This window comes from Taudactylus pleione, unplaced genomic scaffold (assembly GCF_031769625.1).
Source record: "Taudactylus pleione unplaced genomic scaffold, aTauple2 ptg000367l, whole genome shotgun sequence".
NCBI classification, from domain to species: domain Eukaryota; kingdom Metazoa; phylum Chordata; class Amphibia; order Anura; family Myobatrachidae; genus Taudactylus; species Taudactylus pleione.
The window spans coordinates 3012772-3156950 of record NW_028284768.1 but is presented as its reverse complement, the minus strand read 5'-3'; positions in this window follow the sequence as shown (position 1 = coordinate 3156950).

Below are 144179 nucleotides of genomic sequence, written 5' to 3'. Positions count from 1 at the left end.
CTAACTCACTTCTTAGTATATAGAGAGATGAAAAATGGAAAAATCACCCAAAATTCGGCGATGCAAATCGAGATAAAAAAAAAAAACTAAACTCGACCAATTTCGATTCTTAGTAAATTTACCGCTTGTATTGTGCAATTTTACCTGTTACTTCACTCTTGGCTTTCAGGGAGTACAGTATATGTACGTCATCCTTGTAGCATTATCTCGTATGAATGTAATAATGTAGTGGTTTCCACTTATTGACTCCACCTCCATTTGTCCACACATGTCTGTTTCACTAGTTCCAATGGTGGCTTTTCTCTGCAAGCTGACTTTGGAAAGGTGCAATGTGTTTGCTTACCCTTCACACAACTTTCACATTCTGGTTTATTCGCTGACATCCTGTTACCATGCCATCTAGAAGCCTCTGAATCCTAGGTGACCCAGGGGCCTATTCATCAACACTAAAATAAAGTTTTCAAGGACATTTTCCTTAATTAACGTTATTTTAGTATTCATGAAGAGACTTAACACAGGAGATATCACTGATATCTCCTGGTTAAGTCCCCCTGCGTTAATTTCCATACTCCTCATACATTAGTACATTAGTATGGGGATGTGGAAATTATGGTATTCATCAAATTCCAAAAATTATGTATTTTCGGACTTTGATTGAGTTACTATTCGCCACTGTGAGGTGGCGAACAGCAGGTAAAACGTACTTGTGTCAGCGTGTGCAGGTCCCACGGCATCTCCCTCTGGTGCTCTGGTCTGTCCTCTGGCTCCAGTGGCTGGTCTGACACGTGTTCTCCTAGCAGAACACAATAAAGTTTAGAGAGAAAAAAAACGTTGTTTTTCTAAACTGTACTGTGTGCTGCTGGGAGAACACGTGTCAGAGCAGCCGCCGAAGGCGCTGCAGCGGGCAGGTAAGTGCGGGGATGGGGGGGAGGTGAGCGGAGGGGGACGGGGAGTGAGGGGCACACAAAATTACCGCAACTGTAGGAAGTGCTGCGCATGCGCTGGTTTTACAGATGTAACAGCGCATGCACAGCACGGATTCCAACTGCTGTAAGTTAGTGTAGAGAGGGAAAACTATCTATTTCCCGAAAAGCTGTCATCGTAAAAATGACAGCTTTTCGGAATAGATAGTTATGGAGAGGAGGAATGATGAATTCCTACGGTAATTAGGTAGAACTCCATGCGAGTTCTAAACCTAATTACCTCCATCAAATTTTTGGGTATGATGAGTAGGCCCCACAGTCTCATATGCCAAATTTCCATAGACTGCTTGGAATCAGAAGCCACCATCCCACAACACTCCTCAGTGTATAGGATATACAGTTGCCGTTGCAATTACAGTTCCTCTTTTTTATTTTACACAATACACTGTTCCTCTGAGAATTGGGCATTGTATCCATTCTGTTCCAGTACACTGATGGCAATCAGATTGGTTCCTATATCTGACACAAATAGTACATATTCTATGTCTGTTTCACTGTTGATCCTCAAGCACACAGTAATTGTCCCAACTTTTGTGGCATTAGGACTTTATCTCATATTCCCCTGACATTTACAGGATCACATGACTTTAGTGACTGGAACCAACTCTTATTACAGTTCTTATTACAGCTGAAGTGTCTCATAAATCCATGTACCATCAATCTTTGTGTTGACTGTTGGCTACATTTATTGTTGACATTTTTTCTATCATGCTTGCATGATGAAGTACCAATTGGTTCACTTGCTCTACATTCTGGGGTAAATTTACTAAGGTGACGATCTTTTTCGATTTAATCCGAGATCATCGTTCGAATTCATGTGTTTCATTTTTCAATCAGGTTACTAAATTTACTAAGCTGCCGAGTTCCTGTCATTCATCTTGTTCAATGGTGTAATCATTCATTGTCATTCGTATTATTCATTTCTATTTACCATTCAGTTTTGACTAACTCGAACGAACAGATAAATGCATGGATCAGGGAGATCCGTGATGCATGCATCTGTGTGTAACTAAATAAACACAGAAGCATGGGAGGGATTAGTGAGATCCGTCTGTGCTTTCATGTTTAAAAAAATTTAAAACTGTTAAAATTATTTAAAAAAACAACGTGGCCCCTGCCCCCCCAAAAAAGAACAACCAACACCGGGCTTTGGAGACCCAGTACTGGTTGTGCTAAATACAGGGGACAAACAACTTAGGGGTCCCTTGTATTAAGCACAAGCAGCAGCAGGCTATTCAGAACCAGTCCTGGTTGCCAAAATACAGGGGACAAAAGACGTAGGAGTCCCCTGTGTTTAGCACAACCAGCACTGGGCTCTGATCCAGTCCTGGTTCTGGAAATATAGGAGAAAAAAAAGCGTAGGGTTCCCCTGTAAATTCTAGAACCAGCACTGAACTTTTTCTAGCAGGGGGGTAGTGCCACAGCAAGGGGAACCATTTCACCGGGTCCCCCAACCAAAGCATTTACCCTGACCACTATGGTGAGAACTGCAAAGGTAACTTAAGGTTACTTTCGCGGTTCTCACCATTGAAGTCAATGGTGGGACCCGTTCATTGGCTAAGAGGTGGAAGGCTTGGGGTGATAATGCTTTGGCTGGGGAGACCCGGTGAAAGGGTCCCCTGGCTGTGGCATTACACCCCGGTTGGGTTTGAGTCCAAAGCTGGTTTTAAAAATAGGGGGACCCCTACGCAATTTTTCCCCCTATTTTTAAAACCAGGAAAGGCTCAGCAGCCCAGTGCTAGTTCCTAAAATATGAGGTAACTCTACTCATTTTTTACCCCGTACATTTTGGAACCAGGACTGGCTGAGCAGTCTGGGGCTGGTTATGCTTTTTTGGAGGGAACCTACATATTTTTTTTTAAAATATTAACCCTTTAGATAGTGTTTACATGCAGAAACATACACAAATCATACTGATCTGTATATGTTTCAGCCAAACTCGCAGATCAGGAGGTGGTCTATTTGAAACTTCAATTTAGCTTGGAGTTTGCTACAATTACATCCGAGATTGTAATCTCGGATCTTGGTAAATTGCAGAGTTGTATCTTTTTCGTGAAAAGTACTTCAGAGTTTGGCCGATGGTGAATTTATTTAAGTTTGCAATCATACCCGAGTTTATCAGTGAAAAAAGATAAATCTCACCCAAGGTTTACCCGTGTTGAAAAAAATGGCCAAACTCACCCGAGATTGCAATCTCGACCAAACTCGAACCTTATTAAATTTACCCCTCTGAGTCATTATGACGCACCTTGTGACACTTAAAGCTTGTACTTGGGCCTTTTCAGTTTTATCCCCATTGATAGTAGAATAAAACTTTCAGCATTGGTCTAAACAGGAATGTGCTCTTGAAACTGTAGTAACTTTGACCATGCAATCTCCGTTGATAGCTTGGCAGCATATGACTCCAAAGCTACTACTAGAAATCTACTGTGGTGTAAGGTTTTGCAATATCGCCATTGCAACCTCTTCCTCATCTACTTGGATGACCACTGATGTCAATTTCTGAGAGACTGACAGCATCCTATTCATATATTCATTCATATTTTTGTACGTTCTTAGCTTAGTGCCGTACAGAGTGCACCTCAGGTTGGTTTGTCTCATTAAGTCTTTGTCTTCATTAAACATCTGTAGTGCTACCCACATTTCATGTGCTGTCACCAGAGTCATAACTTGAAGTGTGCAAGCGGTGCCGCCACACAGAGACCAGAGGCCTTTGAGTGGCACCGCTGCTGCCCCCGGTCCTTGCACATGTCTAGCAGGATGCCTGTAATGGCACCCTGCAGTCAGAATCTCTGCAGTAGTGCCATCCCCAGAGTGTCTTTAGGATGCTTCAGATGTGTGCACCTCTGCACTTACATCCTGAGGAATTCTAGGCATTGCTGTCATTCCCTGCAATTGTGTCCCCATCACCTCTGCATGATGTAATGCACTCATGGGACGTGGCTGGCACAGGGCACCAGGACAGCCAGTTTGGTACTGGCTGTCACATTCTACAGCTAAGTCTATGGTCCCCGTGGCTTTATCTACATCATCTGGGTTGGAGTACTCCCTGGGATTACTGATGACCTTCCACAACTTCTCACACTTTAGCTGCATCTGCATGGCAAATTTCCATGTGGCATAGTTTTCTGAGCCTGTTATATTGATGAAGCCCATTTTACCCCCTGTAATGTTTCTTTTCATCCTTTATATGAATAAAGGACTTTTTTTCCTGCTGCAGCTGTTTTCTTCTGGTGTCATTATTTTTCACACGCTGGTGTCTGGGACCATAATCTATTAGCATAACCTATGGCATTGATAGGAGTCTGTGGTGTGTAATGGTGGTCACTTCATACGGCAGATACTGTAGCTTAACAAGGTTTATTGTTGTATTAACCAGCAGATTACAGGGTGCAGTATTACACAGGGTTAATGCAAGCATGCACATACAGTATTAAGAGAGATCCGGCCATGAGCTTCAGGATTAATGCAGGTGGTGTGCATAGATGGAGTAGCGCACACCTGTATCCACATACAGTGGTGGCAATGGGCCTTTAATAGTAATCGGTGGTGACACAATGGGGTTGTAGTGCCTCCGCTGTATAGCACAGACTCCAGTAAGTGGCACAGTCACTGGTATGCGGCACAGTCACCGTTGTAGAAGAGTCTCTGGTATGCGGCACTGTCTTCAGTGTAGCAAGACGCTCAGGGGAATGTTCTCTTCTTATGGAGGAAAGACAGAGAAGGTCTGCGTGACTTCGGCTGTGTCCGGTATGTAACAAAGGGAGATAGCGCAGAGTGCTCCCTTTCCAACAATATTCAGTGCATTTCTATCACTGCTAACAAATTGCAACTGGTAAAATTTAATTAGGGTGTTCATTTTCAGTAGTACATATGGATCTATTTATCAAAGATAGAACCATGCAGAACCTGTAGTTTCCCCATGGTCTGATTATGTAGGCAGCTTAAAACATCCTGAATGCTGCAGACTACAGTCCCCATTATTCTGAGAGGGAACTGTGGTGTGGGCCAATTTAATAAGCACCACAAAGCTTTGCTCTTTCAGAATTTGGTTCCGTCAGCCAATGACAAGGACAGAACATGCAGTAAAGTGTTAGTTATAACTATCACTTTACTACCAACCTCTAAACAGGATTTACTCGGAGCCACTGTCCTGGCAAGGTATTTGGTTTTCGTCTGTTTTTTGTTAAATAGCCGCCAAAACCTAATTTATTGTCGCCGTAATATAGACCAAAAGGATTTTTCTGTGCTCCTGTGCTACTAATGATAAATAGGCACCATAACTATTATATAAATGGCTAATTTCATTCATTACAGTCTGTGTGTCTGCCTCCACAATGGTGGCGCATCCAGGATACATTTTCTATGTGTGATGTCTCTACTGTAAAAGTGACTGATGACATAAGACCGCATGGATCTGATGCAGGATCCAGGAAATGATTTAATCCACAGGAGATGTCTGCAGCCCCAGACAAAAAAAAAAAAAAGTACGTAGACAGCAAAATATTTAAAAAAAATAGATAAAGACAGAACTAATGACGGATGCCAGTAAGTTAGAGAAAATATTTTTACTGGTCACATAGCGGTATTATTTTCACCTATTTGTTACGATGGCTGTCATCTTAAAAATGACATAACGTCCTGAATTATGTCATGGTGATCTGCAGAGGATATGTATAACCCTGCGGTAATGAGGATGAAACTGTATTCCAGTAACTCCAGGATACAATGGCAACCTATTTTATGCTCTCGTATATTACCTACTTGACATAATGTCATCTATATAAACATTACAGTACGTAGCTTACATCCGCTTGGAAGAAAAGTGTAAATGGAAGAACATTTGTATAATTCCTCTATACACTGTATACTGGGTAACTTTCCTTCATGCATCCCTCTTCCTGGGCTCTACGGCACTACAGGAAAAATTCACATCTCATCTTTTCCATATGTTTTTGGCTCTTAAATCTGTCACTATTTCCAGTATAGTAGCTTGTGTCAAGATATGCACGCAAGCATGTGCAGAAGGTGAGAGATCAATATCCAGTGGATTTATATACAGGTGATCAATTGCTGATAAGCCAGCAAGGTGTACAGTACGGATGTTACTCTCCAAGGGGGAGATCTATCAAACCTTCTAAACAGGACAATTTGAGAGGTTTCCCATATCCACCAATCAGCTTCCAGTTCTTATTTATCTAGTAGATTCTATAAAATAACAGCTAGACACTGGTTGGTTGCTATGATTAACTTATTTATCTGTCATCTATAGAAGGTTTGGCACATCTCCCCCATAGTCACTTTGCAGTAGTTCACACATTCATATTGACCGAGCACTCTGTAGAATCATCCTCAAACAAATCCTCTTTATAAAAGACTAAATCAATATATATATATATATATATATATATATTAGGGGTGAGCGGGTTCGGATTTCTGAAATCCGAACCCCCCCGAGCCCCCCCGATCCGAGTCCGATCCGAGTCAGGCTCGACTTTTCCCGCCTGACTCGGATTCTGAAATCGAGGCAAAACGTCATCTTCCCGCCTTCCGAGTCTCGCGGGTTTTGGATCCTATATAAGGTACCCACGTCGGCGCCATTTTCTCACTCGGCTGTGGACAGTGAAGAGGGAGGGTGGGAGTTAGGGCTGTGTAGTGTAGTGTAGTGTAGTGCTGCTGTTGTCCACTACTTCAAAGTCCATAGGGGCTGGCTGTGTTGTGCTGTGCTGCTGTTGTTAATAGGGGCTGTGTCCACTACTTCAAAGTCCATAGGGGCTGGCTGGACTGTGTTGTGCAGTCAGTTCTCCATAGGGGCTGTGTCCACTCCAAAGTCCTGTGCAGTGTCCCAGTCCTAAAGAGGTGCTGTAGTGTTGTCCAGGGGGTGCTCTGTCCATCAGGGGTGCTCCCCCCAAGTGCTAAAAATATAATATATTTTCTGTGTTTGTGAATTGTGTGCGCAGTAGCCGCACGTGCATCAACAAAGTAGTGCCAAGCGTGCGCCTGTGTCATAAGTAAAGGGCCGGCTGGCTTGACCGTTAAAGGGTGCTGTAACCCCCGAAAGTACACTCCAGTCCAAACCAAAAAAAAATTATTTTCTGTGTTTGTGAATTGTGTGCGCAGTAGCCGCACGTGCATCAACAAAGTAGTGCCAAGCGTGCGCCTGTGTCATAAGTAAAGGGCCGGCTGGCTTGACCGTTAAGGGTGCTGTAACCCCCGAAAGTACACTCCAGTCCAAACCAAAAAAAAAATTATTTTCTGTGTTTGTGAATTGTGTGCGCAGTAGCCGCACGTGCATCAACAAAGTAGTGCCAAGCGTGCGCCTGTGTCATAAGTAAAGGGCCGGCTGGCTTGACCGTTAAGGGTGCTGTAACCCCCGAAAGTACACTCCAGTCCAAACCAAAAAAAAAATTATTTTCTGTGTTTGTGAATTGTGTGCACAGTAGCCGCACGTGCATCAACAAAGTAGTGCCAAGCGTGCGCCTGTGTCATAAGTAAAGGGCCGGCTGGCTTGACCGTTAAGGGTGCTGTAACCCCCGAAAGTACACTCCAGTCCAAACCAAAAAAAAAATTATTTTCTGTGTTTGTGAATTGTGTGCGCAGTAGCCGCACGTGCATCAACAAAGTAGTGCCAAGCGTGCGCCTGTGTCATAAGTAAAGGGCCGGCTGGCTTGACCGTTAAGGGTGCTGTAACCCCCGAAAGTACACTCCAGTCCAAACCAAAAAAAAAATTATTTTCTGTGTTTGTGAATTGTGTGCGCAGTAGCCGCACGTGCATCAACAAAGTAGTGCCAAGCGTGCGCCTGTGTCATAAGTAAAGGGCCGGCTGGCTTGACCGTTAAGGGTGCTGTAACCCCCGAAAGTACACTCCAGTCCAAACCAAAAAAAAAATTATTTTCTGTGTTTGTGAATTGTGTGCGCAGTACCCGCACGTGCATCAACAAAGTAGTGCCAAGCGTGCGCCTGTGTCATAAGTAAAGGGCCGGCTGGCTTGACCGTTAAGGGTGCTGTAACCCCCGAAAGTACACTCCAGTCCAAACCAAAAAAAAAATTATTTTCTGTGTTTGTGAATTGTGTGCGCAGTAGCCGCACGTGCATCAACAAAGTAGTGCCAAGCGTGCGCCTGTGTCATAAGTAAAGGGCCGGCTGGCTTGACCGTTAAAGGGTGCTGTAACCCCCAAAGTACACTCCAGTCCAAACCAAAAAAAAAATTATTTTCTGTGTTTGTGAATTGTGTGCGCAGTAGCCGCATGTGCATCAACAAAGTAGTGCCAAGCGTGCGCCTGTGTCATAAGTAAAGGGCCAGCTGGCTTGACCGTTAAAGGGTGCTGTAACCCCCAAAGTACACTCCAGTCCAAACCAAAAAAAAATTTATTTTCTGTGTTTGTGAATTGTGTGCGCAGTAGCCGCACGTGCATCAACAAAGTAGTGCCAAGTGTGCGCCTGTGTCATAAGTAAAGGGCCGGCTGGCTTGACCGTTAAAGGGTGCTGTAACCCCCGAAAGTACACTCCAGTCCAAACCAAAAAAAAAATTATTTTCTGTGTTTGTGAATTGTGTGCGCAGTAGCCGCACGTGCATCAACAAAGTAGTGCCAAGCGTGCGCCTGTGTCATAAGTAAAGGGCCGGCTGGCTTGACCGTTAAAGGGTTCTGTAACCCCCAAAGTACACTCCAAACCAAAAAAATATATATTTTCTGTGTTTGTGACTTGTGTGCACTGTGGCTGCACGTGCATCAACAAAGGAGCAGCGCCAAGCGTGCGCCTGTGTCCCATAAGTAAAGAGCCGGCTGGCTCATTTCTTAAAGGGTGGTGTAACCCACAAAGTGTACTACTCTCCAGCAAAAATAAAAAAATATTTTCTGTGTTTGTGTGCGCTTTAGCCGCACGTATATATATCAATATAACATAAATGGAGGACCAAACTTTCTCTGATAAAAATAAAATAGGGAAAGATCAAGAACCACTTCCTCCTAGTGCTGTTGCTGCTGCTGGGAGTTGTTCATCATCCCAGAGAGGAAGTAGGAACATCACTACTTTTACTAAACAATTGACCCTCCAACAGTCCCTAGCGATGAGGATGAAGTACGACAGCAGTCATCCTGAAGCAAAACGTATAACTGAGGCCTTGACTGCTATGTTGGTGTTAGACGTGCGTCCGGTATCCGACATTAGTGCAGTGGGATTTAGACAATTGATGGAGGTAGTGTATCCTCGGTTCCAAATCCCGTCTAGATTCCACCTGCATCCTCAAAGCAGCAGCGACAAGCGTGCGTCTGTCTGTTAAAGGGTGGTGACACCCTCAAAGTGTGCTACACAAACAATTAAAATATTGTTCTTTTTTTTTCTGTCTTTGTGAATTGTGTGGGCTGTAGCCGCACTTGCATCCTCAAAGCAGCAGCGACAAGCGTGCGTCTGTCTGTTAAAGGGTGTTGTAACTCTCAAAGTGCTCCAAAAAATCAAAAAATTTTTTTTAATGTGTTTGTGACTTGTGTGCGATGTAGCCACACTTGCATCCTCAAAGCAGCAGCGACAAGCGTGCGTCTGTCTGTTAAAGGGTGGTGACACCCTCAAAGTGTGCTACACAAACAATAAAAATATTCTTCTTCTTTTTTCTGTCTTTGTGAATTGTGTGGGCTGTAGCTGCACCTGCATCCTTAAAGCAGCAGCGACAAGCGTGCGTCTGTCTGTTAAAGGGTGGTGTAACTCACGAAGTGCTCCAAAAAATAAAAAACTATTTTTTTAATGTGTTTGTGACTTGTGTGCGATGTAGCCGCACTTGCATCCTCAAAGCAGCAGCGACAAGCGTGTGTCTGTCTGTTAAAGGGTGGTGACACCCTCAAAGTGTGCTACACAAACAATAAAAATATTCTTCTTTTTTCTGTCTTTGTGAATTGTGTGGGCTGTAGCCGCACCTGCATCCTTAAAGCAGCAGCGACAAGCGTGCGTCTGTCTGTTAAAGGGTGGTGACACCCTCAAAGTGTGCTACACAAACAATTAAAATATTGTTCTTTTTTTTTCGGTCTTTGTGAAATGTGTGGGCTGTAGCCGCACCTGCATCCTTAAAGCAGCAGCGACAAGCGTGCGTCTGTCTGTTAAAGGGTGGTGACACCCTCAAAGTGTGCTACACAAAGAATAAAAATATTCTTCTTCTTTTTTCTGTCTTTGTGAATTGTGTGGGCTGTAGCCGCACTTGCATCCTCAAAGCAGCAGCGACAAGCGTGCGTCTGTCTGTTAGAGGGTGGTGTAACCCTCAAAGTGTGCTCCACAAACAATAAAAATATTCTTTTTTTTTTCTGTCTTTGTGAATTGTGTGGGCTGTAGCCGCACTTGAATCCTCAAAGCAGCAGCGACAAGCGTGCGTCTGTCTATTAAAGGATTACATCGGTGACAGCATCCAAGTAGGCATGTCAGACAGTCCGTACCTGTACTGGCAGGAAAAAGAAGCAATTTGGAGGTCCCTGTACAAACTGGCTCTATTTTACCTGAGTTGCCCCCCCTCCAGTGTGTACTCCGAAAGAGTGTTTAGTGCAGCCGGGAACCTTGTTAGCGAAAGGCGTAGGAGGTTGCTTCCACAAAATGTGGAGAAGATGATGTTCATAAAATGAATGATCAACTCTTCCAGGGAGACCAGCCTCCAGAACGTACAGAGGGACCTGTGGTTCCAGCAGGGACGAATTAATACTCTGTGAGGATGAGGATGTACATAACACTGAAGAGGGTGAGGAATCTGTGGATGAGGAGGATGAGGACGACTTCTTGCCTCCGTAGAGCCAGTTTGTGCAGGGACAGATTAATTGCCAGCTTGTTTTGTGGGGGCCCAAACGAACCAATCATTTCAGCCACAGTTGTGTGGCAGACCCTGGCGCTGAAATGATTGGTTTGTTAAAGTGTGCATGTCCTGTTTATACAACATAAGGGTGGGTGGGAGGGCCCAAGGACAATTCCATCTTGCACCTCTTTTTTTTCTTTGCATTATGTACAGTTTGGGGCCTAGTTTTTCAATGCCATCCTGTCTGCCACTGCAGTTTCACGCCTAGATGGGTCACGTGTTTGTGCCGCCCACTCGTGTCGCTTAGCATAGTCATCCAGCTACCTCGGTGCAACCTTTTGGACATAAAAACACTATTGTGAGGTGTGAGGTATTCAGAATAGACTGGAAATGAGTGGAAATTAAGGTTATTGAGGTTAATAATAGCATAGGAGCAGAAAAACCTACAAATTCTGTGATTTTAGCTGTTTTTATGCTTTTTTTCAAAAAAATACAGATCCAAAACACAAAACCCAGAACCCAAAACACGGAAGGGTGGTTTTGGCAAAACCAATCCAGATCCAAAACACGAAGAAAGATCCAGATCCAAAACCAAAACACAAAACACGAAAAGTGGCCGGTGCACACCCCTAATATATATATATATACAAATATACAGGGGGGAGTCAGGCAGCACCCGGAAGTGCAGCAGTGCACGGAGCATCTAGATGACGCTCCGTGAAGCAGTATACACAGCAGGGTGCCTACCTGGAGTATCCAATGTACGCTATAGGCGGCACTGCTGTAGCATTAATGGCTCCAGGATGCCATACCAGGCACCCTGCTAGCCAGAAACAAGGGCCATGGGGCAGCAATGGTACTGCCCACAGACAGTGGGGTCCCTCCCTGCGGTGTCACCTGGTGCGGGGAGGGATGCTGTGCTCGCAGCCGAAACAGGGGCATCGCCTCGTGGGCAGAGGGGGTGGTCATGCAGGAAGGGGAGTGGCCTCATGGCCCGAACCCCGTAGTCCCAATTCCCATGCTTTTAGTTTTTTCTGGGAGGGCCAGGGGGGTGCAGGAGGTGCGGTGTGCCCTGTGTGCAGTTCCGGCTCCCTCACAGTGTCGGGAGCCAAGTGCTTCACTTAATACTACAGTGCAGCACCCGGCTCCTGTCACTGAGGGGGAGTCTACACCTTGGTGTCACCCCTCGGCAGGGTGATACCCGGGTGCGGCCCGCTCCCCCCTTGTGACGCCACTATCCACAGAGCTCTGTGTGGCGGCACACCTATAGTTATGGCCTGGTGAAAACCATCAATATTTCTCTGTCAATGGTTTCATTTCATCACCATTGATGGTTGACTTACCGATGGCCATCCCGACTTTGCCCCCTGCCACAACAGACTAACAATAAACAATAACCCTATCAGTGTAGGCTTGCATGTTCATGCATTTCAAAGATTCTAGGTAGAAATTCCTCGATGACCAAAGTCTGAGTATTAAATAGCAGTTTGGGAATTAATGAAGGGAGGATTTAATATACACATAAAGAAAGTTAATGTTTAGGTAACCTTTCAGTACAGAACAGGGCAGATTTACACAGTTCTACTGTACTTCTTAGCTTGTAAATCTGAAAAAGTAGATTAAGACAGCTGTACATACAGCTTTTACACATAGGAACATGCACCACTGAACCTTCACTAAAAAATAACATCTTCAACCATAGAGACCTCAGCATGGATTGAAGATGTGTATGAATGCCATATTTAAAAACAATACTGCATGAATGGGAGAATATTTTCCTCATCTATGAAAGATGATATGAAATGTGACTTACAGTAAGAAAAAAATAAATATAGCATTTTCTAACATAATATTTGTGTTGTAATAGAGAGATCTCAAAGTATGCGCCAGTAAACACAGCAATCACTAACTAGATACTTCTGGCAGCTGTGTCACTGTGATGATGCGGCTCTATCCTGTCCACATTCTACCTGACAGCAGGAAAAGCCTTCTATAAAGATTTTTAAATAAATTATTTACATATCAGCTCAAAAAGCCTTTTGTCCAGCATTAAAAGTGGGGAAAAAATACAATATATAAAATATCTAAAATCCGGAATTGGTTGTAACTTGTAATTGCTACAGTACTTGACTATGCAAATAACAAAAAAGGAGTTTGGCAACATTCTGAAAAACAAGTCATACAGTATCTCTAAATTAATACTTTGACATTTCATTTATTTAATATGACTTCTTCTTTTGGTGGAATAATTGACCCTATATATTAAATATTTTTCTAACCCCCACTTTGATTTAGAGCAGGGTTATCAATGTGCGTTGCGTATACCTATAAGGGTAGCAGTGTAATGAATAAGTCATATTCAAACAGAAGTCTGTTTTTTCAACATTTAGGGGTCTATTTACTAAGCAGTTTTAGGAGAAAAGTGAAAACTGATAAGGAAGTGATAAGGTACCAGCCAATCAGCTCCCAACTGTCATTTTTCAAACACAGCCTGTGAGATGACAGTTGGGAGCTGATTGGCACCTTATCACTTTTCACTCTGTCTCCTAATGGGGGGCATCCACTAGACGATTTTATCCCTGTCCAACCTCTTAACGATTTTCCCTTGAAGTTTCCCTTGAAATATGATCTTCCACTCTGAACAATTTGCAAAGGATTTGCAAAAGATTTGCAAAGGATTTGCAAAAGATTTGCAAACGATTTGCAAAAGATCTGCAAACGATTTGCAAAAGATCTAACAATAAACTATGTTGTTTTAATCTGTAATTGAGAGCTTTCAGCTATAGTGGGCAGACAGTGGTTCATCGTTTGATCGTTCAGCATGAACGATGTGTAAACGATGTGTAAACGATGTGTAAACGATTTGTAAGCAATCAAGTGAAATTGACCTGCATGTTCAGTCGATGGAGGAGACGATCAAACGACCAGCGGGAGCGCGCATCGTACATCGTTAGAAACAATTAATGCACGATTTGCAAACGATGTTCAAACGATGTTTGAACGATTATCGAACGATTTTGTCATTATCGTTCAATCGTTCAACTTTATCGTCTAGTGGATACCCCCCTTAACACTGCTTAGTAAATAGACCCCTTAAGTTTGAATGTGGGGTGCATACCTGTCTTTAAGTACTGGCGAAGGATTCTGACCCTTAAGAATCCCAGGGCCTGACTCACTATCGATCGCAACTGCGATTGCAATAGCAATTACGCATGCAGTCTCACTACGACAGTACTGTATACTAATCCATTGCGATCGCTATGCCGCCGCAGCACAACACAAGGACGGCCACTTTACCTTACTCACATATGTAATGTTTAGCAAGACTGCAAAATCATCGGTAACATCGAGTACCATCGCAGCCTCATACACACTTGCACAAGCCCTGACCTTACCCAGAAATTGCTAACTTCATCGCACACTATGAGTACTCAGGCTGCGTACGGCATCGCAGTGGATAATTTCTGCACGCCCGTGCAACGGCATTCAAACGAACTAGCACGCCTGTGTTTCTCCGATCACCCCGTCACCACCCTCAAACGGCACTGTCAATCACTCTGTGATGGGTCTGTGTAGTCACTGCAATCACAATTCCGATTGCGGTGGCCGGGCCACGCAGGCACACGCACACTGCGATGCATACGCATGCGTAGAACGCAACAATCGGTCATTGTGTGTGTAATCGCAGTTGCAATCGGTAATGAATCATGCACTCAGTCTTTTATCAGTGACTGCTGGGTGGGCTTAACTAGGTGTCAAATGTGAGGCAAAAGGGCATTCGTACGTAATTGAAACATTTCACGAGTGTGACATGAGTGTGTACCAAACGATTTACAGAGGACAACGCTGGACAAGGGTGGCAAAATCATATAGATGCGTTTAACTCAGAATACGGGCATATAGTGTCATTGGCATTGTGTTTGCTTTTGGAATTGTGTTCGCATTACATGCGATTCAGAATCAGGCTTTTAGAGGCAATTCTATTCGCAGCAATGTTTCTGATTTGCAATCGGAACACTGTAGATATGCTTGTGACTGTGGCAACCACAGGATCGCTCATTTTACCTTGCACTCCTATAGCGATGTTAGCCTAACGTAGGTATCGGTGATATATGCAACCTCACATCGCAACCCAACATCACTCTGAATTAATTTACCCTTTTAAATTACTTGCAAAAACAGGTACACACACTGGAATATACTACACAGTACGGGCTCATTGGTAGACATTCATAAGGGGGTGCAGGATACGAAAAGGATGAGAACCTCTGTTGCAGAGTTTAACTCACATATATCAATTCATTCAGAAGAGGTAATTGGCAGAACTCACTATGGGCCTGATTCAGACCCGCTCTCAAGCGCTATGCGCTCGCAAGCGGGTCGATGGTGAAGCACTGTGCACGTGCGGCGTGCACAATGCGCATGCGCAAGCCCCGTAGCAAGTGAGAAATTCACTCGCTCCGGGGCTCGCTACAAACGGGGCGGCTGTCGATGTTGATCGACAGCTCACCCCATTTTGTAGGCGGGGAGGGGGATGGCTGGCCAAACGGTGGCATACCCGAAGGAACACCTTCCGTTGGAGGGCGGCCCTACTGACATCACTAGTGGTGTCAGTATTGAGCTTCCTGCTCTATTAGATCAGGAAGCTCACTGGGGCTTGCGGGAACAAGACCCTACCACAAGGGTCTCGTCGCAAGCCTGATGGTCGAGATGGTCGCGACCATCACCTGGACACTCGCAAAAGCTGTGGGTGGTCACCCACAGCTATGCGAGCGGCCAGGAGGCCGGTTTTAAAAAAAAAAGCGTCCATCCTGATTCAGAGCAAGCGCTCGCTTTTCGCGAGCGGCTCTGAATCAGGCCCAATATTCCTTCCCTATTCCCAGCAACAACACTTGGAAGGCAGCCAAGGCTACAGCTTTGTTTTGCTATTTTGCTGCAGAAAAGATTGCGACTCTGTAAAAGACTTAACCATTAAGGCTGCCAAGAAAATGAAGAGTTTTAACAACATTTTCGGCCATATGGCAACAGAAAAATGAATAAAAAATATTAGCAGACCATTATTAGTTGGAGAATATGTATTTTGACACAAAATAATTAAGTGAATATCTGACCAGGCGCCTTATTCACTGACAATGAATTTATGTTAATTTCATTACAATATTTCATACCTCCCAAACACCCCACTTTCATGGTATAGTTCAGATTTTAAAGGACTGTCCCACGGTCCTGATGTGTGTATATGTGGGGGTTTGGAAGGGGTTGTAGTGTGCAGCATTAAAAAAAAATTATATAATAAAAATGGGGAGGCACAGCCACTGTCCCATCGTCGAGAGCTCCCACGTTGGTAGGTATGCTAAATCTCGATAGCCCTTGAAATCTGTAAATAAATTGTGTGCAATGTAGACATACAGGGACTCAGACGGCAGGCGTTCCCAAGGGAACGCCTCCGTCTGGCAGCCACGCCCCAGCACGCCCCCTTTGGTGGGCGTGCCGGGGGCGTGGCTGCCAGACGGAGGCGTTCCTATGGGAACGTCTACCGTCTGAGTCCGGCCCCACTGACATCAGTAGTGATGTCAGTGGGAGTGATTTTGGCTCTGAGAGAGCCAAAATCACTCCAGGGCTTGCGGTCACCGAGACCCTACTGCAGGGTCTCATCGCAAGCCCGATGGTCGCGATGGTCAATCTCGCCATGAGGCCGCTCCACGTTGAGGGAGGAGGGCCCTGATTCAGAGCGAGCTACAGTTCAATACAAAGTAATAGAGTTCCCTTTTTTTATGTTAAGATGCATTATAATCTGGAGCTAGTTAGCTCCTAACCCTCCCAAAGTCCTGGGGCAGAAAATCAGGACTATGTGGCATTGGGGTCTATTCATCATCACTTAATAAGGTGAAAATGTGCATACTTTAGTATAGGGATGTAGAAATTATGAAATTCATTAAGTTCCGAAAATGTTTTTTTTTAGGAATTTGACAATGAAACTGTATGCCACTTTGCGATGGCGTACAATCCCTGATTACCATCACAAGATGCCCTTTACACTGCAGCCTATGCAGTTTAAAAGGTCTGTGAACTCCATGCGGCAGTCAGCTTGACCTCCAAGCCTCTTCCCAACTCCACTGCACCCACCGTTGCATGCCCAGTCAGTCCAGGACTCACCTGAGAAGGTCATGAGGGAGCGGGCACTGGGGGAGAGGCTGTGGGAATGTAGCGGACACCAGAGACCATAAGCTGTTAGCGGGCTGGCACTGGGGAGAGGCTGCGGGGAAGGAGCTGGCACTTGGCTGAGAAGGCTGTGCAGGAGCGGGCACTGAGGGAGAGACTGTGGGGAAGGAGCGGTCAGTGGGCAGAGGAGGCTTTGAGGGAGCGGGCACTGAGGGAGAGACTGTGGGGAAGAAGCGGGCAGTGGGCAGAGAAGGCTGTGAGGGAGCAGGCACTGGGGGAGAGACTTTGGGGAAGGAGTGGGCAGTGGGTAGAGAAGGCTGTGAGGGAGCAGGCACTGGGGGAGAGACTGTGGAGAAGGAGTGGGCAGTGGGCAGAGAAGGCTGTGAGGGAGAAGGCACTGGGGGAGAAACTGTGGGAAAGGAGCGGACAGTGGGCAGAGAAGGCTGTGAGGGAGCAGGCACTGGGAGAGAGACTGTGGAGAAGGAGCGGGCAGTGGGCAGAGAAGGCTGTGAGGGAGCAGGCACTGGGGGAAAGACTGTTGGGAAGGAGCAGGCAGTTGGCAGAGAAGGCTGTGAGGGAGCAGGCACTGGGGGAAAGACGGTGGGGAAGGAGCGGGCAGTGGGTAGAGGAGACTTTGAGGGAGCGGGCACTGAGGGATAGACTGTGGGGAAGGAGCGGGCAGTGGGCAGAGAAGGCTGTGAGGGAGAAGGCACTGGGGGAGAGACTGTGGGAAAGGAGCGGGCAGTGGGCAGAGAAGGCTGTGAGGGAGAAGGCACTGGGGGAGAGACTGTGGAGAAGGAGCGGGCAGTGGGCAGAGAAGGCTGTGAGGGAGAAGACACTGGGGGAGAGACTGTGGGAAAGGAGCGGGCAGTGGGCAGAGGAGGCTGTGAGGGAGAAGGCACTGGGGAGAGGCTGTGGGGAAGGAGCGGGCAGTGGGCAGAGAAGGCTGTGAGGGAGCAGGCACTGGGGGAGAGACTTTGGGGAAGGAGCGTGCAGTGGGCAGAGAAGGCTGTGAGGGAGCAGGCACTGGGGGAAAGATGGTGGGGAAGGAGCGGGCAGTGGGTAGAGGAGGCTTTGAGGGAGCGGGCACTGAGGGATAGACTGTGGGGAAGGAGCGGGCAGTGGGCAGAGAAGGCTGTGAGGGAGAAGGCACTGGGGAGAGACTGTGGGAAAGGAGCGGGCAGTGGGCAGAGAAGGCTGTGAGGGAGAAGACACTGGGGGAGAGACTGTGGGAAAGGAGCTCGCAGTGGGCAGAGGAGGCTGTGAGGGGGAAGGCACTGGGGAGAGGCTGTGGGGAAGGAGCGGGCAGTGGGCAGAGAAGGCTGTGAGGGAGCAGGCACTGGGGGAGAGACTTTGGGGAAGGAGCGGGCAGTGGGCAGAGAAGGCTGTGAGGGAGCAGGCACTGGGGGAAAGACTGTGGGGAAGGAGCGGGCAGTGGGCAGAGGAGGCTGTGAGGGAGCAGGCACTGGGGGAAAGACGGTGGGGAAGGAGCGGGCAGTGGGTAGAGGAGGCTTTGAGGGAGCGGGCACTGGGGGAGAGACTGTGGGAAAGGAGCTCGTAGTGGGCAGAGGAGGCTGTGAGGGAGCAGGCACTGGGGGAGAGACGGTGGGGAAGGAGCGGGCAGTGTGCAGAGGAGGCTGTGAGGGAGCAGGCACTGGGGGAAAGACAGTGGGGAAGGAGCGGGCAGTGGGTAGAGGAGGCTTTGAGGGAGCGGGCACTGGGGGAGAGACTGTGGGAAAGGAGCTCGCAGTGGGCAGAGGAGGCTGTGAGGGAGCAGGCACTGGGGGAGAGACGGTGCGGATGGAGCGGGCAGTGTGCAGAGGAGGCTGTGAGGGAGCAGGCACTGGGGGAGAGGCTGTGGGGAAGGAGCGGGCAGTGGGCAGAGAAGGCTGTGAGGGAGCAGGCACTGGGGGAGAGGCTGTGGGGAAGGAGCGGGCAGTGGGCAGAGGAGGCTGTGAGGGAGCAGGCACTGGGGGAGAGACTGTGGGAAAGGAGCGGGCAGTGGGCAGAGAAAGCTGTGAGGGAGTGGGCACTGGGGAGAGGCTGTGGGGACATTGGGGAATGATGAGGCTTGCAGCCAGATGCTGGTGAGCACGGAGGAAGCAGGGGAAATAACTTGCGCTTTCTGAAAAGCTTTCTCCGCACACAGAGCAGTTTCTCGGATGTGATAATTATGTAAAAGAGGCATGATGAATGCCTCAAATATTTGCACTGAACTCGCTGCGAGTTGAACACATAATTCTGAAATTTTTTTATCATAAGGAATAGGCCGAATTGTATAGTCGGTGAGGGCGGGGGGACGGATTTGGAGGAGGACCAATCAGAATCTGCAAGCACCGAGACTGAAACTTCTGATTGGTCTTCCCTGCCATACTCCCCTTGCGCATTAATTTGAAAGTGTTAAAACAAATATGTCCACTACTTGATATTAAGATACAGTAGCTATACAAATAAAAATAATAATGGGTCACAATATTTATTTTTTCTTTCATTTTCAGAAAAATGTTTTTGTATAACCCCAGATTTAAATTAATCTGCAAGATTCATGCTCCATACAATCCCTGTTAATTGAAAAATAAAGTTATTAATATTTAAAAATGATCGTACCATTTACCGGTATGACTGATTTTATAAAAAAACAAAAATGTAAATGTATTTTCATCTTATAGGGCAGTTTACACGAGGGTCTATAACATGCATATTCAGACATAAAATAGCACCATTATGATGTAAATTGAAGAATGCTGCAAATAATAGCAGTGTTCGGTGAAGCAGGAACGAGTTATGGTTCTGTCCCTTGCCAATGGATGTGATTTTGTTTTTACGCTTTCCAATAAATTAAAATAAAGAGGAAATATAGCTCTATTAAACTTTGTTGCTTAAACGTGTGAGGTCTAGAACGTTGAAACAGAGCAGCAGAGCCCCCTGGGTGGCCTGCAGCCGAAATGTAGTATATAGAGCACATATTAATAGTCACTAATTAAGGAAATAAAAAAGCTGGATCATAGTATATAATACAAAGATCTGTCACAGCTTACAATTTTTGGACATAGAATTGTATGGATGGAAATAACTATTAAGTTCTAAATATGAACATGGTTTTAGTAACGAGTTACATAATAATTACTTATGACAGCAACATGAACAATTTAAACAATTTAGTAATTTGGGCTTTCAGACATTCCAGTATTATTAGACCCCAAACCAACTCCAGATTGACACTATGCACGGGTAACTGTGGCTTTCCCAGATGCCGTTGAATTATGAACCCCCGCGTGCTCTGTCTCTGTGCCTCTGGCTAGGAGTCGTAGTTACATCACTTGCTCTCTAACCATTATGTACGTTATTTATTACCCATTTTGTTTTTACCAGTTACATTTTATTTCTACCTAGAGAAAAGCATTTGGCAGCAGAAACTCATTAACTAGAATATATTTTCCGCAGAATATGAAGCCTATTTCAATGTTTATGTTTGTTTGTTTGTATTTCTGTTGTTCCTATGCCAAAAAATTATACTTTATTGTACATTAAGTGTGAGGGCAGGGTACTTGGCTCCCTACAACAGAGAACACACTGATTCAGACCCAGGCCTATTTTGAGGTGGCTTCATGTGTTGTCCAGGGCCATATCTAGAGATGTGCGAGTGGTACACAAGGCTTTGGAGGTGTTGAAATATGTAGTGTGCTACTGTGTTACCTCCCTGATACTAGGAAACAATCTGCCTTCACCAAGATGGCCACCGTTTGGTCTTCACTGCATGGGCAGCGCCATCTTGTCACTGTGCTTCCACATAGCTCCAAAGACCATGCCAGAATATCCTGCATGTTGGCCTATATTTACAATGCATTCTGGGTATACAAGCTGGTGATGTGTTTGTTCAGCTTAAGCTCAGCTCCATTGAGATCAACAAGTGTATAACTGAAAGTATGGCTGTACCAGTAATTATTACACTTCAATAAACCTGACAACTGGGGAAGTACCTTGACTATTTGTTGTGTCTGCAATTCCACTAGTGTTGCTATTAACTCTGCATACCATCGCCAAATAGCACACACATATCAACAGGTTAAGGGACCAGGTGCACGAACGCAAAGCAACAAAAAAGCCAGAAGAGACATGTAACACAGAGTGCTAGCATAGAGTTTCAGCACAGAGTATTCAGCACAAAATGTCAGTACAGAGTTACTGCTAAATCTAATCAGTAAAACTGCATAACTATATCAGTACGCAATGAGTACACAGGAGCTGCATCCATAATGGGTTTCGTTAAACTGTAATGTGCAGAGAATTACACCACATGGAAATGTGCAATAGAGATGCAATTGAAGTGAGAGAAGCTGTGGAAATTAACAGTTGATCCAGGTGACAGTCTGAACCTGCAGGCAGCATATATGGATGGGGTTCTGATAAGAAGAATTAATCTGAGGCATGTATTGTATAGTCTCAAGTTGAGTGAATGCACATGTATGAATGACTACATTGACAAAATTATGCTCATATGTCCATATCCCAAGTAGAGTCCAAGTAGATGATGAGGAGATTGCCATGACAGTGCTACAGAACTTCATACTCTGACTTTCTGGTAGTAGTGTTAGACGCTAACACTGCCAAACTAACTACAGAAAATGTCAGGACAAAACTGTTACAGTTCCAGGAACATGAGCCAATTGAGGTAAGTGCTGAGAATACTGCATTACAGACAGTCACAGAAAAGATTGTTGGTATATTAACTCAGGTGCCACTAGACATTTCAGCTGCATGGAATGGTTCACTACATGAAACATGTGTGATTCTATAACAAATAAATGAATAGGAAATTAAGTTTGTATAGCTACAAAAGTTAGGACAGTCACTACCGACTAGAACCAAAGTCACAGAGATCCAAGTTGTGCTTTATGCACCAGATACGGGGACAAACCTCATAGCCATAAGTGTCCAGTTTACAGAGTCCAGTTTGCAAAAGGAGCAAAAGAGGGAAAGTGCATTGTATGGAACAAAAGAGGGGCTGAAAGAGGGATTGTATGGATCAAAACCGTTACCCGGTGCCATCAACTATATGTATTTGACACACAACAGAGTTATGCGATGCTGACCTGCAGCATAAGAATATACTCCAGCTGCAGCAGTTCATGGTATACAGTCCCCTTAGTTCAGCAGAGGTGATATGGGGCTGCGGCACATAACATGCAATAAAAGTAAAATGTAATAACTCCACAATGCCTGGCATTGATAATACTTTTAAAATTTGCACTTAGTGCTGATTTGTTGTTTTGAAAATGGCGCCATGGTTAACCCTTTCAGTGCCACAGCAATGGTCTTGGACACGTGGGGGAGGCCACAGTTATGTTCTGTGGACCCCAAGATATCCAAGTCGCAAAGTCAAGAAGTGACTGGTGTGAGTGGAAATCTAAATTAGCCAAAGAGACTTTAAGTGAGTTGAGTCTAAAAATACAAGGAAGACACCATCAACATTTTGGCCCGTATTCAATTAGAGACGAAAAGCCGCGATTGGTGAAAAGTTTTCGCTGATCCACGGTTTTTGCCACTTTCCAAAGTATTAGAAAAGGGGGATGAGAGACCGCGCTAATGTTAACCTTGAAAATAAACATAAAATACAATTATAGGTATGCTTGAATTAACTAATAAAAGGATTCTTCTCTGAATCAATTTCTATAAAGATATTTTATCACACAAAAAATTATATATACCACTTAATACAATAAATATGTAACATTTCACTTAAGCCACATGCAAGAACCTTATTAATGTTGCACATTCAATAATGCACTATGTATCCGCTTTATTGCAACAGTCTTTCCTTAGCTGGAAACACGTCCAGCTTATCCAACCGTAAAGACAAGTTTGTAATGTTGGTTTTCTTGTTATCCAATAATGCAACTAGTTGCCAAATGGATTAGATGAGCCCTCCAAGGATAGACATCAATGAAGCCGTGATGGAAATCAGTAAGAGAGAATTCAAGTATACCTATAATTGTATTATATTTATTCTCCTACAAGCACAGAGACAGAGCACGCTGGGAATTCTGACCTATTTAGATTACTCTAAGTAGTATTTTTTTGTACTGTCTGAAGTATCTACCTATTCAATTGCAGGACGTTTTCACCTGAGTGACAACTCCATAGGCATAAACAGGCGAGGAAGTTTCTCCACCCAGAGGCAGGAGAAAAGATCTGCAAAACCCCTATTTTGGGCTAAAAAAGTGGGGACTTGGGGCCTGATTCAGACCCGGTCGCAAGCGCTGAGCGCTCGCAACCGGGTCGATGGTGGCCCAGAGCTCCGTCGTGCACATGCGCGAGACCCGGATAGCGACAGGCAAGCCGTCGCTCCGGGTCTCGCACCAAAGGGGGCATGCTGTCGATGTTGAGTGACAGCACACCCCCTTTGGTGGGCGGGTCGGGGGGTGGCTGCCCAGACGGAGGTGTTCCCATGAGAACGCCTACCGTCTGGGGGCGGCCCCACTGACATCAGTAGTGATGTCAGTGGGAGAGCTTTCGGCTCTGTTTGAGCCGAAAGCTCTCTGAGGCTTGTGGCAATGAGACCCTACCACAAGGGTCTCGTCGCAAGCCCGATGGTCGCGATGGTCTTGACCACAGCTTTGCGAGCGGCCAGGAGGCCATTCTAAAAAAAAAAAGACCGGGTATTGATTCAGAGCGAGCGCTCTATCAGAGCGTCTGAATCAGGGCCTTGGTTCAGAACCCTTGGACACCCCCCCCCAATGACTAATTAGGCACAAAAAAAATTAATTAACTATAAAAAAGACATGTCATATATAATTTTTCCACATTTATGCAAATATGCATATAAAAGCCCTATGACTGAATATAAGATCCCTAATTCCCTAATTACTTTTATTAGGGCTATTAATACACTTCTATATTGATTCCCCAGGTCAGTTAGGCTTTTTAGGGGGTACAGACTGATTTCCCAAAAAAATAACCTGTCATTTTCGCTAGTACAGGTTGAGTCTCCCATATTCAAATATTCCGAAATACGGAATATTCCGAAATACGGAATTATTTTGGAATGACTGAAATAATGAAACCTTTGATTTTTGATGGTTCAATATACACAAACTTTGTCTAAGGCACAAATTATTAAAACTATTGTATAAAATTACCTTCAGGCTTTGTGTATAAGGTGTATATGAAACATAAATGAATTTCATTTCTGTACACAAACTTTGCTTGAGCCACAAAATTATTGAAAATATTGTATAAAATGACCTGGAGGCTGTGTGTATAAGGTGTATATGATACATAAATGCATTCTGTGTGTATTTTGGGGTCTCATTCCCAAGATATCTCATTATGGTATGCAATTATTCTAAAATACGGAATATTCCGATATCCAAAATACTCCTGGTCCCAAGCATTTTGGATATGGGAGACTCAACCTGTATTGCTATTCGCTGCATTCTACATATATGCGTTTTCGCCTGTTTTGCAATTGAATCGGGCAAAAAGCAGGAGCGCGCATTGTGTAAGTAAGCAAAACTTTGCCTCAAAACAGACGAATGAGGCAAAAACATTGCGCTTATCGCCGATCTCGGCTTTTCGCTGCTAATTGAATACGAGCCTAAGTGACAACAGTCGTGAGCTCGTCGAGAAAGGATTTACGGGTGTGGTTCACGTAGCTGGTGAGAAGATCCTGCTGACGTGATTACAAAAGTAATTACTGGACGTCACAGTCACTGGAAATGTTTCTAAAACAATGTGGACTAGAACTTACTTGATATGTTCTTACTTGCCTAAGTCTCAATTTTTTACTAGAGATGTGCTATCCGGTTTTCCTGAAAACCGAACACACCCGAACTTTGGGGTTCCGAGTCGAATCAGATCCCAGCTTGGAACGATTTTGGGGTTCCAATTAGAACTGAGTTCCTGTTCGGGGCTGTGGTAAACTCAGATTTAGAAACTGAATCTCTGGGTTTGGATTGCTATATAGGAAGTAACCAACACAATTAACTATATGAATATGAATGCATAAACCCATGCCTTGGACTAAATCCCAGCAACCAGGTCCAATTGATGATGAAATTAAATCTACTTTCTGGTATTATGACCCTGAATGTTCTTCAATCACAATACAATTAGAACAAAAATTATTTTTAAACTGAATTTTACAGTATATGTTTGGTATTGGACCATGGAATGTTGTCATATGCCTTTAGTAATTCACCTTATATACACAAAAAAAAAAAAACGGCTATATGCTGGGATACTTTGTTACTAATTATTTCAAAGGTTTTATGAGTGTATTCAGGTTAAAAAAAAACTTAATTTAAAAAAAAATATACATAAAATAAAACACAAATACAAAGTATTTATCCCAGTAAACTACCCCCCTATCTAGCCTGAAGAAAAAATGGATGAGGATGATTAAACTGCTCTAGGCCCCAATTTGCTTTATTCTATGGACCCATCATTTTGAAACCTAACCCTACAGTAAAATAATTATAGAAATCAACAACAAATTTCATCTCAGTACTTTAAAACGCAGACTCGTGACTCAATGTAAAGATGAGGCCATTGTGTTTCACAGTGACCCAACACAGCACATAATTACACATCACATTCTATAATGGAAAAACCTGTGCAGACTTCTAATAGGTTCTCTAATAACTTATTCAGCTGTGTTATTGCAGGTCTCAGGGCATCGATCTGAAAACCGTTCACAATTTTATTTCAATGCATTTTATTCTTTTAATGGACTGTAATTATGAATTGTTTCATTGTGAAGCACAATAAAGTGTATATGATTAAAGAAAAGATCATAGTCAGACAGTTTCACTCACCATAAGAACATTGCTTAGAGTGTTACTGTACATTGCACGTAATTACTAATGCTCCCCATTGCTGTTGCAGTATTTTTGAAGCACGTCACACAACATGCCGAAATATAAGAGACATTCTACAGAATGGATTGTACTTATATTATATTCAACATGTACACATATGTCCCATATAATCAATCATTGTATCAGACCATGACCCAAATGCATTGTCCTCAAAAGTTCCAATAATGGTTTACCAATGAATAAGATTGAGTGACTTGTTAATATTCCATATCTAATCTTCCATATTTAGGGGTATATTTACTAAAGAGCAGGTTTTTAGCAGTTGAGATATTGTCCATAGCATCCAATCAGATTCTAGCTATTATCTATTAGAAGGTGTTAAGTGCAATCTGATTGGTTGCTATGGGCAACATCTCCACTTCTAAAAACCTGCACTTTAGTAAATATACCCCTTAGTCCAGTGGTTCCCAAACTTTTGTGAGTCACGGCACCCTAGAGTATCAGGATTGCTTTCATGGCACCCTAAGTTTAAGCTTGTTATTGAGAAATTCAGAAAAAATGTAGTGAAGTAGTAAAGTGAAGTAAATTGTGCTTACGTGTCATCCTTAGGTTCAGTTATGTGGTGGTGGACAGGGTTGCACTTCTGTTTGCCCATATATTTACATTACATTGACCATAAATAATATGATTTGGTGCTGGTCCACCATCCTGAGGTACCCCTGCAAGTGTCCTGAGGCACCCCAGGGTGCCACGGCGCACAATTTGGGAACCACTGCCTTAGTCTATTAACCCCTAACAATATCTACGTGTTCAGAAATGTCTTACCTCTCAGCTCTCATGTATTACTTCTCAGGTTTCATGTCTTACCTTCCAGCTCTCATGTATTACCCGTCATATCTCATGTCTTACCTTCCAGCTCTCATGTCTTACTCCTCATATCTCATGTCTTACCTTCCAGCTCTCATGTCTTATCCCCAGTGGCATAACTAGGGTGTTTGAAGCCCAGGGCAAATGTAAAAATGGAGGCCCCCCCCTATGTGCGCGTGCAAAAAAAATTGGCGTGGCCACTTAAAAATGGGGTGTGTCAACATGACACACCCCTTTATCGTCACTCTGAACATTCCTTTCCATATGCACCTTAACCCCAGTAGTGTCCCTTATACAGTACCCCCAGTATGCAATGTTCCCAGTTGTGGTCCCTCTTATGCAGGCCCATAGTAGTGCCCCTTATACAGTACCCCCAATAGTGGTCCCCCTTATGCAGCCCCCAAACAGTTCCCCTTATACAGTACCCCCAGTATGCAATGCCCCCAGTAATGGTCCCCAATATGCAGCCCCTCATTAGTTCCCCTTATTCAGTACCCCAGTAGTGGTCTCCCTTATGCAGTGCCCCCCCTATGAAGTGCCCCCAGTAGTGGTCCCCCTTATGCAGTGCTCCTTTATATAGTGCCCCCAGCAGTAGTCTCCCCCCCCTTATGCAGGGCCCCAGCAGTGATCCCCCCTATCCAGTGCCCCTTATACAGTGCCCCCTGTAGTTTTCCTCCCTATTTAGTGTCCCTAGTGGTCCCCCCAATGCAGTGCCCCTAGTAGTAAGCCCCTTATATAGTGCCCCCAGCAGTAGTCCCCCCCTTATGCAGTGCCCCCAGTAGTGATCCCCCATATGCAGGCCCCCAGCAGTGATCCCCCTATCTAGTGCCCCTTATACAGTGCCCCCTGAAGTTTTCCTCTCTATTTAGTGCCCCCAGTAGTAGTCCCCTAGTAGTAAGCCCCTTATATAGTGCCCCCAGTAGTAGTTCCCCCCCTCCCAATGCAGTGCCCCCAATAGTAGTGCCCCCTAGTAGTAGTCCCCCACCCCCAGTAGTGGTCCCCCCAGTAATAGTGCCCCCAGTAGTGGCCCCCCCAGTAATGGTCCCCCCAGTAATGGTGTCCCCAGTAGTGCTCCCCCCTGTAATGGTACCCCCAGTAGTGCTCCCCCCCTGTAATGGTGCCCCCCCCGATGTGCAAACACACAACACAAGTAAAAAAGAATAAACTTACCTGAATCCACGCTCTGGCTCCGGCCACTGCTCCCGGCGCCGCACGCCAGTCCTCCCGGGATGGCACGCTCTGCATTATGGCATCTCTCCCATTAGCCACTGCAGGAGCCAGAAGTGAGCCGGTTCTTGCAGTGGGCGCGCAGCAGTCAATGAGAGTCTGTCTGATTCTCATTGGCTGCTGGTTAACACACACGTCGCTGCTGCACTGGCAGCGATGTGTGTGTTACTGCACACCCTGAGACCGCCCGCCTCCCATCCTCCTCCTGGCGCTATTGGGTAAGCGCTCAGGGGGAGGGAAGGTCTCGGCTGTGCAGCAAAGGACCGGCGCTGGGCGCAGGGAAGCCTAGCACTGGTCCTTTGTAAATGTGTAGCGCTGACCGCACACACTGCGTGTTCGGCGCTACACTGCCTAACTAGGGTGGGTCGTTATCGTGGCCAGCGGCGCCCCCCGCGCCGCCGATCCTACGGTACCCAGGGCACACACCCTGCTCGACCCCTCTTAGTTACGCCACTGCTTACTCCTCATATCTCATGTCTTACTTTTCAGCATTCCTCTTGGCTTTCATGGCTTATGCAGCATACACACGGTCAGATGTGTCAGATGAACAATTGAACGATTGAACGATTTTGCAAACGATTTGAACTACGAACGATTTTTAACTGCATTAAAATGACTGAAATCGTCCAAAACTGATTGCAAACACATCAGATGTCAGATATCGTTATCTGACCATCGGCAATGCTCATCGTTCATCTTTCAGACATGTCAGATTTTCCTTCAGATATTGAAATCGTTATCGTTCAGATATGAAGAAAAATCTGGCCATGTGTATGCACCATTACCTCTCAGATCTCATGTCTCACCTCTCAGCTCTCATGTCTCACCTCTCCGCGCTCATTTCTTACCTCTCAGCTCTCATGTCTTACCTCTCAGCTCTCATGTCTTACCTCTCAGCTCTCATGTCTTACCTCTCAGCTCTCATGTCTCATCTCTCAGCTCTCATGTCTTACCTCTCCGCGCTCATGTCTCAGCTCTCATGTCTCATCTCTCAGCTCTCATGTCCTACCTTTCAGCTCTCACATCTTACCTCTCAGCGCTCATGTCTTACCTCAGCTCTCATGTCTTACCTTTCAGCGCTCATGTCTGACCTCTCAGCTCTCATGTCTCACCTCTCAGCTCTCATGTCTCACCTCTCAGCTCTCACGTCTCACCTCTCAGCTCTCACGTCTCACCTCTCAGCTCTCATGTCTCATCTCTCAGCTCTCATGTCTTACCTCTCATGTCTTACCTCTCAGCTCTCATGTCTTACCTCTCAGCTCTCATGTCTTACCTCTCATGTCTGACCTCTCCTCTCATGTCTTACCTTTCAGCGCTCATGTCTCACCTCTCATGTCTCAGCTCTCATGTCTTACCTCTCAGCTCTCATGTCTTACCTCAGCTATCATGTCTTACCTCTCAGCTCTCATGTCTTACCTCTCACCTCTCATGTCTTACCTCAGCTATCATGTCTTACCTCTCAGCTCTCATGTCTTACCTCTCAGCTCTCATGTCTCACCTCTCAGCTCTCATGTCTCACCTCTTAGCTCTCATGTCTCACCTCTCAGCTCTCATGTCTAATCTCTTAGACCTTGTGGCTAACCACTCAACTCAGCCAATATACAGATATGTCCACACATACACCTATCCTCAAATCAAGTAGCCCCATTTGGCATGACACAGATTCTAAATTAAGAAATAGGTATGAAAGTCAAGGAATCACTACCCTTAGCTAAATGTGTATGTCACGCCATATGTCGCAAAAATATAGGTGAGAGAAGACACATCTGTATAGAAATCAGTAAGTGTAATTAGAGACTAGAACACCAATAGGCCTGATGCAGACTTGAACACAAATTAGTCATATGTGCTTCCGTATTGTGTGCATGGAAGTAAATTAGTAATTTTACCCGTATACAGAGTTGCCCATATCTTTCAGTATGGATGACCGCTACCTGTACACTTGATTTAATCCTAGTTATCGTCATCCGTGCACACTAGCACCAGCCTACTTGGTATCCACATAACACCTGGAAACAGACTTATTAATGCTTACCTGGTACTCTTCATTGCCCCCAGCTCCATCTACATGCCCTTAGTGAACTATACCTATGTGAAAATGCCCTATAACAGTCCAGATCCGCCTCCTTAGTCACAAGTGGAAGTGCGTTTGATACGTATAGGACTTTGCATTACAAGTACATATTCATTTCAGGTACATCAGGAATCTGAGTGAAATAAAAGTGACCTTACCAAGAAACACATACTGTATTTCTTTCAACTGGTTTAAAAGTAAAAACTACCATCTTTTTATTTCTGGTTTCTATTAAATTTTAAAAAAACTTTCTTGCACTTAAAATTTACATCATTTCTTGGAAGCTTTAATTAACCGGGTGCACACCTATTTGAGATTCAAAGTAACTAGCAGCTTTATGTACTGCTTGAAGATTCCCTGTTAGTTATTCCTCAGATGAAAATACCCAGCACGCATAAATGCATAAGGGTCTCTATGGCCTAGTGGCCCTGTGAAGTAACCATCCATCAGGACTGTTAGAACTCAGGGCCTGATTCAGACCCGCTCGCAAGCGCTGAGCGCTCGCAAGCGGGCTGATGTTGCCCAAGTGCGCATGCGCACGATGGAGGCGGCTCCGTCGTGCACATGCACGAGACCCGAATAACGACGGCCAAGCCGTCGTTATGGGATTCGCGCCAAAGGGGGCGTGCTGTTGATGGTGATTGACAGCACGCCCCCTTTGGTGGGCGTGCCGGGGGCGTGGTTGCCCAGATGGAGGCGTTCCCATGGGAACGCCTACCGTCTGGGGCCGGCCCCACTGACATCACTAGTGATGTCAGTGGGAGTGATTTTGGCTCTGATAGAGCCAAAAGCACTCCAGGGCTTGCGGCAGCGAGACCCTACCGCAGGGTCTCGTCGCAAGCCCGATGGTCGCGATGGTCTTGACCATCGCGACCATCATTTTGGGCGCTCGCTATAGCTGTGGGTGTTCACCCACAGCTATGCGAGCGGCCAGGAGGCTGCTCCAAAAAGGAGAAGGGACGGCCCTGATTCAGAGCGAGCGCTCTGTCAGAGCGTCCGGCTCTGAATCAGGGCCTCAGTTACGTCAGGATTCCCCCCTCAGGGGTGGCCAGGCATCCTGTTGTGTGAACTGCAGTTCTGGATCTCACCAGATGGACTGCTCTTCTGACTCTGTCCCGCGGCCAGGTGTTATGTAATTAACTACTCATTCACCCTCATGGATTACACCTAATACGGGATGCGGTTAAAATACTGATGGTGGGAATTCCGGCAGGCAGAATGCCGGCACCGGAATCCTGACACCTGTCAGAGTCCTGGCACTGACATCCCGACTGCCGGAATCCCGAAGGTAAGTACAAGGGTTAGGGGGAGGGTTAGCGTTAGGGGTTAGGGTTAGGTACTAGGGGGAGGTTAGGGTGCGGGGAGGGGGAGGTTAGGTTTAGGCACTAGGGAGGAGCTTAGGGTAAGGCACCATGGAGGGACGGTTAGGGTAGGGAGAGGGGAAGGGATAGCATACCGACCGACAAAGTGTATGTATTCTAACCCTGTCGGGATGCCGGCATCGGAATTCTCACCGCCAGGATCCCGAACGCCAGCATCCGGTACCCATCCCCCTGATATCTGGCTATATAAGTCTGTCTGTTTCCAGCATTCATTGCTGTGTCATCAATGTCTCTGGACTTGTGTTCCTGTTAGCTCCTGTCTATTGTGCCTGCCAAGCTAAGGAAATACTGCCGTTCTTCAGATTACCTTCCATCTGTTCTTTGTTTAATTATATAAGGCTTTATTCCCATTCTCATCTCTGGAGTTTATCTGCATATACAAGTTTATCTGCACTTACAAGATATCTCAACAAATTGGCGTCATCTCCTTAACCAATAGCTGCCGGCAGCATCTCCTCAGCCAATCTCTGCTGGCAATTCCAAATGCCACCTGACACCACCTTCCTTACTCCAAGCCCACCAGCATGCTCAGTCTCCAGAGACTCTGCAGTGATCCATTGGAGTCTTGATCCTGCGTGGCCTGCCCTGCTCTGATTGACATTAGTAGTCTCCTGCTGGGGCTGTGTTAGTTTCCCCTGCCGGGCCCAGGAGGCTCCATGGCTCCAACGCTGGCATCCCCCACTCTGAACTTACCTGAATCTGCTGGGGTGCCCGTGACCTTAGCTGCTGAGGCAGTCCCCACCCGTGATGGCTTGCCCCTGCACCTGTCTCCAGGACCTGCTCCTGCTCTCCTTGTGCCTTTTTCCTGGGATGCTGGTGTGGTAAGTCTGACTGCTACTCATATTTTCTACACTTTACAGCTTCCGCGGGGTGGTGGACGTCCTCCCTCTTGCTTATCGGTTTCTCCAGTATCGGGCATTATTGGCTGCTCTCTCCCCAGCTCATGGTTTTGGAAATGCTTCTGCAGTCCCCACTGTTCTGATGTCTTTCCTCTGCTAATTGTCCCTCTTCCATCCCTTTTTATACCTACATTTCCCCAGTGTGTTGACCCACTATGTCTTCTCTTTAGTTTCACCCCTTTCTTTGTCACTTGTTCTATACCCCTCCTTTTCTTTGCCCCGCATTGCATTCTACATGTGGACATTGTTTTACCCAGAGCCTCCAGTGAGGTATCAATACTAGCTTGGCATGCTCTCTGTCTGGACTCTCTGGCCAATTTACAATTTACTAGGCATCACTCTCACTGTGCCACATTGGTTGTTCTCACCCTATGGGTTTACTGGTCATTTAATGGTATTGTTTATATCCCAAGTAATCATCATGGATATAGTTGGGGGGTGCGCTTCATAATTTATCACCCAGGGCGCTAGTATAGCTGGAACCGGCCCTGAGATGGACACTGCGTGGTACAGGAGGGAGCTGCAGGCGGACAACAGTGGCCCAGCCAGGGGCTCCCAGTAGGAGGAAGGAGGTGACCACTGCCCCAACTGCAGTCTACCCTTGCCCTCTCCCTACCCCCAGTACTGCCTGCCCCTAGCCCCTTCCTTAACCCCCCAGCACTGTCGCAACTGCTGTCTGCACTTACCCCTCTCTACCCCCAGCTCTGCCTGACCTTACTCTCCCCTAGCCCCAGCTCTACCATAATTTCTCCCTGCCTTTACCCCCAGCTGTACCGCAACCAGGGCCGCCGACATTCACGCCGTGCCCAGGTGACAGGGGGCGTGACCTAATCGCGGGAGACATGGCCACGCCCCCTTAAAAAATAACATTTTGCAGCGCCGCCGAGAAGCGGTGCGCGCTGGTGAAGGGAGCGCCATGTGCCCCACAGCCTGGTGCACAGCCAATGGGGGGCGCGATTAGCGTGATCGCTCCCCCCATAGGCATAGGAGACTGCTCCAGCTACTGCTTTAGCAGCCGCAAGCAGTCTTCCAGGGCTGCTGTGACATAAGAGGGAGGGGGGGCGGTGCCGGACCTGGGCCCGGGTAAGTAGTACCCACTCCACCCCCCTCGGCACCCATGACCCCAACTGCTGCTTGTCCCCTCTACTCCAACTGCTACCTGCCCCCAGCACTGTCCCAACTGCTGCCTTTCTTCACCCCCCATAATGTGTGATGGGACCCAGGAAAAGTGGTGTAGGACCCCAATTTTTAAAGTGAGCGGTTTCACATTTTTTTTCTCTCAGCACAATCACTGTTAGGAATCTTTTATTTACCACCTGAAGCCAGATAGGTTAATACATGGGGCTCAAGACCATACTTTCAAGTATTATTGCTAAATATATGAGCGATTAAGGCCCGTATTCAATTAGTTTTGCGTATTCAAGAAAGTTTTGCCTGCCGTACTTTTCGACTACATTGCGTATTTTAGCTGCAGAAACTTATAGCACACGTCCCTGTGATTCACCCTATTCAATTCCAAGAGACGCAAAAACGCAACACGGCGAATGCAAACCAGGCGAAAAGTGTTTTCAGAATTGGGGAAATCAGCCTGCCACCCCCTAAAAGATGCACTAACATTGGGGATCAATGTACATGCCCCCGAATAGCCCTAATAAAGCTATTTGGGGTACTTAAGGTGTGTCAATTTCTTCTAATTAGCGTCTTTGCACAAGTGGTGTAGAATTGCATTAAGCAGTATTTTTTGCAGAAAATAAGTAGTCCTGTCAAATTTGGGGTACTTGAAAATGGGTGCTAGCGTGGTTTCAAGTTGCTAAAGTAAAGTTTAAAAAAAATGTAAAAAACGCAACTGAAGCAAGCACCTGCAATCCAAAAAACACCTCACCCATACTTGCAGACCCCCAAAAGTCTATTTCGCTAGTTTTTAAGTTTGTACCCCCACTTTGCACGTTTTCACCCCCATTTTCAAAGTGCTTTTTTGGGGTGTTCCTCAATTTGTTTTAGTATTTTTTTGACGCAGTTATCATTTGGGGGCTGTCCCAAGGGTGCTGAGTGGTTTTCCCACCTATTCAGAGGCAAATCTTTTTCGCCTATTACATTGCATTCCGTTTTTGCATACGCGAAAAGTTTTGCAATTGAATACGGAGATAAGTTTCCGTCTGGCAAAAAGTCGCAATCGGCTATACTTTTCCGCGGATTCCGACTTTTCGCGACTAAATGAATAGGGACCTAAGTTGGAATTTCGCACTCACCCTATTGAAAGGAAAAAAGAAGCCCCCCAGCAGGACCAAATCCTTTGATTTTCATATGAACTATTGTTTCCTTATCATTTCATCATCTCTCTTGAAAAAAGAAATTGAGATTATAGTCTAGTTCGCTATTAATTATCTGCACAATTGCAGTTCATGTGCATTCCAATGCTTTTATAGTGCCATTAACATATGTGTCTGACTGAGATAATGATATGAAGTGTGGCGCACTAACATCTTTGGCGGTGGTATATTTTCACATGTCGATCAGACCACAAGCAAATATATGTTTATATTTACAATCTCTTTAAGAGCTCTATTTACTACACTCCGCATTTGGGGGCATATGTATCAACGCTTGATGTGAGATAAAATTTGTGAAATATACAGTATATCACCAACCAATGAGCTCCAAACTATCATTTCTTAATAGGGCTCTATTTATTATCATTATTTTTACTAAAATAAAGTGAAATGGGGTGTTTTCACACCCTTTTCACATTATTTTAGTATCACCTAAAGTTACTAAAGGGCAATTGGAGTAGAATTCGTAAAATTCTACTCCAACCCCTAATTATCACTTATTTTTAGTAAGAAAATCGCATTTCCCATAATTGTAATGGGAAATATGATCTGTCTGCAAGTTACTAAAAATAAATTGTGAAAAAATACCGGGAAAAGCCCAGTGATAATAACACCACCTGGAGGTGGCGTTATCCAGGGTCTCCTCCAGTTGTCGGACTCCTGCTCTGCTCTAAAAGGCAGAGCAGAGCCCGGAGCCGGCCCCAGTGATCAGCTGTGTGGTCTAAACAGACCACACAGCTGAAACACTGTAAAAAAAATTAGTAAAAAAAAAAAAACTTACCAGAGTCCAGGGACTGGTGATCGGGGCTCACGTGATATCCTCCCTCCGGTCAGCTGGTCTCCCATCGTGCACTGTGACCCGGTCATCAGCTGACAGGATGGGATGTCAGCTGACCGGAGCCACGGAGGACATCAATGAACCACTGATCAACGGAGGTAAGTGTAATAAAGGGGGGTTACGGGGGCGGGGCTTAGTGGCAGGAGGTGGAGCTTAGCGGCAGCCGGTCAGAGCATGCGCGTGCCCTTGTCACTATTTTTAGCAAAAATACAGTGAAAAGTGTGCGGAGGAGATTTGCAGGGACAGTTTTATCGCAAGCTCTGTAAATCCCTCTGATATTGGCTGACTTCGCAATGCGAATTCAGTCGGTAATATCACACTACAATCTGCATTAAAAATGCAGATTGTAGTAAATAGAGCCCTCTGCGAGATATTGAATCTTTTTAGGTGAATTCATTTTGAAGTTTTATTGTAAATAGAATTATATTAGATTACATACCTCCCAACTGTCCTGTTTTGGGCAGGACAGTCCCACTTTGGGCGCGACAGTCCCATTATACAACCCAGTATAATGTTTTACAACCCAGTATAATGTTAATGTTGATTCAAATTGTAAAGCGCAAAGGAATTTGCTGCACTATATAACAAACTGTTAATAAATAAATAAACTTTGGGCGGGACAGTCCCACTTTTCTGGGACTGTCCCACCCTACGGGCCTCAGTGTCCCACAATGGGGGTGGGAAGTTGGGAGGAGCACACACCACTGCTCTGCATGCGCTACACATTGTGGGAAGCATTTCTGGGGAAACCCAGCATCTCTGGGAGTGCTGGGCACAGCCCCAGAGTTATCAATGCGGGTGTACCACAAGGCCATGCCCCCTCCACGAGAGATCGGGTAAGAGAAGTGAAATGTTGGGAGGTATGAGATTACTAGATATCAATGGAAAAGGTGTTATTTCAAAAGAATATTATGGAGTTTATAGTGTTCAGCACTTTTTATTTATATAAGTTGTACTCTATAACTATCTTCCCAGAGTAATCACAGTTTGATCAGGAACAACATATCCCCAACCACAAGAAAAACTTATTCCACGGCAAGCCCATAACGCATTTTGTTATAAAACTTCACCAGGAATAGTCTTATAATGAAACATATTGGTGATGTGGGCTCGTATAAGTTCTGCAAGTGTATGGTACTGTGGGCAGCTTTTCCGGCCTAAACTGTGATTATTACAGGAAGACAGCTACATTGTACAGTTTCAATGCTGTCAAATACTTGTGTTGCATTATATTTCTGGTTCTAGTTTGCTACTTAAATATAAAAAAGTTAAAGTCCTGCACCATGCAAGTGTCCTCTGTCTGTATTCTGTTTTAAATATAAGTTAAATGAAAATAAATTGTAGGGTAGGGTGGGTGTCCGTGTACCGTTAAAGAACACTGAAATGTTGGATGGTAAGCATGAAGGCTGAAAATAATCTGTGTATACAAATAAGGGCTTGTATGGAGTGTCTTGTATTAATGAACAATTGTTTGCATAATCAGGTGCAGGGGCGGATTGGGTCAAAAAACCAGCCCGGGAAATTTCTGGAAGCAGCCCTAAGGGGGGTGGAGTCTATTGAGGGGCGGGGACTGTCGAGGGGCTGAGCCTGGCGACGGGGCAGGATGCTGTCCTCTCATAATCAAGAGCTTTACCAGAAAAGTAACTGCCATTGCTTGTTATATGTATATTATATATCTATCTATCTATATATATATATATATATATATATATATATATATGCAGTAGTAAGGTGCGGCACTTGTTGTGCAATAACAGGAATAGACAAACGGATATGATCAACGTTTCAGTGTTACCAACTCTTAAACGTTGATCATATCCGTTTGTCTATTCCTGTAATTGCGCTGAGTGCCGCACCTTACACCAGCCAAGGCTAAATTGAGATTTAGAGTGCCGCACCTTGAACATACATTATATTATAACTGCAACACTGTTAATACTATATAAAGTAAATATAAATAATTACCATATACATAATGTATATATGAAAAGTTATATATATATATATCATATATATATATATATATATCAGTATATCTATATATTAAATATATATATATATATATATATATATATACATACATACATATACACTGTACTATATACACACGCACAGCTGGATGGGGAGAGGAGGCCCGGGGGAAGGTGAGTCACTGAACGGCTGGCTGAGCAGCCGACCACTAAAGGGACTGGCCCATACTATATATACAGGCTAACTCATGCAAGCTGGTCTTGGCAGAATGGCAGGAATCAGGTCAGCGCCGGGTCCTGTGTGTGCAGGGCAGCAGTCGGAGAGGGGGTGGGCCGCTGACGAGCTGTAGGCGGAGCAGTCTGTGGTAACTAATGGCAGGGGCGGTGCTAGGGTGTTCGGCGCCCACCTGCAAACTATAAATTTGCGCCCTCCCACCCATATTCTATAAAGGTACAGCACGCCCAGAAGAGCTGTGGTCTCACAAGTAAGGAGCTTAACAATGCATTCGGACCCCCAATTTAAATTACGCCACGCAGCAGCAGAATCTTATTCACATTACACCACATGGTAGTGCCCGATTCACATTACACCACATAGTATAGAGTCCCTAATTCACTTTACGCTACACAGTAGTGCCTCTTATACACAAATTCCACAGTAGTGTAAATCACTGACGAACATTTCCCCTGTTCCTTCACAGGGAAGGAATGGGCTAATGTATTCTTCCCAGGGGAGGAAACCAGATATCATGGCCAATACACTGTGACAATGTATGCCCATGATATCTGCTGTTTTAAAGGCTGTCCAGTAAAATGTCTATCTGTCTGACAGGCATTTTATCTGACCATGTATGGTCAGCTTTAGTATGAGTGCCAGGGTGAGTATGTGATACTTAGCGTGAGTGATAGTTTGATTGACATTAATACTATAAATGATGAGTGTAGGGAAATTCAAGATCAATGTGAATGAGTGTCATGGCGTAAGTGACTGGCATAATGGTGGCAGGAATATTGAGGTGGAGAGTTGGGACACGGAGAAGTTGCAGGGAGGGTGAGCGTAGTTACAGGGAGGGTGAGGGTAGGGACACTGAGGGAAAGTTACAGGGAGGGTGAGAGTTGGGACACTGAGGGGAAGTTACAGGGAGGTGAGGGCTGGGACACTGAAGGGGGAGGAACAGGGAGGCTAAGGGCAGAGACACTCAGGTGAATTTACAGGAAGGGTAAGGGCAAGGATACTGAGGTAACCAAATGTGACCATGTGATAAAAAATATATATGTAATTGCTGGAGACCAGCACTTCCTGTACATATAATGATGTCCTCCAGTAGGGCAAATAATACTTTTTGTTGTCCGACACTCTAGTGAAATAGAAAAACTTGCCCGGTGTGCCTCTCCTATACAGGCACATACGATACAAACATGTATGGCACTCTAGGTCCGTCATGCAAAAAATAAAGAATCTCCAAGTCTCAGGGAGTGAGTCAAAGTTTCATGGCACAAACCCTTTGATCAAGGTCTTGATAAAAGGTTTGCTTCCTGAAGCATTGACTGACTCCCTGAGACCTGAAGATTCTTTATTTTTTGCATGACGGACCCATGTCTACACATATATATATAATCTATATCTCCGGTCTCATAACAGTGAAAAATAACTCACGTTTCGGGTTTCTTTCAACCTGTCATCAGGAAACATAAAAATATATAAATACAGTGTCTTACCTTAAATAAACATTCATTGTCACCGACGCTGGTCACCCGCAGGCTCTGTGGGCGGCTAACACAGGAGTTCCGGTCTAGGCTCTTCTGGTTCAAGCATGCACACCCCTCCGTTGCCCCGGCAACCAGACGCTGTCGACAAGGATACTAACCCTACACCATAGATAATGCGAAAAACACCATTAAAATATATTGTAAGTGGACATGGTTATATACATTTAGATACTGTATATGCAGTGAGCAGTGGCGGATCCAGAGGGGGCGATTGGAGCGATCGCCCCCCCTAGAGTCTTTGCCTCTCTGCTCTGGGACTCGGAAGTCAGTAACACTGAGCAGCGTCTTCATCCTGGTTGGTGATGCTGCTGGTGATTGGCCCGTCTCCTGCTCCACTGCTCCCCCTCCTGGTCCCGTGACTTCTGCTGGCTGATGGGCCCGCCTCCCGCTCTGCTCCTCCCCCTCCTCCTGTTTCCGGGGCCTGAGTGCTGCTGCTTCCCCTCCTGCTCCGGTGGACTAGTGCTGCTGCTGGCTGATGGGCCTACCTCCCACTCTGCTGCTCCTGTGTCCGGGGCTTCAGTGCTGCTGCTGGCTGAGACCAGCGAATCGCGGGATTATGCTGCAGGGGGCAGAGCCTAATGATGGAAACTGCTCGGCTCCACCTCCATCAACAACCTGCTGCAGCATGTCAAGATAGGTTCCAAAAGTAAGTGTGTCTTATGATTAAATTAAGTGTAGGTGTGTATGTATGTCCCTATGTATGTGTGGGTGTGTATGTATGTATGTCCCTATGTATGTGTGGGTGTGTATGTATGTATGTCCCTATGTAAGTGGGTATGTATGTACAGTCAGGTCTATAAATATTGGGACATTGACAGAATTTTCAGATTTTGGCCTCTATTCACCACCACAATGGTTTTGAAATGAAACAAACAAGATGTGCTTTAACTGCAGACTTTCAGATTTAATTTGAGGGTAATTACATCCAAATCGGGTGAACGGTGTAGGAATTACAACAGTTTCAATATGTGCCTCCCACTTTTTAAGGGACCAAAAGTAATGGGACTATCAACTCAAAAGCTATTTCATGGACAGGTGTGGGCTATTCCCTCGTTATTTCATTATCAATTAAGCAGGTAAAAGGTCTGGAGTTGATTCTAGGTGTGACATTTGCATTTGGAATCAGTTGCTATCAACTCTCAATATGAGATCCAAAGAGCTGTCACTATCAGTGAAGCAAGCCATCATTAGGCTGAAAAATCAAAACAAACCCATCAGAGAGATAGCAAAAACATTAGGTGTGGCCAAATCAACTGTTTGGAACATTCTTAAAAAGAAAGAACGCACCGGAGAGCTCAGCAACACCAAAGGACCCGGAAGGCCACGGAAAACAACTGTGGTGAATGACAAAAGAATTATTTCCCTGGTGAAGAAAAACCCCTTCACAACAGTTGGCCAAATCAAGAACACTCTCCAGGAGGTAGATGTATATGTGTCAAAGTCAACAATCAAGAGAAGACTTCACAAGAGTGAATATAGAGGGTTCACCACAAGATGCAAACCATTGGTGAGCCACAAAAACAGGAAGACCAGATTAGAGTTTGCCAAACAACATCTAAAAAAGCCATTACAGTTCTGGAACAACATCCTATGGACAGATGAGACAAAGATCAACTTGTACCTGAGTGATGGGAAGAGAAGAGAAGGAAAGGAACTGCTCATGATCCAAAACATACCACCTCATCAGTGAAGCATGGTGGTGGTAGTGTCATGGCGTGGGCATGTATGAGTGCCAATAGAACTTGTTCTCTTGTATTTATTGATGATGTGATTGCTGACAAAAGCAGCAGAATGAATTCTGAAGTGTTTTGGGCAATATTATATGCTCATATTCAGTCAAATACTTCAGAACTCATTGGACGGCGCTTCACAGTGCAGATGGACAATGACCCGAAGCATACTGCAAAAGCAAACAAAGAGTTTTTTAAGGCTAAAAAGTGGAATGTTATGCAATGGCCAAGTCAATCCCCTGACCTGAATCCGATTGAGCATGCATTTCACTTGATGAAGACAAGCAGGAACTGAAGACATTTGCAGTAGAGGCCTGGCAGAGCATCACCAGGGATGAAACCCAGCGTCTGGTGATGTCTATGCGTTCCAGACTTCAGGCTGTAATTGCCTGCAAAGGATTTGCAACAAAGTATTAAAAAGTGAAAGTTAGATTTAGGATTGTTTAGTATGTCCCATTACTTTTGGCCCCTAAAAAAGTGGGAGGCACATATAGAAACCGTTGTAATTTCTACACCGTTCACCTGATTTGGATGTAATTACCCTCAAATTAAATCTGAAAGTCTGCAGTTAAATCACATCTTGTTTGTTTCATGTCAAAGCCATTGTGGTGGTGAATAGAGGCCAAAATATGAAAATTCTGTCAATGTCCCAATATTTATGGACCTGACTGTATTTCCCTATGCATGTGTTGATGTGCATGTATGTCCATATGTATGTGTGGGTGTGTGTATATATGTATGTCCCTAAGTATCTGTGTGTGTGTGTGTGTATGTATGTATGTCCCTATGTATGCGTGGGTGTGTATGTATGTATGTCCCTATGTATCTGTGTGTGAGTGTGTGTGTATGTATGTATGTCCCTATGTATGTGTGGGTGTGTATGTATGTCCTTATGTATGTGTGGGTGTGTATGTATGTATGTCCCTATGTATGTATGTCCCTATGTAAGTGTGGGTGTGTATGTATGTATGTCCCTATGTATGTGTGGGTGTGTATGTATGTATGTCCCTATGTATGTGTGGGTGTGTATGTAAGTATGTCCCTATGTATGTGTGGGTGTGTATGTATGTATGTCCCTATGTATGTATGTGCCTATGTAAGTGTGGGTGTGTAGGTATGTCCCTATGTATGTGTGGGTGTGTATGTATGTCCCTATGTATGTATGTCCCTATGTAAGTGTGGGTGTGTAGGTATGTCCCTATGTAAGTGTGGGTTTGCAGGTATGTCCCTATGTAAGGACCTCATTCAGAGTCGGTCGTTGCGGCTGCACGGTCATAAGGTAAAAGGGTCCGGATATGCAAATGAAGCGCTCGCAAGTTGCGTCGTTAAGATGGGATCGTTAGCTGGACAAGCGAGGGGAGGATGCGGCCGTAAGACTAAATATACGCCCCCTTCTCGTTCCCATTACACGTCATCTCCGGGCATATAAGGATTAATCGAGACCATCGGGAACCATCGGAGCTGGTCGTAGAGCTTAAGGTTGACCATACCCTCTCTTAAGCACTACGATCAAGTCAGTGTAAAAACCTCCCATGTCACATGTGCCATGACACTACTTAGTTAATTATGCACTCCCATAAAACGCCGTTTGCATAGTCAGGCATGCCTGCATTCGGATCTCCACTCCCCTGTTCACAAGCACCTTGTCACTGCTGCTTTGAGGATGCAGGTGTGGCTACAGCCCACACAATTCACAAAGACAGAAAGAAAAAATTTTTTTTTATTGTTTGTGGAGCGCACTTTGAGGGTTACACCACCCTTTAACAGACAGACGCACACTTGTCGCTGCTGCTTTGAGGATGCAGGTGCGGCTACAGCCCACACATTTCACAAAGACAGGAAAAAAAAGAATTTTTTTATTGTTTGTGGAGCGCACTTTGAGGGTTGCACCACCCTTTAACAGACAGACGCACGCTTGTCGCTGCTGCTTTGAGGACAGTATCATATGCAGTGACAGTAGACTTGTCAGAAATTGTTGGCACGTCCATCAGTCCGGACCAGATGTCCAAACCGGCCCTTGACTTATGATACAGGTGCACGCTTGGTGCTGCTACTGTGTTGACTGTGTTGATGCACGTGCGGCTACATCGCACACAAGTCACAAACTCAGCAAAAAAATTGTTTTTTATTTTTTGGAGCACTTTGGGGGTTACACCACCCTTTAACAGACTTATGGGACACAGGCGCATGCTTGGCGCTGCTCCTTTGTTGATGCACGTGCAGCTACAGTGCACACAATTCACAAAGACAGAAGAAAAAATAAGAATTTTTTTATTGTTTGTGGAGCGCACTTTGAGGGTTATACCACCCTTTAACAGATAGACGCATGCTTGTCGCTGCTGCTTTGAGGATGCAGATGCGGCTACAGCCCACACATTTCACAAAGACAGAAAAAAAAAGAAGAATTTTTTATTTTTTGTGGAGCGCACTTTGGGGGTTACACCACCCTTTAAAAGACAGACGCACACTTGTCGCTGCTGCTTTGAGGACAGTATCATATGCAGTGACAGTAGACTTATCAGAAATTGTTGGCACGTCCTTCAGTCTGGACCAGATGTCCAAACTGGCCCTTGACTTATGACACAGGCGCACACTTGGCGCTGCTACTGTGTTGATGCACGTGCGGCTACATCGCACACAAGTCACAAACACAGATAAAAAATTTATTTTTTTTTGGAGCACTTTGGGGGTTACACCACCCTTTAACAGACTTATGGGACACAGGCGCACGCTTGGCACTGCTCCTTTGTTGATGCACATGCAGCTACAGTGCACACAATTCACAAAGACAGAAAAAAAAAGAAGAATTTTTTTATTGTTTGTGGAGGGCACTTTGAGGGTTACACCACCCTTTAACAGACAGACGCACACTTGTCGCTGCTGCTTTGAGGATGCAGGTGCAGCTACAGCCAACACAATTCACAAAGACAGGAAAAAAAAGAATTTTTTTATTGTTTGTGGAGCGCACTTTGAGGGTTACACCACCCTTTAACAGATAGACGCATGCTTGTCGCTGCTGCTTTGAGGATGTAGGTGGAATCTAGACGGGATTTGGAACCGGGGACACACTACCTCCATCAATTGTCTAAATCCCACTGCAGTAATGGCGGATACCAGACGCACGTCTAACACCAACATAGCAGTCAGGGCCTCAGTTATACGTTTTGCTTCAGGATGACTGCTGTCGTACTTCATCCTCCTCGCTAAGGACTGTTGGATTGTCAATTGTTTAGTAAAAGTAGTGTTACTACTTCCTCTCTGGGATGATGAACAACTCCCAGCAGCAGCAACAGCACTAGGAGGAAGTGGTTCTTGATCTTTCCCTATTTTATTTTTATCGGAGAAAGTTTGGTCCTCCATTTATGTTATATTGATATATACGTGCAACTAAGGCGCACACAAACACAGAAAATAATTTTTTATTTTTGTTGGAGACTAGTGCACTTTGTGGGTTACACCACCCTTTAAGAAATGAGCCAGCCGGCCCTGTACTTATGGGACACAGGCGCACGCTTGGCGCTGCTCCTTTGTTGATGCACGTGCAGCCACAGTGCACACAATTCACAAACACAGAAAATATTTTTTTATTTGGTTTGGAGTGCACTTTGGGGGTTACAGCACCCTTTAACGGTCAAGCCAGCCGGCCCTTTACTTATGACACGGGCGCACGCTTGGCACTACTTTGTTGATGCACGTGCGGCTACTGCGCACACAATTCACAAACAGAAAAAATATTTTTTTTTTTTGCACTTGGGGGGAGCACCCCTGATGGACAGAGCACCCCCTGGACAACACTACAGCACCCCTTTAGGACTGGGACACTGCACAGGACTTTGGAGTGGACACAGCCCCTATGGACAACTGACTGCACAACACAGTCCAGCCAGCCCCTATGGACTTTGGACTGGAGGAGTGGACACAGCCCCTATGGACAACAGCAGCACAGCACAGCGCAGCACAGCACAACACTACACTAACCTGCACTACACTACACTACACAGCCCAGCCAGACCTAACTCCCACCCTCCCTCTTCACTGTCCACAGCCGAGTGAGAAAATGGCGCTGATACGGGTACCTTATATAGAATCCAAAACCCGCGAGACCCAGAAGGCGGGATGATGAAGTTTTGCCTCGATTTCAGATCTGAGTCAGGTGGGAAAAGTCGAGCCTGACTCGGATCGGCCTCGGATCGGGGGGGCTCGGGGGGGTTCGGATTTCAGAAATCCGAACCCGATCACCCCTAGTCTAAACTACTGTAAGCCTATGGAGGCTCCAGATGCAGGAGAGAGATCTCCCTCACAGCCCCCGGCCGGCTCCAGAAGCTGACGAAAGAGTGTGAAAGACTTCTCCTAATGCTGGGGATATAACTCGTAGGGCAGCGGTTGCCGCAACCGCTGTCCCTGCGAGTTCCTGGTGACACATAACCGGGATATTTTTTATTAAAAATGAAAATATTCCTGGCGTGTTAGACCATTAATAATTGGGTCAGTACCGTGATTATTAATACATAGACTCCTAAAGGTGCACCTTATTTGAGGATCGCTGACAGGGAATGGGTATGATATTCAGAATACCGACAGCCAGAATCCCGACACCCATAGGAACTAATAGTAAGTATTATCCTACCCCCTACCGTAACCCACCCAAGTGCCTAACCCTTACCATAACCCACTATTGCCTAAACCTAACATAACCCCCTAGTGCCTAAACCTAACCTCCCCCTCTTCGCACCCTAATCCTCCCTCCCCGGTGCCTAACCCTAACTCTCCCATTAACACCCCGATACTTACCTTCGGGATGCCGGCGTTCAGGATACTGGCACCGGAATTTCCGCACTGGTATTCTGAACATCGGCATCCAGCACGCCAGGATGCTGACTGCATACCGCTGAAGGCATCAGGCAAAGCAAACCTGTGGAACTTGAGTGCATACACCACTATATGCATTATATATATATATACATACATACACACACACACTTACCTGATAGCTTTTCATGATGCCTCTTTTTCTTCCAGGACATGCAGCTAAGTAACTGAGGCTCTCAGTAGGGGGGTGCACCGCACGGCATCCTCCTGTTCTGTTCTAGCGCGCTGCTCCTCCTCGGCTGCTCGGCACTAACAAGTTCTTCTTCACCACAGGAAGCAGGCAGGCACACACACAGAGCACACGCGCGCCGCGCGCATCGTGACGTCATCACGTCACATTCCAAAACCATCAGTTGTATAGAGCCACGGGAAGAGGCGGAGCTAGAAGGTGTCCTTCTCTCAGCAGCAGCTGCAGGGAGAGCGGCTCTCCAGCCTGGCGCCTCCCTGCAGCGCAGGAACTGCTGAGCGGGTTGCGCCGGCCCTGGCTGCCCCATTGGAGCTGTGCTCCGATCGCGACAGCCCGGCCAGCTGTAGTGGAGTAGGGGTGAATGAAGGGTGGTAGCCCCTTAAGGTAACAATGTGGCTGGCCCAGCGGGAAACGTCCCGGCGTCCCAATCCTCCCCTGATCAGATATGACCTCTAATAAATTTCTTCTAAAATTAAATTAAAAGACCATAGCAATACACATGTAAAAGCACTCCTATTTTTTTGGTACTTGTGTACTTTACGGACTCATTGCAGAGAGAACCCAAGTGTCCTACAATCAGAATTATTATCAATCATGGTAATGTCTAAATCCCCTTCACGGAGAGGACCCTGATGTTATCAGCCAGTGTCCAGCATCATCAGCCAGTGACCAGCGTCATTCCCTACCATGCAAGTGGGCATAGAGGGGGAATATAACCTTGCGGCGTGCGTAGCGAGCCACTGAGCCCGAAGCGTGGCGAGCGGAGTGAGCCCGCGAGGGGACAACTTTCTTCTTTAGGTGGGGACAACTTTCGGTACTTGTGTACATAAAGTACACAAGTACCATCTAAAACATTCATTGGGTTCTCTCTGCAATGAGTCCGTAATGTACACAAGTACCTTTTTTTTAAAAACTAAAAGTGCTACTTAATTTGCGTGAGTAACCTAATGAACACGGGCGTTTTCTAAAATAGAAACATTTATATTGCTTGAGAAAGTCACCACAGTAACCCAAATTAGATCACTGAACTATCGTACAACCCCTTCTGCCTGAATCTGAACAATGAGCTGCTTTTATCCACATTAAGAATTATTGAGAAATTGCTTTAAAGATAAAACTTCATAATGTAGGTAGACAAAAATCAGTAACATTTTTGAATAAACAACGTAATGGGCCAAATTTTTTACTTATGTATTTATCTCTAACCCATTTTTCTGCAAGGATTTTTGGGGTCATTTTGTACCTCAGAGGGCCCGGATAATTCTAAAGATTTTTGTACATTTGTGCAGGTTTTTATATATTTCAATTTAGACCTCCTTCCTGTGAGCGCATTTCTATTTACACACTGAGGGTATTTATCAACATTGTTAAGAGGTGCAAATATGCCCTCAAACCATAGCAAACAATCAGATATTTTATCTCATTCTCTAAATTACACTGGACAGCTAAAGTAAAAAAAAACTCATTATTTGTAGGGTGCTATGGTTTGAAGGCAAATTTGCACCTCAGGGCAATGTTAGCAGAATCACTAAGTATACTCTACATATACTCTAGGCGGGATGTAGTTATATTACAGCCGCCCGGAATGCCGGCCATTGTAATCCCGACAGTGGAAGGCCAACGGGACTAAAGATAGGCATCGAAATCCCAACACCTATCTTTAGCCTGACGACGAAATCCCGACGGCCAGTATCCCAAACAAAGGTAAGTGGGGATAGTTAGCTCTTAGCCACGGGGGAAAGGGATAGGTTTAGGCACTTCCGGGGGGATTAGGGTTAGGCACACCCCCAGGAGGGGTAGGATAGAGGGAGGGGTGTTTAGGGTTAGGCACCCCCCCCAGAGGGTTAGGTTTAGGGTGCAGAAAGGGGGGTTAGGGTTAGGTACCACTGCGGGGAGTTATGGTTAGGTACCCCCAGGGAGGTTAGGGTTAGGCACCACTAAGGTTAGTGTGAGGGGAGGGAGAGGGGAGGGTTAGGGTACATACGTGCCCCTGTCACGATATGTGTTCATCGAGCTTCCGGCGTCAGTATGAGAACCGGCAGCTATCCAGCTGTCGGTATTTCATACCGATTCCTCTTTAGACACCTTGACAAGGGATCAATGTAGATCCATGTAGATCCAAAATACTGGATTAAAAAACATGTTTGATACAACTAAGGAGTCTCATCCATGTCTCACGCTGTGAGAGCCGCTCATGCCAAGCTGGACTTTCAATGACACAGCTGAAATGCTGGACTGTGATAAACCACCAGGAACAGGATCAGTTTAACTGAACTACTCAGGCCTCCATAGTTAGTTCCCTATGCACCCTGGGTGGAGCATTGTGGGGGCATCTATCTTAGTTTCTCACATGGTTCCAGCAAAGAGATACATATAGATATTTTCCTTTCAGCACAGCATCAATAGTACGCATTCTACCAACTTCTCCCATCATTAGATCTGCTTACAGTTCAGTATGTTGTTTCTTTGCATTGCACTGTATCAGTTGCATATTGTAATTGCATTTTAGTGTTTGTTTATGTTACAGTTTTACCAATATCTTCTACTATTACAATAAACACCCTTTTTCTTCAGATCTTTACATCTAGATTGGATTATTAAAGTAGTGTTTATGATATCAGTCTAATTATATAGATCAAAAAGATGCATATAGTGAGGACAGAACACTGCATATTTGTTTTTATTCACTATTTACTTAATTTAGTGATAATAAAAATAGACAATTTTGGGGACATTTTTGGAAAAAAAGATTAGTAAACTAAGTGGTAAAGTAAAGAGAAACGGGAACTCTAAAATCAGAAAGCAGCACATGCAGGCTTCGTGATATGCTTTTATCTTGCATTGTGGATTAAAAGTTAAAATTCTACTTGTGTGAAGATGGAAATTGCGTTTTATTTTTATAAAGACAACACTTAAAATATATATGCAAACTTCATGGTGAATGTGAATCATGCTTTATTTGTGCAAACCAAGTGTGCATTCCCGTGTAAAGTGACTTTAAAAACACTGTTGCAGCAGTAATAGGGATTTTGCATAAATGGGTGTGTTTTTAACGATTGTGACCAATACAGTGCATCTTATACTATGGTAAAACTAACCTAACTAGGGATGTGCGCCAACCCCCATGTTTTGGTTTTGGATCTGTATGTCCTTGTGTATTGGATCTGGATTTGGTTTTGCCAAAACCGCCCCTTGCGTGTTTTGGTTTTGGATCTGGATTTTTTCTAAAAAAATCATAACAGCTAAAATCACATAATTTCGGCCTGTTTTTGTTCCTACAGTATTATTAACCTCAATAACATTTATTTCCAGTCTTTTCCAGTAAATTTTGACCAGCTCACAATATTGATTTCGTCTAGTTTAGGCCAAAAGGTTGCATCCAGCTAGCTGGCTGACTAAACTAAGCGACAGCAGTGGGTGGCACTAACATGTGGCAGTTGAGCTTCCAACATGGCACAGAGGGGCATTGCAGTGGTAGACAGGGTGGCAGTTTAGTAAACTATACAAGCCCTAGGAAGTTTAAAAACCAAGAATGTCTTCCTTAACTAGGTCAGAGGCCTGACGAGTTGGAATATGTTTATGGACTGAAGACAGGGAAAGGACGGAAGGATTGATTCGTTTTTAATTTATTTATTTTAATGTTTTGATTCTTAAAAAAAAATTATGAGGGAAGATCAATCTAGGATCAAGTTCTTCAGTTTTTGAAAAACATTTTTGATCTGGAGGAGGTTTTTTAATTTTTATACATCTAATAGAAATGATGTGGCCTTGCTTGTGGAGGTGCTGCTAGAACATACTGTAAACAGATGTTTACTTTGTACTCAGGGAGGTTGTTAGGGATAATGGGACCAAGACTTGCTGCATCCTGTAGTTCTCCGACCACCTGCAGAGTCACAAATACGTGGACGATAAACTGCGGTCTGGCCGGTAGTGTCACCAAATATAATTATTTATTTTTTGTGGATTGAAAATATTAATTTTATTTAACTTTTATTTTTTTACACTGGGGAAGAGCACCCCTGAACGAAGCAGCAGCCCCTTGATGAACAACACAGACAGCACCACTTCTTTATGGACAACAAAGCACCCCTGCCGAGTGCGGACAGACCACCTGCAGCGCAGAGTCACAAATACGTGGACGATAAACTGTGGTCTGGCCGGCAGTGTGACTAAACAATAATTAGAGCAGCTAAGTTGCTAATACACACACAAAGAAAAAAGTACTTCTATTTTTTTTACACTGGGGAAGAGTACCCCTGAATAAGGCAGCAGCCCCTTGATGAACAACACAGACAGCACCCCTTTTTTATGGACAACAAAGCACCCCTGCCATGTGCGGACAGACCACCTGCAGAGTCACAAAGACATGGACGATAACTGTGGTCTGGCCGGCAGTGTCACCAAACAATAATAGCGTCGCTAAGTTGCTAACGCACGCACACAATAAAAAAAGCACTTTTATTTATTTTTTACACTGGGGAAGAGCACCCCTGATTGACAGAGCACCCCCCTGGACAACACAGAATCCCTTTATGGACTGCAGCCCTAGCCCCTTGATGGACAGGACAACAACACAGCAGCAGCCCTCATGTATAACACAGCAGCAGCCTATTGATTGACAGGACAAATAACAGCATCTGCAGCACCCACTGAAGCCCCCCTTTATATACTGCAGCCCCTTTATGGACAACACAGCAGCAGCCTTCAGCCCCAGACCCCGACAGGACAAGTTGGACAACACACTGACACAGACAGTGACAGCAACACGTCTGTTCAGATCACCATCCACACCCGGAGTGAAAATGACGCAGATCACCGGGACCTTTATAGAATCCAAAACCCGCAAGAATCCGACAGCGGGAGGATGACGTTTTGCCTCGTTTTGAGATCCCAGTCAAGAAGGAAAACCCGAGCCAGTCTTGGATGCGACTCGGAATTGCAATGTTCGGGTGGGTCCAGTTCTCTGAAAACCAGACCCGCTCATCTCTAAAAGTTACTCAGGCCCCCCCAGGCAGCTATGATGGTGACTTTTGACCTGCCATTTTGTCCTCAATTCTCAGCTAAACGCCCTCCCCATTCACTATTACTGGCCAAGTCTACACACCTACTGCCAATGTCTGCTCGCACATTCCATCCCCGGTCACGGCCTCCTAGATGTACACTGTTGTATATCTGCCGGATGACTGGAAAATGCGGGCATTTTGAAAAGGAGTGCATGCGCACCAAAGACATATACGATAAAAGCCACAAATGCCATTTTACACCTGACTGAATAAGGCCCTAAATGTAATCTTTGGGCTTGTTTTTGGACTCGTTCAATAAAAAAAATAATTCTACACTTATTAGGTCACTGGTCTTTTATATTTACTCTGAGAAGCCATTATATGTTATGGTAAAAACAAAAAAACATAATTGCAATTTAAACCTGAAAAACCCTTTTTTGTTGACCCTTATTCTAGTCAAGTTAATTCTTTTGACTTGTGAAGCTTTCTGAGGATCAAGGAGTTCATTTTCAACAGGAAAAACAAACCACCTTTAGTCGCAATGTGTAATGTCTGAACTCCCTCTGTAGAGCTAAATTAGTACCAGCTCTTCCCTCTCTGATACAGAGAACAGGTATCCATAGGAACCAAGTGTAGAAGATGGAAAGACGAAAAACAAGATCAATAAAACAACACAATGGGTACAGAACAAGCAAACTATAGTAATAATAAGTTCCTTTTCATGGTATTAGATGGGATACAACTTAAAATCGGAGAAACACACAAGCTGTATTGATAGCATTACAGATTAAATTGGTCTGACCTGTGTAACCCAGAATAGTATTTTTTATACAAGTGAAATAAAAAAAGTTCTTAAGTTTCCCTTTTTTGGTGACTTTAGATCTGTAGCTCAGGCTTGCAAAGGTTTTTATTTTCTAACAGACAAAGGTTGTGCTCATTAAAATGTGAATTTTCCTAAAAATGTTTTCCATAAACATGAATGTACTAAAATTCGAGACTCTCACAAAAATCTGTCACAAATAGAAGGTCAAACAATGCAATTAAAATGACAAAGCAGCATACGCGCATGCAGGGGGGGTTTCCGAGTACCTGGCGACGGTTTGTTTGTTTTTGCAGCCAGTAAGAGTCAGGCAGTCTCGTATTGGCTGCTGTACTCAGGGGCGGTGCCGGGCTAGCTCGCTCATGAGTTCCGCCTTCCGGCTCCTGCAGTGGTTGAAGGGAGAGACATCATGATGTCTCTCTCATAGTGCCGAGTGGGACTGGAGGAGCAGACGGTGGCGGGTGCAGGAGCGGGTATTCGGGTAAGTATAATTTTGTATAATTTTATTTTATGTATAATGGACACTACTACTGGAGGCACTGCATAAAGGGCACTACTGGGGGTACTGCATAATGGGCACAACTGGGGGCACTGCGCACTACTGGGGGCACCGCATAAAGGCTACTACTACTGGTGGTTCTGCATAAGGGGCACTACTACTGGGGCACTGCTACAGGGGGCATTGCATAAGGGGCACTGGCAGTGCCGCACTGCTACTGGGAACACTGCATAAGGATCACTACTAAAATGGGCATTGCATAAGGGGCACTACTACTGGGGCATTGCTTAAGGGGCACTACTACTGAGGGAATTAAGGTGCATATGAAATGGAATAATGTTCCCAGAGTGACGAGAAACGGTGGCATGTCATGCTGACACGCCCCCATTTTTCAATGGCCGCACCCCTTTTGGCACGTGGCCATGCCCACATTTTTTGCCCTTCGACAAGCACAGAGATGGGAAAGCGCCATTTTTAATCTTGCCCTGGGCGCCAAATATTCTAGTTACGCCACTGGTTTTTACAAACGTATCACAGGAAATATCTGTTTGATCATTTATGTTCTTATAATAAGTACATACTTAAATCAGATCCCACTCGCATGGCCTGCAGAATTTCATAAAGTTTTACGGTCATTTGAACTCCTAAAAGAGTAATAAAAAAGGGTTATTTTCACATATTATCTCAGATTAAATTATTAAAGAAAGATGACAGTAAGTAAGTCTCTAAAGTGGGTATGTGTTTCCTTCATTAAAATACATTAACCAACCCCTTGTGTTGCACGAAACCATTTTGACTAAAGTAACTTTCATTTAGTATAGTAGTATTTCTAATTATCCTGTTTGGGCTAAAATCACGACACATATTAATAAATATAGCTGTAATGCCCGGCTTTAAATCTTCTTGATCTTGCACCCACCTTTTGATTCACAGGCAGTATACATTAGTCCAAGCCTTTTCTTTTTTAAAAGATGGATGCTCAACCAGCAATGGATGCGATACAATGGATCAATGGATTGAGGGTATTTATGAAATTATTTTATAAATGAAATATTACACAGTAGTGCTGCTATCTGTAATGCGCATGGCGTGGATTTTCATTACCGCCACTCTCTGCACTTTGGAGCAAAAGGGAGTGACAGAGACAGAGCTCATTAGCGGAACTGTGGTGCAACATTAGAAAAAAGGTAAATAATGTACGCAACGTAGATTCTGGCGGCATGAAATCAGGTCAAACCTGCACTAAATAAGTATAATGTGGTTTATTAAAAATTACCAGTTTTAGGGGTCTATTTACTAAGCAGTGTTAGGAGAAGTGAAAAGTGAAGAGGGAAAAGTGATAAGGTGCCAGCCAATCAGCTCCTAACTGCCATCTCACAGGCTGTGTTTGAAAAATGGCAGTTGGGAGCTGATTGGCTGGCACCTTATAACTTTTCACTCTTCACTCTTCACTTCTCCTAACACTGCTTAGCAGGGCCGGATTTCCCGCTAAGCATCCTAGGCGCTCGCCTAGGGCCCGGCGGGACCAAAGGGGCGCGTGTACGGGCCCCTTTGCCCAAAGTAATCATCACTTTTTTTTTTAAATATAACACTCACGTATGAATGAACAGGGTTTCACAAAGAGGAAACCACTCCATGAATAATAATCATGAAGTGATGGAAACAAGTCCAGACCTACACAACGTGAACACCCGTATTAGTGAACCCATTATCGCTACACAATTGGGAGAGAAAAGGACTAATGTAATTATATCAAGACCTTAACAAGTTCCAATTAATTTTTTCATTCAATCCTAAAGGGGCAATGGTACCAAGTTGATGGATCCATCTGGTCTCCACCACTTCATGATTATAATTCATGGAGTGGTTTCCTCTTTGTGAAACCCTGTTCATTCATACGTGAGTGTTATATTTCACTCAGGCTGTATTATATGTCTTGCTACCGTTTGTGTTCTACATGTGATGCCCTGTGGTGTTAACATGCTAGTTAACGTTTCTTATTATTGTTCTGGATATATTTGTATCATGATATAACTTTATATTCTTGACCTGATTCTGCTTTTGCAGACCGGGGTTTCCGGCAACTGGCCGGTTGCTTTGACAACCCAGCAGCGCTGTGATGATGTCATCTCGGGACGTCCAGGAACACGTGGTGCGTCCCCTCTCCCCGGTCTGCAGCAGTTCAGCGTGAGTTCCTGCCTATTAAAGGTAAGAAAATGCATTTGCAGTTGTGTATGTTATGTGGATAAACCTTGATAAAGAGGCCTGGAGGCTTTGAAACGTCGGTGTATGTTTCACATATCTTCAATACAATTTGACTTTTATGATCAGTCTTGGAGTGCCGCAGATTATTTTGGTTTTTGTTTCAATGATACTGAGGGCAACCAAGCAGCTGCCTTTTGAGTTGAAGTGCCGGTCCACATTGTTTATGTATATATATACACATATATATATATAGCCAATTGTTCAGCACTCTGGATGATGGGGTAAAGATAAGGTGTCCTCCTACGTGTATATATATACACACACAACAGAATAATCGGGGAAATAGATTATTCCCATTAAAAAAACAATGGATTAGTGACAGCCACTGTCTAGTCATTCTTCATGCTGAGTGCCGCCAGATTCAGTTGTATGTATATCCAGACTCACAAGCTGGCCTACGGAGGGCATCGGTAATTATTTATGTATGAGGAGAGTGCCGCTGGCCTGGTCAGGAGAGTGCCGCAGGTCATTGGACTATATATATATAAAACCTCTTTTTATTTAATTTATGTGGTGCCGTGCCACAAGGGTTCTTCAGCACCCTTACAAAGTGTATAAACAAATGAGCAATACAAGAAAACTGTGACTAGAACACATACTGTAGCAGGACAAGGACAAACTTTATAAATGTTCCTGCATCAGGGCAGCAGAGATCAAGGGGGTATGGCATATATGATAGTGGGTATGGCATATATGATAGTGGGTATGGCATATATGATAGTATAAGTAAATGAAGGAAAAGCACATGAGGGAAGAGGGCCCTGCTTTTGAAAGCTTACATATATATAATCTTATCCTGTCCCAGATGCATCTTAACATACCTAACTGAAGCACAGAAGACATGGGGCCTATGTATCATTCTGTTATATAAAATTATACAGAAATGGCAGTTTCTGCATAATTTTATGTAAAGTACCTATGTAATAAAAGCACAATGCAGGAGATTTCACATAAATATCTGGCAAAGTGCTAATTAGCGCTGCAGATTGCAGTCCCCATTATTATCAATGGGAACTACGATCTGACCCCTATGTACTAAACTCCAAATAGCTAAGCTTTTTGGAGTTTAGCCCCAGTAGTTTACACTAGCTTCAGATGGTGTAAACTACTGTAAGCCTATGGAGGCACCAGGGGCAGGAGGGAGATCTTTAGATCTCTCACCCGCAGTCCCCAGCCGGTTCCGGAAGTTGGCACTGCACTTGTCACTTCTGTGAAAAACTTCAATTTGCCGGGTATATAACTCGCAGAGACAGCGGTTACCGCAACCACTGTCCCTGCATGTTCTTTGTACATAGCAGGTATATTTTCATTAAAATATAAAAAATCCCTTGCGAGTTGGGTATATAATAATCACAGAAGTACCGTGATTATTAGTACATAGGGCTTCATTCCGAGCAGGATGCTATTTGCGCTCGCTCGTTCAGAAAAAAGGGGTGGTTATTCAAATGAACCATTCGCTCTTTGCGGTTGTAGTTATGGTGTGTACACACAGTCCGATTTTAATGAACGATATGAACGATAACGATATAGTTCATATTGTTATCGTTCAGATCGTTCATTTTTTGTGCCTTCCAACCCTCAAACGAGCAGTGATGTGCGGGCACATATGGACGATAACAATATTGTCCATCGGCCATGCATGCATTCCAACCTGGATGATATCATCCAGGTTACATAGGGACCCACGATCGTTGGTCGCGGGTCACTGGGCCATCAATGGTGGGTTTGTAGGTGTGCTGGATGAGCGATATCGATCATCCAGCACACAGGGAAGGCATGGAGATCAGTCAGCGATATTTTTATCGCTGACTGATCGTCCCATGTGTACGCACCATTAGACAACAGCTTTTCCCGGTACGGAAAGTGCTGTACTCTGTTTGGAAATTGTAAGACAGTGGTTATCAAACTCAGTCTTCAGGACCCAAAACAGGTCACACTTTCCAGGTCACCTAGCAGGTGCACAGGTCTAGTCATTACTCACAGACTTATTTTAAAAGATCCACAGATGGAGATAATTATTTCACATGTGATCCTGTGAGGAAAGCTGGAAAACATAAACTGTTTGGTGTCCTGGGGACCGAGTTTGAGAGCCTGTGTTGTAAGATATTTAGCAGAGTTGATCAGTGTTGTCCAGGAACCATCAGTATGTAATTTCTTCTTTATTTATGAATGGCTGTAACAATGGCAATTTATTGAGTTGGGTACAATGCGAGAGGTACAGTAAATGTACATTATATATTGTGCAGGATTAGTAACTACCGCCTTGTCAAGATCACAAGATACAACCCAAAAATCTTCGGCGGATGATATAATTGTAAGTTATTCTCATGATCCCGCTGACTGGGGACTGGGTAATAACATTACAGAACCCATGAGAGAATATTTTAGCCGCAACCCATTAAAAAATACTTTGACAGATTTTTCAGCATCCAGGAGAAACTATTCTGATGGTACACGACTTCTGACTCCAGATCTTTTTTGGAGAAAAAAAATTACTGGTGAAAGTGTCCACCGCGATTGGCTTATATTCTCCGAGTCAAAAGGCACTGTATTTTGCATCCCTTGTAAACTGTACAGCAGTACATCACATGCCCTTGCAACAGCTGGATTTAATTATTGGAAAAATGCTGGATCACGGTTTAAGGAGCATGAAATATCAAGTGATCATCGCAGTTGTGTAATGAAGTTCACACAAAGAGCCAAACATAGTTGCTGGATAGACCATGCCCTTGCTTTACAAATGGATAAAGAACAGAACTACTGGAGAGAAGTTTTAAAGAGAGTTGTTGCCGTTATCAAGTTCCTAGGTGAACGTGGTTTACCCTTTCGTGGGAATGATGAGTTATTTGGTTCTCCACAGAATGGATGTTTCCTTGGGTGCCTAGAACTGATTGCCCAATTCGATCCGTTTCTTGGAAATCATATCAAGCAATATGGAGGAGCAGGAAGTGGAGTAAGTAATTACATGTCCTCAACCACAGTAGAGGAATTTATTGACCTTATGGGAGCTAAAGTTTTGGATACAATAGTGAAAGAGCTCAAAAGGGACAAATATTATTCTGTTATTGTGGACTCCACTCTGGATCTTAGTAGGGATGTGCAGGCTCGGATAGGTTCGAGTTTGCACGCCGAGTTCGGATTTTTCCCTCCAAAAAATGGGACTCAGAAAGAGGCAAAACGTCATCTTGCATGGACAAACATCATCATTCCTGGACTTTTGTCCAGGAATGATGATGTTTGTCCATGCAAGATGATGTTTTACCTCTTTCTGAGTCCCGTTTTTTGGAGGGAAAAATCCAAACTCGGCGTGCAAACTCGAACCTATCCGAGCCTGCACATCCCTAGATCTTAGTCATGTTGATCAACTAGCAATAGTTGTGAGATATGTGAACAAAGATAGACCAGTAGAACGATTTTTTAGGATTTGTGGCAATACATTCCCATACTGGAGAGCACCTTGAAAGCACTTTACTATCAGTGCTTTCTGATAAAAATATTGACATTTGCAACTGTCGAGGACAAAGCTATGACAATGCCAGCAATATGTCTGGCAAATACAGTGGCTTAAAAGCAAGAATTTGTGCAATCAATCCTTTAGCACTGTATGTACCTTGTTCTGCTCACTCACTCAATCTAGTGGGAGCATGTGCTGCTGATTCTTGTGTAACAGCTGTATCGTTCTTTAATTTTTTGGAGTGCCTTTATACCTTTTTTTCTTCATCAACTCATGGATGGGAAATACTCACTAAACATCTCAGCAAAGCATCTGGACACCTTTCCCTAAAAAGATTGTCAAGCACAAGATGGTCAGCTCATGCTGATGCTACAAAAGCATTAAGAAGAGGCTACAAGTATGTTGGTGATGCACTCAATGAATTGAAGGACTCAGAACAACAACCTGCGAATGCTCGAGGAGAAGCAAAAGCTCTGGAAAAGCAACTTAATGCTTTTGAAACAGCTATCTTGCTTGTTGTATGGGGAAACATTCTTGAAAGGTTGGATGCAACAAGTAAGACTTTGCAAAAAATAAATGTTTGTATTGACGAAGTGGTAAATCTCTACAGTTCACTGGAGGAATATGTTCAAAAAATTAGAGATTCTTTTGACAATTTTGAAATTGAAGCTAAAGAAATGACACCCAACCATTCTTATCCAGGTGAAGGAAAGCGCTCAAAAAAACGGAAACCTTTTCATGATGAGGAAAAGAACGACGATGAACCGCATTTTTCAGCAAGAGAAAAATTAATTTTCGATACCATCGATATAATAATAGATCATCTTCTTGTGGAGCTGAAGAAACGAAACAAGTCCTACAAAAACATCAATAGGCGATTTGCAATTCTTAAACCATCAGCTGGAATACCCATAAATGAGCTGCGCAGTGTGGCAGATAATCTGCAAAGCAGTTATCCAGATGATCTTAAAGAAAGTTTTAATGAAGAATTTATCCAATTTTCTTCAATGTTACCTGAGGAGGTTAACCCATTTGCAATGAGGCAGTATATAATTGACCATGATCTCCAGGATACATTTCCCAATACAGAAACCATGTTACGTATATTTTTATGTATGCCTATTGCTAATGCCAGTGGAGAGAGGTCATTTTCCTGTCTAAAACAAATTAAAAATGAAAGAAGAACCACCATGGGCCAAGATCGTCTATCAGCACTATCTTTGATGGCGCTGGAATCAGGTCTTGTTAAACAACTGGACTTCAATGACCTAGTGGATGCTTTTGCAAAAAAAAAAAACACGCAGAGTAAAACTGTAGCAATATTTGTAAAGTTAAAGTGATACTATATTTGTGAAAAGAAATTATAACTGTATAGTGATCAGGGATTTTTTTTTTAGTTACATTGTTTGCACTTTGATATCAGGTATTAAAAGTTAATATAACTAACTTTGTCGAGAAGATTGTTTGAAGAGTGTTTTATGTCAAGTGTTAAAAGTTAAAAAAAAGATTTGGTTAACATTGTTTGCACTTTCTGATATAAGGCATTGAAGGCCATTTGTACTTTTTTTATATAAGGAGTTAAAAAATTTATTTTTTTGGTATAACCTTGATTTTTCCGAGTAGGTGTTAAAAGTTAATAATACATTATTTTGTATTATAAACACTGGGGGGAATTCAATTCAGCGCAAATTGAATAGCGCCGGGAGGGAGCTTCAGGAGCTATTCAATTCAGTGCGTTGATATGTCGGAGAATCCCATTTCTCGCGACTTAACAAGGGTGTTAAGGCGCGAAAGCCAGCATTCTCTGACTAAAGTGCCAGGTGCGCGGCTATTAGCGCCGCGCTAAGCAGGAAAATAGCTGCGCGCCTGTCACTTTTGTCGGATTTCTCCGCGCATCCCCGGGGGGGGCAAGATGAAATCCTTTGCCCTCGAAAACAGCGCTGTGTATTGAATAGCTTCGGGAGCTCCCTCCCATCACTATTCAACATCGCACTGAATTGAATTCCTCCCACTGCATTTTCTCTGCTATCAGGTAATCAAAGTTAATATAAATTATTTTGTACTACATTGTTTGCACTTTCTATGACATCAGGTGTTAAAAGTTTAAATAAATTATTTTGTATTATATATGCACATTATTTTTGCACTGTGTTTTCATTTTCCATTTTAATGTTTTAATGTCTGTAATGTTTAAAGCTTTAAAAAGTTGACTATAAGGAGGAAAAACAAAAAAATGATGTAAGGGCATGAATCAGTAACTCACATATAGGGCCTCATTCAGAGGCGGTCGGAGGATGCAAGTGGTCGCTCAGAAACTGGGCGGCTGCTTGCATCCTGACCGCCCGCCTCTGTTGCGGTCGTTAGGCTGTGGGTTAACACCCACAGCTCTAATGACCGCTCTGGTGATGGTCGCGATGGTCAGAGACCATCGCGACCATCGGGGCTTACGACGAGACCCTAGGGTAGGGTCTCCCTTGTCGTAAGCCCCGGAGAGCTTATGGCTCTGTCTGAGCCGGAAGCTCTCCACTGACATCACTAGTGATGTCAGTGGGGCCTCCCCCAAATGGTAGGCGTTCCCATGGGAACGCCTCCGTTTGGGCTGCCACCTCCCCGGCCCGCCTTCCAAAAGGGGGGAGCTGTCAATCAACATCGACAACTCGCCCCCTTTGGATCGAGACCCACAACGACCGGCGCTGTCGGTCGTAGCGGGTCTCACACATGCGCACGACGGCGCCGTCGTGCGCATGCTCTGTGGGGGGCCATTGACCCGGTCCAAGCGCATCAGCGCTAACGACCGGGTCTGAATGACCCCCATAGTGCTATGGATTGTTTGAGGGAGGGGGCCCCAAACTAGTATCTTGCCTAGGGCCCCATGAGGTCTAAATCCAGCTCTGCTGCTTAGGAAATAGACCCCTTAGTAAGGTACTGTAGAGCATTTTTACACATTGATTTAATACCATTCTGTTTTTGCCCACATTTTCTAAATGAATGTTTTTATAAAGTCCCTATTATATATCAGTAAATGTGCATTTCCAGACCCATCAAAAGGTCCATGAAGCATCTTTCAACTTTTTGTTTTTATGTCTGCTTAACAGGATCGCTCTCCACCAACATGTGCGTATAACCCGTATGATGCACGTTACACCATGAATCATTTTTACAACACTACATTATGGCGTGCCTTTCCAAAACTTTGTACGGCGTGAGAGAAATAAAAGCAGATTAAACACCTAATCCATGTTCTTTAGATACCTGTGAAATAAAATGTTATCTGCTTGGGTATCCACGGCTGTCATATATCAGTTAAACAGCCAGGTGGTCAGGAAATTAGGAAACCTACTTAAAATGCAAAGTGGGCATTTGCTTCTAAGAATCACAGATGTTCCCGGACTCTGGACTAAGAACACATCTGTTTTCCAGTAGTGTGTTCCAATGAAGCCGTCTCTGCGCAATTGATTGAAGGCAGTAATATATTCTTTGGGGACAGCATGAAAATATCAGGTTTTAATATTTCACAAATTATGACCGGGAACATTGGACAGACATCAATTTAAGGCATCTCTGATTATTTTTCTGCATTATTATAATGTGGACACTGGAATATAAACAGTTTATGTATTTGTGTGAAAAGGTAGATAGGGGAGGCAGTACCTTACCTGCCATACACTTTTTACTCCAGAGCTTTTACTATAAAATGATTAGAATAATGCAAAGAAAATATTTATAATATTTGCTTTAAATTTTTTATATAATTTTTATAGTCAAAACTCTGGAGTATATCTAATACCCTTTTCCACCAAAATTCCGGGTCTGACCCGGAGTTGGAACAGGGTTCCTATCCGGATCAGACCCGTAATTTAGCCGGCGCCGACTCTGGATATTCCCGAGTCGGCGCCGCTCACACCACAGTCTGCATAGACCCAACTTTTCCGGCGTGAAAGTGAACTCTTGGAGATGACGTCATCTCCAAGCGCCACTGAAGCCGGACCAATCGTCCGGTTTGCGGCGCACTGCAGGTCAACAAGACCCGGAGTGCGCCGTACACACAGCAGGGTTTCACAGGCTACGCCCGTGTTAGACCCTGTTATTTACCTGGGTTGGATTGCCGGGTCACTCGACCCGGCGATCCAACCCTCACCCCTTTTACACCAAGGAGCTGCCCGGGTTAACCCTGCAATAACCCGATAGATAGATAGATAGATCAATAGATCTGAGATAGATAGATAGATAGATAGATAGATAGATAGATAGATAGATGTAGATACGTGTCTGAGCTGCATTTTTTTATTTGTTTATTTTACTTGCATGTGTTTACTTATATTTCCTTATTGCGTATAATGTGCATAATGAGGAAATGACATTAATCGACAGTTTATGCTCACATGTAATGGCTAATCAGTTTAATAGACTCATTTTTCATCTTAAATTAGCCCTGTCGGAGTGACTCACACTTTTACATAAATGAACTTCTAATCACATTTGAACAGAAATGTATCTGTCAGTGTTGTTTAGTTCAAACAAGAAAGAGAAATCCCAGGTTGCTGCACTTTGCCAGGGTGTTGATCGAGAGCCATAAAACTGCTCCCAGACCCGGCTTAGCTTCTGAAGAGCGATGGCGTGACCTATTGTGTGAGTAGTTTATTCCACATTTAATATGGTCTGTTTATTCCATGTGACCTAGAACACTTTTACCTTGCGGTGGCTGAGGAATCCATCTTACATTTACTTATTAGGACAGAGGAACGCCTAATGGTGGAAACAGGATAAAATATAGCACAGAAGAACAAAGTCCAAGACAGAAAGGAACTGACTGAGGGGTGTAAAGTGTAGCTTCACAATAGCAAGAAAGATTTTCAGAAATTAAATCCTACCAACATCTTCTGCTAGTATATACTGCTGCCTATCCTACATGTATGTACTGTATGTCATGCATGTAGGTCATTATATACCGGCCCTATATAAAAATTAAATAAAAACAAGACTTATACATTGGTCATTCTTGCCAAGAGAAGCCCAGAGAGGAGATGTAGATGACCACTCTGGGTTTGGGGCTGGGCTCTCCATGTCATTAGGCCTGCCCACATTGGGGCATAATGCAGCGAATAGTGTATCTGTGGGAAGGGAACAAGGCTAGAATTAAGCAAATCACATCATATTGGCTTTGACCACTCCCTACGGACACTGTGATTCTCAGTATTATCTCCCCACCCTGCTCACTTCAGTAGGAAATGGCCGGGATGTGGAAGATCAAGGCATACCTCCTGGGATCCGGGGACAACCTGAGAAATCTTCTGGGAGAGTAGGTAAGTATGGCATTGGTCCATTGTTAGGCACTGGCAGACGAGACCATAACACTGGACACCAACTAGAGAGACAGAGCTCCAGTTTTTTATATATTTACTATATTTACTACTCCTTGGAACTCACTGTCTGAGGAGACCAATACAATGGGTTAGAATGATTGTCTCACAGGTTTGGGTACAGGATGCTAGCGCTCAGGGTGCTCAGAATCCCGATGCCGGCATCCCGACTGGGTTACAAGGCCAACAACTATCCGTTAACCCTAACACTACCGCTAAACCAAACCTTCCCTCCCCGCAGCCTAAACGTAACCCTGCCCCCTCCCATATCCTAATCCTCCCATAGTGCCTAACCGTATCCCCTAACCCTTTCCTTAAACCTAATACATTCCGTTGGGATGTCAGTGGTCGGGATGCTGGTGCCGGGATTCTGACTGGTGCTGGAATTCTGGTACCGGCATCCCGACCGCCGGTATCATACTGTAACTACATCCTGTCACATGCATCATAGCAATGCCATTTTATCAGCTCACACACAATTGTTCTAGGTTCCCGGAGATCAATTATCAAATGGTCAATTTAATGTCACTCTGGGAAGTAAGCCCGAAGGCTGACATTTAAGCATGAAGGGACATTAAACTACAAGTGTTTTGAGTGTTGCCAGTTTAATAACGTGTTGGCTATTGCCCCTTTAAGTTTAGCTGTTATTATGCAGCCAATGAATGTTCATGGGGAGTGGTCTAGGGGTATTTAATGGAGTGATGTATGTAAATCTGTCTCTTTGTGCCAGTTTTTCCCAGCCACCTTCCCTCTTTTGTTTTCATTGGTTGACTGTCTGATGGTTGCTTGTGTTTGCGGAAGAGAACGACACTTAGTTTATGTTAATACTTAGGCATTGTGGGTGCGCTCTCATTGAAGTGGAGTAAGGCGACAGCCAATTGTCCTGGTCGGGAAATGGCAATACCACCTGGACCGGTGGTTGAAGTTGAAGGAGAGTTGATCACCGATGCGTGTGTGTGTGTGTGTGTGTGTGTGTGTGTGTGTGTGTGTGTGTGTGTGTGTGTGTGTGTGTGTGTGTGTGTGTGTGTGTGTGTGTGTGTGTGTGTGTGTGTGTGTGTGTGTGTGTGTGTGTGTGTGTGTGTGTGTGTGTGTGTGTGTGTACGGTTTTGTTGTTATTGTTCTGTGCATTCTTTTTGTGCCGTCACCATTATTAGTATTAACTTATAGTCTAAAATTTAATGACTTCTCAAAATAAATTTGACAAAATATTTAAACGCCAACACTGTTGTCTGTGTCTTTATTTTAGAAGTTAAGATGCATTGTATTTAAGAAGGTTATTATATGGTAACACGATAGTACACGTTAGTGACTTTATGTTTAAGAGTGGAGGGAGGCCTCGTGCAGTCTCTGTGCAGACCCCCGCTACCCACTCTAGTAGACTGTAGCACTGTGCCAGAGTCTACTGCACATGCGCAGATCACCAGAAAAATGGTACCATTTTCCCGGGGATTCTCTGGATGACTTCGGAGGTGGAGAGGAAAATATGTGCAATGCAGATGACTTTCCCATAGGCTGTCACCCACTGAAGATATTACGGTGATGGACATATGAGTGTGCATTTTTTTTTTACAGTTAGTACTATATTGTAATACTTCATTTTCTTTTTTTTTTATTGATAATATGTACTAAAAATGTGTAAAAGTACATGTAAACCACAATCTTCCTAGTGAATGCTAGAAATGTTCAGGGTCTTTGTAGTGCTCAGAGGTCTCATGTAAAGTAGCTTGCATTAAGTTGCACTACACATGACCGAGCACTATATGTTCCTGATATACTGTAGCATAATAGTTTGCATAATAATGCTTTTACTTTGAATCTTTTTTATACTTTGATATGAAATAATGATGCTTAGTCATTGTCTGTCAAGTGCATAATGTACTAGATAAAATGACTGAATAAGGCTTCTGAGTGTCTAAGTACAGATATAAATTGTTCTGTCATAAGCCCCTGGTTTAGTCACCATGTAGGACAGGAAATGGCTCCTTACTGAAGACCTCAAGATGCATCTCTTTATGAGGATGTTGGGGGAGAAAAAACAAGCCGCGCATATTAGAAATAGCATCTTATATAAATATATTTTCTGCTTACACATAACAATAGAAGTTGAATAGTAATTTAGCTTGCAATATAATTTCACTACCAGAGGATGCAAAGACAAAGATTGTTCATCATTTACTATATATTAGGACAAGTAGAGGAAACAAAATTAACTTGCAAACTCTATCCAGATAGCACCCTGGTTGGAATTGTACTCAGGACCTAATTCAGAGGCGCACACTATTTGCGTGCGCTCGCTCTGAATCAGGGCGGGGAGTTTTTTTTTAATTACGCACTCGCGAGCGGGTCTGAATCAAGCCCTCAATGTCCTTTTACCAAATGTCGTTTGGGAGTATTTCTAATAGGGGAGTCTGAAACTCCTCTCTCAGAGGAGATAATGGCAGAGCAGCAGTGAACCAATAAGAGGCTACCTCCAGTCACTGCTTCTTTGTAAATAGGAACATTGACATGATATTTAGCTAATTATCCAAAGCAATAAAACTGAAGAGGGTTAAACCTTAAGGTTGTGGGCAGGATACGTGCAGATCATCTGTTTGTGCTTAGAGTACAGCTGCCAAAGGAGTGTAACAATCTGTTTGTGTATTTAAGGCATGGGCTGGTAGGCTTAAGTCTCTTTGGTGATTTCCCAACCTCCCCACCCCTTTTTATGGTTTGGGCTTGTTTTGAAGGTTTGGTGTTGGCTATTTTGGGCAGGGAAAGAATGGTAGACCAACAGTCCGGGTACAATATTAGAATTTTTAGGTGCCCTCACTTTAGTTGAATGGTAGTTGGCTGTAAAGATGGCCATCAGTGGGTAAACTATTGATGGTTACCATTGATGGCACAATCAGTGATTAATATTAGTGGTGTGTAATCATCGGCATCAAACCATAGATGGTTTCGCCCATCAGTGTTCAGCCCTACTCTATTAGTTAGCCCTGCTATATGGGTCAGCTGGTCAATCAGATTTGGGGGTGGGGCTTTGTAGATAGTGCAGAGAGTGGAAAAAAAAACAATGGGGGCTTTGTGCCATCGATGGCAGAGAACCATTGGCTCTCCACAATCGATGGCAAAACCATTTACTATCGGTGGTTAACTATTGATGGTTTGTAATTATTGATGATCGATGACCATCGCTAGTTGGCTGTGCAAACCTAATGAAGCCAGTGTCACCACTCTGACAGGTGGGTAGTCAAGGTAGAAGGTTAAGTTGGAAACATTTGTTGTGTAGTTGTTGACTTTTGGCACCCTAGGCGGTATCTACCTGCAATGCATATTGTCAGATGTTAGTTCATTGATGGATTGCTCTGATTTCTGTCTGTCCTTCCGTTGCCACCATACAGGTTCTCTATTATTAGTGTTTTAAGTAAATAGATAACTTTTTTGTCAAAATTTACATGTCTGAGTTTATTATTTTATGTAGCAATGGTTTAAGTTGACATGCATATATCACAGCCATCAGCCGATGGAAGGTTTATGTGTTGAGACAGCTGTAAACATAGTTAGGCTGACAATACTGTAATTCCATAAAAGTAATAAAACAAAAATCCCAGCAGTTCGCAAGAAGTCCTAAGTGCCCTTAGTGTATGTTACACATTCCAGCACGAAACGCTTTCACTAATGAATCATGTGACAAAAGTGAGCAGGGCCTGTATCTCATTTACTGTGCATGTGCTAAGCCAAAAGTGAAAGCAAAAACTGGTGTGGCTAATGCAAAATGAACTTAAAAACACACAATTGCACCAAAAAGACAGCAACCAAATTTTATCATTAATTATTATGGAAGTGCTGTTGTTGATGCTAGAAAAGAGAGTTCTACATGGTTTATAGAACAAATATTTACCCAGGCCATGCCACACAGTCTCTTAGTCATTTATATTTTGTTGGTCAGAGCTGATTCCAATGGCACAAGATTGCAGATGTGGGTGTGGTCTGTTGTGGATTCTGTGGTTACTACTGTATATGTATGGTTAGTTACCTTACCTGGTTCCAGGGATGGATTATGGGCCATATGGGCCTGGGGCTGAAAATGTAATGGGCCTATTGTGAGAAGCGGTGAATGGTGTGGCCAGTGCTGTGTGGGTGTGGCCATTGCTATGTGGGCTTGTACACTGCCTACACTATGAGCCCCAATGTCTCCCTAAATACGTATAACCCTAACTGGTTCCAGTGGTGGTGTGTTTAACAGGTCATTGGGGTGCAGCTTGTGGCCTGGGAAATGGTTTCAGTTCTCCTTATAGTTTAGTCCATGAAGATGTCCTTGCAAAGGAAACCCTGGGAAACCTGACATCTCCAGTCATGGAGCCATGGACTCTTCAATTCCTTCTCACATTACAGCAGCTTATTCTCTCTACCGTTAAATGAATTGTATTCATGGTACTGATCTAAAATGTAATAGTTGGTTACTGAAGACGTTCTCCTTCCCTTTTGGTCAAATTGGTAATAGCTTTGATTGTTTATATTGGGTTTTTCTCTAGCAACACAATAAAGGACCATTCTGTACATCAAGGTTTGTTGTTTTCTGCAACATTATAGAAAGTAAATTTAAAAAGCAATTATTAAATCACATCTGTGAATGGAATTGTCACTTAGACCAGAGATAGACAGAAGAGTATCTACTTCATACTTGCCTCCTCTCCCGGAAGTTGCGGGAGGCTCCCAATTTGTTCGGGTAGTCCCCCGCAGTTCTGGAAAAGTAGGCGTATGTCCTGCATCCCACCCACTTTTTAGTGAAGTGGGCAGGATGGGGAGATTATACAAAGAATTTAGGGGTCCACGTGGAGGGGCGGAGCTAAAATGAGGCAAAATGTGAGGCTTAATGACTAGGACAGCCGGGTCCCGCCCCTGGAAGCTGTCAGCTACATCTCCTCTATGGACTTTTCCTGGAGAGGAGTTAATTAAAGTCGGCAAGTACTTTTCCTGGAGAGGAGTTAATTAAAGTCGGCAAGTACTTTTCCTGGAGAGGAGTTAATAAAAGTCGGCAAGTACTTTTCCTGGAGAGGAGTTAATAAAAGTGGGAAGAATTATCTACTTTCAGCACAGAGCAGTTTCTATCATCCTTCAATGGTCAGTAAAACAAAGCAAAAAAACATTTTGCCGGTAGGATAATGCATACCGAGGTTTAAAAAGTCTGTGGTTTGTTAGCTTGTGTACATGTGCAAAAACAACTTGTGCAAGTTCTGGTATACATGTACAAGGATATGTCAGCTATAATCTTTGTAATATTTGAGAGAGGAATGAAGCAACCATTATAAATATCCAAAACATTTTCATTACAGAATATTGCCTAACATTGGCTCAGCTATATGATAATCATGGAAAGTAAACAGGATACATGTCATGTGTTTTAACTTAACACAGAGTGTGTTTGGCAGAAAGAGAATAATCAAATATGTTTGATGTGTATTTATTTTCTAAATACATCCCTGGACACTGGAAATCACACAATTAGATGACTGAGGAAGATTGGGAACTGTCTATCGCTGCCAAAGTTATATAAACAATGTAAAACTGATGTACATAGAAAAATAAATTAAAATGTGTTCATTTAAAAAAAAAAACATCAAAACTTATTTAATAAAGTGTCATTAATCCAAGATTACCCATAGGTGAATAAATTGTTTCTTTACTGCTTCCCACTTTTCTACAAGATTTGCATAATGTAAATTAATTAAATTATCTTTTTAGAGCATAATTTCCCCAGAAATCATGAAATTTCCTCTTTAACGATTTCAACGTGATAATGATTTATCTCAGGCTTGTCCAACTGCCAATAGTTTCTGGTACTTCCACATGTCAAAACTAATCGTGATGTACTGCGACTTTCCACCGCCAGGGCTATTTTCAGCAGGAACAAGCAGGATCGCAGAGACCACGGAGACCCATCGCAGAGTGATTGACGGGAAGTGCCGTTTGTGGGTGGTGACGGGGAATGGTCGGGGAAACGGTAGGTTCCCAGTTGAATGGCGTTGCAGGGACGTGCATAAATTAGCCACTGCGATGCCGTATGCAGCCTGAGGCCTCATATCGTGGGTGAAAGTTAGCAATTTCTGAGTAAGGTCTGACCTTCTGCAAGTGTGTGTGAGGCTGCGATGGTACTCGATTGTACCAATGGTTTCGCAGTCTTGCTAAACATTATGGATGTGTGTAAGGTAAAGTGGGCGTCCTTATGTAGTGATGCGGCGGCATAGCGATCACAATGAAGTAGCATACTATCGCAGTTGAACTGCGTGTGGAATCGCTATTGCATTCGTAGTTGTGATCAGTAGTGAATCAGGCCCTGAGTTCCCGAACATCTCAACCATGATGTAATTTCCTGGGCCAAACTATATTTTCCATAAGATAAATGTTATTTTAAAGGCCATTTTGACTGTCTTCTTCTGCGCATTCATTAAAAAATGACAAATATTTAGTTGTTACTTAAAAAATGCCACATAGTGCCTTTATGTCACAGAATAATTCCACATACTGCCCCCATATGTCACAGAATAATTCCAAATACTTCCCCCATATGTCACAGAATAATTCCACATAATGCCCCCATATGTCACAGAATAATTCCACATAATGCCCCCATATGTCACAGAATAATTCCACATAATGCTCCCATATGACAAGAATAATTCCAAATACTGCCCCCATATGTCACAGAATAATTCCAAATACTGCCCCCATATGTTACAGAATAATTCCACATACTGCCCCATATGTCACAGAATAATTCCACATAATGCCCCTATATGTCACAGAATTATTCCACATAATGCCCCCATATGTCACAGAAAATGCCACATACTGCCCCATATGTCACAGAATAATTCCACATAATGCCCCCATATGTCACAGAATAATTCCACATAATGCTCCCATATGACACAGAATAATTCCACATACTGCCCCCAAATGTCACAAAATAAATCCACATACTGCCCCCATATGTCACAGAATAATTCCACATACTGCCCCCATATGTTACAGAATTCCACATACTGCCCCCATATGTCGCAGAATAATTTCACATAATGCTCCCATATGTCACAGAATTCCACACACTACCCCCATATGTCACAGAATTCCACATACAACCCCCATATGTCACAGAATAATTCCACATACTGCCCCCATATGTTACAGAATTCCACATACTGCCCCCATATGTACACAGAATAATTCCACATAATGCTCCCATATGTCACAGAGTAATTCCACATACTGCCCCATATGCAACAGAATAATTCCAAATACTGCCCCCATATGTCACAGAATAATTCCACATACTGCCCCCATATGGCACAGAATAATTCCACATAATGCCCCCATATGTCACAGAATAATTCCATAATGCCCCCATATGTCACAGAATAATTCCACATAATGCCCCCATATGTTACAGAATAATTCCACATACTGCCCCCATATGTCACAGAATAATTCCACATACTGCCTCCATATGTCACAGAATAATTCCACATACTGCCCCCATATATCACAGAATAATTCCACATTCTGTCCCCATATGTCACAGAATAATTACACATACTGCCCCCATATGTCACAGAATAATTACACATTCTGCCCCATATGTCACAGAATAATTACACATTCTGCCCCCATATGTCACAGAATAATTCCACATACTGCCCCATATGTGACAGAATTCCACATACTGGCCCCATATGTCACAGAATTCCAAATACTACCCCATATGTCTCAGAATTCCACATACTGCCCCCATATGTCACAGAATAATTCCACATAATGCCCCCATATGTCACAGAATAATTCCACATAATGCTCCCATATGTCACAGAATAATTCCACATAATACCCCATATGTCACAGAATAATTCCACATACTGCCCCCATATGTCACAGAATAATTCCAAATGCTGCCCCCATATGTCACAGAATAATTCTACATACTGCCCCCATATGTCACAGAATAATTCCACATACTGCCCCCATATGTCACAGAATAATTCCACATACTGCCCCCATATGTCACAGAATTCCACATACTGCTCCCATATGTCACAGAATAATTCCACATACTGCCCCCATATGTCACAGAATAATTCCACATACTGCCCCCATATGTGGCAGAATAATTCCACATAATGCTCCCATATGTCACAGAATTCCACATACTGCCCCCATATGTCATAGAAGAATATCACATAGTGCCTGTGCTATATGTCACAGAAAATTTCATATAATACCCCATATGTCACTGAATATTTCCACATAGTGCCCTTACTGTATATGGCACAGAAAATTTCACATTACCCCATATGTCACAAATCATGCCACAAAATGACATCACTCATACAGGAAGAGGCAGCCTCTAGACTCAGTACTGTTTTGAGGCATTCCAGATGGGATGGTGATCTACAGCCAAGAGAACCATAATCAATGTGTTGTACACTCTTGATTTACCTCATCACCGTGCACACATGCCATCGTTCCACTTTGACACCTCATCTGACTCACATTGGACCAATGTGTCACGACTCCAGAGAAATTGGCCTCCTGTGATAGAACAGGCTTTGCTGGCTGAGATTCTGGCAGCACAAACTGAGGAGGTCTGAGATATGTTTTCCTCATATGATGACACGAGACTGGGAGAACTGATTACAGGAACAATAGATGAAGCTGGAACTGGACACGAGTTGATCTGAAGAATAGAACTTTAATGATAACAAGAATGGTTGGAGGAAATAGTGGTATAGGCACAGAACCAGTTCCGGTAATAAGTAGTAGCAATACTGGGTAATATTCCACTAGATAGATGATTGAAACGGTCTGTGAATGATTCTTTGAGACTGAAGACTGTATGCAGAAGCACTGGGTTGGGCCCAGGTAAAAGGCAGAGTTCTAGGAGCAAGGTGCTGAGCTAAACTCAGTAATAAGCAAAAGTTCTTAGAGCCAGGTGCTGAGCTATGCTCAGTAATTAGCAAAAGTTCTTAGAGCAAGGTGCTGAGCAATGCTCAGTAAATAGCAAAAGTTCTTGGAAGCTTGTTTAAGTGTACTGAGTCAGGAACAAACGTAGATCCAGCAGGAGCCAAAAGGAAACCTTTAGGAGACGTTGCAGAGACACTGACTGAGAGTTCAGGAATGGTTTATATACCCAGTGCCTGCTGCTGGTTGCCCATACACTAACAGCTGATCCCAGAAGTGAATAGGATTGGTACTTGCAAGATCACACGATCAAACCAAGATGGCTTGCGCCCATGGTCAGGAGAAGCCCTTGTGGATACAGAGGAGCAGTGCTATAGCAGGTGAGTGGGACTGGATGCTAGGCTCCGTGGCAGTGTTAAACTGTTCCACACAGCAGATCCTGCTCACAGCTGCGGGGAGAGCAGGCATGCAGGAGAGTGCGCCAGAATCTGGATAGGTGGAGCGCAGCTAACCGGGACCTCTGTTGCGGCCTGACAGTCCGGGTCCTTATACAATGTAGTTGTCCAAAGGCAAATATGGAAGAATGAGTGCAAATGTCCCACAATTTCCATTATATTTGCTTTCCTACATAGAGTTTCAAGAGATTTTGGGCTATTTGTGCTCAGAAGATCAGTAGAAGTAGACCTCAGGAAACCGACATAAAAATCACATGGAGAAACGCATCAAGGACTGATGATTGGGACTATTTGGCTCAGCCATATCTTTCAATTACATTGCTATTGTTGCGGTACTTCATTTGGCAGCTTCAAATAGCAAATAGCCCCTAATCATTTTCCTGCCTCTCTCCGGACCTTCAGTGGGGAGATTTGGCATTGCTGCATGACTAATAGAAGCACTTGTGCTGTATACTTCGGAAAACTTTCAGGCCATCCGCTTGATTAAGAAGGGGCCGAGTAAACATACGGCATTTATTCCATCTAATTTGTTGTGGTGTCACATATTTCATATCGGGAGAATTTACCCTAAAGAGCCGGACCAGCAATCACTTCCCACATTGGAGGGTAAGAAAACTGGGCAATCTGTCGGCACTATAGTGTGGACCACATCATGGAATAACGTATCAGCAGATTTTTTTATCGGTGAAATCTCAAGTGGAGCTGCATTATACTAATTAACAGATCATTTACTCCTTTATATATTAGCATATTTGTCTGTTGGAGGCTAGTGTTATATTTAATCAATAAATAATCAATCGTTTTATTTTTATACTGTCTTTGCTTATTAGCCTAAACGAGCACCCACTATATGAAGTGATTTATTATTTCATTGTTTTTTTGTTCATTCCTATATTTGAGTAAGAAAGGCAGCACAGACGGTTTAATGGTTAGCATTACTGCCTCACAACACTGAGGTCGTTGGTTGGCCCTAACTGTGTGGAGTTTGTATATTCTCCCTGTGTTTGCGTGGGTTTCCTCCAGGTGCTCCGGTTTCCTCCCATACTCCAAAAATATACTGGTAGGTTAATTGGGTCCTAACAAAATTACCCCTAGTGTGCATGTGGTAGGGAATATAGATTGTAAGCTCCACTGGGGCAGGGACGGATGTGAATTGCCGAATATTCTCTGTAAAGCGCTGCGGAAAATGTGTGCGCTATATAAATAACTGGTAATAAATAAATAATAAATAAATAAAGAGTTACTCATTGGGGAGCAGTGTTAGCTAATGATGCATATATTTTCTATGTAAATTTAACTCTATTAATGTATATTAACATTGCATCAACTAGCGCCCGCAAGTAGGGTTATTTGATTAACTCTTTGTTGAAGGTTTTGTTTGGTCAGACGTCATCATCTTACCTCCCACAGTTCACCAGGGAGATTCTCAGCTGGACAGCCCTTCCGCTACCTCATCCCAGACCCCTTTTACCCCCTCGCCCCAAACTCGTTATCACCTCTAACACCTCTCTCACAGGCTGGGGAGCATTCACAAAACACAAAGCGGTAAGGGGGAAGTGGTCTGCACGTGAATCATTAGCCCACATCAACCTCTTGGAGTTAAGGGTCACCAGATTAACCCTATCCTCTCTAGTTCCCCCGAATTCTCGGGAGATCTCGGTTCAGCTCTGTCTGGACAACAGGACCACAGTCTATTATCTCAACAGAATGGGAGGCACACAATCTCTCTGTCAAGAGGCAGTAGACATTTGGAACTGGGCGGTGGAACAATCCATACTCCTGTCTGCCATATATGTTCCAGGGGAGCTGAATGAGCTGGCCGATTCACTATCCAGAAAAAGCCTCATATTGGATCAAGTAAGTCTCAGGCCAGAAACCTTCCTTTCCACAGTAAAGACCTTCGGCCAACCAGATGTGAATCTGTTTGCAACCCCATTGAATGCATGTCCCAACCTTTGTGTCCAAAATCTGGGACCAAGGGACCCTTCACATGGATGCCATGTCCATTCCATGGACCGATCTTCTTCTTCCATATGCCTTTCACCCTCCTGCCATGCTACTAAGGGTGCTCTACAAAGTTGAGGTGGACAGTGTGTCTCAACTCATTCTGATATACCCTGAATCTGGTTTCCCTTGATTACCCAGCTCCAAAAGGGACCCAAACTTCCCCTAGGACTGTCCAGGGACTGCTTCTAGGGGACATCAGATCTATTACAAGGACTTCCACAATGCATGTGGATACAGACATTACTCGGCTGCTAGCTGAAGCCAGCCTCTCAACCTCTTCCACGGCTTTGATAAATGCTTCCCTCAGACCCGGAATGATATCCCGGAACCAGTCCATTATAGATCACATTATTTCCTGGTGGAAATCACATGCGACAACCTCTAAATTCCCTTCCAAACTTAACTTAGCGATAGATTTTCTTGCCACTAAATTTGACACAGGCTTAGCCTCTGCCATGACACACTCATATGGCTCGGCCTTGGTGCTCTTAATCCCTGGCCTTACAGAGAACAAGTTATATCTTTCAGTATGTTGCTTAAGGGCATTTTCTTCTCCAGGCCATCATGCCTACTCTACTCTTTAATGTGTGACATTAATCCTTTCCTAAACTTCTCAGCTACTATCCTTTTCACTGCTGACATTTTCTGCCTTTCACGAAAACTTGCTTCACTATTAGCTTTGGTCTTTGCTGCCAGAGGCGCAGAGCTTTCATTGATCCACACTTCTGAACCATGGATGATCCTCACCCCAGTGGGTTTTCATATCGTTCTTAAAGGACACACGAAGACCAGTTCTAATCGAGACCCCCTGGTGGAATTCGACCTGGTCAAAGATCAATCCGATCCTAACCTCTGCATAGTCGATTGTCTATCAGCTTCCATCACATTCACAGCATCGATTAGAGGTGACATTTCTAACCTCTTCATCACTTGTTGTAAGCCCTTTCGTCCAGGTAGGCCTTCTACTATCAGTGGCTGGATAGTTTCTGCCATGCAGATCTCAGGGATAGACACATCTCTCTTCAAGGGTCAATCCCTATGCGGAGCAACAATTACTTTGGCCGCAGCTAGAGGTCTACCTATGAAGTCCATAATGCAGGCTGCGCATTGGTCATCCACACATACTTTTGTTAAACATCATTGGAGGCCCTCGGACACTCAAATAGTATAATTTCTTAGAGCAATCACCAGGTATATGGTAGTCAGCCCACCAGTTGTTGCTAGGCGGCAAGCCTCCCGATGAACAAACACTAGTTTGCAGGAATCTATGATCTGCAAACTCTCTCTTTCTTCTAGGGAATAGGATTGCCACCTAGCAACAGCTCCCACTCTACCCACCCTTTACTTTGCTACGTCTGTTGATTGTGTTCTCTAAGCTTCAGTATTATTTATACCTGATCTATCTCTGGTGGCGCTCCAAGAGGACAGAAGAAGCAGCAGGTCCAACCACCTAAAGAACATAAATAGCTTTGTCCTTCTCTTTGGTAGTTCATGCAAGCTCATCGGAGCCTTAGTTATGTTCCTGGTTGAAGGCAACATGATACTCCCTCCTTCTACCCATTCTCAGTTGGTCTCCTAAATATGTCATATTTGCATTTACAAATGTTTCAAGTAAACTAAGTTTTCTGCATCTACATGAGCTCCTGTCTCCTTTGTTGGTAGGATACAAGGATTAAGTTGACTTCAGGTTCTTTTTGTTCTACTCATGATTGCCATCTGTATGCTTCTGAAAAATCTAGCTCAGGGGGCAGGACCTAGCACCTATATAAATAAAAATAAGTGAAAGTTTTTCTTTCATTCACTCTACTTTCTCAGAGTAGTCGGAAGGCTTGCACCTAACCCACCAGCTGTTGCTAGGTGGCAATCCTATTCCTTAGAACAAAGAGAGTTTGCAGATCATAGATTCCTGAAAACTAGTGTTGCCTGCTTAATTGACAAATAATAAAGGAATAGCACACCTGTCCATGAAACAGCTTTTGAAGCAATTGTCCAATTATTTTTTGTCCGTTGAAGAAGAGGGGGCATTATATTAAACAGCTGTAATTACTAAACCCTGCCTCCAATTTGGATGTGAATACCCTCAAATTAAAGCTTTAAAACTGTGGGGTAGATGTATTATGCTGCATTATGGGGAATAGAAATATCAGCGCACATTATGTGCTGCCGATACCGCTTCTACCCCAAGCACTAATCAGGAGATGTGTCTGAAATCAAGGGGCCGCTACGCGCCCCTGTCATTATCGGCGCTTGTATCCCTAGACAGGGCACCAAAGTGGGGAGGCAATTTATGAACGGTCAGTGACACTGACCGTTCCAACAACTGCACCTATCGATTTTGACAGCTGCAGCGGTCGCTGCTGCACCACACATCACTGTCTCTGGCTGTCGGTTCCGACAGCCAGGGATTGTGCATACAAAAATATAAAATTTGTTTGTATTGATTTTTAAATATCCGCGGGTGCTGCTAGGAGTTTCTAACCGGCGCATGCACAGACTCAGAGGAAAGGCAGAGGGGGTCATTCAGACCCGTTCGCAAGCAAAGGATGCTCGCAAACAGGTCGATGTTCCCCCACTGCGCATGCGCACGACAGAGGGAGCTCCGTCGTGCGCATGTGCGAGACCCGGACTGCGACAGCCAAGCTGTCGCTCCGGGTCTCGCACCAAAGGGGGCGTGCTGTCGATGTTGATTGACAGCACGCCCCCTTTGGTGGGCGTGCCGGGGGCTGCCTGCCAGACAGAGGCGTTCCCATGGGAACGCCTACCGTCTGGAGCCGGCCCCACTGACATCACTAGTGATGTCAGTGGGAGTGATTTTGGCTCTGATAGAGCCAAAATCACTCCTGGGCTTGCGGCAGCGAGACCCTACCGCAGGGTCTCTGTCGCAAGCCCGATGGTCGTGATGGTCAAGACCATCGCGACCATCATCATGGACGCTCGCATATGCTGTGGGTGGTCACCCACAGCTATGCGAGCGTCCAAGAGGATGCTCCATTTTCAGGGAGCAGGGCCCTGATTCAGAGCGAGCGCTCTGGTCAGAGCGTTCAGCTCTGAATCAGGCCCAGAGAGTGCAAATCGCCGGACAGGTGATCAGCACTTTCCCTCTTCAGCAACCCGACTGTTAATAGATGCAGGAGGTGTCTGCCCCTGACTCCCTGCGATAAACAGGAGAGGCACGGCCAGGCATTTACTGCCCAAAAGCCGTCCCATTGATACATCTACCCCAATATTCATTATATAACTGTCACTTGAATGTGTTTTGGTAAACAGATAAAATAACAAAAATTGTGTCAAAGTCCAAATATACAGTATATGGACCTAACTGTATAGATGTCTTATAATAACTATGCTGCAAATGTTACTCTAACCATGGATTAAAGTGCACAAATATAGATAGAGAAATCCTGATTTTATGTTCCAATACCCAGAAACCTAACACAGACATGTCTGTTCCATATATTGACTACTTAAAATTGCAGTGTGTGTAGTAGCAACTTACTCAGTCTGGATATTGTAACCCACACTCAGGAGAATCCCCCACAGATATAATATCTGGTTCGCACGTGTTATACAGTGTCTCTATAGTGCGGTCAGCTGGTATACAGTCTTAGGGGTCTATTTACTAAGCAGTGTTAGGAGACAGAGTGAAAAGTGATAAGGTGTCAGTCAATCAGCTCCCAACTGTCATTTTTCAAACACAGCCTGTGAGATGACAGTTGGGAGCTGATTGGCTGGCACCTTATCTCTTTTCTCTCTGTCTCCTAACACTGCTTAGTAATAGACCCCCTAGTGACTATATGACTCAAAGTCCCAAAACGGCTCTTAGCCAGATGATCAGGAGATATTAAACCCCTGCTGTAGTGTTCTAACGCGTTTCTTCTTCTCTCAGGTGATTTTGTCAGAGTACCGTATATGCAATGTGTATGCTCAACACTGAATAGCCCACAATGCATTTTACATGCCCACGACACACCCAAATGTCTACATGTGAACACTCAGTTGTTGCCCGGTTAATCCATTCAGCCACAGGTGCGGATGCGGCTGAGATGCAAACAACCGTCATTGTTCTAAGTTGGGTTTGTTAAACTGGGACAGATGAGCAGTGTGAAAATAATGCAAGATCCGTCCACAATCCTAAATCAGGCCGGAAGTACACAAAGGACTATAGAAAAATGTATTCACTCAAAATGTAAGATTCTATTTAAAGTGTTTCTTAATGAAATGCTGTCTTTCAGTTGCCCGAATGTACATGTACCACAGTGACAGAACCTTATGGTGCGTACACAAGGTACAATCAGTCAGCGATAATGATATCACTGACTGATCGTCCTGGACCTTCACGGCGTGCTGGATGATCGTTATTGTTCATCCAGCACACCACTAAGCCACCAATGACGGGCCAGCGACCCGCGATCAACAATCACGGGTCCCTATGTAACCTGGTCGGTATCGACCAGGTTGGCCTGCATGCACGGGCGATGGCCGATATCGTTATCATCCATACATGCCCGCGCATCGCTGGTCATTGGGCACCAAAATATTCATGATCTGAATGATAACGATATGGTCGATATCGTTATCGTTCATATTGTGTATTTTTATCGTACTGTGGGCCTGATTCAGACCCGGTCGCAAGCGCTGAGCGCTCGCAACCGGGTCGATGGTGGCCAACAGCGCATGCGCACGACGGAGCCGGCTCCATCGTGCGCATACGCGAGTCCCGGGTAGTGACGGGCAATCCGTTGCTCCGGGTCTCGCACAAAAGGGGGTGAGCTGTCGATGTTAAGTGACTGCTCGCCCCGTTTGGTGGGCGGGCCAGGGGGGAGGCTGCCCAAATGGAGGCGTTCCCATGAGAACACCTGCTGTTTGGGGGCGGCCCCACTGACATCACAAGTGATGTCAGTGGAGAGCTTCCGGCTCTGTTAGAGCCGAAAGCTCTCTGGGGCTTGCAATGAACGAGACCCTACCACAAGGGTCTCATCGCAAGCCCGGTGGTTGCGATGGTCTTGATCATCGTGACCATCATCATGGCCGCTCGCTATAGCTGTGGGTGGTCATCCACAGCTATGCGAGCGGCCAAGAGGCCGCTCCAAAAAAAAAAAAACCCCGGCCCTGATTCAGAGCGAGTGCTCTGTCAGAGCGAGCGGCTTTGAGTCAGGCCCTGTGTGTACGCACCATAAGTTAGGTAAGTAACTAGGCATGTTTTGCAGTTTATGGCGGAATTCTGTATCTGTGGATTTCCAGCTTTCAATTAAGCATATAGATATATATTTGGAATAAGACATTCCAAAAAATTGCTTTGGTACCTAAACATTAATTGCAATGCTCCAAACATTACTCATTACATAGAAGTAACCTCTCCCTCCTGCCGATTAAAGTCTAGACCATCAATGGAACTACTGAGACATGTTGTCTGTAGTCCTTTCATGTACTGTATTCTTTTATCACATCTCATATTCACATGATATACAGCAATTAGCTGTATATTCCCAACATGTTACTTTAATTAGTCTTTAGCATGAAGAAGTTTTTTTTTTGACTGATAATTAACATTTTAACCAAGAACATCTTTGTAATAGTGTTTAATTTAAGTTAAAATAACTTTGCATCTGTTCAGCAGAGAACGCTGCCACTGGTCCTGTAATGGGATCCGGCGTGTATATAACGTCTACAACTTAGGGGTCTATTTACTAAGCAGTGTTAGGAGACAGAGTGAAAACTGATAAGAAAGTGATAAGGTGCCAGCCAATCAGCTCCCAACTGTCATTTTTCAAACACACCCTGTGAGATGACAGTTGGGAGCTGATTGGCTGGCACCACATCACTTCCTTTTCACTTTTTACTCTGTCTCCTAACACTGCTTAGTAAATAGACCCCTAAATATTACACTCTTTATTTTTTAACAGAGATTCCCCATAGTAACCAGCTTGGGTCAGCATGATCGGGGAAATAAATCATATTGAAGCCAAGATTCTACTTTGAGATTCATCTTCATGCGCACAGGAATGCCTAAACTTAATATATATGTAACAACATATTCCATTTTATCAACAGCTGAAAGTGACATTTGACAGGTCTATAGATCAAATATTCAACTCACCACCTAAAGAAGGGTACACACCTATACAATCGTTTGGCCATTCTTTTGATGCCGACCCATTCTTTTGATATCGAATGTATATGCGCCTTTGACCATGTATTGTCGGATGAAAACTGATCGAATCGAAGGAACGCATCTTATGTGCAGTTTAATAATCATCTGATTCGACCAGGCCAGATCGGGTTAAAAGTGCAGTGCCTCTACACCAGCAGCAGTGCCACCTCTGTGGGCATGCACAATTAAACCAGGTCAGGTGGTTTGCTACATACTCCTCTTTAGATGTTTGTATGGAACATTTATTTGATAATCTACTTAAAAGTTATTATTATTATTATTATTATTATTATTATTATCATCACATTTTAGTGTTTCTACCAGGGAAGAAAGAGAAGGAATTACATTTTTACTGTCTTTAAAAAAAAAAATGACTTGTTGACAGCTGATATTTAAAATATTAATTTCTATGTATATCCTGGAAGGAATAAATGTGCAGACACCTATAGCATCCAGCACCTCTGACAAAAGGGCATATTTTTTATTTATCAGGTTTTAGACTCAGTAATTATAATTTTTTGTCACCGCTTATTGCATCAATAAGCAATGTATGGATCACCGGACTGTGGGCCTGATTCAGTCCCGGTCGCAAGCGCTGTGCACTCGCAACCGGATTGATGGTAGGCCAGTGCGCATGCACACGACGGAGCCGGCTCCGTTGTGCGCATGCGTGAGACCCAAATAGCGGCAGGCACTCCGTCGCTCCGGGTCTCGTACCAAAGGGGGCGTGCTGTCGATATTGAGTGGGCGGGCCTTTGGTGGGCGGGCCGGGGGCGTAGGGCCCTGACGGAGGCGTTCCCATGAGAACGCCTAGCATCTGGGGCCGACCGCACTAACATCACAAGTGATGTCTGTGGGAGAGCTTTCGGCTTTCTTAGAGCCGAAAGCTCTCTGGGGCTTGCGGCAACGAGACCCTACCACAAGGGTCTCGTCGCAAGCCCGATGGTCGCGATGGTCTTGACCATCGCGACCATCTTCCTGGCCGCTCGCTATAGCTGTGGGTGGTCACCCACAGCTATGCGAGCGGCCAGGAGGCCGCACTAAATAACAAGAAGGCTGGCCCTGATTCAGAACGAGTGCTCTGTCAGAATGTCCAGCTCTGAATCAGGCCCTGTATTATAATAACACACACACAGGGACAGAGTAACCAGTCCCTTCAGTGTAAAAGTAAAGTGATCACTAATCCGATCACTTTACATTCTGCATTGGAGGCCAGTTGCACTGCTGCATATGTGCTGTCTTCAGACCACACCATTGCCTGGCCATACCCACTTTAGAAAAATTCAGTTACCAGGGGTTCCTCGTTTCTGCAGCCAATCCTTGGTCCAGCAACTCTGATTCTTGCTCCTCTCTTTCGTTCTGATGATAACTTGCATTGTTGTCACCATAGCAGCAACAATACAAGCACGCGTCTTCCTTCCTCAAACTCATGATGGGGCGTGAAATGAACAAACGTATTCAGGGCCTGATTCAGAGTTGGGAATAGTGGCCCTGATTCAGAGCCGGACGCTCTGACAGAGCGCTCGCTCTGAATCAGGGCCGGTCTATTTTTATTTTGTACGGCCTCCTGTCCGCTCGCATAGCTGTGGGTGACCAACCACAGCTATATCGAGCGGCCAGGAAGATGGTTGCAATGGTCAAGACCATCCGACCATCGGGCTTGCGACGAGACCCTTGTGGTAGGGTCTCGTTGCCGCTAGCCCTGGAGTGCTTTCGGCTCAAACAGAGCCGAAAGCACTCCCACTGACATCACTTGTGATATCAGTGGGGCCGACCCCAGACGGTAGGTGTTCCCATGGGAACGCCTCCGTCTGGGCAGCCATGCCCCCAGCACGACCCGTCACTCACCATCGACACCACGTCCCCTTTGGTACGAGACCCGGAGCGACGGCTTGCCCGTCGCTATCCGGGTCTCGCGCATGCGCACAACGGAGCCGGCTCCATCATGCACATGCGCACTGGGCCACCATCAACCTGCTTGCGAGCGCATAGCGCTCGCGAGCGGGTCTGAATCAGGCCCAGAGAGAGATATCTCTATCAATTGATCCTCTTGGTGAAACCATGCTGCACTGCAGGTGGGGCTGATTTAAAATGCGCAGAGATTTAAATTTGGGAGGGAGGTGTCCAAACTGACATCTAAATTGTAGAGTAATAATAAAGCTGTGCAGTATTTGTGGGCTACATGCAAAAGCAGCCAGTATTTACCCTACATGCAAAAAATAATTATGTATTTACACCCCTTGCATTGCAACATGGTTTGTCCAGGGACACAGTTAAGTGCTATCTCTCTCTCTGGGCCTGATTCAGAGCCGCTCGTAAGCGGCCGCTCGTTCGCTCTGAGCAATGTTCGCACATCTGCGCATGCGTATGGGTCGTAATGCATTGAAAAAATATTACCAACAATAATCCTCAGGCGCTTAATGATTAACTAGACCTCAAACAAAAAAACAGAAGGAATACCATAGTGCAATACATTTAAGATCTCTCTTATAACACAATGACCCCCTTCTTTTTTCAGACTCGTACCATTAGGGATGGTCTACTATAAAAAGTAGACAGAACAGCATATATCAGAACTTGTGATTCTCTTCCGAATGGATGGTTTTCCCTCTTTTAAATAAACACAATCTCCAACGTTGTACATGCGAAGAGAAAAATGGATAAATTGGTCTACCAAATGAGTAGACAACAAAGCATAAATCCGAAATCTCAGGCGTCCCTGGTAGTTGTTAGACGGACCAACTGGGAAGTGTCCAAAAAAGTCCTCACAGCTCCTCCACCAACGCGTTTCGATACTGTTGTATCTTTTTCAAGGTATCATGGGTCGTAATGCGCATGCGCCAACCAGTCATTGCGGTCAGAAATCGAGCGCTCGCAAAATAGCGAGTGCCTGCTAATTTGAGTGACAGGATGAGGCTTTTGTGGGTGGTAACAGGGGAAGGTGCTTGAAAACGGGGAGTGGTGATTCGAACGCAGGCGTGCCAAACGGTCAAAACAGGCGTTTTAAGGGTGTGCATAATTAACAAAGCAGCGTCATCGACGACGTCACTTGGTTGTTTCTTAGCCTGAACTGTTCGCATGATTGTGGTAGGATAAACCTACCACAAGCACTGCGAGCAGTTCAGATGCCTTTCGATGAACTCGATTAATCAAATGAATAGCGGAGATGACGTAGGATGCGAGCGGCCAGGGGGCGTCTTTACAAAATAGCGAGCGCATGTTTCGTTCGCTCGCTCAGACATAGAGGCGTCAACAGACCGCAAAGAGCGAGCGCTCAATTTAAATAGCCGGACCCTTTTTCTGAACGAGCGAGCGCAAATAGCCCCCGGCTCTGAATCAGGCCCTCAGCCCACAGCACTAGTCTAGAAAATGACAAAGTGATTTCTCCAGTTCACCTGTCCTCTTCTTGGAGGTTTGTTTTTGTTCTGTAATCACACCCCTTTCCAGCCCATTATGGTAATTCTTGGTACATCTTCTGTACGCTGGAATCTGAATAGCGTGTAAGGTGGTACAATCATTTTCTTTCAATATATTGGCAGTCGGGGACCGAGTGTCGCAAGCATGATTTTATAGGTGTGTACGCGCGTATCAGCACTGTGGTCTGGAGTGAAGTTGATCGAAACATCACATTGAGGCCCCAGTTATCAATGAAGCATAACCCCTTTAGTGCTCGCTAAAGGGGTTATGCCATCCTTTCTAGATTTAACAAACAGCAGCAATCTAAGGTTATGCCATCCTTTCTAGATTTAACAAACAGCAGCAATCTAAGATTAATGTTGTTTGTCAAGCATCGATTACACCATCTTTTAGATGGCGAGAGCGATGTGGTCCCCATTGCTGACATTAGAGACCCGGCGGTGCCTTTCCGGTTTAAGCGAAGCCTTGTAGGGACTGCCAGGTACCCATGTCATGGACATGCGCAGACGGACTGCGCATAACACTGGAGCCCCATCGCTGGCAGCGTTAGGCTGCCAGCAGCCCAGCGGAGGACCTCGCCGGAGACGAGCACTTCGCTGGAGTTTGCAGGACCTCGCTGGAGGGGTAAGTATTGGTAAATAGTAATACCAGTAAATTTTTCGTTTGTATCACAGTAATACTAAATGAAAGATTGCGCTGGTGTTTACCATCGTTGATAAATGGGGCACTGAAAGAGTGATCTCAAAAGGTGTGTACCCAGGTTTATACACTAAAATGTCTTAGGCCAGGTACATAAAAAGGGTAGGGAAGAGGAAAAAAGAGGTTCATTTTTGGGGTGTGGGTCCCCCTGGATTGCTTTGCTGATCTGCTTCAGGGCACCGCAGTATAACACATTTTCCTTTAACACATTTTAATACTTCACTGTCTGTTTCTTTTATATATATTTATTTCACTTTTTTATTTTTATTCCTTATATGTGGCAAGCGGCTGCTCCTAACTATTTCTTTTACACTTCACTTTTCTTATTAGAGCGGTGCTTTGGGGTGGTTTGGCTGGGCTAGTTTGGGGGTGTCCTGCGCTCTGGATTTGAACCCTAGTATATTAGGGACCTGCCCGACAAGAGGTTACCCGGATATGGTGGGCAGGCCCATAATCTTGGCCAAGATCATGCCAAAAACCTCTATTGTATTTACTGTAAAATGTATTTATTTATATATAATCAGTTAATTTGTAGTTGTGCACTTGTATTTCTTCTTTGTGTATATATCAATGGTCTCCACAGGTAGCACCTCCAATTATATATATATATATATATATGTCCAGAGTGTGCAGTCTGAGATCTATTTTCTTTGTAAATGAAAGATTGCCCTGGTGTTTAACATCGTTGATAAATGGGGCCCTGAAAGAGTGATATCAAAAGGTGTGTACTAGGGGTGTGCACCGGCCACTTTTCGTGTTTTGTGTTTTGGTTTTGGATCTGGATCTTTCTTCGTGTTTTGGATCTGGATTGGTTTTGCCAAAACCACCCTTCCGTGTTTTGGGTTCTGGGTTTTGTGTTTTGGATCTGTATTTTTTTTAAAAAAAGCATAAAAACAGCTAAAATCACAGAATTTGTTGGTTTCTCTGCTCCTATGCTATTATTAACCTCAATAACCTTAATTTCCACTCATTTCCAGTCTATTCTGAACACCTCACACCTCACAATAGTGTTTTCATGTCCAAAAGGTTGCACCGAGGTAGCTGGATGACTATGCTAAGCGACACGAGTGGGCGGCACAAACACGTGACCCATCTAGGAGTGACACTGCAGTGGCAGACAGGATGGCAGTTAGAAAAACTAGGCCCCAAACTGTACATAATGCAAAGAAAAAAAAGAAGTGCAAGATGGAATTGTCCTTGGGCCCTCCCACCCACCCTTATGTTGTATAAACAGGACATGCACACTTTAACAAATCAATCATTTCAGCGCCAGGGTCTGCCACACAACTGTGGCTGAAATGATTGGTTCGTTTGGGCCCCCACAAAACAAGCTGGCAATTAATGTGTCCCTGCACAAACTGGCTCTACGGAGGCAAGATGTCATCCTCATCCTCCTCATCCACCGATTCCTCACCCTCTTCAGTGTGTACATCCTCATCCTCACAGAGTATTAATTCGTCCCTGCTGGAACCACAGGTCCCTCTGTACGTTCTGGAGGCTGGTCTCCCTGGAAGAGTTGATAATTCATTTTATGAACATCATCTTCTCCACATTTTGTGGAAGCAACCTCCTACGCCTTTCGCTGACAAGGTTCCCGGCTGCACTAAACACTCTTTCGGAGTACACACTGGAGGGGGGGCAACTCAGGTAAAATAGAGCCAGTTTGTACAGGGACCTCCAAATTGCTTCTTTTTCCTGCCAGTACAGGTACGGACTGTCTGACATGCCTACTTGGAAGCTGTCACCGATGTAATCCTTTAACAGACAGACGCACGCTTGTCGCTGCTGCTTTGAGGATTCAAGTGCGGCTACAGCCCACACAATTCACAAAGACAGAAAAAAAAAAAGAATATTTTTATTGTTTGTGTAGAACACTTTGAGGTGTCACCACCCTTTAACAGACAGACGCACGCTTGTCGCTGCTGCTTTAAGGATGCAGGTGCGGCTACAGCCCACACATTTCACAAAGACCGAAAAAAAAAAGAACAATATTTTAATTGTTTGTGTAGAACACTTTGAGGTGTCATCACCCTTTAACAGACAGACGCACGCTTGTCGCTGCTGCTTTAAGGATGCAGGTGCGGCTACAGCCCACACAATTCACATAGACAGAAAAAAAAAGAACAATATTTTAATTGTTTCTGTAGCACACTTTGAGGGTGTCACCACCCTTTAACAGACAGACGCACGCTTGTCGCTGCTGCTTTGAGGATGCAAGTGTGGCTACATCGCACACAAGTCACAAACACATTAAAAAAATAGTTTTTTATTTTTTGGAACACTTTGAGAGTTACACCACCCTTTAACAGACAGACGCACGCTTGTCGCTGCTGCTTTAAGGATGCAGGTGAGGCTACAGCCCACACATTTCACAAAGACCGAAAAAAAAAGAACAATATTTTAATTGTTTGTGTAGAACACTTTGAGGGTGTCACCACCCTTTAACAGACAGACGCACGCTTGTCGCTGCTGCTTTGAGGATGCAGGTGGAATCTAGACGGGATTTGGAACCGAGGACACACTACCTCCATCAATTGTCTAAATCCCACTGCACTAATGTCGGATACCGGACGCACGTCTAACACCAACATAGCAGTCAAGGCCTCAGTTATACGTTTTGCTTCAGGATGACTGCTGTCGTACTTCATCCTCATCGCTAGGGACTGTTGGAGGGTCAATTGTTTAGTAAAAGTAGTGATGTTCCTACTTCCTCTCTGGGATGATGAACAACTCCCAGCAGCAGCAACAGCACTAGGAGGAAGAGGTTCTTGATCTTTCCCTATTTTATTTTTATCGGAGAAAGTTTGGTCCTCCATTTATGTTATATTGATATATATACGTGCGGCTAAAGCGCACACAAACACAGAAAATATTATTTTATTTTTGCTGGAGAGTAGTGCACTTTGTGGGTTACACCACCCTTTAAGAAATGAGCCAGCCGGCTCTTTACTTATGGGACACAGGCGCACGCTTGGCGCTGCTCCTTTGTTGATGCACGTGCAGCCACAGTGCACACAATTCACAAACACAGAAAATAATTTTTTTTTTGGTTCGGACTGGAGTGTACTTTGTGGGTTACAGCACCCTTTAACGGTCAAGCCAGCCGGCCCTTTACTTATGACACAGGCGCACTCTTGGCACTACTTTGTTGATGCACGTGCGGCTACTGCGCACACAATTCACAAACACAGAAAATAATTTTTTTTTGGTTTGGACTGGAGTGTACTTTGGGGGTTACAGCACCCTTTAACGGTCAAGCCAGCCGGCCCTTTACTTATGACACAGGCGCACGCTTGGCACTACTTTGTTGATGCACGTGCGGCTACTGCGCACACAATTCACAAACACAGAAAATAATTTTTTTTTGGTTTGGACTGGAGTGTACTTTGGGGGTTACAGCACCCTTTAACGGTCAAGCCAGCCGGCCCTTTACTTATGACACAGGCGCACGCTTGGCACTACTTTGTTGATGCACGTGCGGCTACTGCGCACACAATTCACAAACACAGAAAATAATTTTTTTTTTGGTTTGGACTGGAGTGTACTTTCGGGGGTTACAGCACCCTTAACGGTCAAGCCAGCCGGCCCTTTACTTATGACACAGGCGCACGCTTGGCACTACTTTGTTGATGCACGTGCGGCTACTGCGCACACAATTCACAAACACAGAAAATAATTTTTTTTTGGTTTGGACTGGAGTGTACTTTCGGGGGTTACAGCACCCTTTAACGGTCAAGCCAGCCGGCCCTTTACTTATGACACAGGGGCACTCTTGGCACTACTTTGTTGATGCACGTGCGGCTACTGCGCACACAATTCACAAACACAGAAAATAATTTTTTTTTAGGTTTGGACTGGAGTGTACTTTCGGGGGTTACAGCACCCTTAACGGTCAAGCCAGCCGGCCCTTTACTTATGACACAGGTGCACGCTTGGCACTACTTTGTTGATGCACGTGCGGCTACTGCGCACACAATTCACAAACACAGAAAATAATTTTTTTTTGGTTTGGACTGGAGTGTACTTTCGGGGGTTACAGCACCCTTTAACGGTCAAGCCAGCCGGCCCTTTACTTATGACACAGGCGCACGCTTGGCACTACTTTGTTGATGCACGTGCGGCTACTGCGCACACAATTCACAAACACAGAAAATAATTTTTTTTTAGGTTTGGACTGGAGTGTACTTTCGGGGGTTACAGCACCCTTAACGGTCAAGCCAGCCGGCCCTTTACTTATGACACAGGCGCACGCTTGGCACTACTTTGTTGATGCACGTGCGGCTACTGCGCACACAATTCACAAACACAGAAAATAATTTTTTTTTGGTTTGGACTGGAGTGTACTTTCGGGGGTTACAGCACCCTTTAACGGTCAAGCCAGCCGGCCCTTTACTTATGACACAGGCGCACGCTTGGCACTACTTTGTTGATGCACGTGCGGCTACTGCGCACACAATTCACAAACACAGAAAATAATTTTTTTTTAGGTTTGGACTGGAGTGTACTTTCGGGGGTTACAGCACCCTTAACGGTCAAGCCAGCCGGCCCTTTACTTATGACACAGGCGCACGCTTGGCACTACTTTGTTGATGCACGTGCGGCTACTGCGCACACAATTCACAAACACAGAAAATAATTTTTTTTTTGGTTTGGACTGGAGTGTACTTTCGGGGGTTACAGCACCCTTAACGGTCAAGCCAGCCGGCCCTTTACTTATGACACAGGCGCACGCTTGGCACTACTTTGTTGATGCACGTGCGGCTACTGCGCACACAATTCACAAACACAGAAAATAATTTTTTTTTAGGTTTGGACTGGAGTGTACTTTCGGGGGTTACAGCACCCTTAACGGTCAAGCCAGCCGGCCCTTTACTTATGACACAGGCGCACGCTTGGCACTACTTTGTTGATGCACGTGCGGCTACTGCGCACACAATTCACAAACACAGAAAATAATTTTTTTTTTGGTTTGGACTGGAGTGTACTTTCGGGGGTTACAGCACCCTTAACGGTCAAGCCAGCCGGCCCTTTACTTATGACACAGGCGCACGCTTGGCACTACTTTGTTGATGCACGTGCGGCTACTGCGCACACAATTCACAAACACAGAAAATATATTATTTTTTTAGCACTTGGGGGGAGCACCCCTGATGGACAGAGCACCCCCTGGACAACACTACAGCACCCCTTTAGGACTGGGACACTGCACAGGACTTTGGAACTGACTGCACAACACAGTCCAGCCAGCCCCTATGGACTTTGAAGTAGTGGACACAGCCCCTATTAACAACAGCAGCACAGCACAACACAGCCAGCCCCTATGGACTTTGAAGTAGTGGACAACAGCAGCACTACACTACACTACACTACACAGCACTAACTCCCACCCTCCCTCTTCACTGTCCACAGCCGAGTGAGAAAATGGCGCCGACGCGGGTACCTTATATAGGATCCAAAACCCGCGAGACTCGGAAGGCGGGATGATGACGTTTTGCCTCGATGTCAGATCCGAGTCAGGCGGGAAAAGTCGAGCCTGACTCGGATCGGACTCGGATCGGGGGGGCTCGGGGGGGTTCGGATTTCAGAAATCCGAACCCGCTCACCCCTAGTGTGTACCCAGGTTTATACACTAAAATGTCTTAGGCCTGGTACATAAAAAGGGTAGGGAAGAGGAAAATACAGGGTAACATAATGTAAACAAGGGACATACTGTAATAATCACATGATCATTCAACGTCTTATAAACAAACAAATGCATGAGTACAGTAAGAGACAAAACCTCCTGTATGCACAAAAGAGCAAAATACAACATTTAGGGGACTATTGATCAATGTCAAAATATTGCGAAAATGAGAATGAGCGCAATATGTTCACAAAAATAAGTATCGTCGCAATTGATGAAGAGTTTAACGCAAGAGATATCACAGATATCTAATTTGTTAAAAAAAAAAAAAAACATCGTAGCAAGAGGATTAGTCAATAAAATGACTGGGTAATTGTACAGTATATTACTGCAATGTATCATGTTGAAAAAAAAAATGTAATTTTAAAAGGTCCTTAGTATTAACTAATACCACCTATGATTTGCGGTATCAGCATGTTTAGCTGCCGTGTGGGGGGGATGTATTCAGAACCCCCCGCAGTGGTTGCTGCTCATCCTTGTGTGTGTGACGAAAGGAAACTTGTGGGAGTGGAGAACATTTTAGATTGTATACTAACAAAAAGATCTCCAGTTATCAATCCGATCGAGGATCTGTGGGATGTACTGGAAAAACAAGTGCGAGCAATGGACACTAGCTTTATTACGGAACCAGCAGAATTTCAGCGGGTTCGCCCACAACTTTAAAGTGGCAATCAGTTATAAAGCTGGTTTTGCCTTATAACTGATTGCCGCTTTAAATTTAGCGGCGTACACTCTGAAATCCTGTCGGCTCCACAATACCGGAACCTATTGCATAACCCCAGAGAATGGCTTTATCATCAGCTGTTTACCACAAGTGTTGCTGTGGTAAATATGATTGTCTTTGCTTTGCCTTCAACCATCCTAGCAGTATTTTCTTTTCAAGCGGACACTGCAGTTGACCTTGTACTCTACTGTACATATTTTTTGCTTTAGTTCTACAGTACTTTTTGTTTTTAAATCCAAAATAAACTGTAAAAAAAAAATAATGTAATATATAATATTCCATAGTAAAGCACAAAAAAAAAACATGCAAAATATCATTGTAAAGTAACTTAGATTTGGCGTACAGAATTATTGTAAGCCCAACGACTCCTAACTTCTCAGGAAAACAGACTCTAATATTTATCACAATGTACCATGTCTTATTTATATTACACTTTCATGTGGCAAGTCTTTGAAAAGTCATCTGTAAGTCTCTGATTAGTAGTATATAAAAAGCAAAGTACAACAGCTTGAGAAAAAAAGCTATTTATTTACATAAGAATTACTCTCGGAATGAATTTGTCACATCCTAATTGATTAGCCGGAAAAGAAATTAGTGAGACAATTGTGAATTAATTTGAGACCCTGGTTGTGTGATCAGGCACCTAGGGACCTCAGTCGTCATTGAAGTGACAGGGCACAAAGATCTACTGTGCTGTGAATGACAGGTATGGGGCAAGGAATGCAATCATGAGATAAAAGGAGCTTTGCCCTTTACACACTGAATAATGAAAGCTGAGGTCACGATAAATGATACAGTAGCTTTACAATAGGAAAGCAGGATTAAATGACCGATGGATGTGGTGAGAGGGAAGTGACATAAACAAGGTAATAAACACAAATTGACAGATGGGAACTAAAAAAAACAAAAATGGAGACAATATCAAACAGTAAAAAAAAAAATATTAGAAATAGGAAGCAATGACAGATTGCAGATATATATATACTGTAGCATATTGTAGCACAATACAGATGTATAATTCTGCATTTTATTTACTAATTAAACACAGATGAACATGCGTTCAAAGTGTGCAAAGACTACATATAATGTTAGGGATGGTCGTTGACCATTGATGGTTAGCAACCATTATGATTTGCCACCAATGGTAGTGATTTTTATATTGATGGTGGAGGTCCAATGGTTCTCTGCCATCGATGGCAGATATGCAGCAATGTTCTTTTTAATTTTTGGCGCAGGGGGCACGGTGTTTAGCTCCACCCCTGACATAGCCTGACATCAGCTTAACCCCACCTCCTTCCCTGATTAGCCAACAACTTGGCTCCACCTCCCTATTGCACCACTCTGTCATGTCCCCTTCACTGATTGGCCAACTGTGTCTCACAGCAGGGATGCCCATCAAACAACCAGTAGTTTTCCGTAAATGGTTTCATGTCATTGATGTAAAGCACCGATGGCACCATAGATGGTGAACACTTCTATAGCTATCCCTACACAATGCAGGCAGACAAATTGTGGGCAAAATAAAATAGCACAGTGTATCCATTGACTCAATGTTGCCTACGTTAACTATATTAATAAAAATGCAATAACAATAATAAAATAAAGAGACAGACAACAGTGCTGGCATTTTAAAATTATGTCAAATTTTATTGACCAATTAATAAAGAAATTGGTGGCAGCAACAAACATGACAAACACAATAAACCACACAACTCAAACATTGGTGTTCAACTCTCTCAATGAGAGAACCCACTCGTCTAGGTGGTGTAGTCATTTCCCGGTCAAGACAACTGGCCTATTATCGATCACATCATGAAAAGGAGAGCACACCCATTAAACCTAAACTAAACCTTAACAAAAAAAAACAACCAGTTTAACATTCACATCCACAAGGCGTGGAAAAATAATAAGACAAGTGAGAAAATGAACTGGAAACAAAAATAACTCAAACACGCACCCAATCAAAAGATACACAGGACAGGGAATGGGGAAGTGGAGTGAAGCGTAAGTAACCGGACCTGAGGCAAAACGTATGAAAACCCCAGGGGGTTAAACTGATTAATAAGGCCATATATGAATATTGAATTAAATGCCAATTGAATCAGAGAAAATAAAATATTGGCTAGTGGTTAAGCCTCCGGCTAGCTACAAAGGAGAATAAACGACCAAACTCAGACGTACATATAATGCCGAAAAGCCCTTGAGTGCCACTGGCCCAGAGATTGAATCTCCAAATCTGAACGATCCAAGAAAGCCTCGACAGTAGCGGCTCTTATGCGAAAAGAATGAATACCAAAATTACTCTGGGACAAACCAACTAAGCCATGACAAGCCATGCATCAAGACCTGACCAAACTGTTATTTGGTAACCAGTGACCCATCAGCATGCATTAACCATGACCCTGACCTCTGAAGTCTGACAGACAAGACGGCATGCGTCAAGGAAACTGGGTAAATACTGGCGTCAGCGCATGGTTGAAGCAAAAACAAACGCACTTTCCCAGCCTGGTCTGTCTTAGAACGCTCAAACTACATCTACTGATTAACGTCTCTATCTGTGAAAAATACGTCTCCACACGCTTGGATGGAGTGACCAGTTTGCTAATGCGAAAAGCACCATGAAACACCATGGCAAAACAGCCTAAACTATAAGAAAACAAAAGGAGAATAACAAACTTTGGAAACTACCTGCAATAACCGCTATAAAAGTGGAAGGTCGATCAGACGCTTGCTGTCCACCGTAGGAGGAGCCAGCCTGGACCAACCCCTCAAAGCCATTGAAATAAGGATCAACCCGGCCATAGGGGGCAGAGAAATAATATACCCCTGCCAAAATACGTTTTGGCACAGATAAAGAACAACCCTTATGATATCAAGACCAAACAAAAGCAAGCATTGTTTGATGCATGCTCTTGCCTGACTGGGCTGAGGGAGCACAAACTCCCATTCAAGCTCATTTTGCTAATTCCTCCAAGCCGCTCTGATGACCTGCCAAACATAAGGAGAACAGGGGTCATCGATGCACTCAGCTTGTTGGGCCAAGTCCTGAAACTGATGCCATTGAACACGTGACAACGCATCTGCGATGGAGTTATTCATTCCAGGCACATGTCTTGCCATAAAACGAAAAATAAATAATGCTGCGATTACTCAAGTGTTCCCCCTAAATCTCCAAAGCCACTACAATGGGAAAGTGCTCAAGCAACACCATATTTTTTGTCAAGTCTCCTTAATCCAATCCCCCGGCCAGGGTGCAGCGCACCAAGAGCCATCCAAATAAGCCCCAAAACCAGCATCAATGAAGAGCTGCATTTGACCAATGCTGCAAGCAGGATAGGGCCATATAAGCACACCATTAACTTGTGAAAGAAAAACCCTCCAAATCCGAAGGTCCTTCTTCACTTCACACTAAAAAATTAATTAAAAAAATCCGGCCCCACCACTCCGGCTGTAGTTCTCTCCAATTTCCAACAAAAAAAATTCTCCCCATCGGTATAACTCTGCAGTCAAAATTCAACAGACCCAAAAGCGATTACATCAGCCAAAGAGACATCTTGCCACATTCAAGCGCCATATCAATAGCCGACCGCAACTTATCTTCTTATTGATTGGCGGTCAGCAGCAACAGTCATATGTGTCCAATTCAATACCCAGGAAAGATATATTCATGGCAGGACCCACAGTCTTATTGTGTGCAATCGGAACCCCCAGTGTCACGAGCAAAGCTTGCACCGCACACAGCAACAACGTACACTGAAAAGAATCCGCATGCCCGATGCAAAGAAAATCATCGAGGTAGCAAGCTACCCCAACTTCCCCCATCCCTGCCACCACACACCAATGTAGGAATGTGCTAAAGCACTGGAAACATTTTCACAACACTGAACAGCCCATAGGCAAGCACTTGTCTGTGTAGATACTGTCTGCTAAACGGAACCCCATAAACCGGAACGAATCCGGATGAAGGGGCAGCAAGCGGAAGGCTGACTCAATGTCAATCTTAAGTAATAATGACCCAGGCTTGACCTCTCGAATGAGCGCAAGCACCGACTGGTAGTTCACACAACACAATTCCTTAGGAATCGCATCATTGATGGACAGTAAGAGAGATGTTAAATCAGCCTGGTTCCCTCTTGGCCACTACACTAACTGAAGAAAGGTTCAGGGGCCTGATTCACTACGGATCGCTATTGCGATCGCGGCTGTGATTACACATGCAGGTCTGCTGCGAATATAGGCTACTTACTGCAATTGCAAAGCCGTCGCACAGCAAGCATAGAGACACCCACTACCGCTATCTCACATCCGTAATACCTCGCAGTCCTGCGTATACATCAGTAACATCGGCCCCTCACACACAATTACAGCAGGTATGACGTATGCCGTATGACGTATGCCGTCGCAGTGACTAATTTATGCACGCCCAAGCAACAGCATTTAAACAGACAGGCATGCCTGCGTTTCTCCAACCACTCCCCCGCCACCACTCCCAAACACTGACGTCCCATCCCTCGGTCTGTAATGGTTTTGTATCTGTGTATTTGATCACAGTGTGATCGCAATGCTAATTCACGCATGTGCTATGCAAAGCAAACCATCGGCCGATATGCGTACACTGTTACAGTTGCGATCCGTAAGGAATCAGGCCCCAGGTCTACTAACGGAGGGAGAGGAAAAGGTCCAGCTACTGTATATGAGCCAGCTTCATCTCCTTTCTGACTTTTTCGAGTACCACATGTGGCAGGCCAACGGACGATTTCAGATTTTTAGGCACTGCAGACGAAACCTCCCCACAAACTGGCAAATGGAACCTGTTGCGAAAACCAGCCAACACAAATTCTGCCTGCTCCCTATGCGATTACATACCCAGCCACATCTTTAATGGACCAAGGCAAATAGAAGTTAGGAGCTCTATTTACCGCTGCCTGCCCAGTCTGATGACCGGCAGGCTGCAACACAGTAGAACAGTAATAGGTTTTGGTTGGGTGAGTACCCCCACATCAAAGACGGGTATGTTTGAAATGGCATAGGCTTCCCGTCGGACAGCTGGAACAGTTGAAAAACATAGCACCTACCTGTATTGGAAGAGGGAGGAGCCCCCCAAAAGGGAGGCAGAGGTCTGCATAACTTGCCAAGAAAACCACCCACTGGAATTGGCTGGGTGACCTCCAGCCAGACTTCAACTTCCTTACATCCAAAATCAATGTCCCCAGGTTGTTTACGATGGAATTCCTCATTGTATGCACGCCACAAAGCTCCTCACATGAAGCGGAACATATCAGATATCACACTAAATTCAAGTGTTCCTACGGATAGGTTTCCAGGTAGCAAGCCATCAAAATATAAAAACCTGCCAGCCAACTATAATAGGAACAATATACGTCCTCTCCCATACCAATCCGCTTCTTAGCAGTGCGCAACTCCCTCTTAGTTTTGGAAGTCAAGGTAAACACATTGACAAATTTGCTCTTGTTAATGTGGTCATGAGCGCTGGAATGCAAACCCCGTAGCATGGCAAAGTTGTCACAGTGTACTACACCACCCACAGGGACCAAAGGAGAGCCCGATCTCTGCTTGCTCAAACAGCAAGATTTTTGCGCCCTACGCCTAGACAGACACCTGCTACCACTATCCCTCTTAGCCCTTCTTTCCCCAGAACTCTCTGTACCTGAGCTCGAAGAGGAGAAGGAACTGACTCTCTGACTTCTGTTGCAACCTTAGACAACTCCAGCTGTACCAGAAGGACCTGGACAAAGATCTTCGTTGCGCACCTCACTAATTTCAACTGCAACAGGCTGGACTGATGAGTCACTAGCCGGTACATCCTGTGGAATAGACACCGAGAGAGACAGGTTAGGAACATCTGCCCCTCTAATAGGATGGAGCACCCAAAATACCACCAATATCCACATTGTGAACCCCCTTGCAGCCAATAAATAACCCGCTAGAGACGCCAACTGGGAAAGAAGCAAAGGCATCATGACTGACAGTGGGACTGAACCATCTGAGGGTAGCAGCAACAAAACTGATGAACCCTGGAGTGATAGGAGCAATGGAGACAGTACGCCAACCAAAGCTGTAACCACATTAACCGCCGCCACCGGGTCTGATTGGACAGACCAGAATGCCCCAACATCCGGATGCGACTTATGTTGAGGAGTTAATACCAATTGTCACTGCTGTCCATCTGGGGTCTACCCTGCAACAACAATTGCCCACTTATACCGCTGTACAGGAGACAACACGTCTGGCGCCTGAACACGAACGTGTACCATGCTCCCTTGATAGGGCGGACACCACTACCAGAGAGGCAGATTCTACAGAACCCTGTGATGTAGTAGCGGGCGCAGACGTGATCAAATTGCATTGGTTCACAGCAAACATGGACTGAATGGAAGAGACCTGACCACTGAGACCATGATCCCTCTGACCAGGAGCTGCTGCAGCAACATAAGCAGTCAGGCCACAACCCCTTTTATACCTCCTACTGCCTCCTTACTTCAGATGTACTAAGCTCTGGAAAGTGATTAATTGGAGAGTGATAAACTACCAGCCACTGAGCTCATAACTAGTCATGTTACAGGCTGTGTTTGAAAATTACAGTTAGGAGCTGATTGGTTGGTAATTTATCACTCTCCAATTTACTGTAGTATGTGTATAGTAGAAAACAGCCTTCATGGTTTATATTAAACTAGCTCAAGTACCAAGTGCTGCTCAGGTTTAAATCTTCAAGTTATTACGTTTTATTATGTGATGTCATCCAAATCCATCCACTGGAAGGCCCAGAACAGGCTCCTTGGGTAAAAGTTCTGGCCAGAGTACACCAATGGGAGGTCCAACTGGGACCCCAACCATTCCATTATGCATCCCAGACCAATTGCCACCCCTCTGTGAAGTTTTCATCCAAATCTATCCAGTGGAAGGCCCAGAACAGGCTCCCCGGGTCAAAGTTCTGCCCAGTGTACACCAACGGGAGGTCCAACTGGGACCTCAACCCCCTAGTATGTGTTCTGGGATCCAATGTTACCACTCTGTGAAGTTTACTTCCAAATTATGTGATGTTGTCCAAATCCATCCAGTGGAAGGCCCAGAACAGGCTTCCAGGGTCAAAGTTCATCCTGGCGCACTCCGCCGTGAGGTCTGACTGGGACCCCATCCACTCCATTAGGTATTCCAGACCAATTCCCACCCCTCTGTGAAGTTTTCGTCCAAATCCATCTAGTGGAGGGCCCAGAACATCATCCCCAGGTCAAAATTCTACCCAGCGTTCCCGGGTTAAAGTTCTGCCCAGCGTACACCAAAGGGAGGCCTGACCGGGACCTCAACCCCCTAGTATGTCTTCTGGGATCTAATGTTACCACTCTGTGAAGTTTTCATACAAATCCATCCAGTGGAAGGCTAAAGCTCTGCCCTGTGTACACCAACAGAAGGTCCAACTGGGACCCCAACCCCCTTAAAACCTGGCCAGTATCCAATTGGACCAACTGGCATTAGTTTCATCCCTATCGGTGCAGGGGTGTGCAAATGCATAACCAGACAGACAAACAAACGGATGTAGTAGGTATTCCCGACAGTGGCAGCCCGGCAAGGGTGAAAATCCTGATTGTCCCTAAGGTAAGTATCACTAACCTAATTCCCCCCCTAACCCTAACCCCCAAGTGCCTAACCCTCACCTCCCCCCCAAGTGCCTAACCCTAATCCCCCTCTAAGTACCTAAACCTAACCCCCCCTTCCCCTAGCCTAACTCTAACCTCCCGGGGGGGTGCCTAACCCTAACCCCCCCTTCCCCTAGCCTAACCCTAAGCCTCCCGGGGGGGTGCCTAACCCTAGGTCCCCCGGGAGCCCTAAACCTAACCCTCCCCCCCGTGGCTGTCCACGCCCGGCACCCGGTATCCCTTCGATCGGGATGCCGGGCTTCGGTCTCCTGGTTAATGATTTTGACCGGCGTCGGGATTTAGACCGTCAGCTTCCAAACTACATCCCAAACAAACAAACAATGAATTGTATATATAAGATGTAAATGGGTCTCTCAGAGTAGCCCAAAGTTCATATGTTAGAATGTAAATGAGAGGTGGATACTGGACCAATCACTGTCCCATCTGCAGTATCCAGCACAGGACAAAGGTTGATTCTCACCACTCCTAAAACATAGTTGTCAGATCTTCCATTTATCATAAATGTTAGCTCTGAGGCATTAGACATAAGCCAGTTGTCACCGCTACTAAGAACTAATTTCATGTACTCTGTTCTCCATTATATGAGTTTATCATTCACCATTAACTTGTAATAAGCTGTTATTCCGGAGGAGTGTGCGCAAACTTTCAGCAAATCATTTAAAGCCTTTCTCTGCTACTACTAAGTGGGATCATCAGATGGCTGAAGTACTTATCCGGTCTCAGTAACTTAGAGATGGTGACTAATCATCTAAATCTATCAATTACAGTAGCTTGTAGCTGTATAATTAGACATTACACCATATTGGCAGGGTCTCAGCTAGAGGTGCCAGCTTTTGCACTTTTTTTTAGTTAGCTAGCTTTGTAGGCAAACGCGATGGTTTACGTACAAATCTGATGTTTGTACATAAAGCATTGGTTTTACGGTCTGCGAATATGCAGAACAGGTACTGCGTGATCGCTCGCGGTCACCGCTTAGCTGCATTTTGTTTGGGGGGGGGAGCGGAGATCAGGGCCGTTCTGCAAAACAGGGCTTGTCGTTTCCGTCTTGTAGGCATGCGGAGTACAGGGTCTGTGGCTGTGTAATACCGTCCACATCAGGATGAGGCCCTTATTGCCGCAGCAGACTTACTTCTTCTGTTGTGTCATACAGTCACACGGATGCTCAGGTGTGTACAATAACCTTTCTAAAGCAGTCGGTGGCTTTCACAGGTAACACAACATAAATATATGCAGAGTCTTATAACGGGATGTAGTTATCAGACGGGTGGACGGCATGACGCCAGTCTGAATCCTGACGCTGAAAGTCCGACACGGGACTTAAGATAAGAGTCGAAATACAGACGCCTAACTTAATCCATACTTGCCTACCTTTATATTTATGTTCCCGGGAGATGCCCAGGTAAGACAACCAGGAGGGTGGCGGGGCCTGATGATTCGCGTTATTAAGCCCCGCCCCCTCATGGTAAATTGCTGCGATTGGATCAAATTTAAATAGGGGTGGGGTCAAATAACGCGAATCATGCAGAATCGCGTTATTAAGCCCTGCACGGAGACCAGTGATCGCCGCGTAAAATTCTCCCCATTATGCCCACTTCACTAGGAAGTGGGCAGAATTCGGGAGAAGTGCCTACCCTTCAGGGGGTTTGGGGGTTACCAGAAAAATTGGGAGCCCCCCGCAAATTCCGGGAGGGTTGGCATGGATGTCTTATGTCCCGATGCCGGAATCCAGAAGGACGCCATCCCGAACAACGTAAGTCCGGGCACCCTTAGCTGTTAGCCGCGGAGGGGGAGTGTTTACGCAGCATAGCAGGGATAGGGTTAGGTTTTGGTGAGAGGTTAGGGTTAGGCACCCCTAGGGGGGAGGGTCAGGGTTAGGTACTAAGGGGCGTGTTTTAGGTTTAGGCACGAAGGGGGAGACTTAGGTTTAGGCACTAACGAGGAGGGTTCGGTTTAGGGAGCAGGGTGGGGAGGGTTAGGGTTAATATAAATAATACATTGAAAAATAAACAATCGCTAAAAAATTAATGGGTTAGACCGGCCGGTACTTTACTCACTTCTGAGGAAGCCGCTGAATCCTAAGGAGGCGGAGAAACGCGTAAAGGCACACTCTATTGTCAAAGACCAGCTGGTATTGTACTACTCAATTATCTCCCGGGAGTATCGTGAGTACAGGACTTTTTTAAGCCGGGATCTCAGTTTACTGAAGGGGAATATTCCCATCGGCCCACGTCCTCACTGAGGAGTGATTTATATGCCTTATGATTGGGCTACATGCGTATTTATAAATATCCCGGATGCATACAAACATCTTATCTGCGAGTGATATGTTGTAAGCCTGGACATATGCATGCCTGCTACTAACCACTTTTTGCCAATATATACAGTATGTGGAGTTTTTCATAAAGACTTGCATACTAACCATTCGCTTTGGACAGAGACTAACACTATATCTGCAGTTATAAAGTCTAAGCTGAAGACTCATATATGTGGGTTTGGCATACGGGCCCGCAATTATATTGGCACATTAACCAGTGTTGCTTCTGCAGTATTGACTGCTACACTCAATTCGTATTAAGACTTATATATGTTTGTCTATATGTTTGTCTGTATCTTGGGCGGCATTTCCATCAAGTGATACTTTTTAGCATTGACTGTCATATTTTTAAGACCACTTATATCTATATTATGGTCTAATATAATTTATCTGCTAATTTTTTGAGTAAAGTACCGGCCGGTCTAACCCATTAATTTTTTAGCGATTGTTTATTTTTCAATGTATTATTTATATTATTAAACCCTGTCTATTTAGCGCTGTCTATTATTTTTGTTTTAATTTTTCTGGTAATAGGTAAGGCACAGACCTATTTTTAGGATAGCAGCTGTTGATGGGATTTAGACCTTGTTTTCAAATACCAATATACATGTGTACGGTTTAGAGCGCTTGGTTTTTTATACTTTTTTGAGGGTTAGGGTTAGGCTACTAGAAGGGAGGGTTAGGGGTAGAAGGGGGAAGGGTAAGTAAACTTACCCAACCCCTGTCGGGATACCAACCATCGTGAGACTGGTGTCGGTATTTGACAGGAGGCATCCTGACAGCCGGCAATACATACCGATTCCCTTATAATAACACTGTGTTAGACACTAATATATTTATAGCCTAAGTACTAAATTATCTTTCAAAGTCCCACTGGGGACCTGAACCGTCGTTGCCTACGAAACAGTTTTCATACATGCTTCCCCAGGGCTCTTTTCAATAATTTCTTTGACTGTGGAAAGAAATGGAATTATGCACGGCTGTGCGAACAGCAAACAAAAACAGGGGCTTAAAATCGTCACTTCGCTTTGATCTTTTTTGTCTCTTTGAAAAGCAACCAAAATAAGTCCACAGTAACTTTTGTACTTGTAATTGCTTTTAAAAGAAAAAAAAAGGACTTTGGTAAATGGTTACTGCAGTTCTGCTGGAACAGGCTTTGCCGTCACGTGCTCCTGAATATGTTCTGTGTGCATCCGGAATGAAACTTAACCATAATAACCACAGGATATTTTAGTAGGGACTTGTGCAGTTCTATTATGGAAAATAGCTGGAACACCGCCAGTTTGCACAGGCCAGCCAGTCATGGATATCCTGCTCTGGCCACAAAGGGCCTGTGGAGGAAGCAGCCTCACGACAATTGGGGGAAAGGTTTGTAACCACAGGAGTCAAATGAATGAAGCCAGCAGCAGCCTCGGCCAAATGATGCAATCCATGAAGAAAAAAATAAGATCCTACACTGCAGGATTCATCATTCACTGTGACCTTCCAGGAATGTGCTGACAGACGCAAACTGTTCTGTGTAACACTCTGCCAGTGAACTAGAACCAGATCTACTTGTAGCTGCCTATCTATCTTGACAGGAGGACGCCATCTGCTGGTTAAGTGTGGTAAAGAACATTTAAAAATATTACGTTGAGCCACCCAGTAGTATGCAAAAACAGTAAGGGCTCTATTTACTACAATCCGCATTTGTAATGCAGATTGTAGTGTGATATTACTGACTGAATTCACATTGCGTATTCAAGCAATATCACAGGGATTTACTAAAAAACCCTTGCAGGGACAGAGCTTGCGATAAAGCTCTGTCCCTGCGAATCCCCTCCGCAGCCCTATCACGGTATTTTCACAAAAAATACCATGACAAGTGCCCGCGCATGCGCCATCCGGCCACTGCTGCTACACCCCCCCTGACACTAAGCCCCGCCCCCGCGATCACGGACCCCCCCCCTCCCTTAACCACTTGCCTGGCACGGTCGTATCAGATACGACCAGTCAGAAATGGCCACTAGGCGGCTACGGGAAGTTAATCTTCCCACTGCCGCCTATATCAGAGGGACCTTCTGGTCCCTCTACACCCGCGGCTCCCCCTCCTGTGTTTCCCGATCACTGTTGGCCACAGTGATAGGGCACAATCGGCACCCCCCTCCCGGCGCTACTTCTATAGTGGAAGCAGCCAGGGCTCATGTAGCCCCGGCTGCTGCTGTGACCCGATCACTGTGGCCAGCAGTGATCGGGCAGCCCGGCCAGCCCCACCCCCTTCAATGAGAAGCAGCAGCGGCGGCTCTGGTAGCCGCCGCTGCTGCTATGTATCGGAGCCGCCAGCGGAACACCTTTCCGCTGCGGCTCCAGGAACACACAGTGATCAGTGTGATCACTGTGTAGAAGCAGCAGCAGCGCGGCTCTGGTAGCCGCCGCCGCTGCTGCTAAATAGCCGGGCCGCCAGCAGGACACCCTCCTGCTGCGGCTCCAGCAAAACAGTGATCACTGGCTGAGAAGCAGCAGTGGCGGCTCTGGTAGCCGCCGCTGTGCTATGTGTCTGGGCCGCCAGCGGGAGACCCTCCCGCTGCAGCTCCGGCCATGTACAGACAGCAGCGGCGGCTCTGGTAGCCGCCGCTGTTCTAGATATCCGGCCACTCCCTCCGGCATCGGCCGCCCCTCCTCTTCATCCCCCATAACGCCCATTTTCATAAGGGGCCAGACAATTTATATATATACAACTGTATTCTGTATATATATATATATTTATATATATATATATATATGTGTATATATATATATGTATATATGTGTATGTATATATATATATATATATATATATATATATATATGTGTGTGTGTGTGTATATATATATATATATTAGGGGTGTGCACCGGCCACTTTTCGTGTTTTGTGTTTTGGTTTTGGATCTGGATCTTTCTTCGTGTTTTGGATCTGGATTGGTTTTGCCAAAACCACCCTTCCGTGTTTTGGGTTCTGGGTTTTGTGTTTTGGATCTGTATTTTTTTGAAAAAAAGCATAAAAACAGCTAAAATCACAGAATTTGTAGGTTTTTCTGCTCCTATGCTATTATTAACCTCAATAACCTTAATTTCCACTCATTTCCAGTCTATTCTGAACACCTCACACCTCACAATAGTGTTTTCATGTCCAAAAGGTTGCACCGAGGTAGCTGGATGACTATGCTAAGCGACACGAGTGGGCGGCACAAACACGTGACCCATCTAGGAGTGACACTGCAGTGGCAGGCAGGATGGCAGTTAGAAAAACTAGGCCCCAAACTGTACATAATGCAAAGAAAAAAAGAGGTGCAAGATGGAATTATCCTTGGGCCCTCCCACCCACCCTTATGTTGTATAAACAGGACATGCACACTTTAACAAATCAATCATTTCAGCGCCAGGGTCTGCCACACAACTGTGGCTGAAATGATTGGTTCGTTTGGGCCCCCACAAAACAAGCTGGCAATTAATGTGTCCCTGCACAAACTGGCTCTACGGAGGCAAGATGTCATCCTCATCCTCCTCATCCACCGATTCCTCACCCTCTTCAGTGTGTACATCCTCATCCTCACAAAGTATTAACTCGTCCCCACTTGAATCCACCACCACAGGTCCCTCTGTACCTTCTGGAGGCTGGTCTCCCTGGAAGAGCTGATAATTCATTTTGATGAACATCATCTTCTCCACATTCTGTGGAAGCAACCTCCTACGCCTTTCGCTGACAAGGTTCCCGGCTGCACTAAACACTCTTTCGGAGTACACACTGGAGGGGGGGCAACTCAGGTAAAATAGAGCCAGTTTGTACAGGGGCCTCCAAATTGCCTCTTTTTCCTGCCAGTACAGGTATGGACTGTCTGACATGCCTACTTGGATGCTGTCACCGATGTAATCCTCCACCATTCTGTCAATGGTGACAGTATCATATGCAGTAACAGTAGACATGTCAGAAATTGTTGCCAGGTCCTTCAGTCCGGACCAGATGTCCAAACTTGGTCCTGCCTGCCCTGCATCACCGCCAGCGGGTTGCTTAGGATACCTAAGTTTTTTCCTGGCAGCCCCAGTTGCGGGAGAAAATGAAGAAGGAGCCGTTGACGTGTCACGTTCCGCTTCAGCTGACAGTGTGTTCACCAGCAGGTCTTTGCACCTCTGCAGGCTTGTGTCGGCCGGAAAGAGAGACACCACATAGGCTTTAAACCTAGGATCGAGCATGGTGGCCAAAATGTAGTGGTCTGATTTCAACAGATTGACCACCCTGGAATCCTGGCAAAGCGAATGAAGGGCTTCATCCACAAGTCCCACATGCCGAGCGGAATCGCTCCGTCTTAGCTCCTCCTTCACTTTCTCCAGCTGCTTCTGCAAAAGCCTGATGAGGGGAATGACCTGACTCAAGCTGGCAGTGTCTGAACTGACTTCACGTGTGGCAAGTTCGAAGGGCTGAAGAACCTTGCACAACACGGAAATCATTCTCCACTGCGCTTGAGTCAGGTGCATACCCCCTCCTTTGCCTATGTCATAGGTGGATGTATAGGCTTGTATGGCCTTTTGCTGCTCCTCCATCCTCTGAAGCATATAGAGGGTTGAGTTCCACCGCGTCACAACCTCTTGCTTCAGGTGATGGCGGGGCAGGTTCAAGAGTGTTTGCTGGCGCTCCAGTCTTCGGCACGCAGTCGCTGAATGGCGAAAGTGGCCAGAAATTTTTCGGGCCACCCAAAGCGTCTCCTGCACGCCCCTGTCGCTTTTCAGAAAATTCTGCACCACCAAGTTTATTGTGTGAGCAAAACATGGGACGTGCTGGAATTTGCCCAGATGTAATGCCCGCACAATATTGGTGGCGTTGTCAGATATCACAAATCCCCAGGAGAGTCTAAGTGGGGTAAGCCACTGGGCGATGATTTCCCTCAGTTTCTCTAAGAGGTTGTCGGCGGTGTGCCTCTTACTGAAACCGGTGATACACAGCGTAGCCTGCCTTGTAACGAGCTGGCGTTTCTGAGATGCTGCTACTGGTGACGCTGCTGCTGTTGCTGCGTAAGGTGATACATCTACCCAGTGGGCTGTCACAGTCATATAGTCCTTAGTCTGCCCTGTTCCACTTGTCCACATGTCCGTGGTTAAGTGGACATTGTGTACAACGGCATTTTTCAGGACACTGAGGACACTTTTTCTGACGTTTCTGTACAGTCTCGGTATCGCCTGCCTAGTGAAGTGGAATCTAGACGGGATTTGGAACCGGGGACACACTACCTCCATCAATTGTCTAAATCCCACTGCACTAATGGCGGATACCGGACGCACGTCTAACACCAACATAGCAGTCAAGGCCTCAGTTATACGTTTTGCTTCAGGATGACTGCTGTCGTACTTCATCCTCCTCGCTAAGGACTGTTGGAGGGTCAATTGTTTAGTAAAAGTAGTGGTGTTCCTACTTCCTCTCTGGGATGATGAACGACTCCCAGCAGCAGCAGCAACAGCAGCAGCGGCAGCAGTAGGCGTAGCAATGCAGGATCCTCCGGAGGAATCCCGGATAGGAGAGTCAGTCATGCCAGTGATATGGCCTGCAGGACTACTTCCGATCCTGACTAAGGAGGAAATTGACGAGGAGGGAGTTGACGGTGTGGTTTGCAGGCGCTTGGATACAACAGGACAACGGGATTTAGGTGTCCCTGGACTGCTTACGGTCTGAGCCAAAGTTTCTGAACTTGACAGTAACTTTTTATGAACGCGCTGCAGGTGCCGTATAAGGGAGGATGTTCCTAGGTGGTTGATGTCCCTACCCCTACTTATTTCACCTTTACATATGGTACATATGGCAAGACAGTTGTTGTCCGGATTTGGATAGAAATATTGCCAGACCAAAGAGGTGGAATGTTTGGTCTTCTGCCCAGGCATGACCGTGATGGGCTTTTTCATCCCACGGACAACAACTGTCTCCCCCGGAGCCTGATTTAAACAAACCACATCACCATCAGAATCCTCCTCGCCAACTTCCTCCTCAGCGCCAGCTACACCAGTATCCTCATCCTGTTGTACTTCAACAGTGACATCTTCAATTTGCATATCAGCAAGTGGACTGTGGGTGCTCCTTTCAGCACTTGCAGGGGGCGTGCAAATGGTGGAAAGAGCCACCTCTTCCCGTCCAGTGCTGGGAAGGTCAGGCATCGCAACCACCACCACACTTGGACTCTCTTTGGGGATTTGTGATATCTTCTTAGAAAGCACAGTTCTTCGCTGTGCTTTTGCCAGCTTAACTCTTTTGATTTTTTTAGTGGGAGGAGTGCTTCCATCGTCATGTGAAGCTGAACCACTAGTCATGAACATACTAGGGATCGACCTTAGCCGTTCCTTGCCACTCCGTGTCGTAAATGGCATATTGGCAAGTTTACGTTTCTCTTCAGCTGATTTAAATGTCTTTTTCAAGGTCATTTTCCTGAACTTTGCCATTTGGGATTGTATGTGCCCTCTACTATGACATTGGGCATCGGCCTTGGCAGACGACGTTGATGGCATGTTATCGTCTATGTCATGACTAGTGGCAGCAGCTTCAGCACTAGGAGGAAGTGGTTCTTGATCTTTCTCTATTTTATTTTTATCGGAGAAAGTTTGGTCCTCCATTTATGTTATATCGATTTGATATATACGTGCGGCTAAACACAGAAAATAAATTTTTTTTTGGTTCGGACTGGAGTGTACTTTGTGGGTTACAGCACCCTTTAACGGTCAAGCCAGCCGGCCCTTTACTTATGACACAGGCGCACTCTTGGCACTACTTTGTTGATGCACGTGCGGCTACTGCGCACACAATTCACAAACACAGAAAATAATTTTTTTTTGGTTTGGACTGGAGTGTACTTTGGGGGTTACAGCACCCTTTAACGGTCAAGCCAGCCGGCCCTTTACTTATGACACAGGCGCACGCTTGGCACTACTTTGTTGATGCACGTGCGGCTACTGCGCACACAATTCACAAACACAGAAAATAATTTTTTTTTTGGTTTGGACTGGAGTGTACTTTCGGGGGTTACAGCACCCTTAACGGTCAAGCCAGCCGGCCCTTTACTTATGACACAGGCGCACGCTTGGCACTACTTTGTTGATGCACGTGCGGCTACTGCGCACACAATTCACAAACACAGAAAATAATTTTTTTTTGGTTTGGACTGGAGTGTACTTTCGGGGGTTACAGCACCCTTTAACGGTCAAGCCAGCCGGCCCTTTACTTATGACACAGGCGCACGCTTGGCACTACTTTGTTGATGCACGTGCGGCTACTGCGCACACAATTCACAAACACAGAAAATAATTTTTTTTTGGTTTGGACTGGAGTGTACTTTCGGGGGTTACAGCACCCTTTAACGGTCAAGCCAGCCGGCCCTTTACTTATGACACAGGCGCACTCTTGGCACTACTTTGTTGATGCACGTGCGGCTACTGCGCACACAATTCACAAACACAGAAAATAATTTTTTTTTAGGTTTGGACTGGAGTGTACTTTCGGGGGTTACAGCACCCTTAACGGTCAAGCCAGCCGGCCCTTTACTTATGACACAGGCGCACGCTTGGCACTACTTTGTTGATGCACGTGCGGCTACTGCGCACACAATTCACAAACACAGAAAATAATTTTTTTTTGGTTTGGACTGGAGTGTACTTTCGGGGGTTACAGCACCCTTTAACGGTCAAGCCAGCCGGCCCTTTACTTATGACACAGGCGCACGCTTGGCACTACTTTGTTGATGCACGTGCGGCTACTGCGCACACAATTCACAAACACAGAAAATAATTTTTTTTTAGGTTTGGACTGGAGTGTACTTTCGGGGGTTACAGCACCCTTAACGGTCAAGCCAGCCGGCCCTTTACTTATGACACAGGCGCACGCTTGGCACTACTTTGTTGATGCACGTGCGGCTACTGCGCACACAATTCACAAACACAGAAAATAATTTTTTTTTTGGTTTGGACTGGAGTGTACTTTCGGGGGTTACAGCACCCTTAACGGTCAAGCCAGCCGGCCCTTTACTTATGACACAGGCGCACGCTTGGCACTACTTTGTTGATGCACGTGCGGCTACTGCGCACACAATTCACAAACACAGAAAATAATTTTTTTTTTGGTTTGGACTGGAGTGTACTTTCGGGGGTTACAGCACCCTTAACGGTCAAGCCAGCCGGCCCTTTACTTATGACACAGGCGAACGCTTGACACTACTTTGTTGATGCACGTGCGGCTACTGCGCACACAATTCACAAACACAGAAAATAATTTTTTTTTGGTTTGGACTGGAGTGTACTTTCAGGGGTTACAGCACCCTTTAACGGTCAAGCCAGCCGGCCCTTTACTTATGACACAGGCGCACGCTTGGCACTACTTTGTTGATGCACGTGCGGCTACTGCGCACACAATTCACAAACACAGAAAATAATTTTTTTTTGGTTTGGACTGGAGTGTACTTTCGGGGGTTACAGCACCCTTTAACGGTCAAGCCAGCCGGCCCTTTACTTATGACACAGGGGCACTCTTGGCACTACTTTGTTGATGCACGTGCGGCTACTGCGCACACAATTCACAAACACAGAAAATAATTTTTTTTTAGGTTTGGACTGGAGTGTACTTTCGGGGGTTACAGCACCCTTAACGGTCAAGCCAGCCGGCCCTTTACTTATGACACAGGCGCACGCTTGGCACTACTTTGTTGATGCACGTGCGGCTACTGCGCACACAATTCACAAACACAGAAAATAATTTTTTTTTGGTTTGGACTGGAGTGTACTTTCGGGGGTTACAGCACCCTTTAACGGTCAAGCCAGCCGGCCCTTTACTTATGACACAGGCGCACGCTTGGCACTACTTTGTTGATGCACGTGCGGCTACTGCGCACACAATTCACAAACACAGAAAATTATTTTTTTTTAGGTTTGGACTGGAGTGTACTTTCGGGGGTTACAGCACCCTTAACGGTCAAGCCAGCCGGCCCTTTACTTATGACACAGGCGCACGCTTGGCACTACTTTGTTGATGCACGTGCGGCTACTGCGCACACAATTCACAAACACAGAAAATAATTTTTTTTTTGGTTTGGACTGGAGTGTACTTTCGGGGGTTACAGCACCCTTAACGGTCAAGCCAGCCGGCCCTTTACTTATGACACAGGCGCACGCTTGGCACTACTTTGTTGATGCACGTGCGGCTACTGCGCACACAATTCACAAACACAGAAAATAATTTTTTTTTGGTTTGGACTGGAGTGTACTTTCGGGGGTTACAGCACCCTTAACGGTCAAGCCAGCCGGCCCTTTACTTATGACACAGGCGCACGCTTGGCACTACTTTGTTGATGCACGTGCGGCTACTGCGCACACAATTCACAAACACAGAAAATATATTATTTTTTTAGCACTTGGGGGGAGCACCCCTGATGGACAGAGCACCCCCTGGACAACACTACAGCACCCCTTTAGGACTGGGACACTGCACAGGACTTTGGAGTGGACACAGCCCCTATGGAGAACTGACTGCACAACACAGTCCAGCCAGCCCCTATGGACTTTGAAGTAGTGGACACAGCCCCTATTAACAACAGCAGCACAGCACAACACAGCCAGCCCCTATGGACTTTGAAGTAGTGGACAACAGCAGCACTACACTACACTACACTACACAGCACTAACTCCCACCCTCCCTCTTCACTGTCCACAGCCGAGTGAGAAAATGGCGCCGACGCGGGTACCTTATATAGGATCCAAAACCCGCGAGACTCGGAAGGCGGGATGATGACGTTTTGCCTCGATGTCAGATCCGAGTCAGGCGGGAAAAGTCGAGCCTGACTCGGATCGGACTCGGATCGGGGGGGCTCGGGGGGGTTCGGATTTCAGAAATCCGAACCCGCTCACCCCTAATATATATATATATATATTTATGTGTGTGTGTGTGTGTGTGTAATCCACACAGCGGCACTCCAGAATAAAAAATCACACACTGCTAATTATATATATATATATATATACACATATATATACATACACATATATATATATACATATATACACATATATATATATACATAGATATATACATATACATATATACATATATATATACACGTGTGTGTGTAAGCAACAGCAGATATATATATATATATGTGTACATATATACTGTATGTGTATATGTGTATATATATATATATATATTTATATATGTTCGAGATATATATATATATAATATATATATTGATGTGGGATGGCAACCGACCATCGATGGTTTGCAAACCATCGATGGTCTGACTGAAAACAAGTAGTTTGCCATTGCTGGTGGGCATCAATGTTGCACCATCGATGGCAACCCTCAATCGATGTTTAGGAAACATCGGCAGTTGTGGTCTACACAGATCTCCTCGACCAATCGCTAAACAACTGATGGCTTCTAACGATGGTTGAACTATTGATGGTACAGATGTCAATGCCCATCACTTCAGTATAACATAAAAATCGCTATTTTTATGGTATACTGTGTTTTAAAGAAAAAAAATTTCAAATAAAATAGTGATGGATAAGTTTAAAGTTATGTTCTTGACCTAATTCAATAATAAAAGAAACCGACAATTTTGGAGCGGTTTTTGGAAAAAGAATTCGTCTGTTAAGTGGTTAATTGCACTTACCTGCATGAACCGGGCTCCAGTGATGTCCTCCATTGCTCTGGTCAGCTGACATCCCATACTGCACAGGGACCCGGTCACCTGACGATCGGGGCGCAGTGCAGTATAAGAGACCACCTGACTGGAGGGAGGACATCACCGGAGCCCCAAACTCCGGTCCCTGGACTCAGGCAAGTTACATTTTTTTTATACTATATATTTTTTTTTTACACTGTATCAGCGTGTGGTCTGTTTAGACCACACAGATGATCACTGGGGCCGGCTCTGGGCTCTGCCCTGCATGCTAGAGCAGAGCAGGAGTCCGGTAACTGGGGAAGACCCTGGATAACGTCACCTCCAGGTGGCGTTATTATCACAGGGCTTTCCCCGGTATTTTTTCACAATTTATTTTTAGTAACTTTGGCCAGATCACATTTCCCATTACAATTATGGGAAATGCGATCTGCTTACTAAAAATTAGTGATAATTAGGGGTTGGAGTAGAATTTTACGAATTCTACTCCAATTGCCCTGTAGTAACTTTAGGTGAAACTATGATCATGTGAAAACACCCTTTTTCACTTTATTTTAGTAAAAATAATGATAATACAGCCCTTTATGCCTTATTCAGAGTCAGACTTGAACATAAGTCGCAGTACTGTATTCCAGTCACAACTTGCAACTTTTTCACTGCACATCTCTTTTTTTTCAGTCGGACTCCAGGTCTGTGACTTTCAGCGACTAGGGTGCCAGGACTGGGAATGGAAATGGGTGTGCAGTGGGCCGGATTAATGACCACATGGGCCTGGGGCTGAAAATGATCATGGGCTATTACATTCTTGCTTTTATAATTCTCCTCTTGTGGGTTCGGTGAAAAGGGGGCGGGGCTAACATGATGCGGTTGTCATTTTAAGCCCCACCCCCTCCCCACGGACTCACAATTCCCAGTAATTTTCTCCCCATCCTGCCCCCATCACTAGGAAGTAGGCAGGATGCAGGAGATCCACCCACATTCCAGGGGTGCTAGGGGACTCCCTGAAAAATTGTATTTCACGTTGTCCATGATTTGCCCATATATAGCTTCTCTATTTATTATTGTGCTTTTACAACAATTCCCACAGCCTGGGGAGAGGTGGGGAGTAGTTCAAGCCTTGGAAAGAGATAAAGTCGGGAAGTTGATCAAAGCAACCAATCAGCTTCTAACTACTATTTATCTAGCACAGTCTTTCAAATGACAGTTAGAAGCTGATTTGTTGTTTGGGGCAATTGTTCCACTTTATATCTCTCTCCAACTCTCCATGATTGAAATATATATATATATATGGCCATAACTAGGGTAGTGCGACCTGTGCCACCACACAGGGCACCGCAGGGCAGGGTGGCGCTGTTCAAGCCTCTCAATTTTCTGTTTGCAATCATTCTCACTTGTAGCTTCCTCTTCTTTTATCCCCAGCATCTCCTGGCCTCCCCTATCTCTTCCCTGGCCCTTCTACATAAGGCCTTGGCCCTTTTTCAGGTGCACTATCTTATGTCCCTATTTAAAAAATGTGGGGGGGGACAAAGCTATCCCTGGCATTGGGCACCAAAAAGTGTAGTTACGGCTCTGTATGTATATATTATATATATAAATATATATATATATATATATAAACTCCAATACCCGGCACTCAGAACCCACTACAGGGTCACTTGCTCAGTTGCCTTCCTTAGGAGGACAGCACCCCCAACACATAGTACAGTAATTAAGGCAGCACTCACTGGTGTATATCCTGAAGACGGGGACTCATTCCTCGAAACACAATTTGCTTTCACCGTTATTGCAGACTCTGAGTGCCGCCTTAATTACTGTACTATATATATTGTGATAAGGTCGGGGTAGGGGGTCCCTCTCCTGGGGTAGATGGGCACCTCCTTACACACAGCAGCCAGGAAATAGCACTCCAGTTGTGGATTTTCATACAAGCTGGTCGGCGCCAGTTTGTATTGTGCAATATCAATAATCAAAGAAACCGTAGCCCGGCTGGGCACTAACTAGACAGTAAGTTCCCTTACTAACAGAACACTAAATAAATCCCCGTCCACAGTACCTTCTGGTTTGTAGCCAACAGTGTCTTAGAGCAAACTAACCTGCGGGCCTGCTCTCCCAGGTATGAGAAACTCAGCCCTCACTAAACCCAGCATAAATCAGCCATTTCCTGGTGCAAGCCCTAATGAGCCTGCTACCAGGCTGAAAGGCCCAACACCTGGAGTGGCCTGTGGATGAAGCCCTCCCTCTTCTCACATCCACACCCCCATTCCGGCTTTTCACAGAAGCCGACATTTCTAGTCTGCTTTATCCAACAGACTTCTTCTGGGGGTTTTAAAAGACATAAGACAGGAATCTGGGACAGATATAGAAGCCATTCCACACTTCTCCAGTGCTTCTATCACATATCCCCCCCCCTTTGTTTCGGCCTGTGGGGCGGAACAACTGCAGCCCCAAAACAATGTACACGTGACAAAGCATCTGCATTGGCCAGCTGGCTTCCTGGCCTGTGTTCTACTGTAAATTTAAAGGTTTGTAATGCCAAGAACCACCTTGTTATTCTCGCATTGCTGTCTTTGTTTTCTGACATCCACTTCAAAGGGGCATAGTCAGTGATCAATCTGAACTTCCTTCCCACCAAGTAGTACCTGACAGTTTCTAACGCCCACTTTATGGCCAATGCTTCTATATCAACCGTAGCATAGTTTCTCTCATGTACATTTAATTTCCGGCTTAAGAAAAAAATCAGGTGTTCTTCACCCTCTTTGCTCTGGGACAGGATCGCTCCTATGCCTACATCTGACGCATCAGTTTGTACAACAAACTCTCTGTCAAAATCAGGGGTCATCAGAACTGGTTGGGTACATAACGCTATTTTTAACTCCTGGAAAGCCTTCTCTGCTTCAGGACCCCACTCCACCATGACTATCTGTTTGCCTTTGGTAAGGTCAGTTAGTGGGACTGCAATGGTTGCAAAATTGGGTATAAACCTCCTGTAATACCCAGTGATCCCTAAGAAGGCTCTCATCTGCTTCTTATTCAGGGATCGTGGCCAGTTTTGTATTGCCTCAATCTTATTGAGCTGTGGCTTTATCAAACCTCTGCCAACGGTGTACCCAAGATACTTTACTTCTTCCATCCCTAGACAACACTTTTTTGGGTTGGCTGTCAAACCTGCCTTATAGATGGAGTCCAACACTGCTTGTACTCTGGGCAAGTGAGACTGCCAATCAGGACTATGAATGACCACATCATCCAGTTAAGCAGCAGCAACCTGTCTATGGGGCCTTAGAATCCTATCCATCATTCTTTGAAAGGTAGCAGGTGCAGAAAAAGCTGTCTTTTCTTTGGTGTTCTCAGTTAACGGCACTTGCCAATACCCTTTTGTTAAGTCAAGAGTAGTTAAATATCTGGCTGTCCCCAGCCTTTCAATTACTTCATCCACCCTAGGCATAGGGTAGGCATCGAATTTTGACACACTGTTCAATTTCCGGAAGTCATTGCAGCATCGCATACTCCCTTCGGAGTGGGATCATTAGTATCATTTCCTTGCATTGGTTATTGGGCACAATGATCCCTATGGCTGCCTTGAAGAAAGATGTAATAAACATCTGAAACGTTGCTTTAAACAAGTCCATTTATTTTTTGTCCATGGAGTGCTGCCTAACCAAGGTTTTCCCTGTGCCAGGCTCTTTGAGGATTTTGTGCACCCCGGTGCTTTGGACATTGGATTTCTACACGTGAGTGCCGATCCCTGTATCGTTTGTATATATATATATACAGTATGTATATATATATATATATATATATATATAATATATATTCAAATGAGATCATTAGTATCATTTCCCTGCATTGGTTATTAGACACAATGATCCGTATGGCTATATGCATTTTCTGAAAAGTATCAGAGTGTTTTCATCAACAAGTAGATCTTACTGACTGCTTTGAGGCTCGTTTACATGTGGATGTAAGTCAGGTTTATGACACGCCCCTCAGATGTAGCAGTACAGGCCCACTTTACTGCCGCAATCTTGGGTGGTGCTTTCACAATCTCCCTGAAATGCTTTTTCAAAATAGGCAAGTATTCTATGGGCCTGATTCTGAGATGGGAGTAAAGCAACAAAAATAGTGAGTAACTGTTCAGCTGGACAAACCATGTAGCAATGCTAGGGGTGCAAATACACCTTTTTTCATGCAGGATAAATACTGGCTGCTTTTGCATGCAGCCCACAAATGTTGGACAATTTTATTTTTCTACTACAATTTAGATCCAAGCTAGGACACATATAAGTCTGACCCACCTGCAGTGCCACATGGTTTTACCAAGATGCAGTTACTTGTTGTTTTTTTTGGTTTACTCTCAATTCATAATCAGGCCCTATATCTTTATATTCCTTGTATAGTCCTAAATTGACTTTTATTTAGCCAAAGTATGTTTTTACATTCCAAAACAGAGGGTCTGATTCAGACCCGGTCGCTATGAGCGTACGCTCGCACGATGCGTATGCTAATTTGTAGGGGTGAGCGGGTTCGGATTTCTGAAATCCAAACCCCCCCGAGCCCCCCCGATCCGAGTCCGATCCGAGTCAGGCTCGACTTTTCCCGCCTGACTCGGATCTGACATCGAGGCAAAACGTCATCATCCCGCCTTCCGAGTCTCGCGGGTTTTGGATCCTATATAAGGTACCCGCGTCGGCGCCATTTTCTCACTCGGCTGTGGACAGTGAAGAGGGAGGGTGGGAGTTAGTGCTGTGTAGTGTAGTGTAGTGTAGTGCTGCTGTTGTCCACTACTTCAAAGTCCATAGGGGCTGGCTGTGTTGTGCTGTGCTGCTGTTGTTAATAGGGGCTGTGTCCACTACTTCAAAGTCCATAGGGGCTGGCTGGACTGTGTTGTGCAGTCAGTTCTCCATAGGGGCTGTGTCCACTCCAAAGTCCTGTGCAGTGTCCCAGTCCTAAAGGGGTGCTGTAGTGTTGTCCAGGGGGTGCTCTGTCCATCAGGGGTGCTCCCCCCAAGTGCTAAAAAAATAATATATTTTCTGTGTTTGTGAATTGTGTGCGCAGTAGCCGCACGTGCATCAACAAAGTAGTGCCAAGCGTGCGCCTGTGTCATAAGTAAAGGGCCGGCTGGCTTGACCGTTAAAGGGTGCTGTAACCCCCGAAAGTACACTCCAGTCCAAACCAAAAAAAAATTATTTTCTGTGTTTGTGAATTGTGTGCGCAGTAGCCGCACGTGCATCAACAAAGTAGTGCCAAGCGTGCGCCTGTGTCATAAGTAAAGGGCCGGCTGGCTTGACCGTTAAGGGTGCTGTAACCCCCGAAAGTACACTCCAGTCCAAACCAAAAAAAAAATTATTTTCTGTGTTTGTGAATTGTGTGCGCAGTAGCCGCACGTGCATCAACAAAGTAGTGCCAAGCGTGCGCCTGTGTCCCATAAGTAAAAGGCCGGCTGGCTTGTCCGTTAAAGGGTGCTGTAACCCCCGAAAGTACACTCCAGTCCAAACCAAAAAAAAAATTATTTTCTGTGTTTGTGAATTGTGTGCGCAGTAGCCGCACGTGCATCAACAAAGTAGTGCCAAGCGTGCGCCTGTGTCATAAGTAAAGGGCCGGCTGGCTTGACCGTTAAGGGTGCTGTAACCCCCGAAAGTACACTCCAGTCCAAACCAAAAAAAAAATTATTTTCTGTGTTTGTGAATTGTGTGCGCAGTAGCCGCACGTGCATCAACAAAGTAGTGCCAAGCGTGCGCCTGTGTCATAAGTAAAGGGCCGGCTGGCTTGACCGTTAAAGGGTGCTGTAACCCCCGAAAGTACACTCCAGTCCAAACCAAAAAAAAATTATTTTCTGTGTTTGTGAATTGTGTGCACAGTAGCCGCACGTGCATCAACAAAGTAGTGCCAAGCGTGCGCCTGTGTCATAAGTAAAGGGCCGGCTGGCTTGACCGTTAAGGGTGCTGTAACCCCCGAGAGTACACTCCAGTCCAAACCAAAAAAAAAATTATTTTCTGTGTTTGTGAATTGTGTGCGCAGTAGCCGCACGTGCATCAACAAAGTAGTGCCAAGCGTGCGCCTGTGTCATAAGTAAAGGGCCGGCTGGCTTGACCGTTAAAGGGTGCTGTAACCCCCGAAAGTACACTCCAGTCCAAACCCAAAAAAAATTATTTTCTGTGTTTGTGAATTGTGTGCGCAGTAGCCGCACGTGCATCAACAAAGTAGTGCCAAGCGTGCGCCTGTGTCATAAGTAAAGGGCCGGCTGGCTTGACCGTTAAGGGTGCTGTAACCCCCGAAAGTACACTCCAGTCCAAACCAAGAAAAAAATTATTTTCTGTGTTTGTGAATTGTGTGCGCAGTAGCCGCACGTGCATCAACAAAGTAGTGCCAAGCGTGCGCCTGTGTCATAAGTAAAGGGCCGGCTGGCTTGACCGTTAAAGGGTGCTGTAACCCCCGAAAGTACACTCCAGTCCAAACCAAAAAAAAATTATTTTCTGTGTTTGTGAATTGTGTGCGCAGTAGCCGCACGTGCATCAACAAAGTAGTGCCAAGCGTGCGCCTGTGTCATAAGTAAAGGGCCGGCTGGCTTGACCGTTAAGGGTGCTGTAACACCCGAGAGTACACTCCAGTCCAAACCAAAAAAAAAAATATTTTCTGTGTTTGTGAATTGTGTGCGCAGTAGCCGCACGTGCATCAACAAAGTAGTGCCAAGCGTGCGCCTGTGTCATAAGTAAAGGGCCGGCTGGCTTGACCGTTAAAGGGTGCTGTAACCCCCGAAAGTACACTCCAGTCCAAACCAAAAAAAAATTATTTTCTGTGTTTGTGAATTGTGTGCGCAGTAGCCGCACGTGCATCAACAAAGTAGTGCCAAGCGTGCGCCTGTGTCATAAGTAAAGGGCCGGCTGGCTTGACCGTTAAGGGTGCTGTAACCCCCGAGAGTACACTCCAGTCCAAACCAAAAAAAAAATTATTTTCTGTGTTTGTGAATTGTGTGCGCAGTAGCCGCACGTGCATCAACAAAGTAGTGCCAAGCGTGCGCCTGTGTCATAAGTAAAGGGCCGGCTGGCTTGACCGTTAAAGGGTGCTGTAACCTCCGAAAGTACACTCCAGTCCAAACCCAAAAAAAATTATTTTCTGTGTTTGTGAATTGTGTGCGCAGTAGCCGCACGTGCATCAACAAAGTAGTGCCAAGCGTGCGCCTGTGTCATAAGTAAAGGGCCGGCTGGCTTGACCGTTAAGGGTGCTGTAACCCCCGAGAGTACACTCCAGTCCAAACCAAAAAAAAAATTATTTTCTGTGTTTGTGAATTGTGTGCGCAGTAGCCGCACGTGCATCAACAAAGTAGTGCCAAGCGTGCGCCTGTGTCATAAGTAAAGGGCCGGCTGGCTTGACCGTTAAAGGGTGCTGTAACCCCCGAAAGTACACTCCAGTCCAAACCAAAAAAAAATTATTTTCTGTGTTTGTGAATTGTGTGCGCAGTAGCCGCACGTGCTTCAACAAAGTAGTGCCAAGCGTGCGCCTGTGTCATGAGTAAAGGGCCAGCTGGCTTGACCGTTAAAGGGTGCTGTAACCCCCGAAAGTACACTCCAGTCCAAACCAAAAAAAAAATTATTTTCTGTGTTTGTGAATTGTGTGCGCAGTAGCCGCACGTGCATCAACAAAGTAGTGCCAAGCGTGCGCCTGTGTCATAAGTAAAGGGCTGGCTGGCTTGACCGTTAAGGGTGCTGTAACCCCCGAAAGTACACTCCAGTCCAAACCAAAAAAAAAATTATTTTCTGTGTTTGTGAATTGTGTGCGCAGTAGCCGCACGTGCATCAACAAAGTAGTGCCAAGCGTGCGCCTGTGTCATAAGTAAAGGGCCGGCTGGCTTGACCATTAAGGGTGCTGTAACCCCCGAAAGTACACTCCAGTCCAAACCAAAAAAAAAATTATTTTCTGTGTTTAGCCGCACGTATATATCAAATCGATATAACATAAATGGAGGACCAAACTTTCTCCGATAAAAATAAAATAGAGAAAGATCAAGAACCACTTCCTCCTAGTGCTGAAGCTGCTGCCACTAGTCATGACATAGACGATAACATGCCATCAACGTCGTCTGCCAAGGCCGATGCCCAATGTCATAGTAGAGGGCACATACAATCCCAAATGGCAAAGTTCAGGAAAATGACCTTGAAAAAGACATTTAAATCAGCTGAAGAGAAACGTAAACTTGCCAATATGCCATTTACGACACGGAGTGGCAAGGAACGGCTAAGGTCGATCCCTAGTATGTTCATGACTAGTGGTTCAGCTTCACATGACGATGGAAGCCCTCCTCCCACTAAAAAAATCAAAAGAGTTAAGCTGGCAAAAGCACAGCGAAGAACTGTGCTTTCTAAGAAGATATCACAAATCCCCAAGGAGAGTCCAAGTGTGGTGGTGGTTGCGATGCCTGACCTTCCCAGCACTGGACGGGAAGAGGTGGCTCTTTCCACCATTTGCACGCCCCCTGCAAGTGCTGAAAGGAGCACCCACAGTCCACTTGCTGATATGCAAATTGAAGATGTCACTGTTGAAGTACAACAGGATGAGGATACTGGTGTAGCTGGCGCTGAGGAGGAAGTTGGCGAGGAGGATTCTGATGGTGATGTGGTTTGTTTAAATCAGGCTCCGGGGGAGACAGTTGTTGTCCGTGGGATGAAAAAGCCCATCACGGTCATGCCTGGGCAGAAGACCAAACATTCCACCTCTTTGGTCTGGCAATATTTCTATCCAAATCCGGACAACAACTGTCTTGCCATATGTACCATATGTAAAGGTGAAATAAGTAGGGGTAGGGACGTCAACCACCTAGGAACATCCTCCCTTATACGGCACCTGCAGCGCGTTCATAAAAAGTTACTGTCAAGTTCAGAAACTTTGGCTAAGACCGTAAGCAGTCCAGGGACACCTAAATCCCGTTGTCCTGTTGTATCCAAGCGCCTGCAAACCACACCGTCAACTCCCTCCTCGTCAATTTCCTCCTTAGTCAGGATCGGAAGTAGTCCTGCAGGCCATGTCACTGGCATGACTGACTCTCCTATCCGGGATTCCTCTGGAGGATCCTGCATTGCTACGCCTACTGCTGCCGCTGCTGCTGTTGCTGCTGCTGCTGGGAGTCGTTCATCATCCCAGAGAGGAAGTAGGAACACCACTACTTTTACTAAACAATTGACCCTCCAACAGTCCTTAGCGAGGAGGATGAAGTACGACAGCAGTCATCCTGAAGCAAAACGTATAACTGAGGCCTTGACTGCTATGTTGGTGTTAGACGTGCGTCCGGTATCCGCCATTAGTGCAGTGGGATTTAGACAATTGATGGAGGTAGTGTGTCCCCGGTTCCAAATCCCGTCTAGATTCCACTTCACTAGGCAGGCGATACCGAGACTGTACAGAAACGTCAGAAAAAGTGTCCTCAGTGTCCTGAAAAATGCCGTTGTACACAATGTCCACTTAACCACGGACATGTGGACAAGTGGAACAGGGCAGACTAAGGACTATATGACTGTGACAGCCCACTGGGTAGATGTATCACCTTACGCAGCAACAGCAGCAGCGTCACCAGTAGCAGCATCTCAGAAACGCCAGCTCGTTACAAGGCAGGCTACGCTGTGTATCACCGGTTTCAGTAAGAGGCACACCGCCGACAACCTCTTAGAGAAACTGAGGGAAATCATCGCCCAGTGGCTTACCCCACTTAGACTCTCCTGGGGATTTGTGATATCTGACAACGCCACCAATATTGTGCGGGCATTACATCTGGGCAAATTCCAGCACGTCCCATGTTTTGCTCACACAATAAACTTGGTGGTGCAGAATTTTCTGAAAAGCGACAGGGGCGTGCAGGAGACGCTTTGGGTGGCCCGAAAAATTTCTGGCCACTTTCGCCATTCAGCGACTGCGTGCCGAAGACTGGAGCGCCAGCAAACACTCTTGAACCTGCTCCGCCATCACCTGAAGCAAGAGGTTGTGACGCGGTGGAACTCAACCCTCTATATGCTTCAGAGGATGGAGGAGCAGCAAAAGGCCATACAAGCCTATACATCCACCTATGACATAGGCAAAGGAGGGGGTATGCACCTGACTCAAGCGCAGTGGAGAATGATTTCCGTGTTGTGCAAGGTTCTCCAGCCCTTCGAACTTGCCACACGTGAAGTCAGTTCAGACACAGCCAGCTTGAGTCAGGTCATTCCCCTCATCAGGCTTTTGCAGAAGCAGCTGGAGAAAGTGAAGGAGGAGCTAAGACGGAGCGATTCCGCTCGGCATGTGGGACTTGTGGATGAAGCCCTTCATTCGCTTTGCCAGGATTCCAGGGTGGTCAATCTGTTGAAATCAGACCACTACATTTTGGCCACCGTGCTTGATCCTAGGTTTAAAGCCTATGTGGTGTCTCTCTTTCCGGCCGACACAAGCCTGCAGAGGTGCAAAGACCTGCTGGTGAACACACTGTCAGCTGAAGCGGAACGTGACACGTCAACGGCTCCTTCTTCATTTTCTCCCGCAACTGGGGCTGCCAGGAAAAAACTTAGGTATCCTAAGCAACCCGCTGGCGGTGATGCAGGGCAGGCAGGACCAAGTTTGGACATCTGGTCCGGACTGAAGGACCTGGCAACAATTTCTGACATGTCTACTGTCACTGCATATGATACTGTCACCATTGACAGAATGGTGGAGGATTACATCGGTGACAGCATCCAAGTAGGCATGTCAGACAGTCCATACCTGTACTGGCAGGAAAAAGAGGCAATTTGGAGGCCCCTGTACAAGCTGGCTCTATTTTACCTGAGTTGCCCCCCCTCCAGTGTGTACTCCGAAAGAGTGTTTAGTGCAGCCGGGAACCTTGTCAGCGAAAGGCGTAGGAGGTTGCTTCCACAGAATGTGGAGAAGATGATGTTCATCAAAATGAATTATCAGCTCTTCCAGGGAGACCAGCCTCCAGAAGGTACAGAGGGACCTGTGGTGGTGGATTCAAGTGGGGACGAGTTAATACTTTGTGAGGATGAGGATGTACACACTGAAGAGGGTGAGGAATCTGTGGATGAGGAGGATGAGGATGACATCTTGCCTCCGTAGAGCCAGTTTGTGCAGGGACACATTAATTGCCAGCTTGTTTTGTGGGGGCCCAAATGAACCAATCATTTCAGCCACAGTTGTGTGGCAGACCCTGGCGCTGAAATGATTGATTTGTTAAAGTGTGCATGTCCTGTTTATACAACATAAGGGTGGGTGGGAGGGCCCAAGGACAATTCCATCTTGCACTTCTTTTTTTTCTTTGCATTATGTACAGTTTGGGGCCTAGTTTTTCTAACTGCCATCCTGTCTGCCACTGCAGTGTCACTCCTAGATGGGTCACGTGTTTGTGCCGCCCACTCGTGTCGCTTAGCATAGTCATCCAGCTACCTCAGTGCAACCTTTTGGACATGAAAACACTATTGTGAGGTGTGAGGTGTTCAGAATAGACTGGAAATGAGTGGAAATTAAGGTTATTGAGGTTAATAATAGCATAGGAGCAGAGAAACCAACAAATTCTGTGATTTTAGCTGTTTTTATGCTTTTTAAAAAAAAAATACAGATCCAAAACACAAAACCCAGAACCCAAAACACGGAAGGGTGGTTTTGGCAAAACCAATCCAGATCCAAAACACGAAGAAAGATCCAGATCCAAAACCAAAACACAAAACACGAAAAGTGGCCGGTGCACACCCCTACTAATTTGTCAGAGTGACGCCACGGGAAGCGAACGTTCGCCAAGGCATAAGCATGCCAACCATGTCTTAGCGAGCGGCCACTTTGTCTGAGCGTTCGCCCAATCACACAGGCAGGGCCGCCCACCAGCAACACATCATCTCGGGAAGTGTATTAAAACATTGGTACATCATCGGATGCTAACGCAGTGCTTGCGGTTGCTTTACCCTACCACAAGCATTGCGAGTAAATCAGTGTATAAAAAAGTGACGTGTACTATGATGCTGCCTGTTAATTATGCACGCCTCAAAAACGGCGTTCGCAAATCCAACCCACCGTTTTTACTGGACTGCCCCTGTCACCACCCACAAAACGGCCTGTCCTGTCACTCACTCTGCTGGGCTGGCTGTGCTGGGCAAGCGAGGGGTCAATGAACGCATTGTGTAGTTCGCGCACGCGCACTGCGATGCATGCGCATTCCAGGTACCGTCCGGGTCTGAATCAGGCCCTGAGTTTGTTTTGGGAAGATAAAGAGTACAGCAGCATTAGAGGATAAAACACCACAGTTAAGCCGCATATCCACTACACGATAAATTGGAGGATTTGAACGATAACAACATCGTTATCGTTCATCGTCCGCAATATCGTGCAGTGGCTATGCAGTCAACGACCAGCGAGGTGCGCTCCCGCTGCTCGTTTCTTTCATCGCCCGATCCTGCTGTCCAACCTGATGATATCGTCAGGTTGTGCATGTTCGGGGATGAGGGAGGGTCCCGGTACTGAATGGCATATCGTTCAGTGTGGACACATTATCTACTGCACAGTATAGTGAACAATTGAACGATATCGATGTTCTTATCGTTTAATCATTCATTACATCGTGAAGTGGATATGCCTTTTAGACTGGGGTTGCAGGATCTTCTGATGAATCTAGTAAAAGCTGTTGAGTTGAAAGTAATATATTTAATGTAGCATACATTTATATTGTAACATAATACACAGTACCCTATCACATCACTGTTAAAGCCATACTTACCTACTGTCCCAAACCCCAGTGGGTGGTGCTCTCCCAACCCACCCACTTCCTAGTGAAGTGGGCAAGACGGGGTGTATAATAGCTGGTCCAGGCAGAGGGGAGGGGCCAACATGACGTGTTTCTATGAGAATCGTGTCATGTTGGCCCCACCTCCTCTTCATAGATCCGTGATTTGCGGCATTGCGGGGCCTGATGACACAAAGGAGACAGCTCCGCCCACATCAGCTGCCATCTGCATTTCCCCTCCAGGCATCTCTCGGAGTGGTAAAAGTAAAGGGGCACATCCACTAGCAGACTGTGAAATGACTGCGCGATTACGACATTGTATTCGTGCAGTCGTTTCACCGTCTGTGCTGTGCCTACACTGAACGATCAGTCGGTTAGTGTAGGCACCCTCCCTCATCCCCGAACATGGTCTATCTGTCGTTATCGGCAGATTGACCAGCATGTTCGGGCGACGATTGATGTCGGAAACGACCAGCGGGAGCGCGCATCACTGGTCGTTTTTAGACATTAATGTCCACGATGTGTGCCTGATTACTGAGCGATTGCACGATTACGATGTTGCGTCATGGATACGCGGCATAAAAGTCGGCAAGTATGTGTTAAAGAGATCTATGGGCCTGACACTGAGGTGCATGTAGTCTGTTGCAATTATGATATACAAATTATAGTTTCATTCTTCCCCTTGTCTACTATCATGTGCTGGAAACTGTAAACCCTGAGATGCCCACATTCAGTGCCTGTGCATGTTGCAAAACCACCGGTGGTTCTTGGCGATCCACCATCAGGTGCACCATTGACACTTGCACCAACCCTGTGGCACGTGCAGGGTCTCTGTCTGAACATAGTCTCTGTGGCTGCGGAGACCAACACACCCATGCAAAAGATTGTTTAGAGTTATCTTCAGGTCTCCTCCCAGTCACTACCCAGGAACGCCCATGGTTTTCCCTCGCCATTTCTGATACCAGCGTTCCCATACACAACAGCGCATTAGTGTGTACACTCAGGGGTAATTCATGCACCGTATGGGGTTTTTAGAATATTTTGCGCATGCGCAGCAGCAAATAATCGCTGAACTACGTGAGTATCGCCAATGCCGGCACTTAGCGAGCATACTCTGAATTAGGCTCTATATGTTAGAGCGCAAAGGCCTCATGCAATTCATCTATATGCTTGTAGTGGATGAAAGATTAGCATAATGAGTTTCGCAACCCTAGCAATAGCGATCCTCGGAGATGGGAGCTCATATGAATTTCACACCGATGCTACCAGTAGTTTGACGGAAGAATCAGCTGACCAGCCACATATTTGAGCTCTTTATACCAATTAGGAGGAAAGATGCGCAGTAGCACCAAATGCAGCTTCAGAGCCATGGTTCCACTTACTAATTTCGAAGACCTCTGATAGCTTCTTAGAAAAATATTGAAACCGTAATACAAAAACTCCAAGGGGTCTATTTACTAAGCAGTGTTAGGAGACAGAGTAAAAAGTGATAAGGTGCCAGCCAATCAGCTCCCAACTGTCATTTTTCAAACACAGCCTGTGAGATGACAGTTGGGAGCTGATTGGCTGGCACCTTATCACTTTCTTATCACTTTTCACTCTGTCTCCTAACACTGCTTAGTAAATAGACCCCCAAGTCACATATTTCCTCCTAATGCAATAATCAAAAACACCAATAAGATAGTTACAAATTGGCCGTCCAATTAACTCAGTACTCACTACAGTGAACTACAGTATTGTGAATAACTCACATCATTCAAAGACAGAACCCGCAGCTTTGAAAGGGAGAAATCACAGATTTTAGTTTGCCACCCCAAGCTTGGTGATAACTGTTTCAAAGATCTTATTGTAATGTAAAAATGTCATAATACAGTGTAGTGCATCTGGTACATCCCTCCTAATAAATAAAAATGTAAGTGAAGATGTGAAACATGGCCTATAAAGACAGTTCATTCACTTATTATTTTATTAACCACTTTTTGTAATCACATAAATCGCACAATACCTGCGTGATGGCAATATGATGTTTCTAATTGAATTAAGGGTGGTGTTCTCATTTTTATCACCAAAACTTCACGCAACGTCCACAAATTTGGATCACCATGAACAGATGTTGGCTAATTGAATCAGCCCCAGAGAGTTACTGACATCTTATTAGACTTGTTTTATAGAAATGCAATGTATGGATTGGTTATTTCAAGCATAGAGGCGGGCCAGTGATCTTACAGCAGCTTAATTGACTGCAACCTCAGATTATTTTTCTGCATTAGATCTCATGAGGACACTGTTGCCGCCAGTCTAAATCCCAACAATGGAATCCCGACACGGGACTTAAGATAGGCATCGAAATACCGAAGCCTATCTTAATCCCGACGCCGGAATACAGACAGACACCATCCCGAACGAGGTAAGCCGGGGCATCTAAGCTGTTAGTCGCCCTGGGGAGGGTGGGGTGTTAGGTTTAGGCAGCATAGCGGGGTTAGGGTTTGGGTTTTTTGGGGGAGGATGGTTAGGGTTAGGCACCCCTAGGGGGGGTTAGGTTTAGGCAACACTGGGGGAGGTTAGGGTTAGGCACTAGGGGGGGAGGGTTAGGCACGAAGGGGGGAGACTTAGGTTTAGGCACTAACAGGGAGGGCTAGGGTGCGGGGTGGGGAATGTTAGGGTTAGGCTGCAAGAAGGGAGGGTTAGGGGGAGAAGGGGGGAGGGATAGTATACTTACCATTGGGATTCCGCTGTCTGTATTTTGACAAGAGGCATCCCGACTGCCGGTATTACATACCCATTCCCCACTCACAACACCATCGTGAAAGCAGAGGTGCAGTCTGGTGGAGGTACAACTGCAGCGTGCAGCCTAAAGCTCCAACTTCAGGGAAGGAGGGGTTACAATTCACAGTGTGCATAATGAAAAGGGGGATGGCCACATGTAAGGCAGGGCAGTGGGGAGGAGTAGAGAATGGATAGAGACAGCTGCTGATTGGTGGCTGGTCCTAGAGGAGTATACATCCAGCCTCCATGAAATGCCTGGTTCTCCCAGACCAAGGAGCCGGGGCCCAGACAACTCTCCCTGCAACTGTAAAACTGGGGCCTAACTCACAATGATTGAGGACCTGTGTATACTTCCTGTAACCCCCTGATAATAGCACTGTGCACAGTTAATATATACCTTTATTTTATGGCAAATATCTTTTTGTTGGTGGTCCTAATAACACTTACAAGTCAATTATAGACATACTAATACTTAATACAAATCAGGTCTTACAATGCAGGGTAAGAGACATGCCCCTTTCTAAAAGAAAGGCAGGGGGGTATCTATAATGGGTGCAGGGTGTGCGGAGAACATGGGCCCCTGTGTCCAGGGGGCCCCGCACCCTGCACCCATAGAATTACTTACCTCTCCGGAGTCCCACGTCGGCGCGGGGGTCCAGCGCTGTAAAACGACTGGAAAATGGCCGCCGCGGCCATGACCAGTGCATCCTCTATAGACTCTGGACGCACTCTAGTGCCCAGAGTCTATAACTCCGGCACTGGCCGCGTACAGCTAAGTGCGCTGCCAGCCGCCGGACAGAGAGGAGGGGGCCCCTGTCGGAGACTGCACACGGGCCCCCTCCTCTCTAGAAACCCCCCTGAAGCAAGGCTTATGCTTATGAAAAGTCCAAATTAGTAAAACAAATCCGCTCTCCTAGGGGTATATTTACTAAAGTGCGGGTTTTTAGAAGTAGAGTTGTTGCCCATAGCAACCAATAAGATTCAATATATTATCTTATAGAAGGTGATATAAGAAGGATTTCGGTACAGGTACCTGGTATAAAACCATATATATGGTCACGGTTTTCCTCTGTGACTTATAATACCCTCATAAATTAACAGTAGGATGTACATTATTCTATATACTGTATAACATCACCAGAATAGCCAAACTACAAAATGCATCAATGACAGCTGTAAGTATCTACAGTACAGTGGGTTTGTGTCTGGCAATACCTTTATTTCTATCTATAGATATCAGTGATTATAAACATAAATTCAATTGCTGTGGGGAAATGCTATCATTTAATCAATAAGCCCTTTCCTGTATAAATAAGGCATGACCAGCTGTAGTTAAATTGATGGAAGTAGCGGGCTCCAGGCTGCCTCCTCTTAGTACTAGAACCTGCTGCAGACAGTTAGACAGGCCTCGAGCTCTGACATGCGTTACTGTGCATGCACGGGGGCTCTGCACGACTTTACTCCAAGGGGACGGATAGACCCAGGAGACTCTCAGCATACACAGCCATACAGGGCATCATATCACCACCGCTAGTGAATAGGGCACTACCAGTGCCCGCTGCACCACTTTCCTGGTGATTTCTGCATGCAGCACCGGCTGACGTGGGACTCCAGAGAGGTAAGTATAGTTATGTATGGATGCAGGGTCTGCAGTGTGGGCCCTGCACCAATTACACTGGGGAACAAAAAAAAAAATTTTTTTTTCTTGCCAAGGATGTAAGATCGGTGTGAGAGTCATCGCAGGTCCTATTTTCGCATTGGTATAGCGGAATTGGCTCTAGTTTTCAAATTAATGAAAAATTATAAAATGCAATTATTTTCTCCATTTGAAGTACTTTACTAGTCTAGGCCGCTTTACTTAACAGAATCAACTTAGTTTTGCTTTTTTAACAACTACCCTCAATCAACAATAACAGGAATTTGTTTTATTTGTGATAACGTAGCTGGTAGTCACGTTTGAGACACATAACACATTCATATCTCCTCAGTAATGCTGGGAGGAGGCGTGGCAGTGCACTGCTGAACCTGCTGGGACATCCTCACACCACAGCCACGCCTCCTCCCAGCATACAGGGAGGAGCAACACATAACACATTCATATCTCCTCAGTAATGCTGGGAGGAGGCGTGGCAGTGCACTGCTGAGCCTGCTGGGACATCCTCACACCACAGCCACGCCTCCTCCCAGCATACAGGGAGGAGCAACACATAACACATTCATATCTCCTCACTAACGCTGGGAGGAGGCGTGGCAGTGCCCTGCTGAGCCTGCTGGGACATCCTCAGACCACAGCCACGCCTCCTCCCAGCATACAGGGAGGAGCAACACATAACACATTCATATCTCCTCACTAATGCTGGGAGGAGGCGTGGCAGGGCACTGCTGAGCCTGCTGTGACATCCTCAGACCACAGCCACGCCTCTTCCCAGCATACAGGGAGGAGCAACACATAACACATTCATATCTCCTCAGTAATGCTGGGAGGAGGCGTGGCAGTGTACTGCTGAGCCTGCTGGGACATCCTCAGACCACAGCCACGCCTCCTCCCAGCATACAGGGAGGAGCAACACATAACACATTCATATCTCCTCACTAATGCTGGGAGGAGGCGTGGCCATGCACTGCTGAGCCTGCTGGGACATCCTCAGACCACAGCCACGCCTCCTCCCAGTATACAGAGAGGAGCAACACATAACACATTCATATCTCCTCACTAACGCTGGGAGGAGGCGTGGCAGTGCACTGCTGAGCCTGCAAGGACATCCTCAGGCCACAGCCACGCCTCCTCCCAGCATACAGAGTGGAGTAATGGAGAGGAACGAGTGACGCAGTTAGCACACCTCCTGTTCCTTTGTTCGGTCCTCTCTCTGTCCCACCACAACCAATTTCCGGCCGGTTGGGCTTGCTTTGTTCAGTACGGCCTCGGCTTTTGTTGGGAGTTAGCACTGAATGTGTGAAACAAAACGTTTTCGCCGTAAAAATGGGTTCTTCTCAGAGACAGTGTACGATGATGTTTTTTGTTATATTTGTGGTAAATATATTGTTGCAAAAGAAAGAAAAAACATAACTGTATCCATAAAAGAAGCATATCAGGCTTATTTTGGAAGTCACAAAAGTCAGCAAGACAAGATTTAGGTGCCTCACAAAGTTTGTAAAACCTGGGTGGAATCACTCCGCAATTGGACTAAAGGTGATCGAAAAGGACTTAATTTCGGCATACCTATGATGTGGTGTGAGCCAGAAGATCACTTGAGTGACTGCTATTTTTGTGCTGTAAATGTGAAGGGTATGAATCGATTTAAGAAACGCAAATGGGAATACCCAAGTATGAATTCTGCAAAACAACCGATACCACATAGCGGAGATTTACCTGTACCATCATTCAGTTCTTTGTGCGAAGTTGAATGTGATGATGTGGAAATGTTAATTTCATCCAGTGCAAGTGACAACACAGTGAGTTTGAAGAAAGTTTCTCTACTCCAAACAAATTTTCTCAAAAGGAGCTAAACGATTTAATTTGTGACTAGAGAACTGTAGGAGAAGCCAACATCATTCACGAGCCCTTAATTGACAGGAAGAAAATCATACTGCTGCCTCTCCATATCAAACTGGGTTTAATGAAACAATTTGTAAAAGCATTGGACAAGTCAGGCGATTGTTTCATGTATATTTGCTGAACATTACCATCTCTTAGTATTGAAAAAATAAAGGCAGGAATTTTTGATGGCCCACAGATACGGAAACTGGTGAAGGATCCAAATTTGACCACATCTATGACTGAAACCAAATCTGAAGCATGGCTGAGTTATGTGTCTGTCATTCAAAAAATTTTAGGCAATAACAAGGCAGATAACTATCATGAATTAGTCCACAACATGCTAAAATGTTTCGAGAAAGTAGGTGCCAACATGAGTATTAAAGTAAGTTTTTAGGAGAGCCATTTAGACCACTTCCCGTCCAATCTAGGAGAATTAAGCGAAGAACAGGGTGAACGGTTCCACCAGGATATTCAGGTAATGGAAGAAAGATATCAACGAAGGTGGGATCGCAAATGATGGCCGATTACAGTTGGAGTCTGCAGAGGGACTGCCCGAAACAAGAATACAAAAGAAAATCCTACAAAAAAACGGTTCTCGTAGCTTCCTAACACTTATGTATGTAATTATCCTGTGTCTTTTTATAACATTTTACGTTTCAAAATTGATCAGAATAAAAAAATTATCTTTTTAACTATTATTATCATTGTTTAATTAAATTTTTCATAAATATTAAAGACATACAGTATGCATATCTCAAAAACTAGAGCCAATTGAAAAAGAAGCATGGCATATTCATGATCAGGAGAACAAAATTAATCAAAATCAACTCTTAAATCCCTGGCAACAGATTGACTGTTTCCCAATGTTGTAGATACTCCAATGGGCACCAGTGATAACTATCTGCCGATGTATTTACCACAATCACACCCGCGCACTACAACACCTGGCAACACCCTAAGGTTCAGACTGCCGTTACTTATATATTCTGCATACCGCTCTTATACCTGTGTCATATACTACTTGTTATTCTACTTTCAATAAGTCTAAGAACTGGTTAAGCTGTACTATGTGTGGCCTAACCGCCACCAGCACTAACAACTGCGTTACATATTCAACACCACATGTAACCTGGCCAAAGTGCATTATACCCTTGTTTAGCTTCTGCCTGGAGGACTACTGCTCCCAGCACATCTGCTCGCATTTCATATTGATACCCACATTCACCCTCACAGTTTGCGTCACCCAGTACGCTATCACCACTTACTCAGCTCATATAAATGACAGGTGTGTGTCACAAAGGGAAGTATCATATTATAAACTCAGTGTAAAGTCACCGACAGAGGTCACATATCAGACATCTATTTCCTACCACGTCTTCTGCTGAGGATTAGGTGGCATCACAATCCAATTCATTTACTTACATTACAATACTGCCTATCAGTATGTCAGCCAATGGAGATGATTCAGAGACAACAATATGTTCTGTCATTGGTTTTCTTTCCTCCTTCCATACATACATACGTACATATGCTTCCCCAGACAGAGCGTAATTAGTCTTCTCACAACTGACAGCACAGCAGCTCAGGTAGTACAACAAACAAGACAACAGCATAGCTAGAGTTTCCATCAAAGTTATAGATGTCACACATAATCTTGTCATTATGTTGACATACAGAATGTCAACGCCAGAATGTCGACATGGCCTGAATGTGGACATTCAGAATGTAGATATGATCGAAACATCATAAGTGAAAATGTCGGCCTGGACATAATGCACACTTGCCTACTCTCCCAGAACGACCGCGAGGCTCTTGAAAATCAAGTGGCACTCCCAGCCGCCTGGAAAAGTGGGCAAGTCTCCCGGACGGACACCACCCGCCTGCAACCCCCCCTCCTTCCCCGCAGCCGCTCACATATACAATACAAGTGTGCAGTGTGCAGTTCAGGGGATGGGTGGGGGTTTTGGGGGGGTGGCGATGATGCAATTCGCACTGAATCTCGGCACTGTGTAGCAGGGGTGGGGCTGCGATGATACAACCGCGCAGTCACGCTCCCCGCTCCACCCTCAAACTTGTTTCATGCCCCTTGCCCCGCTGTGCCGAATTGGCTGACTACTCCACGGCGGGAGCAGCCAGACAGATTATCGACAAGTATGACATAATTATTATGTCGACACTGTGACACTATCTACAGTCACAGTGTGGACAGTAATGGCAATGGCATGATGACCATGTAAAAATAGGACCACGTTGACATTCGCAATGTCGGAATTTTGTGCCATTCTCATGGGGTGCATAGAGGTATATTAGGCGGCTTCAAATTCTGCTTTCATGCCCGGCTTCTTTCTAACAAACTAAGGAATAAGTGATAAAATCATTGTCACACTGATTATTTTTTTCAGTTTTGATGATAAAAATACCTATAAGTTTGATTTTTGGTTGGGTTTTTGTATCCACACAGATAGTAAAACATGAACGTGTTCATTGACATCCATACAGCAGTGGCTGATGTTCTGTTCTGTGACAGTCGTACTGGACTCTCCTTGGATAATCACACAGCCAGGGTCCGTAGCATCATTGTGCAAGCCTGCAAGCTCTTTCCAATTTGTTTTCATTCACAATAGTGGGATATATATATATATATCTCTCTCTCTCTCTCTCTCTCTCTCTCTCTCTCTCTCTCTCTCTCTCTCTCTCTCTCTCTCTCTCTCTTCTCTCTCTCTCTCTCTCTCTCTCTCTCATCGCTGTGGCTTTGCCATATGTTGTCCCAGCAGTTGCATAGAACAGAAACCAAAAGCCTCAGGAAGGAAATGAGATGTGGTGAGAGAGGAGAGAGGCCGTGTGGTAAAGGAACCGGTCTCTCAAATAGAGAACCACAGTCTGAGCTCTAATGCCAACTCCTTGTCACAAGTCAATTTACATTTTGCACATTCTGGTACTGAGAGAGCAACTTGCTGCTTATCTGGGCTAGAGGGAGGATGTAGCGTTTCAGTGTTTCCCAACTACATTAGCACATGTGTGTCATGCTACGTGCCTGTGTGAGTGGCCTAGATTAATTTATAGATCAGCTTGAAGTGCCGAGGTGTAAGGATGTGGTGATAGAAATAGATGCTAATGCAAATTGTTCAATGCAGAATTTATTTCAGTGATCAGCTCTGCTTTACGTATCATTAAACCTGAAATACAACATGTCTGCTAGAAATAGGTATTGATAAACTTTTGCACATATCATAGATAGATAGATAGATAGATAGATAGATAGATAGATAGATAGATAGATAGATAGATAGATAGATAGATAGATTAATAGATAGATAGATATGTAATTGATTGACTGATATGTGATAGATAGATAGATAGATAAATAGATAAGTAGATAGATATGTGATTTATTGATTGATATGTGATAGATATGAGATACATAGATAGATAGATAGATAGATAGATAGATAGATAGATAGATAGATAGATAGATAGATAGATATGTAATTGAGTGATATGTGATAGATAGATAGATAGATAGATAGATAGATAGATAGATAGATAGATAGATAGATAGATAGATAGACAGATATGTAATTGATTGATTGAGTGATATGTGATAGATAGTTAGATAGATAGATAGATAGATAGATAGATAGATAGATAGATAGATAGATAGATAGATAGATAGATAGATAGATAGAAGTGCATCCAGGAAAGTATTCACAGCGCTTCACTTTTCCACATTTCGTTATGTTGCAGCCTTATTCCATAATGGAATAAATTAATTTTTGTCCTCAAAATTCTACATACAATACCCCATAATGATAACATGTAAAAAGTAATCCTGTTTCCACTGATCATCCTTGAGATGTTCCTACAGCTTAATTGGAGTCCACCTGTGGTAAATGCAGTTGATTGGACATGATTTTGAAAGGCATACACCTGTCTATATAAGGTCCCACACTTGGCATGTCAGAAACAAACCAAGCATGAAGTCCAAGGAATTGTCTGTAGACCTCCGAGACAGGATTGTCTCGAAGCACAAATCTGGGGAAGGGTACAGAAAAATATCTGCTGCTTTAAAGGTCCTAATGAGCACAGTGGCCTCCATCATCCGTAAATGGTAGAAGTTCGGAACTACCAGGACTCCCTGAGTTGGCCGTCTGTCTAAACTGAGCGATCGTGGGAGAAGGGCCCTAGTCAGGGAGGTGACCAAGAACCCGATGGTCACTCTGGGCCTGATTCAGAGCCGCTCGTAAGCGGCAGCTCGTTCGCTCCGAGCGATGTTCGCACATCTGCGCGTGTGTATGGGTCATAATGCGCATGCGCCAACCAGTCAGTGCGGTTGGAAATCGTGTGTTCGCAAAATATCGAGTGCCTGCTAATTTCAGTGACAGGATGAGGCGTTTGTGGGTGGTAACAGGGGAAGGTGCTTGAAAACGGGGAGTGGAGATCCGAACGCAAGCGTGCTAAACGGTCAAAACAGACGTTTTAAGTGTGTGCATAATTAACAAAGCAGCGTCATCGACCACGTCACTTGGTTGTCTCTTAGCCTGAACTGTTCGCATGATTGCGGTAGGAAAATCCTACCACAAGCACTGCAAGCAGTTCAGACGCCTTTCGATGTACTCGATTAATCTAATAAATAGTGGAGATGATGTATGATGCGAACTGCCAGGGGGCGTCTTTACAAAATAGCGAGCGCATATTTCGTTCACTCGCTCAGACATAGAGGCGTCAACAGACCGCAAAAAGCGAGCGCTCTATTAAAATATCCGGACCCCTTTTTCTGAGCGAGCGCAAACAGCGTCCGGCTCTGAATCAGGCCCTCTTGTCAGAGCTACAGCATTCCTCTGTGGAGAGAGGAGAACCTTCCAAAAGGACAACCATCTCTGCAGCAATCCGCCAATCAGGCCTGTATGGTAGAGTGGCCAGACGGAAGCCACTTCTTAGTAAAAAGCACATGGCAGCCCGACTGGAGTTTGCCAAAATGCACCTAAAGGACTCTCAGACCATGAGAAACAAAGTTCTCTGGTCTGATGAGACAAAGATTGAACTCTTTGGCGTGAATGCCAGGCATTATGTTTGGAGGAAACCAAGCACCGCTCGTCACCAGACCAATACCATCCCTACAGTGAAGCATGGTGGTGGCAGCATCATGCTGTGGGGATGTTTTTCAACAGCAGGAACTGGGAGACTAGTCAGGATAGAGGGAAAGATGAATGCAGCAATGTACAGAGACATCCTGGATGAAAACCTGCTCCAGATCGCTCTTGACCTCAGACTGGGACGATGGTTCATCTTTCAGCAGGACAACGACCCTAAGCACACAGCCAAGATATCAAAGGAGTGGCTTCAGGACAACTCTGTGAATGTCCTTGAGTGGCCCAGCCAGAGCCCAGACTTGAATCCAATTGAACATCTCTGGAGAGACCTGAAAATGGCTGTGCACCGACGCTTCCCATCCAACCTGATGGAGCTTGAGAGGTGCTGCAAAGAGGAATGGGTGAAACTGGCCAAAGATAGGTGTGCCAAGCTTGTGGCATCATATTCAAAAAGATTTGAGGCTGTAATTACTGCCAAAGGTGCATCAACAAAGTATTGCGCAAAGGTTTAGAATACTTATGTACATGTGATTTCTTATTTTTAATTTTTTTTATTATATTTCCAAAAATCAAAAAAAAAAACTTTTTACACGTTGTCATTATGGGGCATTGTGTGTAGAATATTGAGGACAAAAATTAATTTATTCCATTTTGGAATAAGGCTGTAACGTAACAAAATGTGGAAAAAGTGAAGCGCTGTGAATACTTTCCGGATGCACTGTATGTGATAGATATGAGATGATAGATAGATAGATAGATAGATAGATAGATAGATAGATAGATAGATAGATAGATACATACATACATACATACATACATACATACATACATACATAGACATAGATTATGTGACACCTCCCCCTGGCTGCCTGTCTTTAGCGTGACTGGCAGGTGGCGCTTCCAATGGGAAGCCACCTCCAGTCACAGTGAAGCCAGTGCAGTTACTGCTCACTAAAGTGGCGGATTTTACTGGGGGGGCTGCAGCAGTGGCGAAACTAGGGCAGGGCCGCCGGGGCACGTGCCCTGGGCACCGTCGGACCGGTGGTGCGGGGGGGCACGGCCGGCCACGGTACCAGCCCTTCCTAGTTACCCAGTGTAGTGCCGACCGCAGTGAGTGAGGTCAGCACTACACATTTACACAGGACCGGCACTAGGCTTCCCTGCACCCAGCGCCTGTAATGTGCTGCACAGCTGAGCCCATTCCCTTGCCTTGAGCACTTACCCAATAGCGCCAGGAGGAGGGTGGCATAATGTATAAGGGCGGGACTGGGCTTTGTACTGTGTGGCATTATGTGTAAGGGCGGGACTGGGCTTTGTACTGTGTGGCATAATGTGTAAGGGCGGGACTGGGTATTGTACTGTGTGGACAATGTGTAAGGGGGGGAGCTGGGCATTGTACTGTGTGGACAATGTGTAAGGGGGGGCTGTGCTTTGTACTGTGTGGCATAATGTGTAAGGGGGGCTGGGCTTTGTACTGTGTGGCATAATGTGTAAGGGGGGCTGGGCTTTGTACTGTGTGGCATAATGTGTAAGGGGGGCTGGGCTTTGCACTGTGTGGCATAATGTGTAAGGGGGGCTAGGCTTTGTACTGGCATTATGAGTAAAGGGGCTGGGCTTTGTGCTGTGTGGCATAATGTGTAAGGGGGGCTGGGATTTGCACTGTGTGGCATAATGTGTAAGGAGGACTGGGCTTTGTACTGTATGGCATAATGTGTAAGGGGGCTGGGCTTTGTACTGTGTGGCATAATGTGTAAGGGGGGACTGGGCTTTGTACTGTATGGCATAATGTGTAAGGGGGGGCTGGGCTTTGTACTGTATGGCATAATGTGTAAGGGGGGCTGGGATTTATACTGTGTGGCATAAAGTGTAAGGAGGACTGGGCTTTGTACTGTATGGCACAATGTGTAAGGGGGGCTGGGCTTTGTACTGTGTGGCATAATGTGTAAGGGGGGGCTGGACTTTGTACTATATGGTACAATGTGTAAGGGGGGCTGGGCTTTGTACTGTGTGGCATAATATGTAAGGGGGGGCTGGGCTTTGTACTATATGGCATAATGTGTAAGGGGGGCTGGGCTTTGTACTGTGTGGAGTAATGTGTAAGGGGGGCTGGGCTTTGTACTGTGTGGCATAATGTGTAAGGGGGGCTGGGCTTTGTACTGTGAGGAATAATGTGTAAGGGGGGCTGGGCTTTGTACTGTGTGGCATAATGTGTAAGGGGGGCTGGGCTTTGTACTGGCATAATGTGTAAGGGGACTGGGCTTTGTGCTGTGTGGCATAATGTGTAAGGTGGGCTGGGCTTTGTGCTGTATGGCATAATGTGTATGGGGGGGCTGGGCTTTGTACTGCATGGCATAATGAGTAAGGGGGGCTGGGCTTTGTACTGTGTGGCATAATGTGAAAGGGGGAGCTGGGCTTTGTACTGTGTGGCATAATGTGTAAGGAGGGACTGGGCTTTGTACTGTGTGGCATAATATGTAAGGGGGGCTGGGCTTTCTACTGTGTGGCATAATGTGCAAGTGGGGGGCTGGGCTTTGTACTGTGTGGCATAATGTGTAAGGGGGGCTAGGTTTTGTACTGTGTGGCATAATGTGCAAGGGCGGGACTGGGCATTGTACTGTGTGGCATAATGTGTAAGTAGGGGGGCTGGGTTTTGAACTGTGTGGCATAATGTGTAAGGGGGGCTGGGTTTTTTACTGTGTGGCATAATGTGTAAGGGGGGCTAAGCTTTGTACTGGCATAAAGTGTAAGGGGGCTGGGCTTTGTGCTGTGTGGAAAAATGTGTAAGGAGAGGGGGGCTGGGCTTTGTACTGTGTGGACAATGTGTAAGGGGGGAGCTGGGCTTTGTACTGTGTGTACAATGTGTAAGGGGGGGCTGGGCTTTGTACTGTGTGGCATAATGTGTAAGGGGGGCTGGTCTACGTACTGTGTGGCATAATGTGTAAGGGGGCTGGGCTTTGTACTGTGTGACATAATGTGTAAGGGGGCTGGACTTCGTACTGTGTGGCATAATGTGTAAGGGGGGCTGGTCTTTGTACTGTGTGGCATAATGTGTAAGGGGGCTGGGCTTTGTACTGTGTGACATAATGTGTAAGGGGGCTGGACTTCGTACTGTGTGGCATAATGTGTAAGGGAGTGGCTGGGTTTGTACTGTGTGCCATAATGTGTAAGGGGGGACTGGGCTTTGTACTGTATGGCATAATGTGTAAGGGGGGCTGGGATTTGTAATGTGTGGCATAATGTGTAAGGGGACTGGGATTTGTACTGTATGGCATAATGTGTAAGGGGGGCTGGGCTTTGTACTGTGTGGCATAATGTGTAAGGGGGCAGGGCTTTGTACTGTGTGGCATAATGTGTAAGGGGGGCTGGGCTTTGTACTGTGTGGCATAATGTGTAATTGGGGGCTGGGCTTTGTACTGTGTGGCATAATGTGTAAGGGGGGCTGGGCTTTGTACTGGCATAATGTGTAAGGGGACTGGGCTTTTGCTGTTTGGTATAATGTGTATGGGGGGCTGGGCTTTGTACTGTATGGCATAATGTGTAAGGGGAACTGGGCTTTGTACTGTGTGGAATAATGTGTAAGGAGGGACTTTGACTTTGTACTGTGTGGCATAATGTGTAAGTGGGAGTCTGGGCTTTTTACTGTGTGGCTTAATGTGTAAGGGGGGGCTGGGTTTTGTACTGTGTGGCATAATGTGTAAGGGGGGCTGGGCAATCTACTGTGTGGCATAATGTGTAAGGGGGGCTGGGCAATCTACTGTGTGGCATAATGTGTAAGGGGGGCTGGGCTTTGTCCTGTATGACGTAATGTGTAAGGGGGGCTGGGATTTGTACTGTATGGCATAATGTGTAAGGGGGGCTGGGATTTGTACTGTATGGCATAATGTGTAAGATGGGCTGGGCTTTGTACTGTGTGGCATAATGTGTATAGGAGCTGGGCTTTGTTCTATGTGCCATAATGTGTAAGGGGGAGCTGGGCTTTGTACTGTATGGCATAATGTGTAAGGACGGGACTGAGCTTTGTACTGTGTGGACAATGTGTAAGGGGGGGGCTGGGCTTTGTACTGTGTGGCATAATGTGTATGGGGGGCTGGGCTTTGTGCTGTGTGGCATAATGTGTAATGGGGCTAGGCTTTGCACTGGCATAATATGTAAAGGGGCTGGGCTTTGTGCAGTGTGGCATAATGTGAAATGGTGGGGCTGTGCTTTGTACTGTATGGCATAATGTGTAAGGGGGGCTGGGATTTGCACTGTGTGGCATAATGTGTAAGGGGGCTGGGCTTTGTACTGTATGGCATAATGTGTAAGGGTGGCTGGGCTTTGTACTGTGTGGCATAATGTGAAAGGGGGGACTGGGCTTTGTACTGTATGGCATAATGTGTAAGGGGGGATGGGCTTTGTACTGTATGGCACAATGTGAAAGGGGGGCTGGGATTTTTACTGTGTGGCATAAAATGTAACGAGGACTGGGCTTTGTACTGTATGGCACAATGTGTAAGGGGGGCTGGGCTTTGTACTGTGTGGCATAATGTGTAAGGGGGGCTGGGCTTTGTACTATATGGAATAATGTGTAACGGGGCTGGGCTTTGTTCTTTGTGGCATAATGTGTAAGGGGGGGCTGAGCTTTATACTGTATGGCATAATGTGTAAGGGGGGCTGGGCTTTGTACTGTGTGGAATAATGTGTAAGTGGGGCTGGGCTTTGTACTGTGTGGCATAATGTGTAATAGGGGGGCTGGGCTTTGTACTGTGTGGCATTATGTGTAAGGGCGGGACTGGGCTTTGTACTGTGTGGCATAATGTGTAAGGGCGGGACTGGGTATTGTACTGTGTAGACAATGTGTAAGGGGGGGAGCTGGGCATTGTACTGTGTGGACAATGTGTAAGGGGGGACTGTGCTTTGTACTGTGTGGCATAATGTGTAAGGGGGGCTGGGCTTTTTACTGTGTGGCATAATGTGTAAGGGGGGCTGGGCTTTGCACTGTGTGGCATAATGTGTAAGGGGGGCTAGGCTTTGTACTGGCATTATGAGTAAAGGGGCTGGGCTTTGTGCTGTGTGGCATAATGTGTAAGGGCTGGGTGGGGCTTTGTACTGTATGGCATAATGTGTAAGGGGGGCTGGGATTTGCACTGTGTGGCATAATGTGTAAAGAGGACTGGGCTTTGTACTGTATGGCATAATGTGTAAGGGGGGCTGGGCTTTGTACTGTGTGGCATAATGTGTAAGGGGGGACTGGGCTTTGTACTGTATGGCATAATGTGTAAGGGGGGGCTGGGCTTTGTACTGTATGGCATAATGTGTAAGGGGGGGCTGGGATTTATACTGTGTGGCATAAAGTGTAAGGAGGACTGGGCTTTGTACTGTATGGCACAATGTGTAAGGGGGGCTGGGCTTTGTACTGTGTGGCATAATGTGTAAGGGACGGCTGGGCTTTGTACTGTATGGCATAATGAGTAAGGGGGGCTGGGCTTTGTACTGTGTGGCATAATGTGTAAGGAGGGGCTGGGATTTGTACTGTATGGCATAATGTGTAAGGGGGGCTGGGCTTTGTACTGTGTGGCATAATGTGTACGGAGGGGCTGGGCTTTGTACTGTGTGGCATATTGTGTAAGGGGGGCTGGGCTTTGTACTGTGTGGCATAATGTGTAAGGGGGGCTGGGCTTTGTACTGCGTGGCAAAATGTGTAAGGAGGGGCTGGGCTTTGTACTGTATGGCATAATGTGTAAGGGGGGCTTGGCTTTGTACTGTGTTGCACATTGTGTAAGGAGGGGCTGGGCTTTGTACTGTGTGGCATAATGTGTAAAGGGGGCAGGGCTTTGTACTGTGTGGCATAATGTGTAAGGGGGGCTGGGCTTTGTACTGTGTGGCATAATGTGTAAGGGGGGCTGGGCTTTATACTGTGTGGCATAATGTGTATGGGTGGCTGGGCTTTGTACTGTGTGGAATAATGTGTAAGGGGGGGCTGGGCTTTGTACTGTGTGGCATAATGTGTAAGGAGGGGCTGGGCTTTGTACTGTGTGGCATAATGTGTAAAGGAGCTGGGCTTTGTTCTTTGTGCCATAATGTGTAAGGGGGAGCTGGGCTTTGTACTGTATGGCATAATGTGTAAGGACGGGACTGAGCTTTGTACTGTGTGGACAATGTGTAAGGGCGGGGCTGGGCTTTGTACTGTGTGGCATAATGTGTATGGGGGGCTGGGCTTTGTGCTGTGTGGCATAATGTGTAAGGGGGCTAGGCTTTGCACTGGCATAATATGTAAAGGGGCTGGGCTTTGTGCAGTGTGGCATAATGTGAAAAGGCGGGGCTGGGCTTTGTACTGTATGGCATAATGTGTAAGGGTGGCTGGGATTTGCACTGTGTGGCATAATGTGTAAGGAGAACTGGGCTTTGTACTGTATGGCATAATGTGTAAGGGGGGCTGGGCTTTGTACTGTGTGGCATAATGTGAAAGGGGGGACTGGGCTTTGTACTGTATGGCATAATGTGTAAGGGGGGCTGGGCTTTGTTCTGTATGGCAGAATGTGAAAGGGGGGCTGGGATTTTTACAGTGTGGCCTAAAATGTAACGAGGACTGGGCTTTGTACTGTATGGCACTATGTGTAAGGGGGGCTGGGCTTTGTACTGTGTGGCATAATGTGTAAGGGGGGCTGGGCTTTGTACTATTTGGAATAATGTGTAAGGGGGCTGGGCTTTGTACTCTGTGGCATAATGTGTACGGGGGGGCTGAGCTTTATACTGTATGGCATAATGTGTAAGGGGGGCTGGGCTTTGTACTGTGTGGAATAATGTGTAAGTGGGGCTGGGCTTTGTACTGTGTGGCATAATGTGTAAGGGGAGCTGGGCTTTGTACTGGCATAATGTGTAAGGGGACTGGGCTTTGTGCTTTGTGGCATAATGTGTAAGGGACGGCTGGGCTTTGTACTGTATGCATAATGAGTAAGGGGGGCTGGGCTTTGTACTGTGTGGCATAATGTGTAAGGAGGGGCTGGGATTTTCTACTGTATGGCATAATGTGTAAGGGGGGCTGGGCTTTGTACTGTGTGGCATAATGTGTAAGGAGGGGCTGGGCTTTGTACTGTGTGGCATAATGTGTAAGGGGGGCTGGGCTTTGTACTGTGTGGCATAATGTGTAAGGGGGGCTGGGCTTTGTACTGTGTGGCATAATGTGTAAGGAGGGGCTGGGCTTTGTACTGTGTGGCATAATGTGTAAGGGGGGCTGGGCTTGTACTGTGTGGAATAATGTGTAAGGGGGTCTGGGCTTTGTACTGTGTGGCATAATGTGTAAGGGGGGGCGGGGCTTTGTACTGGCATAATGTGTAAGGGGTCTGGGCTTTGTGCTGTGTGGCATAATTTGTAAGGAGGGCTGGGCTTTGTACTATATGGCATAATGTGTATGGGTGCGGGGCTTTGTACTTTGTGGCATAATGTGTAAGTTGGGGCTGGGCTTTGAACTGTATGGCATAATGTGTAAGGGGGGCTGAGCTTTGTAATGTGTGGCAGAATGTGTAAGGAGGGGCTGGGCTGTGTACTGTGCAGCATAATGTGTAGGTGGGGGGCTGGGCTTTGTACTGTGTGGCATAATTTGTAAGGGGGGGCTGGGTTTTGTACTGTGTGGCATAATGTGTAAGTTGGGGGCTGGGCTTTGTACTGTGTGGCATAATGTGTAAGGGGGGACTGGGTTTTTTACTGTGTGGCATAATGTGTAAGGGCGGCTGGGCTTTGCACTGTGTGGAATAATGTGTAAGTGGGGGCTGGGCTTTGTACTGTGTGGCATAATGTGTAAGGGGGGCTGGGCTTTGTACTGGCATAATGTGTAAGGGGGCTGGGCTTTGTGCTGTGTGGCATAATGTGTAAGGAGGGCTGGGCTTTGTACTATATGGCATAATGTGTAAGGGGGGCTGGGCTTTGTACTTTGTGGCATAATGTGTAAGGGGGGGCTGGGCTTTGTACTGTATGGCATAATGTATAAGGGGGGCTGGGCTTCATACTGTGTGGCATAATGTGTAAGGAGGGGCTGGGCTGTGTACTGTGTGGCAAAATGTTTAAGTGGGGCATGGCTTTGTCCTGTG